The sequence below is a fragment of the Acomys minous genome, assembly GCF_964271855.1.
Source record: "Acomys minous genome assembly, chromosome: 2".
In the NCBI taxonomy this organism is placed as follows: Eukaryota; Metazoa; Chordata; class Mammalia; order Rodentia; family Muridae; genus Acomys; species Acomys minous.
Genome location: NC_140484.1, coordinates 130,669,379 through 130,811,634, shown reverse-complemented (window position 1 = coordinate 130,811,634; position 142,256 = coordinate 130,669,379). Strand labels below are relative to the sequence as shown.

At 50.8% G+C, this 142,256-nt stretch overlaps 2 protein-coding genes and 1 pseudogene across 6 annotated transcripts; 1 reads left to right on the top strand and 2 right to left on the bottom strand.

Annotated features, from left to right (window-relative positions):
• Positions 1 to 33,098: 33,098 nt before the first annotated feature.
• LOC311586418 (large ribosomal subunit protein uL6-like) lies at positions 33,099 to 33,655 on the top strand (annotated as a pseudogene). Its single transcript has one exon. The product of its transcript is annotated as a large ribosomal subunit protein uL6-like (transcript).
• Positions 33,656 to 49,726: 16,071 nt separating this feature from the next.
• On the bottom strand, positions 49,727 to 62,114 carry LRRC32 (leucine rich repeat containing 32). Of its 4 annotated transcripts, none has more exons than XM_084772476.1 (3): positions 61,795 to 62,114; positions 57,522 to 57,616; positions 49,727 to 53,597 (listed from the first exon to the last, which is right to left on the bottom strand). In XM_084772476.1, exons 1-3 carry the CDS (start codon positions 62,105 to 62,107, stop codon positions 51,693 to 51,695), a joined length of 2,313 nt encoding a protein of 770 aa, XP_084628602.1. In that variant the 5' UTR covers positions 62,108 to 62,114; the 3' UTR covers positions 49,727 to 51,692. The 4 variants fall into 4 exon arrangements, with proteins under 4 accessions (XP_084628602.1, XP_084628603.1, XP_084628605.1 ...); XM_084772477.1 differs by lacking the exon at positions 61,795 to 62,114 and adding an exon at positions 61,155 to 61,788; XM_084772479.1 differs by lacking the exon at positions 61,795 to 62,114 and adding an exon at positions 60,551 to 61,112.
• A 10,735-nt stretch (positions 62,115 to 72,849) lies between these two features.
• LOC311578330 (guanylate cyclase D) lies at positions 72,850 to 110,839 on the bottom strand (the record flags this gene model as incomplete). Its single annotated transcript, XM_084748195.1, has 19 exons — positions 72,850 to 73,311; positions 76,320 to 76,405; positions 77,899 to 77,993; positions 78,798 to 78,896; positions 79,646 to 79,820; positions 84,081 to 84,273; positions 87,605 to 87,768; positions 89,786 to 89,934; positions 93,696 to 93,836; positions 94,062 to 94,218; positions 94,406 to 94,582; positions 96,773 to 96,853; positions 98,017 to 98,145; positions 98,236 to 98,332; positions 98,921 to 99,005; positions 100,461 to 100,815; positions 101,968 to 102,263; positions 107,034 to 107,792; positions 110,833 to 110,839. The coding sequence occupies 19 exons, from the start codon at positions 110,837 to 110,839 to the stop codon at positions 73,203 to 73,205; spliced, it is 3,354 nt and encodes a 1,117-aa protein (XP_084604321.1). The 3' UTR covers positions 72,850 to 73,202.
• Between the last annotated feature and the right edge of the window lie 31,417 nt (positions 110,840 to 142,256).

Here is a 142,256-nt window from a genome sequence, read left to right as displayed (position 1 = left end):
TGTCTCAAAAAACAAACAAACAAACAAAAAAAGAGATGTACTGACAGGCCAAGTCTTGGTGGGAATAGGTGTGTGCCAACAAGAGGAAGGCAGGCAGGACCCTCAGGAGTATGAGACCTGCTGTGTGCACATGGTGGCAATATGTCTTCTCTGAAGAGGTTTTAGGTCTGCTCTTATTATTGGGTGCTCGTGTATATGTATATGAATGATGGGAAATGTGTGTGTGCATTAATATTCATCCACATGTGGGATATATATATTATGTGCATGTGGGCATGCCCATGTGTGTGTGTGTGTGTGTGTATGTGTGTGTGTGTATTCACAGGTGCAGGGGCAGGAAGTGAGGTGGTGTGTGCATGCAAATGCAGAAGTTGACATTCAGTGTCTTCTTCAGTAACTCTCTACTTTTGCTTGTTTTGTTTTTGAGATAGGATTTCTCTGTGTAGCCTTGGATGACATGAAATCCGATCTGTAGACCATACTGGCCTCAAACTCACAGAGATCCATTTGCCTCTCCCAAGTGTTGGGATAAAGGCGTGCACCTCCACTGCTTGGCTTTCTTTTCTTTCTTTCTTTCTTTCTTTCTTTCTTTCTTTCTTTCTTCTGTCTCTGTCTGTCTCTGTCTCTGTCTCTGTCTCTGTCTCTGTCTCTCTCTCTCTCTCTGTCTCTCTCTCTCTCTCTCTTCTCTCTCTCTCTCTCTCTCTCTCTCTCTCTCTCTCTCTCTCTCTCTCTCTCTCTCAAAGACAGATGAGACACTGTCTCTCACTGAACCTAGAGCTCATGGATTTGGCCAGCCTGCCTGGTCTGCCTATCTTTGCCACACCCACTATCTGCCCTTTATTAGCTGAGCCCCGTCCCAAGCCCTTCAGCTCTGCTCTCAGTCAGCCTTCTCTGCAGAAACAAGGCCAACCTAGAGTGTCAAGAAGTCTCCTGACTTCATCCAATGAGTTGGATTCTGTGTCAGTCAATTGCTGCCACAGCCACACCTGACCAGCGTTTGATTGATAGCTGAGGACTGTGGTGAAGCTGACTCACAGAACTGACCTCTCTGCATGGTCTATGAGGATGCTGATAACAAGGCTCCCTCCTGTGCAGATGCTTGCCCCAGGCCTCAGAGGCAAGCTTACACATCTGGCAGCAGCTAGCTGGTACCTCATAGTCTTTGGCCCACCCTGTCTGGAGCTTCCCACAGCTGGCAGAGATAAATGACCTGGGGAGGAGGCACTTCTCTCCTGCAGCCTCATCATCCCTGGACCCGAGGCTTAGATTGACACAGCAATCTAAGCCTCCTGGTTGTAGGCTGAGAGGGGGGGACGGACACATGGAATCCATCAGTGACCAGACTTGGACTGGCCATCTACGAGACATTCCCTGGCTTGGCAGGAGCATCTCACTGTGAGAGCAGGATTTATACAGCCTCAGTCCACTCGAGTATTGGTTGAGCTGTGCTACCCTGGGCAAGGTCCTGCTCCTCTCTGAATCTCTAGCTTCTAGCAAATGTGTGCCCATGCTATAACACAGAACCAGAACCTGGATGGCTTATAAATAATAGTTTCCCCCCACCTGCCCCCCACAGTCCTGGGGTTGGCAGTCTCTGATCAAGGTGCTGGCAGGTGTCTGGGGAGAGCTTGCCTTCTCACAGGGGTGGTGGGGATACTAGCTTCTCCCTATGTCCTTACACGGTGGAGGCTACTAGCTCTGGGAATTTTAAAACTAAGAACACATACACAATAGCATCTGATAACCTTCTAAAGGCCACGCCTCCCACGATCACCCATCTCCTCGCAGTGTCATCACGGGAAACAGGTGCAGGCAACATTCCTAAATGAGCATCCTCTGGTGAGGCCTAGGGACATAGGCCAGAGGTTGCAGCCTAGACAAGGAGTCAAGTGGGTAGTAGACAGCCAGTCTCCCATGAGGCCTGCTTCTGCCTCGGCCTCAGGACATACAGTTGGTCAGGCCAGTCTAGCCTTGCTGCAGATGCAGGACCTTGCCTTGGAGAGGTCAGAGAGCACAAGGCTGCAGGGAGAAACAGAGGCAGATAGGCCCAAGGCTGGTTCTCCTAGCTCACAGTTCAGTACAGTTTCCCTCAAAGCCGCCCTTGGAAACCTGGTTTCCTAGAAGCTATACAATGCCAAGGGAAGAGGGGAGGGGTTCCTAGGGCAGGAGGGACTTCAGGCCAGGGGTTGTGCTCTGAAAGATGGCATCTGAACCTGGGCTGGGCCAGTGGACAAGCCACTGTGTTATAGTTGTGCCTGCCCAAGACTGCTGGTTCTTATAAGGACCTTCTGAACCAAGCCTTGGGTGGTCCAGGTCTGCACACGCCACTTTGGTATCTCTCAGTCTTCCCAGTCTTCATCGCCTGGATGCCACTTTTCAGTTCATCTTTCTTTTTCCTCTCCCAGTCTCCTTGTTGTCTCTCTATCCTGGGATGGCTTTGAACTTGCTATTTAACCAAGAATGCCCCCTGAAGCTTTGGGTCACTTCCCTTCACCTCCTGAGTGCTGCGATTACGTACAGTGGCCCGTCAGACCCCATTTCTGTCCCTCTCCTGCTCTCATGGATGTCGCTCGGTCTGATGCGGCCTTCTAGACTGGCTTCAGCCTCCTCCATCTTGCTGTGAGGACCTCCTCGCTTGTTCTATTGGGTCTCCTCATCTTCGCCGATCTCTCGGCTACTGTATCACATTTAATCCTTCCCTCCCTCCATCCCTCCAATGCCACAGGCCCATTTGATTCCTTCATTAGCCCCACCACAAACACACACACACACACACACACACACACACACACACACACACACAATCCCATGCCTACCTCTGGTCTCGATTACTTTGGGTTAGAATGGAATCCCCCAGGGCCCAAACAGGCCCATGAGCAACACATGGGCACCAGATGGCAACAAGGTCCTCAAGAAACTAGACACTTTGGTCATTAGATAGATCTATATCCCACGGCTGCTCCAGGGCTCTGAGCTACCACATTGCTCTCCCAATAGAACCAAGTCCAAGGCCCAGGTCAGCCTCCCAGGGCTAGCCAGGGATGGTTAGAGACAGAGGAGGCTCACTGGAAATCAAGACTCCAGGCCCTAGTTGACAGGCTCCAAGCATCACCATATGTCACCCTTGACTTTCTCAAGGCCATTCAGTCCAGAAGGTTTGCATCTGAGTCCAGGCTCTGGTGTTAGGGGTGGGACGCAGCAACATAGGTTCCAGACCAGCTCAACTTCTGGCTACGTGACCTGTGTGACCTTGGGCTAGTCACTGGACTTGAAGTCAGAAATAACAGGAGCATCTCCCTTCGGGACGATGGGGGAAGATTCAGGGATTGTCAGGCATGAAGCCTGCACAGGACCCAGCATTGCAACGGTAAAGAAATAATAAACATTGTTAACCAACTCGTTTTAAGGTGCTGGCTAACTGGCCACTGTAGCAGCTGTGGCCAGTCCACTGCTGCCGTTCTTCCCTCCGCAGACTAAACAAGATGTGTGCCGTGGAAGCCGCTTGGTTGGTTGGTAGAGTTAGACGATAGTCCGGCATCCACAAAGCCATGGGCTCGATCCCCAGCACCGCATCACCGGGTGTGATAGTGCAGGTCTGTTAATCTAGAACTCAGAAGGCAGAGGCAGGAGGACCAGAAATTTGAGGCCATACTCGACACATAGTAAGTTTGAGGCTAGCCTGGGCTACAGAAAATTCTGTCTCAAAAGCAAACAAGATGCTCAAGACCAAAACAAAATGTAGTATTTAGAGGACTAAAAGCACTTGTCAAAAGCCACTAGAAATGCGTTTCACTCCATCAGTACTCCTCAGACTGCCTGTGACCTTTCAGTGAGCCAGGAAAGGAACTGGAAATCAGAGCCAGCATCATTTTGTTTTCTTTTTGAGACAGACTCTTGCTGTAAAGGCAGGCTTTACAACAATCCTCTGCTCCAATACTTCAATTACATGAGTTCTACCAAGCCTGGCTTTGAGGTCACTGCCAGCATTATTATTGTTTTGCTTTGTGACAGGGTCTAACTCTGTAGCGCAGGGTGGCCCTAAACTAAAAAAGAAAAAGATTAAAAAAAAAATCCTCCTGCCTGAGCAACCACACCTGACACCACCAGCCACCACCATCATCATTATCGAGACAGGAGAAGTAGAGCCTGGGGTCCACTGAGCAGCTCTGGCTGGCCTGGAGTCACAGAGCCCTCCCTGCCTCTACCCACCAAGTGCTAGGGTTAAAGATGCAGCAAACCACACCTGGTGGCACCATCCTTATTTTTAACTAAAATAAAATACACAAGTGCACTGGATTACAAAAATAAAATATTCTCTATAGTGATTTGAAATGAATAAGAGGGCTGGAGAGATGGCTCAGTGGTTAAGAGCACTGCCTACTCTTGCAGAGGACCCGGGTTCAATTCCCAGCACCCACATGGCAGCTCACAACTGTCTACAACTCCAATTCCAGGGGATATGACACCCTCACAGAGACATATATACAGACAGAGCATTGATGCACATAAAATAAACAAATCTTAGAAAAGAAAGAAAGAAATGAATAAGAATGCACAGCCAGCCGGGCGTGGTAGCCTACGTCTAATTTCAGCACTTGGAAGGCAAAGGCAGGCAAATCTCTGAGTTCGAGACCAGCCTTGTCTAAAGAGTTCCAGAACAGCCAGGGCTACACAGAGAAACCCTGTCTTGAAACAAAACAAACAAAAAAAGAATGCAAGGCCCCTGCGGAGCATAGGCTGTCCCTGTCCCTGCTATCCTGTGGCTGTGACTTGGTTTCTCATCTCTACCCTGCTGCAGCCTTACTTACAACTGCCTTGCCATCCCTGGCATTCTCCTGTCTCAGGACCTTTGCACTGGTGCCTGAACACTTCTTCCTTTCTCGTGGCCTTTATTCCCTGTCCACATGTCAGTTCCTAGGGAGAGGCTTCCCAGTCTGGCATCTTAAAATAGCCGCGTTCCCAGCCTCCCGGAATCTCTGCCTCGCTTTCAGTTTCCTGCGCAGCACTTGTGTTCATTATGTGTTTATTTATCTGTCCATTTCCCTCCACTAGAATCCAAGCTCTGTGCAGTAAGGATTGTGCTGGTTTTATTCGCTGTTGCACCCTGGTGCTACAACATTCACACACAGCTGGACGTATGATGTCTTTGTCTTCAGAGACCATCTAGTCTGGTTGAGACTGCCTCTTGCGCGACTCTGCAAATGATAAGAGTCCAGACAGCCATGTCCAGCTCATGCTGAGGGCTCGCGGGGCCTGTGGGGGCGGGCATGGAGTCTTTCACCTGGAGCCGCCACTTCTGTGGAATCCCTTCATGGTCGGCTCTTCCACATTCCACTACCCCCATGGGCCCCCATTCCCTCTGTGGGCTCTGATACCCTGCTGCAGTGGCCAGGCTGAAATGCTTTACGGGTCCAGTTGTGACAAAACAGTCAGTGTGGCCACACAGTTGATAGCTTCTTACAATAGAAGATGGAGCTTGATGTATAGGAGGCTGCCCTGGTTGGGCAGTGAGCCTTGCCAGGACCTCTTTCTTACCTTGTAGACATGTCCCATTTGGGAGTTAATACCGACTTGGCTTCCACTGATTTGAGTGTGGAAGGACCAGGAAGAGAAGATGAAGTCTCTGCAGACGTGGCTATTCCAGTCCTTTTTCCCCAGGCTCAGACCACTGGGAGAGTTCATGGGGACCCTACATGACAACTCCATTACCAAGACAGGGGCACCAAGGACCAGGCAAGAGTAATACCCCTGAAGTCATATAGCATGCTGGGACCTCAGCCCACAAGATGTGTGTGTGTGTGTGTGTGTGTGTGTGTGTGTGTGTGTGTGTGTGTGTGTGTACGTATATATGTATATACACCCCAGATATATGTACACACACACACACACACACACACACACACACTCACTCACACATATATATGAGAGGAGAGGCCTGGAGGTGTGGCCTCTGAAGACCAAATGCTTTCTCTGGGAGACACATGTACAAGTGTCCAACCACTTCACCCAGAATATACATACATATACACATACATACAAACTTATGCATGCACGTGTATGCCCATACATGTATATATGATCCTATTTTAGGATGCAAAAGCTCCCAGTTGAGTGAGCCCCTGTGGGTTTACTGGGGAAGGGAAAGCAAGCCCAGGGCCTGGGAAACCAGGCCATCAAAGCTGCCAGGCCATTCTGCTAGCAACGGAGAAGGCAGAAGAGGGCTGCGAGGTCACAGCGGATGGCTAAATATAGGGACACTAGGAGGTGGAAGTGGTTCCTGCCAGCAGCAGGGGACTATCCAGTTCCTTCTCCTTAGGGGCGGGGCCAGGATGCTGGGGGCCAGGGTGAGATAGGTCTCCAAGTATGACATTGCCTTGTGTTAGACCACATGCTCAGAGGGCCTGCGTTTGCAGTCCTGGCTAGGGTGATGATGACTACTGTGTATGTTTCCTACTCCGCCCTGCCCAGCCTATATTCAGTGTTCAGACTTGGAGGTGTGTTCTCTGAGGACTGAATGGTTTCTCTGTGAGACTCATGTGTCAGTGTCAGACTAACCTGTGGGTAGAAGCAATAAGGCCTCACATAGAGCATCAGTATCCTCCCCACTGGCCTCCACAGCCCTGGGGGAAAGGTGTGTTAGCTGGTGTTGCTATATTCATAGAAGTCTTTGGGTCAGAGTCTGGCCTAGAGTTTGTGTTCACTGAAGACTGGAACGTGTCAGGATGTATGGAAGGGAATCCTGGGCTGGCTACCAAAGAAAGGATAGAACCCTTGGCCAGTCCACTGGAGGATGACATGTCAGGCAAAGATACAACAGAATGGGACGGGTTCTGAGATCTTGAATCTAAAAGACATGGGAGCCGAGCATGAGACAGACTGGCCGAGAGCCTGTGGGGCTGGGAACATGACCAAGGACCCTGTTATACAGCCCGAAAGCATCTAAAATGGTGAGAGGGCAAACCATTCTTTTTCTTGGAGATGAGGTTTCACTGTGTGAACCCGAGGTTGGGCTGGAACTCCTGCCTTTGCCTCCTGAGTGCTGGGATTGAAAGCCACAAAAACACACTTCACCGACCATCTGCCCACCTTGAAGGTGAGGATGCCTTTTCCACTTGTGAAAAGACCAATGATGCCCTTGCATTGGCTCCTCCAGTGGTGACCAAGGAAACTACCTGGCAGACATCAAACAAAGGCAAACACAGCTTCCTTTGGTAAGGGTATGGCTGGCTGGCTGGCTGAGAAATCCACAGGCCTGTGCGTTGACAGCCCGAGCTTTGCAGAGCCACGCTTTGCACGATTCTGCTGCTCTGTCACAGAAGCACATTTGTTTGTTCACTGTGTCTGAGTGTTGGCCTGAGTGTACGTCAGTGCCCACAGAGGCCAGAAGAGAATTATAGGCCGTTGTGAAGTGCTTTGTGGGTGCTGGGAATTGAATTCGGGTCTTTTGGAAAATCAAACATATATTCGTCTAAGGAGTCCTGGATAGCCTCAAACTCACAGAGATGCTCCTGCCTCTGCCTCCCAAGTGCCGGACTTAAAAGCATGTGCCGGCATACCTGCATTTAAAAAAAAAATTGTTTTTACTTTTGTGAATGTATATGGGTGTGCATGTAAGTTCAGAAGAGGGTGTCGGATCCCCTGGAGCTGGAGCTACAGTAATAGTTACGAGACAGACAGCATGGCTGGTAGGAACCCCAAATTGGAAACAGTAGGTGCTCTTAGCTGCTGAGTCATCTTTCCAGTTCCCTACAGACTATTTTAAAATCTGAAAGAGTTTCAGTGTGTTTTGAATGAATTTGTCAAGACTTTTTAAAATGCTATACCTTCTGGTAAGTGTCCAGTAACAACTGATTGGTTTAACTAGATAAAAAAATAATTAAAAACCTGTGCCCAGAATTGAAAATTGTGCCTGTGAACATGTCTCCTAGCATTACGGCTCTTGGGGATGTATCTTTTCCCAAAGTGCAAAAAAAACCCGCTAGCATTAAACCAGGCATTGAGACATGCACAAGAGCAGATCAGTCATCCCAGCACACAGCAGAGGCAGGAGGGTGGTAAGTTCAAGACCCACCTGGGCTACATCCTGAGACAGTGTCTCAAAAGAAAGAAAACACAGACAAACAAAACCAAATGAAAACACAAATGGAGTGTAGTACTAGATCTTCAGATGAGCAAACCACACCTTCCAACCAAGATGGTATTTAACAATAAAGCACAGGGGAAAAAAAAAATAAAGCACAGGGGTGGGCACAGGGCAGATGGTAGGGAGACAGCTCAGAAGAGAAATAGATTTTCCTCAAAACCCCAACCTGAGATGAATCCCTGGGACCACAGTGGAAGGAGAGAACCAGCTCCTCAAAGTTGTCTTCTGACCTCCATGAGAGTGCAGATATATAAATAAATAAATGAACAAACAAATAAATAAAATAGATGGTTAATCGCAAAAGTTAACAGTAATTGTATTGAGGCAAAACAAGATGCTTCCTGCCACCACTGACTAAAATGAAAATAAAATCAAAATGATACTGCTTATTCTCTCACTCATGTCTATTTTTTTTATACGCACAGGTGTTTCATAGTGTATTCAATATGTCTGCCTAGTAGCATATGTATATTATTCATTTCTTCCCCCTTCTCCTTCTCCTTCCCATTCCCCTTCTCCTCCTCCTCTTCCTCCTTGTAGCTCAGACTGGCTTTGAACTTGAATCCTCCTGCCTTAGCATCCTGAATGGATAAGTATGTACAGCATATGTATATAATCTCTACATAAGTAGATAATGTGACTAGTTGACTGCACACGCTTTAGCATTAGGAGGATACGATCCATCTGTGGCCAAGAGTGATTCAGGGAAGAGCAATGGGAAAGGAGTATCTACTCACGGCTACTTCTGGTGATTGCGAATCTAGGCAGTAATCCAGGGCCGACTCACGGAAGGCCTGAGCTGAGGGGCGGGGGGAGGTGTCCTGGAGCAGGGGGAGGTCCAGGCTATGTGGATGGCTGGCATGAATGCTGAGGTCTGAGCTTTACTCTCCTGCCCATATGATCAGAAGGAGGTGGAATGCCATTTGATAACAGGGTTCCTTTGTCATCTTGCCTTCAGTCCTAGACCCACAAATTGTTGGGAACAAGTTAGTAAACCTTCTTGAGGGTGCGTGCCTCAGGCTGGGCCGTGGTTCTGCGGCATATCAGAGCCTGGAGGCCCATTCTGCATCTTCACAGGGATGACAGCAAGGAACAGAGAGGAAGGCCCGGCAGTGAGGCACCTAGGAACACTTTTGGAGACAGAGGCTGAGCCCGTAACAGTTGGGGAAGACGGTAGAGGGAACAGCGTGGACAGAACCACAGGACCACAGAAGATTGCTGGGATTTAGGAAAGTGAAATTCCTGAAGGACCTGGGAGACCATTAGATGAACACTGGACTCAGGAGGTTCAGGGCCTGCTCCAGTCAGTTCAGGAGCTTCTGCCAGTTAGCCACACTGTAGCCCTTGGAAGAGAGAAAGCCTTTGGAGTCTCCTAGGCAGGTCCTTGCGCTAGAAAGCCACTGTTTCCCCAGGCTTACAAGAAGGGAGCCTGATTGGGGAGGTAGGGGGAGTACGTCTTCTGGGCAACCTATGGACATATAGTGAGGAGACTAGGGCCAGGAGAGGAGGTATTATCTACCTCAGCGTACGCTAGACTATGGCAGCCAGACGAGAAGAGTGTGGCCCTTCCTCCAGGGTTTGAGACAACCCCACAAGGAGCCCAGGGTAGAGGGCCTTTGGTTTTCTCACTAGTATGAGTATAGGAGTTTCCCAACGGGGCTTGCTTCAAGGGTGAAACTTGTTGGCAGGCCTGAGTCCAGGTCACGTTGGCACCACCGTGATGGCCCAGAGGGGAGGGTCTGTGATCTCCTGTGGGCTAGTCAGAACAATTCCTGAAGCTCTGAGCCTGATTCTGAGGGCTTAGGGGGTCATAAGAGATGGCCACGCTGTTCCTGGCATTGCCCCGGCTTGGTGGCCATGTCCTATTTAGCCCATGTCCCTAGGGCTAAAGCTATTGGCTGACTAGGAGAGCTGGAGCTAGAGCTGGAGAGATAGATAAATGGATGGATAGATAGATAGATAAATGGATAGATAGACAGACAGACAGATGGATGAGCTCAACATCCTGTCTGTGCTTTCCTCAGCACTTAAATGTATATAGCCACCTCCTCCTGACTAACTTCCCCTCACTCCTGCTGAGCCTAGGAGAGCTGTCCCAGAGTGCTCCATGTGAGCAATTGGTGACGGGGTAGGGGGTGGGGTGGGAGGGGGAGGGCCATGGGGAAGGGTCAGAAACCTCAGGCCCATTAGGTTTGCAGGTTACTCTAGCAACAGGCTGTGTTGTGATGCTTCAAAGACCCAAGGGTCTGTTAGTCAGAGGCATGCAGGAAAGGGTCATCTTGTCTCCTCTGGCCTTCAAGGCTTGGCAAGCTGGCCACGTCTGGGAGTGATCCAAAGACAGTCATTGTCTGGCTGCAGAAGAGTGAGGCTGGCCTAGGTCTTTGGCCTGCTAATAAATGTGACAGGGACATCAGGCAACTGGTACCCAGCCCTCCACGGGGACAAAAGAATCCCTACCTACCAGTGACAGAAGACATAAGGGGCGATGCCAACATGACATGGACTCTGCCCTGCCAACAAGCTTCCACCTTTGAAGCAGATCCCCTTGGAAGGTTCCCGTACTTACGCCAGTGAGAGCCAGGGCCTTCTCCCCAGGGCTCCTTGTGGGGGACAGCTCTCAAAGCCTGGAGGAAAGGCCATACCCTTCCCATCTGGCCGCCATATTTCTAGTGTACTCTGAGATAGACAGACACGCCTTCTCTGGGCTCTAGTCCCCCAGGAAGTGCACCTCTCATTCCCATAAGCCTCCACTCAGTCCAGCCACACCGAGCCACGTGACTCCCTTGCAAGCCACGGTCCCCTCTTGACATTGTTCTGCCTGCTGGGAATGCCCTACCCCATTGGCTGGCCTGTCATCTCCTACTAACCTTTAGCTGCCTGGCTTCAGTGTCCACCGTATTGCTACTGTGGGCCCCTGGGAACGAAGGCAGTAGAGGCACTGCCCCATCTAGCCCCTATGAACAGGCCTGTCTCAAACATCAAGATGGCGGAACCTAGGACCATCAAGATAGCTCAGTAGGGAAAGGCCCCTGCCTCCACATCTCAGAGTCTGAGTTTGCTCCCTGGGACCCAAGTTGAGGGAGGAGAAAACTGATTCCCGAAAGTGGTCCTCTGACCTACACATACACACACACACACACACACACACACACCTCCCAACATACAAATACATAAATATTAGATAAACAAATGAAACTTAAAAAAAATGGGGAGACTCACAGGGTTAATGTCCCCAGGCAGTGATCCTCTCCCTAAGTGCCCCCCTTGACACACTTGACTGCTATCTCTTTCCCTGACAACCAGGACCCTCCAGCTGAAGATTCTGTCTCAAGACAGCCAGCCCACACAGTCTCAGGGGGAGCCACTTCCCTGCCCGTGTCTCAGTTTTCTCCACGTAGAGGAAGAGTGACTAGTGACCTCACAGGGAGGTGGATTACGGCAGAGCTGGCTCCCATGAACATATTTAAGGAATTCTTATTTTTATTACTATTGTGGGCGTCTCTTGTGCGGTTTTTTTTTTCTTTTTGGCTGTTTGATGAATAATCCTAGACGTGGGTCACACCCACTCTGATCACCCCTCCTGTGGGGTAGATAGAGAAAGGCTTGGGGGAGCTACGCCCTCAGAGAACCTGCTGCTCATATGAATGTCAGGAAGGCCAGGGCATGAGCACAGCTGACGGCGTCTTGGCCCACCCCATCCCACGGGAGGGCCCAGAATAGAGCCAGAAGCCCTTCCAGGAAATAGTGCCCAGCCCAGGGAAAGGCAGACTGATGGACCAGAGCCTCCCTTCCAGTCATCCCTCCCTCTTGAGGTGACATGGAGCAGGTTGTGAGTTTCCATCCTGGAGTCAGCCTGGTCTTCCAGGACTCATACTGTCTGTCTCAAACCACAGCTGCCGTGTGTGGTCCTCTATGGTTCTCCTCAAGTTGTTCCCTCTACGTGGGTCAGCTTCCTCATTCTTCCTGTCTCAGCTCTGGCCTGCAAGAGTGTCCCCAGATGCCCTGCTGGAAAGACCTTCTTCAGCCCCTTGCAGACGTCCTAAAGGCCTGGATAAGACCTATATCTTGGGGTAGAGAGATGGCTCAGCAGGGAGAAGTGCCTGCTGTGTAAGCCAATGACCTGACTCTGACTCCACACATCTCACGGGTGGAAGGAGAGAACTTCGTTTTCCTCTATTTGTCTGGTGAGGAAACTGAGGCTCAGGAAGGGTTGGTGACTTGCCCTGAGGATTTGCAGACCGTAGGACTGAAAACAAGATGGCCAGGAAGCCTGTACCCTTTCACTGCATCCACCAAATAACTTTCCACCTCTGCATTCCTTTAGACAAGACATCTTCGTCTCCTAAAGCAAAGACCAACTCAGCAAAGTCCCATGTCAACTAGCAACCAGCACTCCCCACTGTGCCACGCCACACGCCAGCTCTGCTCTGCCTGCGGCCCGGGTTATTAATTGGCCCTCTTTGCTAGGAACCTGCTTTGTAATACTGGTGGATTTAGTGAACATTAAGTCCTGGGGGGGGGTGGGAAGATATGTTCTTCCTCTTGGCCAAACTGTCAGCACCCCAGCACGCAGGACAGTCAGGGTAACAGTGTTGGTGTGGTGACACCAGGCTGGCTTTGTCTCCTTTCATCCTTACAACAGTTCAGCAGTGTGGACACTACTGTTTCACGTCACTGGTGGGAGAGACTGAGGCCAATACAGGTTGTTGGTGACCTGGACAGACCTGCTTAACTCTGAAGTTCACGATCTTGAGCCTGTCACTCAAACACATGGGACACTCCATCCCCAGGCTGTACCTGCCTGTAGCCAGACACCTCTGACTCAGGGACTTGCTTGGAACACCTTTCTGGCTTTCTCTTTTCTAAGAGCTGTAGGACATGGCTGGCCATCAGCACTTCTTATGCTGGTCCTTTCCTGGTCTCATGGGCTGGAGTGCTGCACTGATATTCTGCCAGTGGCATCAGGTTTAGGGTGAGGGAGGGTCGGGGGAGAGTCTGGACATGAGTTCAGGAGCCTTAGCTTCTAGGCTCTTCTCTGCCATCATTTGCTATGCTATGACCTGGCCTCCCACAGATCACGTGCTAGGTGAAGTGAGGTGTCTAAGTGACACAAGCGGGCACTTGGGTGGTGGGTAGCCAGGAGGAAGTGCAAGCCTGCTGGTCAGAGCATCTTGGTGTGGGTAGAGAGCTAAGGGTGAACGGAGGTGCCCTTCCATTTGTGGGGGAGCAAGGGCTTTTAGGTCACTCCACCTTCTTTCTTTTCTGTGGGAAGAAGCAGCTTCCCTCCTTGGAATGTGCCGCTCAGCCTCCCACAAGCTTCAAGACCTCCAGCATTTGGCCTGAATTAAGCGCTTCAGACATCAGCTGCCTCTGAATCATGGGCCACCGAGAGCCGGGGAGCAGGCAGGGAGCATTGACAGTTTGCGTATTTCCAGCAGGCTCTGGGAAGTCTTGGGGTACTCACGGAGGAAGGGACACAAGGCACCCCGTGGCGTCTCCCACGGCAGCTTCTTCACCTGCTTTGCAAAGTGGGTACTTCTTGATGTAAGAGTTTTGCATCCAAAGACAGAAAAATCACCCACAAATCCACCACCCTCTCTTTATAGAGGTCCTAAGAATTCAGAAGCCAGACAGTGGGGTGAAATTAGAACCATCTGCAACTCATTCATGCATGCATTCCTTTATTCATCCATTAATCCAGTGTCCTCTCTGTGCCAGACACAGTGGGACTAGGGAGACACAGGGGAGCCCAAAACACACAAGGATCCATGTCCTCAGACCTTAAAGCTTAAGCAATGCCATGTCTAATAAGAGGTCCCTCACTAGCACTTCATGTGCCACATCCTTTACATGTTACCATGACAACCCTATGAGGTAAGTCAATGTCCAATTTATAGATGAGGAAATTAAGAGACAGACAGGCTAAACAATGTACGCAGGGGTCAGGCAGTTAGTAAATGGCAGAGCTGGATTTGAACCTCCAGTATCTGGCTTAGGACCATATGCTTGTTTGCACTTAGTATATAAATGTATCTTTTAACTGCGGTATTATCTATGAGTGATCTATAAACTCTAAATACACTATATAGCTCACCGTCTGTGTTGGTTTGTATGCCGTTATATAAACACGCGCGTTCTACTCTCTGTGTGATGTACCTAAATACTGGGGATCCAGACATGATGAGGTCAGGGTGCAGGAGGTGTCGGCCATGGCTCTGAGGGAAATGATGCTTGAGTTAAAATGGAAGGACATTTGCGAGCCGGCAGTTGATTTTCGTCAAGGTCACCAATCTCATTCCATAGACTTTGCAGAATGGGAGCTGCTGCAGCTGGATGCACACATGTTAAGGAAGGAAGCTGATCTCCTACCTCACTCACACCAGTACAAAAATGAAGTCAACATGTGTCAGAGTCTGTAGGAGTTGACACTGTAAGACTCTTAGGAGAAAACATTGTCTCAAGTCCTTGTGGCCTTTGAGTGGTTTCTTTTCTTTCTTTCTTTCTTCCTTTCTTTTTCTTTTTCTTTTTTTGGTTTTTCAAGACAGGGTTTCTCTGTGTACCCTTGACCAGGCTGGCCTCGAACTCACAGTTATCCGCCTGCCTCTGCCTCCCAAGTGCTGGAATTAAAGGCGTGCGCCACCACCGCCCAGCCTAAATGGTTTCTTAAATATGGCAGCAACAGAACAAGCAACAAAGGGGAAGTTAGACGCATTGGAGATTATCCAAGTGAAAAGCTTTTGTTCCTCAAATTAAGTCATCAAGAGTAAAGCCAGAACACACGGACTGGAAACGCTGTTTGTAAGCCACGATCCAATAGGAGATTTGTAACTATAATATCGCAAGGACTCTTACAGAACACACTTATATCTGAGATGCTGTGTCTCTAATGATTGTGGGACTGGTCAGGATAAGCCCTGGAAAGGTGACAACCTTTCCATCAGATAAACAGAACACAAACCACAGCCACGCTAGCTACTCTAGTCACGCCAGCTACAAGGGCTAGAATTTTAAAAGGGTCAAAGTGCTGATAGAAATGCATAGCTGTTGGAACCTTAACTCACCACCAGGCAAAGTGGTGTAGCCTCCGTGACCGGGTCTGGTAGTTCCTTAAAGGGTTGTACATGATGATCACCTGACCCAGCAATTCAATTCCTAGGAATTTCCTCCAAGAGAAATGAAAACATATGCCCACACAAAAGCTTACGAACATGAATGCTCACTAGCATTGTTCGTAGTAACTAGGATGTGGAAAGCATAGAGGCCTACACGCAGTGGTGACTGGATTACAAATGTGCTAACACCCATGTAATGGGATATTGTTTGGCAATGTCAGGAGTGACAGACTGAAGTATGACGCGGGCAAACCCTGAGAACATGAAAGTCAAAGGACCACGGAGAGAACAGTAAGTCAATGGAGCCGGCCACACAAGGCCACGCCCTGTGATTTCACGCATATGGACTGTCCAGGATAGACAAACCCACAAAGCCAGAGATAGTGGCTGTCCCAGTTAGACAGAGACGAGTCACTGCTGATGAGTACAGAGTCCTGGCGAGGGTGATATCAATCTTCTGTCACTGAGTTGGTGACAGTTACTCAGTTGTGAGTGTACCAAAAATCCTGAATTGTATTCTTCCAATAAATAAGAGTTATGAGGTCAAAAAGCTGTTATTTTAAAATGCTGGATGGATAAAGAAATGGTGACTATGGGCCTGGGAGATGTTGGGACTTGGTGACTACCTTCTAAATGAAAGGAATTATTCTATAAAGACCCTAAGATGGGGAGCTGGGTGTGTTTAAGAAAGCAGAGGAGAGACTCCATGACAGGGGCTTGTAGGACAAAAGAGAAAAGAAGAGAGAGGAGTGACCCAGGGCCGGCCATGGCCCAGATGTGTCCGCAGGGGGACATGGGTCCCATGCTTGCTTGTGCTGTCCAGGTACCTCCTGTCTTCATTTCGCCCAGGGACGGGATGCAGGTGGACCCAGGTCACTTTCAGCAATCCCTGTAAGCACCAGACCTGGCCGTTGCTGTGTGGGAAGGGCACATGAGTCCCTGTCTCTGAGCTCTAGTCTGCAGTGTCACGTCCCTCTCCTTTCCCCCCTTGCTCACTGAGCTCCTGTGAGAGGGGGCCCCAGGGTGGGGCTCAGGGTTCTGTAAAGAAGGTTAAAAGGTCACAATGCATCTGCCCAGCTGCCTTCCTCCCGCATTCCAGTTCTGCTGGAGCAGGGAGCTTTGATGTACCAAGATCTGGTCCTGAAACTGATGGGACTTTAAGCCCTCCCCTCCCCTTGCAACATTCAGGCAACTGGCAGGGATATCAAGGAGGGGAAGATCTGGGAGCCCCAGAGTTGGTCAGTATCCCAGGGCCTGACTAATTGGACAGCAGGGCAGAAGCTAAGGTCTTGGCAACGGGAGTCCTGTTCATTTGTTCGTTGCACAAACATTGAGGCCTCCGTGCAAGCTGAGGGTTCATTCAACTTAATACCAGCTGTGGGTTAGCGGAGGCTGCTGACGATGGGAGGCGGCCTGAAGTCCATCAGGACCCGAGGAAGCCAAGTCAGCAAGTCAGAGAGAGAAAGGAAGGGGGCCTTCTGATCTGACTTCCGCGCTGTGCACACAGGACAGAACGCAAAGCAGAGGCCGCCCGTGAAGCTCGGACAGTTGGCCGTCACAGGAACAGACCAGCCTGCAGACATGCAGTGGCTGTGAGGGATTTGCCCTTCTGTTTTTTGACAAAGGGAGTCTTTTCAAAGTCTTACTCTGTCCCAGTCACTCCAGCCAACACTCTGCTGAAAGGGGCCCAGCCACCTTTTATCCACTCCAACTGCTTCTGTCAGGATCTGTGTCTACATCTTCCCAAGTTGGGCTGGATGGTCCCCACACAAGCCTGCCTGACGTGTCCTCAACAGAACCTGTCACCCAAGCCTGGTTCTACCCTCCACCTTCTGATGTTGTTTCTGAGATGCCGCCTCAGTATCCCAGCCCCCACCTATGTCGCCTTTCCCCTCTCACCTCTTCACGGCATCTCCTTTTGGACACCACAGTCCTGCTCTCTTTAAAACCCTTCCACAGTGCCCTAATCTTGGGGCAAAACCTAACTCTACATTGTAGCCATGGAGGCCCTGACTGTTGCTGGCTCCTGGGCTTTGAGAGCTGCTGTGCTTCAGTCCCCTCCCGCTGGTACTGTCCCTCACAGCAGCCAGACCGCCAGGTCTCCACCCTCCAACTCCCCTCTCTCCAATCTATGTGACAAACTCATTTAATATCTCAAGGGTCATATCTTCCAAAGAGCTTCCCAGATGGTGGCATTAAGCTGCCATTTGTCTCCTCAACTTCTCACATGCAAACCTTCAAGGCAGTGGAAGTCCTCAGAGGCTCTGAGTTCTGCCAAGTAGGAATGGCACTTTTGCTTGGCATTCTGTGGGGGTGCTGTGGGAATTCCATAAGGTGACGCCTGAAACGCACTCAGACTGGCAGCTGGCATGCAGCAAGTGGTTTGAAAGGCTTTGCAGGCCCCAAGGCTTGCCAGCATGTGTGCCATGCTTTTCGCTTCCAAGCAGGGGGTGTATTGGCCAGGGCCACGCTAACAGAAAGGCTTCAAGGCCCCTCTGAATGCCAGCGTAGCCCCAAGGGGCAGCATACATCTTAGATTGATGAAGAGGGCCCTGGAGCTACCAGTTGCCAGGCCTACAGGAGTAAGATGCCTCACACGTCTGCTTTGTGTTTTCTTGGGACTAGGCTACAGGCAGGAAGGTTCACATCCCAAGTACCCCAGACATGGCCGATAAGGATGCTGCTGCCTCTGGTCTGGGAACCTCCCTTACTTAATCTCTCTAGATAGGGCCAGAAATGGGAGTGGGGGGGGGGGATGCCTTCTGTTTTCTGAGAAGTCTTAGAGGCAGATCTCAGTTACTTGACCCCATCTGGTGTGCTTCACTGTTCAGGTTCCTACAGCCTCTTCTGTCCTCTGCCTCTGCCCATTCATCACTGACCAGAGCCCACTCAGGGCCTGGCCAGTCCTACTGAGCTTCCTCTTACAGTTTGGCCAGACCATGAGCAGCCTGTGTAGAGGTCCTTACTGGATAGAGGACACAGAGTGGGGCCCCTCAGAACTCTTCTCTGTCCAGACTCCTTCTTCTTCCCAGCTGTTCAGTCAGACCCCCAGTTCCCCGAGAGAGGCTCTCATAAATGACAAATGGATGTTTGTCATAAAAGTTAGTGACTAGTCCAAGAGCCCCAACCTGGGCTCTGCATCCCAGCTTGTGACACAAAAGCAGGAGAGGTGACTGTAGGGTCTGCCACCATGAGTTACAAGGGTGTCTCTGTTACCCAGTGTTGTGTCACTGGCCACCTGAGACAGTGGCTTGAAACAATGGCATCGTGTAGCCCTCCAACCCACCTTCTGTCTAGGCTTAGCAGGGAGTCGGGTTCTGCTTCAGGTGACCTTCCCTGGGCTGGGGCTGAGGGTGGGGAAGATGAAAGGTGGAGTCACATGAGGAGTTCTTCACAGGCTGGTGCTGCTGCTGCTGCTGCTGCTGCTGCTGCTGCTGCTGCTGCTGCTGCTGCTGCTGCTGCTGCTGGCTGTTAGCGGCTGCGACTTTAGCTGGGGCAGGGGCTTTCTCACAGAGGGATGTCATCATCGTCATCGTCATCACCCTCAGCTTTCAGTTAAGGTTAAGCCTAGGAAGTGATGCGGCGTCACTTGTGCCACATCCTCTTCACTGAGGAAATTCCAAAGGTGACAGTTTCCAGAGATGGGTGGTAGATTCCATCTCCCCATGGGAAGTGGTAAGGTTTCAGTTCAGAGAACTGGGAATATTCCAGAGGCCAGTTGTAGAAGGCCTGTAACTGGGGCCTGCTTCCTGGGACTCTCGGGGTGGGGGTGTGTGTGCTCTTACATCTTTGATGGGGAGAGAGGGTGGCACACTGCCCTTCTCCTCCTACTTTGACCTAAAGTGGTAAAAGAGCAGTAACTGTCTCTAGCCCCAGTGCTGGCCCTGCTGGTCCTACAAGCGGGTCACGCAGCCCCTCCTATGCAGGTATGGCAGCTAGGTCCCCCAGGAGTCACCAGGGAGGCTGTAGTCTGAGGCGAGGTCTATGTGGCTGTGAAGGCCCGCTCTTTTCCTTGTGTCCCCAGCTCAAGGTAAGCAAGGCAAGGCACGAGTGAGAGATCAGAGTCCCTTAGCTTCAAGTGGGTTACTTCATCTCTCGCCTTCCTCATCTGTCCAGTGAGATGAAATAACCCGTCTTCCAAGCTCGGCATGGCCTCCAGTACCTCCCCCAAGACACCCAGCTCTCTCTAGACAGTACAAGTTTATGGGGGAGGCAGGTCAGCAGACACCAGGGGAATGACCATCTCTGTTCACCGGTGGGGGATTCCCTGGTCCCTGTGGGCTATTTTTAGGTTTTGTGGGCAACCACAGAACCACATGTGGGGTTTAGCACGGCCAGCCGAGTCCGGAAGCGACCGTTCTGATGACGGAAGACGGGCATCTGAGGTCAGGGTGCACCTCACTTGCTTCCTTGTTCCTCCAGCTTGACTCAGTTCCCTCACTTGGGAGACTGTGGCCATAGTGAGCGTGGTAGCGTGCATTTCCACCGTTGGCTGAGCAAAAGTGAGTCCTGACAGGAAGCTGGATGGAGGAGCAGGCAGAGAGTAGAGTTGGCTTTTACTCTGCCTCAACCTTCTCAGGCAGATGGAAGCTCACAGGAACTAACTAGCTAGGGTTATGGATGTGGGTGTGTAGTTTAACTACAGCAAATACCGTGTCCTGAGACTGACTACTGCGTCCTTGCTTGCCATGGAGGTGACTTTACAGGGCTATTTCATGCCATAACCAGAAAAAAAAGGGGGGCTTCAAAAGCCCCAAGGATTGCGCTTAAGACCGGTGTCCCTCCCAGTGCATGCTTGGGGACAACTACAGTGGAAGCTAGGGCCCAAGGCGTTACTGTCAGTGTACCCCAGTCTTACTTTTTGGGTCACAGGAAATCATGTTCATGTGAGGGCCACCAGTCACGGTCAGGACTCAGAAGTCCTGTGATTTCCCAGGAGGACTAGAAAGAAAAGGCAGCAGGGGGCTATCGATGCCACATGCGCTCCCACACAAGTGCCACATGCACGGGCACCCTTGTCCCACAATGCATCTCTCCACTGGCTTGGAGTTCTCCAGCACACATTCATTCAACCAAGCACAAACACAGGCAGACCACCTACTCTTATTCCTACACCGGGATGCCCCACAAATCACGTAAACCTTACACGAATATACATATGCACCCACACTTGCGTACACCAACATACCTCACTGCGTACTTACTGAGAAGGACATATGCGTACAAACTTACACATATTGATGTGTATCCCACCACCACACACTTCTGTAACATGCAAGTGCGTGTACTCAGAGGCCATTTGTTAGAGTTGTGAAATCTTGCATATCAATAGATGCTCATGCAGACAAAGGTTTTCCTGTGCAAATGGGAGTGTATGTATATACTTCCTTTGTATATATTCATATCCAATAACAACCAGAACAGATGATTAATATCTGTGCATATAGAACACCACTACATACCTGAGACCTCTGCACACATGTGCAAATCCTTGTCTACCACCTGCACACTCACGCTGAGACCTTACACTCAGGGGCACATCCATACTCACTGCTGCTGTGCACCGCGTACATGCACTGCCTCTTCTGAGCCCTGAAAACCCCCAGCCCATGGGTACATAGGAAGTGAGCCAGCCGCCCTCCACGTGGGGGGCCATGGTGGAAAGTATGACCTGAGCTACCTTTGTAAGAAGAGAGAAGGCAGGGTTGGGTAAAGGGGATTTCCAAGCTGTTACAGCATCCTTGTGCCTGGGTGACCAGAGCAACCATACCTTGGGAGGGTCAACACGAGAACTGACTTATTCCTTAGTGAGGGAACCAACCCCTGGGCCCTTCTGCATGGGGGCTGCTCAAGGGTTAGTGGTTGAGAGGAACGGGCCTGGGGTCTGGCTGTGCGTGGAGGGATGCTGAGCAGGTCCTCCGGGAACATTAGGCAAAGTTTCTCAAGGTCTGCCAACCTGATGATCAACTCCCAGTCAGTGTTTCAAGCGGCTAGGACACATTAAATGTATTAGATTTACCACTTGTTTTGTTTTTCTAATTCAAAAGCACACAGGGCTGCTAAGATGGCGCAGCCAGTAAAGGTGTTTCTGCCAAGCCTGATGACCCTAGTTTGGTCCCCAAGTCCATGTGATGGAAGGAGAGAACGGACTCCTGCAAGTTGTCCTCTGGTCTCCACCCATGTGCCATAGTATGTGCACACACACACACAAACACACGCATGCACGCACACACACACACCACACGTGTGCATGCACGCACACATGAATGTAATAAAAAAGTTTAAAAGCATATAGTGATTATATCAAACAGATTGATTCTTATTTCCATTCTGTATGCAAAATAGCACTATAAAGAATGTTCCAGAGGCCAAAAAGCAGAAAAGCAGAGAATGGCATAGTTTTGTTTTAAAGACAGAGTTTCTTGGTGTAGCCCTGGCTGTCCTGAAACTTGCTTTGTAGACCAGGCTGGCCTTGAACTCAAGAGATCTGCCTGCCTCTACCTCACGAGTGCTGGAATTAAAGATGTGCACCACCCCTCTGTATGTTAATGGCTTAGTTTAATAAAAGTCCCTAGAGAAGGACTTTCTGGGAACGCCTGTCTTTAGGTGCCACATGTGACCTGGGCCTGCATTCTCCTGTCTTGCCCTGTGAGTTTGGCCAAGTCCTTGTTTCTCTTAGGGCCCCAATGTCTTCATGTATAAAGAATTTACCTCCCGGCATTTCATGAATCCTTCCAACAGCCCCTGTCCCCTAGTATGGTTGGGGACTGTACCACTGCTACCAGAGAAGGTTTTTCTGGGGGGGGGGGCGCAGGTGGCCCAGGCATGCTGCAAAGTTAAGTGCTGTGTTGGGGCCTCTGTCTGAATGGTGACATTCTAGGCCCTGTCCCTGACCCCAGGGGGCTGGTTGCTTGAGGAAAGCACAGAGCTGTAGGGTGGGGTTGGGCTAACTTTCCTTTCCTGGTAATGTGCCGCGCTAACCTCATTTCCTTTTTCTGAAGGGAAATGCCATTGACATCACACAACTGGATTGTCAACGAGAAGGCCTGAGGAGAACTCGTGATCCTCCTGCAAGCAAGAAGCATGCAAGGTGGAGAAAGATGCAGATCCACCCCGGGGATAGATTAACAGGGTTTCCATCTGAGGCTCCCAGACTTTGCTTTAGAGATGCAGCCCCATAGGCTGGAGACGGCCAAAGACTTGCAGACTCCACGGCCAGAGCAGGTCCACAGATGGAGAGTACCACCCACCTCATCCATCTTAACAATGTCCCCCCCCCCCCATTCACCAAGTTGCTCAGGTCAGAACCCATCCTCCACCTGGACAAACTGCCTCCCTCCTTACAGCAGCACTCAGCCCTGCCCTGGCTAGGCAACCCCGAATACGGGTCTCCTTGTTCCTCTCCGGGGCTGGTGCAGCCTAGGTTTAGTCTCCCCACACACATCCTGACCTTTTCTCCAGTCCATCCTCCACTCAGCTGCCTGGTGACACCAATCATGCCGAGAATCCACAAAGTCACCCTCTAGCTGCAGCCCTCCTGGGCTCCCGTAGGTGGGCATTGGGGCACCTCTATGGTACCCTACCCCATCCCTGCTTCTGCCTCTTAAAGGCCCCTTTGCTCTACATTCTCTATGCTTCCAGTTGGGGCATTGGGACACCAACCCAGCCACAAAACCTACGATCTATAATTTGTCCTACCTGCAAGATGGACAGGGGTAAAGGTGGCACAGAGCTTGAGAGAGTGGCCAACCAACGACTGGCCCATCTTGAGACCCACACCATGAGAGGGAGTCCACCCCTGGCACTGCCTGGAAGTCCGGGAACCAGAGGCTGGATAGTCCAGAGACCTACGATAGAACCAAACATGATTGGCGGAAGAAATAAAAAACAAAGTCAATGAAATGATTCCCAATGATACTCTGCTATCATAGACCGGAGCCTAACATAACTGTCATCAGAGAGGCTTCACCCAGCAACTGCTGAGAGCAGATGCAGAGACCCACAGCCAAGCATTAGTTGGAGCTCAGGGAATCTTATGGAAGAATTGTAGGAGCCAGAGGAGTCAAGGACACCAAAGAAAACCCACGAAACGAACTAGCTAGAGCTCACAGGGGCTCACAGGGGCTGAACTGACAATCAGCCATGGGGTTCAGGCAGCAGGAGCTTTTGCCTATTGGGCCATGCCCCTGGATCCTCTCTCATTTGGTTGGTATTCCTGGAGGCAAGGTCAAATGCCAATGGCCCAGGCTGGCCTGGGACTCATTATGTAACCCAGGCAAGCCTCACACTTGAGGCGATCCTGTGTTTCAATCTTCCAAGCGCTGGGATTACAAGTGGGAGCCACCATGCCCTGGTCCTAATTTTAATAATAGTTTATAATCATTAATCTCCATATTTGTCTAATAGATTATATTTGTTCAAAGTTGGGACCCACTGAAGGTCCCTCAATGAATTTGGCTTATTGTATCTTTAAAAATTTTTTTTTATTAATTTATTCAGATTACAACTCAGTTGTTATCCCATCACTTGTATCCTCCCATTCCTCCCTCCCTCCTGCTTTCACCCTATTCTTTCAGCCCTCTTCAATTCATAGTTTTCTCATTAGTATTTTTTTGAACTTACTTGTTAAGCAAAGCAGATTATTTGGACCATGTAAGTTTGCTTGTTTTTGTTTTTGTTTTTCAAGACAGGGTTTCTCTGTGTAGCCCTGGCTGTCCTGGACTCACTTTGTAGACCAGACTGGCCTCGAACTCACAGCGATCCACCTGCCTCTGCCTCTGCCTCCCAAGTGCTGGGATTAAAGGCGTGCTCCACTATGCCCAGCCCATGTAAGTTTTTAATTTATCATATTCTTTTATAAATTCCGTCTGTCTGTCTATCTGTCTACTTATTTATGTGTCAAGGCCAGAAGAGGACACTGGGAGACCTGCTTTATCATTCTCTGCTGCGTTTCTTAGAGACAGGTTCTCTCGCTGAACCCAGAGCCAGGCTGGTGGCCAGCAGCCCAGGCATCCTTCTGCCGTTGTCCCACAGCGCTCGAGTTGCAGCTGTGCACCACACATGGCTTTTTACCTGAGCACCAGGGACTTAAAATCAGGTCCCCAGGCTTGTGCTGCTGGCACTTACCCACTGAGCCATCGGCCCAGCCTTCTTCCTTTAGTATATTCTTACTCCTCCCACGTGGAGTGGGGCTAAAGGCTGGTCGACTTCAGACTTGAAGCTTTGTAGACCCTCTTCAGAAAGCTCAGGACACTCCTGATGTTAGATGCTCTCTTCTGGTGCCTGTAGAAGCCTTGGGGGGATTTCATTTCTGTCTATTATGTCATTAGGCTCCTGTAAGACAGTGACTTTCATTTTATCTATCTATTATCTATCATCTATCTATCTATCTATCTATCTATCTATTTTTCTATCTATCATCTATCTATCTATTTTTCTATCTATCTATCATCTATCTATCTATCTGAGACAGGGTTTCTCTGTGTAGCCCTGGCTGTCCTGGAACTCACTCTTTAAACCAGTCTGTCCTCAAACTCACAAAGACCTGCCTGCCTTTGCCTTCCGAGTGCTGGGATTAAAGGAGTGTGCTACCACACCCTGCAGCCATGATGCTTTGATTTGATCATTTCTTCTTCATAGGCATTGGCTGGGCTATGTCTACAGAGTTAAATTTCTCTCATTCACTCTGATTTTTCTGAGATTCAGTTTGTCGGCAACGGCAGGTGAAATACTTCATGCTAATTTTCAGACTAAGAAGTGGGTTCTCAGCACTCGCTGGAGACGCAGTGAGGGACGGTGCTGGCAGGTGTTGTCTTGGCTTTTTATCCTGTGTCGCATGCCATCTGTCGCTTTGCTGTATTTTTGACCCATGAAGATCTTTAATTTTTTTATGTATCCTATTCACCCAGCCACACTAATATTTGACAAATTCTTGACTTTCTGGTATGACAAAATGAACAGATGAGTGAAATGAGTAATTCTCTGTGGAGAATTGCCAAGAAATCTTGTGTGTGTGTGTGTGTGTGTGTGTGTGTGTGTGTGTGTGTGTGTGTGTTTTCATGAAATGTGGTAGAGACATCAAGTCTGAAAGCTTAGTGGTTTGATGTCATTTGGTTGGTCTTGTTTGTAGACCTTTTCAGTAGGCAGTGCTGGTAATCTATTTTTTTTTTTTAAGGAAAAATATCAAGCATTCATAGCCAGGCAGTGGTAGCTCATGCCTTTAATCCCAGCACTAGGGAAGCAGAGGCAGGTGGATCTCTAAGCTTGAGGCCAGCCCAACCTACAGAGTGAGTTCTAGGACAACTATGGCTACACAGAGAAACCCTGGGGAAATAGCTCAATTGTTAGAGTGCTTCCCCAGTATGCCTAAAGCTCTGGGTTCAATCCCCAGCACCACATAAACTGAGTGTGTTGGTACATGCCCCAAAACTCAGGATTTGGAAGGCTAAGTCAGGAGGACCATAAAGTCAGTCTTGGCTACCCAGTAAACTAGAGATTAACCTAAGCTATATGAGACTGTTGGGATAAAGCAACCAAACATGGCCCAGTACGATGGCTCAGTAGGTAAAGGTACTTGCTACCAAGACTGACTACCTACGTTTGGTCTCTAGGACAACATGGTGGAAGGAGAAAACCAACTCTTAAAAGTTGTCATCTGACTTCACTCATATGCCAAGCATGCACAAATAAAAAATGAATAAGTATAATGAAAAATTATTATAAAGACCCAAACCGAAGAGTTCGTGTTGCTATTTTGAGGAACACCTAGACTTGCAAGGCTCTTACTTAGATCTCTGGGTGTCTATATTTAAATGCCTGTTCCCTAATGCTGGAAATCTCCCTTCCTAACAATAGTGGCACGATGGCTGACAATTTGGAGGGGCTGGTTCTCCCTGCCGCCACTTGGGTTCCTCGGATGGCAGGCTTGGCTCCAGGCGAGGCATCTCTCTGCCCTAATTTTCTTTTAACTTAGGAAATATATTTTCTTGTTTCTAAAATATTCTACAAATGAGGTGTTTTCAGTGAAGATATTTTTTTGCTTCTACTCCTTTGGCCCCATTTCTTTCTTCTTTTACAGATGACAATTTCTTAATGTTCTTTTTCTTTTTTGTAGTTTAACTGTTTTTTTTTTTTAATTAAAGAAAAATGCGCACCTGGTTGTGTATCCCCTTCCTTCCTGATAAATGATAATGCATCGTGCTATCTTATGCAACCTCATTCTCTCACTTGATGGTGTGACCTGGAGACTACCCATCTGCCAGTCAGAGAGCCCCCTTCCTCTCCCTCTGTGGCAAACCCTTCCCTATTAATGGCCCTTCAAGTCTTCACACTGCAGAAGCCCCAGCAGTGAATAACTTTACGCATGTGTCTTGCTTCTACCAGCATATCTTTGGGATCAATTCCTAGGATCTAGATTGCCTGGGCAAAGGGTATATTTAAGTACTTTTTCTAGAAATCACCACATTCCCCTCCATATATGGCTCTCACCGTTTCATATTCCCAGAGGACGGGGTGTGGGAAGGTCTGTTTTCCCACAGTACTGTTGAGGGGGTCTGTTGTCTGGCCTTTTGGCTTGTCGCCAGTCTGACAGATGAAAAGTAGCATCTTGGCCAAGCTTTAATCTGATTGTGAAGAAGGTTTTACAGCTTTCTATATGTTCAGAGCCTGACTCACTTCTGTGCCCTGCAGGGAGCCCTGAGAGAGAATTCTAGAACGAAGGAATACACACACACACACACACACACACACACACACACACACACACACACCAAAAGGCAAGTGTTAAAGGGGGTGTCTGACTTGTCTAAGGTCACGTGTCTACAATAGGTCATGTGTCTACAATAGTTTTCAGAGCTGGGGCTAGGGTTGATTTCATTAGTTTCTCTTTGTCTAATTTTAAGTGTTTTTCTGACTAAAAAAAAAAAACACTAAGAGTGGTGCATGGCAGAGAGTTTAGAGGGTACAAGAAACTGTAAACAGGAAAAATGCAACCTTTCCACCTTATCATCCATTTTCCGCAGTTTAGTTTGTTTTCTCACTGACCTTATGCCTTTCCCCCCCCCCCCAGTTTTAATTATCCTGCCCATGGTTTTATACTCTTCTTATTCCCTTAAACTTTTAATCTATTTATTTGTGTGTGGGTGTTTGTGTGAGGTCAAAGGACACCGTGTAGGAGCTGGTCCTCTCTTTCCACCATGTGAGCCCCAAGGATTGAACTTAGGCCATCAAGCTTTGTGGCGAGTCTTTACCCACCGAGCCTCCTACTGGTCCTCTCTAATTTCTTCCCTAACACTTTCTATGTGTTTTACTCACTATAATGATTTACCGGAGGTTTCTTACCTCACAGTTTTAGAAGCTGGAAGTTTTTCGTTTGTTTTATTTGTTTTGTTTTTGTTGTTTGTTTGTTTGTTTGTTTGTTTTTGGTATTTCAAAACAGGGTCTCTCTGAGTAGCCTTGGCTGTCCTGGACTCACTTTGTAGACCAGGCTGGCCTCGAACCCACAGAGATCTGCCTGTCTCTGCCTCCTGAGTACTACGATTAAAGGCATATGCCACCACACCTGGCTAGGCTGGAAGTCTTAGCAGTGAGGGCCAGACCCTGGTAAGGGTCACACACAGAAGGTGGAGGATGGTGTAGCACGGAAGGCTGCCGTCTGGAGCAGTAAGCTGCAGAGCTGGAGTGACGGGTAGTTTCTGTCAACTTGACACAAATCGAGACAATAGCTGTAAAGAGGGGCCCTTGATTGAGAGAACGCCTCCATCAGATTGGTCTATAGGCAAGTCTGTAGAGCATTTTCTTGATTAATGATTGATGTGAGAGGGTGCCACTGCTGGGCAGGTGGTCCTGCAGACTGAGCAGGCCATAGGAACAAGCCAGTGAATGATGTGCTCCCACAGTTTCTGCTTGAGTCCCTGCCTCCAGGTTTCTGCCTTGAGCGCCGGGTCTGCCTTGATGATGTACCACAACCTGTGAGGTGAAATAAACCCTCCCCTCCATAGGTTGCTTTGGCTATGGTCTTATCACAGCAATAGAACCCTAACCAGGGCATGTGGGTGGCTAGGCGCAGGCTTTCTAACCTCCCAGGGGTGCTAGCTACATCAATCTCTCTCGAGGACACAGCCTCAACAACCTACGATGCTAGGCGCCACCTCGTCACCGTTCCATCCACTCTCACATCACCACCTGCGGGCCAAGCTTCCAAATCACAGGCCTCTGGGAGGGAGGGTCAACATCCAAACCACAGGTCCCATTCACGACCAGCTCTGCAAATGTAATTTGAGTGGCCGCACTCGGCTTCCCTATTCCAATATGCGTTAATGTATTTCTTTTCTGTTGCTGCCCGACTCCCGGATCGTTTCCAGGTTTTTGCAGTTATGAAAATATCCTACCATGTTAATTTTTGTTCATGTTCTGGTTTTTTTAAAAACTCCTTTAGAACCGCTTCCTGGAATTCCAGCGCTGTGATCCAAGTTCATGGCTTTTCTTGGCCACACTCAGACGGGAGAGTCTGTCAAGCTTTGCCGCCTGACTCTGTAGAGTCCCCTCCTCAGCTTGCTTCTCAGAGACTGAGATCTCTAGTCCAGACACACTCACACCTAAAGCTGCATAGAAGATGGACGGGCTGTAGCCCACCTGGAACAAGAAATGGGCCTCTTCTAGCGTCCGTTCATATTCTCTGCCTTCCCAGGGTTGTAGACAGATGACCTGGAGCCAATAGGAGGAAGCCACACATACAGGGGGTGGGGGTGGGGGACTGATAGAGGTGAGGGGCGGTGTGGATGCTGAGCTGGTCTGTGTTTGGGAGCACTCCCAGGGAGCACTCCCAGGGAGCACTCCCAGGGAGCACTCCCAGGGAGCACTCCCAGGGCAGTGGAGCAAATGCTGGGGTCAAACCCTCCTGCTCTGGCAAGAATTGCACAAGTCAAAGATGCTGGGACCTGGGGAGGCTCCCTGGAAGAAGCAACACATATGTGTGTAGCAATAGCAAGGTAGCTCTTACTTGACAGATCCCATTCACGACCAACTCTGCTGCAGAGGCTAGGCAGCATCCTCCCGCCCCAGCCCAGCATACACAGCTGCCCTCAAAAGCACAGGCTACTCCATCTCAGCTAGTTCCCAAGATGGCCGTCATGCCCCTTGGCCTTAGAGAAAGATGGCTGCCAGTGGCAGCGGAGGCCACACTTGCCTATGGTTGTCTGGTTAAAGAGAGCCCATGAGGATGGGTCTCCCGGCCTGAATTGGAATTCCTTTTCTTTACTGCAAATGGGTCAGCCTGAGTCCTGTTTCCCTCTAATGACAGGCTCTCCAGGAATGCCCTACCATGACTAGCTTCAAGCAGTTGATGTCTAGTGTGAACGCTGAGAGTGCAGAGAACAGCCAAACAGACCCGGGGTTCTCTGAGGTGGTAATGATGTGTTTGTGGGCCCCCTCAGTCTCAGCACTGACCCAGTTAGGCAGGGCAGCCATCCAGGTCACCGGGGCACAGAGGGGGAAGACTGACGGACTTGGGCTACCCAGAGGGTAAGTGGAGGAACTGAACGCGAAAGATAACTGTACAGCAAATCCAGCGGGCTGCAAGCGGCACCTCAAGACCCTGAGTGGTTCCTCCAGGCTCAGCTGGTCTGCCCCTTAGGGCTGTCTGTATTCCAGCCCAAAGGCACACATATTTACCCATTACGGAAGCTGCTTCAGAGCTGACAGACCCTGGTCCAGACCCAAGGCTGGGGGTGGGGGTTTGAACCCTGGCTCTGAGCTTCTGTGTTCTCTGGCAAAGAGGATTAGGGATTTTATCCTCAGAGCCTCTTGGCTTCATTGCTGGGGGACTGGGTGAAATGAAGGCGTGCTTTGCTAACTCTGAAGTGCTGTGGAACCACCACGTCGTCCTTCTGCTGCAAACGCTGAGCACTAGAAAGCCGTGAGGACCAGGCAGGCTTTGAATGTACTTGGCAACCAAAGAGGAGATGTGTCCCAAGAAGGTTGGTGACCTGCCCAAGGTCATCCCCGACAAGACCATAGCCCCAGGTTCCCAGGCTTGTCTTTTGCCCTAGGCGCTCAGGGTTGAGATAGGTCCACTTCTAACCTGGAGTGCAGGGGAGGCACAGCTGCAATTTGTCAGTGCCTGCTTGCATGTCCTCAAGTTTTTCGGGGGGACATTCTTCAGGGGTTCACCGAGGTGAGGTCACACTTCCCCTCTGGCAGTTTCCTGTTTTTGCCAAACAATGACCCTTTTGGGGACCTGGTGCCAGCAGGCTGCAACTGTTGCCAAGGCCTTGACTTCTTGCATAAGAGGAAGAAAAGCCTTGGTCCTCAGGGATACGGCTGGCCCAACACTCAGACATGGCTCTGAATTTAGTCATCCCTTCTGTCCTGGTCACACACGTGAGTACTGGGCTTATCACGGTACCCAGAAGACCCATCTAGATAATGTGTATTCAGCAGTTCCACTGACATGTGTCCTGCACCAGAGGATGCAGGGACAGCCTCCCCTTAGAGTGACTGGCTAAGTCCCCTCATTCTGGCCCTCTCATTGCCTGAAGAGTTCGGAGTTTGTTCCCATCCTTTGGTGCAGGCAGCTTTGTTCTGAAGTCTCAGGGTGCACAGGAAAGCTATCCTGATGGTGTGGAGAACACTAGGGATGCTTTTTAGTAGGTGAGAGGGGATCAAGGTTTGGATATGAAAAGCCTGGAGCTGGGACCTGATTTAGGACTTTACATTGCCTCCACAATTACACACACACACACACACACACACACACACACACACACATCTATCTATCTATCTATCTATCTATCTATCTATCTATCTAAATGACCTGGTGTGGTTATACATGCCTTTAATCCCAAAACTTGGGGAGTAGAAGCCAGGTGAATCTCTGAGTTGGAGGCTAACCTGGTCTACATAGTGAGTTCCTAGCCGCCCGAGTTACAAAATGAAACCCTGTCTCATGAAACAAACAAACAAACAAACAAACAAAAACATTCCAAACATCTTACTATACTTATTTTATGGGAGGAACCACAGTGTCAAGAGTGTATAGTTCAGAGGACCCCTTCCTTCTACCACGTGGGTTCTGGGAAATCAAAGTCAAGTCATTAGGCTCCGCACCAAGTTCCTTTACCTTCCCAGCACCACCTCCAGCTCTAGCATGCAGCTCCTGGGACTGGAGCTGCTGGGAGGTGTGTCTATGAGTCTATGGGGTGGCGTGTCTATAGCACTGCGAATAAAATACATGGGAGAATGATTGAAAGGGCTGATGGGAGGGGACTAATGAGGCCCGCTGTGTGTCTGCCCAGCAGAAGAGTCCTCTGTGCTGAGAGGGCTTAGCCAGCAGAACCCTCATCCCGTATCCACGCTGCACAGCGTGGGCTTTTTTCACTCCAGGTCTCCCTTGCAGAGGGCTGTGCCCTGCCCAGCACTCCAGGCAGGACTCATGCTCAGAGCCAGAACCGTCCCATCTCCCTGCCTGGTGTCTTGCTATCCCCAGCATCCTCTGGCCACATGTCTGAGGCAGGGGAGTGGCTTGGCAAGACCGCACTTCCCCTAGAACCTCTGCGGTTGTTCTGGGGCCTGTGCTTCTGTGGAGACAATAAGGAGACTCCCGAAGGCTGGCACCAGGTCCTGTCACACCCTCTTCTCTTAGGACAGGCTGTTCCTCTGAGCCTGGGGGCCTGGAACAATTGTAGTGTTCCTGCTGAAGATCTCAGGGAGCAGTGGCCTGGCCTCAGGTTTGTCTGCCCATCCCCCCAACTGGGCTTAGAGATGTAGCCGAACATACAAGAGGCAGAGGCTGTCCTGCTGGGCCTTAGAGCTTCTGGCAGTCCCCTAGGAGATCCCTCTTGATTCAGTGACAGAAACAGGCCCTGAGGAGCGACACTAGTCAATACTATGATAGTTGCCTCCCTACAAAAGCAGAATGTGGGCCTAGCGTGCCTCAGTGTATGTCTGCTTGTCCAAATTCAGGAAGGCCAGGGCTCTCTCTCTCTCTCCAGCACCTCACACACCAGATGTGATGACTCTTGCCTATAATCCCAGCATTGGGAAGGTGGAGACAGGAGGATCAGTAGTAGTTCAAGGCCATGCCTGGCTATGTAGCAAATTCAAAGACAGGCTGGGCTGTATTTGATCCTGTCTCAACAAACAAACACACAACCAAGCAAACAAACAATGTCCTCATCTACCTCCAGAAAAAGCCAAGTATGAAACAAGAGCTTGGTGTGACAAGTCGCCATGAGGGGAAAGTAAGAAAGCCAGTAGGGGGGACAGGGAAGGAACAGGCCAATGCCACGGTGTATTTTACCAGTCTCTACTGTGGGCAAAGGCCTGCCTTCCCCCATCACCCTGAGAAAGCCACAGAATGCCTGCCTTCCGGAAGCATCGCAACACAGTGGCAGCTGGGAACGGACCGGCTGAGTCCGCTCTGGATGAAGGCCTGCAGACATCTGGGTTGTGTTGCCTGCTCAAGCAGCTTTGGAAACCTTCAGCCCAGGATAAGATGAGAAGAGGCTGTGTAGAAGTGTCCTCAGCTGAGCACAAATTTGGGGTGCTGAAGAAGAGGCTGTGCTCAGAGCAGGGCGAGCATAGGCTTGTTAGACTTCCCAGAGTTCAAACCTTGCTCCACATGCTACCGGCCATGGGATCTTGAGCAGCCCACATCACCCTGGAACCATGGAGTCCTCAACTAGAGCAAAGGGATAAAATGCTTATGAGGGGCTGGGGAGCTGTCTCGGTGGGTAAAGTGTTTGCCATGCAAGCGCGAGGGCCTGAGTTTGGTCTCTAGAATCCACATCAAAAGCCTCATGTCAAAAAGCCAGGTGTGGCCTTTTCTTGCCCCAGATACTTCGAGGATGAAGTCCATCCTCATCGATCAGACTGTTGACATCCCAGAAAATGTCACCATCACTCTGAAGGGTGCACAGCCATTATGAAGGACACCAGAGGAACTCTGCAGAGTGACTTCAATCACATCAATGGAGACCTGAGTCTTTTTTTGGAGGTGGGGGGAAGAGGCTCTGAGTTGACAAATGATGGGTAACAGAAGGAACCGGCCCACTGTCAGAGCCATCTGCAGTCACGTTCAGAACACCATCAAAGGTGACACCCTGGGCTTCCGTTACATGATGAAATCTCAGGTCCCCATTGACGTTGTCCTTGGTTGAAATCCGAAGTAAGTGTCTTGGGTGAGAAACACATCCGCAGGGTTTGGATGAGGCCAGGTGTTGCTCGTTCTGTCTCTCAAACCCAGAAGGATGGGTTAATCCTGGAAGGAAATGATATTGAACTTGTTTCAAATTCAGCGGCTCTGATTCAGCAAGCCACCTCAGTTAAACACAAGGCTATCAGAAAGGGTTTGGATGGTGTCTATGCGTCTGAAAAGGGAACGGTGCAGCAGGCTGGTGAGTGAGACCTAAGCTACCCGGCTCCAAAAACAAAATCATGACCTAGAAGTCCGATTTGGGGTGTCTTTGGGAACAACAAAAGACATGTGGGGGTGGGGAAGCCAGGTGTGGTGGCCTGTGCTTCTAGCCCCAGGGGAGGCAGAGACAGGCAGAGCCCCCAGGCTTGCTGGCCAACCTCTCTAGACTAATGAATCAATCTCAGGCCCACAAGAGACCTTGCCTAAAAAACAACATGGAAGGCATCCTGAGAAATACCCTAGAGTCTGGGCACTACATGCCCATGCACCCACATGCCCAATACGAAGTTGCACATGCATCCTCCCGTAGAAATGTTTATGAGAACCAAGTATATCCCTAATAATGAATGTCTCTGGCAGAGTCCGATGTTGGATGCAATTAGAGTCAGCTCCTTCCCTCCCTGTGTGAAGTGGACTGCCTGGATCTGTCCCCATTTCCCAGCTCAGCCAGGCTCACTCCCAACTCCTCAGAGCCCAGTACCTGTTTCACCTGTGTGACCCAGCAGTCCTAGCCGCCTGCCTGAGGTACAGTTTTCACCTGGCCCCAGCTTGGCCGGCAGCCCAGCAGTTGAGGCTCCCCAGTGCCCTACAGAGGTCAGAAGCCAAGTGTCTTTCCCTTACCCTCCTGGGTCTGGGCCTGTCTGTCAGAAGGCGAGTCTCCGTTCATCCCTCAGCTTCCTCTGTTGCAGTCCCAACTACAGAAACACGGGCATTGCGGATGAGGATGGATTAAGGTGAAGGTGTTGTAGAAGGGTAGGTCTTCAATATAGTGCCTGGTGCCTTTTTAAAATGTGGGCAGGGGGCTGGAGAGATGGCTCAGAGGTTAAGAGCACTGGCTGCTCTTCCAAAGGTCCTGAGTTCCATTCCCAGCAACCACATGGTGGCTCACAACCATCTATAATGAGATCTGGTGACCTCTTATGGTGTGCAGGGATACGTGCAAGCAGAGCACTGTATATGTAATAAATAAATAAATATTTTTAAAAATGTGGGCAGAATACACGTATATTGGAAGGCCATGTATATATTGGGGTTGTTTTGCCACATGTTTAACTTTCAGAAACTAGAAGATAGGCCTGAAATAGATCCTTTCTAATATTCAGAGGGTGCAAAACTTGGCTTTCAGCCTTGAGACCTGAGAGCTGAGCAGGTTTTGTTAATTTTGCTGCATTCGCTAGCACACCATCTGGAAAAAAAAAAAAAAGACAGCTTCTTTTACTGTTGCAAATATAATGCTTTCTCCTCGTTTGTATCCAGCCGTGGTAGGCTCCCTTTCTTTATTCTGTGGAGAGCTTGGAGGCAGAGCCTGGGCCGCTGTTGAGGGTGTGTGTCTTTGGCCTCAGGGCAGAGATAGCCCATAGTTGGCACGCAGGAAGGCCCTCCAGACACAGGCGGTGTTGATGCTGGCCACAGGGAGGCATGGAAAAGATTGGAGATAGTGCGAGCAGCCCGCAGGCCACTCGGGTGTAGATTCTGTAGTAGCAAGAAGGCTGAGGCCAGAGGTGCTGAAGCATCCTGAGGGGCCGGGGGAGGGGTACAATCACGTGGCAGTATGAGCTGGGGATTGGGGGGAACCATGGCAGAATTGGGGGAAATGGATTCTACTACATAAAACAGGTGGACCATGGTGAGGCCAGGCGGGATTGTGACCCAAGTGCAGTCCCAGTGAGAGGGTACAGGGTAGACCCCTTATGAGCATGAGTCTGGAAGACAAGATGAGGAAGAAATGCCAGCCTAGGGCTGATAGAGCCTGCCACACACAAATCCCTGGGCTTGAGGCCCATAAGTGGGATAGGGGTACACACACAGTAATCCCAGAACTGGGGAGATACAGGAAGGAAAATCAGAAACTTCATCCTCTTCAGGCACATGGTAAGTTCAAGGCTGACTTGGGTTACCTGAGACTCTGTCTCCAAAAGGGCAGTTTGATTACTGGTTGGTTTGTGATTGTTTTACTTTTAATTAAAAATTTTATTACATTTATTTATTTACTGTGTGTATATGGGTCTGGGTGCCACTGGACACATATGGAGGGGGTCAGAGGATGACTTGCAGGAGTCAGTTTTCTCCTTCCAAATGAGGAACCCTGGCAATGAACTCAGGTTGCCAGGCTTGGTGAAAAGCATCTTTAGTCGCTGAGCCGTGCCTAGGTGTTTTGTTTGGTTTATGTATCTTTAACCATGTGTCGGGGAGTGTGTGAAAGTGAGTGCGGGTCTTGTGGAGGCCAGAGGCTTTGGATGCCCCCTGGAACTGGCCCTACAGGGAGCTGTGAGCCAGCTCACGGGAGTCCTCAGAACTCCATTCCGGGCCTCTGCAAGAAGAGTACTCACTCTTAACCTCTGATCTAGCTCTCCAGACCCCGCTTGGTTTGTCTGGTTGAGACAAGATTTCACATAGCCTATACAGGCTGGCCTCAGGCTGGCTTTGAACTCCTTCCTGTCCCTCCCAATGCTGGGATTACAGGCCCGTGCTGACACCTCACTTCTGATGGCTTGCCACCTTATTTTCTGAGATGACAGAGCTCAATGTTTCAGTTAGACTGGCTAGCCATTGAGCCCAGGGGATCTGCCTGGCTCTACCTGGCTCCCGCATGCCACCATGCTTGGCTTTTATATGAGTGTGGAGGATCTGAACTCAGGTCCTAATGCTTTCATGGCAGGCACTTTATCCACTGCTTCATCTCCCTGGCCCCACTTGGGTCATTACTATTATTTTTTTCCCAGTCTGGAACTTGCTGTGTGGTACATGATAATGATCACTTTGAATTTCAACTCTTCCCCGCTATACAGCCCAAGTGTTGAAATCAGCAGCATATACATCACGCCTGACATAATCACACAGCGTTTCAAAGAGACTGTATTAGAAATCAATCAACAGTCTCATGTTTGTCTCTAAGGGGGAAAATCTTTCAGACACCAAAGGACCTGGTGGGAGTTTCCCGAGGAAAACATGCATTATTCTTCGTGTCATATTAGGATAAAATCAGAAATATATATTTGATCTCTGTCCTTAGTTCCTTGGTGTCCTTTGGATGTCAAAAATATGGTGGCTCTAGTAGCCCCCACTGAGAGCCAACCATTGGAAAGTTACTGGACTTGGAGCCCCATGCTCAGACATCCAACTGTGCCCAGATGGGGACAGTTACTAAAGGTTAAACTTATCTCCGATAGCCAACAACGTGGTCAAACACCCATGAGTCCATAAAGATGCAGGAAGAACTAGGGTCAGAGAGACTCTGGGAAATTGACTGGTGGGGACTCTACGAGGGTGGCGTGGCCAAAGAGGGCAAGGAAGTGCCGTGTCCCCATGACATGTCTTCTCCGTGACTCTTTGAAATAGTCTTTACAAGAAATTAGTGTAGATGAGCATTTCCAGTTTCTAGAAAGGGAGGCAACCCGAGCAGGGGTCTGTCAGAACGAAGGTGACGACTCAGAGGCAGTCGTGGGACTCAGCACGCCACCTGGGAGAGCTGGTGCTCTTTCTGGGCTGACCTCAGAATGGCACTAAATCCAACAGCTGGGGTCTACTGGAGGAAGGCCTGGCCGTGGGAAAGGGGAATTCCCACGGGTTCTGTAGGTCAGGGCGCTCTGTGTGAATCGGAGGGACAGTTTGCCTTTTCTGTTACAAAGTGGTTTCCAACGAAACCCAGCAGAATGGACAGAAAAGACGCAGACGAGACCAAATCAAAGACTTGTCTCCAAGACGACTTGGCCACGCCCATCCAAAGGCTCAGGGCGCTAAATGTCATTGAAAGGTCAGATGACTATCCTGTGTTAAAGGTGACATTAGACGTCTCCAGGGACGGGGAGGGTGACGGGGAGAAGAGTAGCAGGGGCATTTAGTGAAAGGTTTAGTGTCTTAGTTATTGTCCTATTGTGTAAAGAGACACTGTGGCCAAGGCATCTCTTGTAAAGAGACACTGTGGCCAAGGCATCTCTTCTAAGAGAAAGCACTTAACTAGGGCCCTTGCTTATAGTTACAGATGGTTAGTTCACGGTCGCCATGGCAGGAAGCAGATGGGCCTGGCGCTGGAAGGCAAAGAGAGAGATACCGGACCTGGCGTGGGGCTTTAAAACTATAAAGCACAACCCTAGCAAGACCCCTCCTCCAACAAGGCCACACCTCCCAACTCTTCCCAAACAGTTACACTCACTGGGGACCAAGCGTTCAAACATATGGGCCTGTGGGAGCTATTTTTATTTGAACCACCACATTTAGATAATTGTATTACTATCAATGTTAAGTTTCTCTAGTATATAAATGGTCATCTTTCCCCCACCCCTTGGGAAATACACTAAAATCTTTAGGGACATTATGTGTGCCACTTACTTTCAGATAGTTCGGGGGTGGGGGTGGGGAATGTGTAGGTAGAGTGACAGTCAGTGACAAAATGCCAACAGTTGCTAAGAACTGAATACAGGGAAACTGTGGGAGGGTTTGTTGTATTATTCTTGAGTTTCCTCCACAAGTTTGAAATTCTTTCAAAAGTCAAGGGAGAAGTATGTTTGATGACTCAAAGTTTATTGAAATTCCTAAGGCAACACTGATCCACTTGTGATAACATTTATTTAAAAACTGGCTTAGAAGAGCAAAATGTATATGCCTAGTCACTTAACGTTTTAAAACTAAAAGTAAATTTTTACAATTTGAAAAGGTTTAAAAAGAAAATCCCAGGACAACCCAAGCTGAATCTCTAAGAGAAAAGGTTTACAAGGGACTTATCTAACAAAGGACCGTGACACAAACAGCTCTTAAATGCTTATGAGTCAACAACGCACCAGGTGTGGCGGTGCGTGTCTGTAACCCAAGCCCCCGGGAGTCTAGGTCACAGACGCAGGAACAAACAGATATGCCAGAACTAAAGCAGTATAAAGAGTGAAGTTTACCACCTGTAACCGTTGCTCAGCAGAGCAAATGAACTGGCATCGATCACTCTTTCTGGGGTTTTGCGCATGGTGACTCGCAGCCTGGCCATCACTGAGGCATGGAGAGCACAGGCCTCACCCTGCTGTCCCTCCCTTATCTTTCCTGCATCCTTGCAGTGGTCTCAGGGTTGGGTAGGAATCCGGGGAGAAAAGGACAAGAGGGAAGTCAACTCAGAGTGGGGTCCCTGTGAACTGCAGTGAGACCCCTCTGGGTGGCATATGCCCTTAACTCTGGCCTGCTCTCAAGACACAGGCATCTTTTTTTTGGATGTGCTACATTGGTGCCCTGGCTTGTGTCATACACCTCGTGGCTGACACTTGTCCTTGCCCTCCACTCCTGCTGAGAAGCCCTCTGTAGGAGGCCCCTCTCTGGAGGGGCCGGTATCCTTCAGCTGGGGTGGTGCCCTGTGTGGTCACACACAGCACTCCAGCTTTAAAGATCTAAAGATGAAAAGGCCACGCTCACCTCAGCCTCCCCTGTGCATGTCACCACCAGCGGAAGCTCCCACCCGCCTTTGGTCAGTAGGCTTTCCCAGGGAGGAGACATCTCTGAATCCTCTGAGTTCTGACAGATGAACTATGGTCCAGATATGACTCTCTTTCCAGAAGGCCTGACACTTGCTTGGCTTCCTCTCTGTCCAGGGCCTGCCTGGGGCTGAAGGTGGGTGATGACAAGAGGGCGTCGCAGGCTGCTATGTCTTGCTGGACTGTGGAATTGCTTTTGAGGCTCTGCACAACCATGACACCAAGATGCGATCTAAGTTTCCTTTGCAAAGCTGTGATGGAATGCCCAAAAGATCCAGGCTATGGGGAGAAGGGACTTATTTTTGGTCGTGTCTTCAGCCCATCATGGCGGGAAAGGCGGGGAAGGCCAGAAAATCAGTTCATGGTGGTGAGTGTGTGGTGGAGGCTGCTCCCATAGAAATGGGCTCTAGATACTATATTCCCAAGGACCAAACCCCAGCCACCTTCCTCCCAGCAAAGCCCTGCCTCCCAAAGCCTCTCAAAACAGTGCCACCAACTGGAGATCCAGCGTTCAAAACATGAGCCTGTGGAGGCCACTTTAAATTCAAACATATACAAAAAGCCCCATTTAACATTCTGCAACTCATAACTAATACATGATTTAACCAAAACTGGGGTCTTTGTTTACACCAGGTTTAGCTGACTTTTCTATTGCTGTGATAAAACAGTATGGCCATAGCAACTTATAAAAGTTTAGTCTAGGGCTTATGGTTGCGGAGGGTCAGAGTCCATGCTCACTTTGTGGAGTGTGGTGGGCAGGTGGACGGGCAGGTGGGTGGGCAGGCATGGTGCTGGAGCAATAACTGAGAGCATACATGTTGAGACACAACCAGGAGGAAAAGTGAGATTCCATGATAGACTGTGCCTTCAAACTGAGCAGCAGCAGTTTTTCCTTCCTTAAGACACTGTCTTTGATCATCTTCCTGTGTCAACAAATAGACTCTATGCCAGTATCATGTTGCACATCTGGCAGAATTTCTCCCATATAGACAGTTATTCCACAGCGAATTATGTCAATTCCCAACTGTTGGCTCTTTAAGGCTCTTTCTACTTTTAAATGATTACTGATGGTGTAATGTTTGGGATGAACTTACGTGAAACTGATCATTTGCACAGGGCATTTCCAAAGGCCTGAGAAGGATCTAACAGTTTTAGACTCTTGTTTTGCATTCTTTGTGTTAAAGGAGCCCTTCTAAATTATATAAACACCAGGCTCCAAAAATCCTGGATGTGTTCATTGGCTATGATAAACATTCTCACACTCTTTTTTTTTTGGCTGCTTTTGTATTTCCTTAGGACCGATTCCTAGAGATGGAATTGCTGGGTCAAAGCAGACACACATTTTTAAAATTCTTGAACATATCACCAAAGGGGCCTCCAGACAGGGTAACCGAGTATACATCGCAGGCTGAATGAAGATGGTGTGGCTCCGACCTGCCTGTGTTTTCCCTGTGACTGTGGCTCCCAGTGTTGTCATTGCTGTTATTGGCACTTCTGAAGGAAGGACTGTGACCTGAGAGGTCCATGGTCTATGAACTTGGATGAGAAGAAAATAAACCCTGAGCCTTTTTTTTTCCCCACCATGAGCCTCTCCCTGACATGTAGCTGTTCCCTCTCCTTGACTATGGGGTACAATCCATATAATAGTGTCATCAGCTCCTGCCACAGGCAGAAATCAGGCTTTCTGAACCTTGTCAGAGCTCAAAACAACTTTCCTTCCTCGGGGCCTCAAAAGCACACATTAATACACGTGCGGTATTTTGAATATGCTAATGAGAACTTGTGAAATTGCAGTGTGGTTTTAAAAAATAAAACATTTTGACAACAGCATTCAACAGATCTGATTCCCTATAGAATCTTGTGTCTCTTTTATGAGTCAAAAATCTTGTTCTGAAAAGAGGTCTGTCTATCCATATGCTTTACCAGACTGCCAAGGAGACAGGGCACAATCAAATTCGGAGTGCTTACTTACTGGTGGCCTCCCATTTCTTTTATACTAGTGCGTGACATGGAAGGAGAGCAAGGGACCCTTGCGAAGTCCACACCAGAGCCAGGTTCTGTGTCAGACGCCGGAGACTGGAGGAGACAGAATGATCCCTGCCCTTGAGGAACTTGCAGGCTAGCTTCTGCCACACAGCGTTCCATGAACCCAGATTATACAGTGTCTTAAAAATCGGAACTTGGGAGATGGCTAAGTCAGTAAAGTGCTTGATATACAAGCATGGTGACCTGAGTTTATGTCCCTAAACCACGTAAAAAACAAAACAACAACAACAACAACAACAACAACAACAACAACAAAAACAGGGCTGGGGAGATGGCTCAGAAGTTAAGAGCACTGTCTGTTCTTCCAAAGGTCCTGAGTTCAATTCCCAGCAGCCACATGGTAGCTCACAACCATCTATAATGACATCTGGTGCCCTCTTCTGGCAGGCAAGCACACAAGAGAGCAGAATGTGTATAAATAATAAATAAATAAATATTTAAAAAAAACAACAAAACAACAAAAAAAAGCCAGGTGTCGTAGTGTGTGCCTGAAATCTAAGTAATGGGGAAACAAAGACAAGAGGACCCCAGGGCCTCACAGGTCAGCCATCATAGCTGAGTCAGCAAGCTCAAGGTTCAGTGAGAGATCCTGTCTCAAAAAACATGGTGGAGGGCTGGTGAGATGGCTCAGAGGGTAAAGGCATGAGCTGCACACCCCTAGTGACCCGAGTTTGCTCTCTGGGACCCATGAAAAGCTAAAAGGAGAGAAACAGTTTTACAGAGTTGTCTCCTGTCCTCTGTAAGTGCTATGTGCACCCCATACACATCACACACACACACACACACACACACACACACACACACGCATGCATGCACAGCACGCCCCCACACACACTACTAAACATATTAAATAAAGTAACAGCAAAAGATATTTGTTTTCTTTTTACTCTTTAACAGAAGATAATTCCAAGCAAAATAAGAATAAACTGACTGAGGTGGTCTGAATGAAGATGACCCCCATTGGCTCATAGGGAGTGGCACTATTAGGGGGTGTGGCTTTGTTGAAGTGGGTGTGGCTTGTTGGAGGAAGTGTGTCACTGGGCGGGGGGGTGGGGGGGTGGGCTTTGAGGTTTCAGAAGGTCTAGTCAGTCCCTGGCTCACTTGCTGGGCCTGCTGCCTGCCCATCCAGATGTGGGACTCTCAGCTCCCTCTCTAGGACCATGTCTGCCGCCATGCTTCCTGCCATGATCACAACGGACTGAACCTCTGAACCCTAAGCCAGCCCCACTTTTTTTCCTTTATAAGAAAACGGTGGTCATGGTGTCTCTTCCCAGCAATAACGCCCTAAGACAGCGGAGAACAACAGAGGAAGACACTTGCCAGCCTTTGCTTTTGACATGCCTGTGAGAGTGCACATGCACGGTGCAAAGACAAGCCCAGATTTTCACATGTTCCCATGTGAAACAACTCCTCTAGGTTTTTAAGTTCTTAAATATCACAAACCAATGGAAATTGTATAAATGCTTATGTGGCCCAAATGAAGAGCAACTAGAGGCTAAGTATGACCCAAAGACAATCGGCATTTGGCCCAGAAAATGGACTCCGGTTCCTGTTCCTACTAAGCAAGGAGACTGGGCCTTGGGAAGGAGGAGACGGAGAAGGAGAGATCCGTGGTGCTGGCTGGGGGAGGACAGAGGATGCTGCAAGTGGGTGCCACCTTGGGCGAGTGTCATATGCTCACACAGGCACTTAAATGGCTGTGTACAGGAAGGCTCAGGGGCTTCTAGCAAAGAAAGAAATGACAAACAGAAATATAAAAAGTTTTAAAATTTAATGACAAAGTTCTTGGTATAAGAATAAAATATCAATAATTTTAAGATTTTTTGACAATAAATATATAGCTGGGCATTTGTAATGTTTGCAAATTAATAAATGTTTATAAATTCATTTGTAACACTGGAAAAGTTTAAATACTAAGAAGTAAGTTGAACAAGGGCAAAGAAAGCTGTGTGTGCAGGGCATGGGGGCTCACGCCTTTAATCCCAGCACTAGGGAGGAAGAGGCAGGTGGATCACTGTGAGTTCGAAGCCAGCCTGGTCTACAAAGTGAGTTCCAGACAGGCAAGGCTAACACAGAGAAAGAAAGAGAAAGCTGTGTGTGATCCAGGTGTGGTAGCAATGTCTAAATCCCAGAACATGGGAGTTTGGCAGCAGATAGACTAGGAGTTCAGCATCGGCCTCAGCTAAATAGAGAGCTTGAGGCTAGCCTGGGCTACAAGAGACCCTGCCTCAAAGCAAACAACAAACCAGCAATAAAAGAAAGAAAAGTGGAAGAATAGACCTCAACATATTTCTAAAAGTAATTCCTAAGAGAGCAACGAGCCCACGGCTTCTGTGGATCGCAGAGTTAGTGGAGATAACACTAGCAAAAGAACCTGCCTTGCAGGTACCAAAACAAACCAAAACCAGTCACCAGGGAGCCGCTGCAGGAACAGTTCAGTGAGACAGACCAGAGTTCAGAGAGAACCCAAATGCATATCAGAATGTAATTATCTGACAGAGTGACCTGTTCATTTCAATAAATTAATCTGAAAGCAAATAGACTTCGATGTCTGTCCAACTCATAAGTAGAGATCTATTTCAGGTTACTTAAAACTTAAATGTGGGGCCAGTGAGACAGTTCAGTGGGTAAACTGCTTGCTGTACACGACCTGAGTTCCATCTCCAGAACCTTCAGTGGAAGTCAAGAACCAACCAAACCCTGAGGGTAATCATCATCATCGTCTTCACCATCACCACCATCTCCTCCTCCTCCTCCTCCTCATCATCATCAAACCATCTTCATTAACAGGGGAGAGCAGGAACCTAGTTCCTCACTACCACAAATTATGCAGTCAAGTTTCCCACATCTGGGGAAGGGGAGGGGGAGGGGAGTTCAGGAGTCAGGATATCTGAAATACAATAGATGAGCCTCCATGACCACAGCTTCTCCCCTGCTAGGTAAGTATTCCCAGACATCTTAAGAAGGTCACCTAAATAAGACATGCAAAGACAACAGGTGGCAACAACGACAATGACAACACTAGTATTCCGACGTGGCTATATCTTTCAAGGTACCTTCCCTAGATGAAGAGCTACAATCAATTACTGGCTGCTAAGAGAGGAAGAATCGAATCCAGTCTTCTCCAGAGATGAGGCCCCAGATAGGTTACCCAGTTCCAAGTGGTCAGCCATAAATGAATACGCATATGAGCAACACTAAACGGACCCAGCAGGTTATATTTATGTACATGTATACAAATACGTACACATATATGCATAGCAATAATATCACAGGAGAAGTTGTAAGTTTGTGTGGAGTTGAAAGAGATGGGAGAAGTTGGAGGCAGTAAGGGGCGGGGTGAAATCATGTAGACACAGTACCCCTGTATGAAATTCTCCAAAAAAAAAAAAAAATGCAGAAAGAAAAAAAAAAGAGTCCATCAATAATGAATGGCTAAATAAATCAAGAAAATTAACACTGGAATACCAGGAGCTCAAAAAAAAAAAAAAAAAAAAAAACAACAAAAAAAAAAACAAATAGAGCTTCAGTAGTTTACTTGGGGGGAGTTTTCAAAATATGGTTAAAAAATTTTAAGGTACAGGAGACTATGCAGACTACAGTCCGATTTTATAATAAAAATCTCTAATCTATACATATTAGTATTGGCATAGTTTGTTTTCTTTGTCAACAGTGACTCAGTCCTGGGGAAAACACGCAAAGGGCCTAACAGAAGGATGTACTATGGTTGGGGAAGCTGGTGGAACAGGCTGACATGAGTGATGTGAAGAGATCAGAAGCTAAGCCCAGTCTCTGGAAAAATAATAAGAATAGTAATATTTATGAAAACTAGGTGCCTTTGGAATTGAGTCTCCTCACTCCTGCCTGCACAGTGCTGGGATCCCAGAACACGTACCCCTGGCCTCGTCTCAATCACAAATGTTTTTGTTTTTGTTTTTTAATCATTCCAGAAATGCGATCAAAGAACTCTGGGGCATGGCGGGCAGTGTCTCAGAGGCCACTGCCTTCAGTGCAGAGACCGGGGCCTGGGGGTCCGTGGCTCAGTCTCTGTCCTCTGAAGGTGTTTAGGTAAATATGAGGGGATAATGCTCAAAGTCTCTCAGTTTATATCCTCCTCCATCTCAGCCATGATCATCAGGTCCTCAGAGAGGAGTCTCATGGGTCCCACCCTGTCACAGCTCATCACAAATAGACATTGTTTTTTAATGTGTTCATGAGAGCAAAAGAGAGAGCAAGAGAGAAAAAAAAAAAAAGGAAGAGAGAGGTGGGTGGGGGGAGGGGAAGGGAGGGAGAGGGAGATTGTTTATTTCTTAATGAGAAACGCCTCGGAATCCTCATGGCTCCAGACATGCCTCCTGCTGTCAGTGACTTATTCACTTATTTGGTCCCCTTTTCTCTGATTCACACCTTTATTTGCTCCTTCAATTCAGTCTCTAAATCATTCCAAAAACACGGTGCTGCTGCGGGTCAGTGGCTTTCTCTGAGTCTTCTACTTTGTATTTTGTGCTTTAGGGAAGGAGGGCTGAACACAAGACAGAATCCTGGGACTGCATCCACTACTTGGGAAGGCGGAGCTGGGCAAATTGGAAGCTCTCCTGCGGTGGAGAGAAGAGTCCAGAATGCTGGGCGATGCTGAAGGACCAGAGAGCTCAGGGAAGAAACCCCACAGCGCGTTGGCTGGCCAGCAGCCAGATGGGGCTGGACTTTGGCTCTACCTTCGACCTCTCTGCTTCACGCTGACATCCTGCTGTCCTTACAGGCAGCTCATTCCTCCAGCTGTGAGGCCTGTGCCTAACTGCAAACACTCTGAGAGCTTGTGACACCTCCCTCACCTCTGACAGCTTCCCAGCTTGTGCTGCAGCCTGCGTCTCCTCTCCTTTCACAGCAGAGGCTTTATCAAACTGTCCCCAGGTTCCTTGCGAACGCAGCACCCAGAACCTGGAGCCCTGGAGCATCTTCAAGCACGCAGGCATTACAAATAACCATGTTTATGAGCGAGCCCATTGTATAGATGGAGAAACGGAGAACCGTGCAATCTGCCCTCACTTCCGGAGCACAGATGGGGGGGTGGGGGGGAGGGGGGAAGGGGTTGGGGGGCAGGGGGGGGGCGGGGAGCGGAGAGCCCAAAAGCAAGAGTGGCTCCAGACCTGAGCTGGATTTCACAGATAGAGTTCTCCCCAGGCCTTATGGGAGATGAGAGGTGGGAGCTGTGGGGAATCGGGTGGGAACTCGGTCCTGAGAACCAGCTGGCTCGAAAGACTTGAGGTTGGGATGGCCAAGTTCAGGGAAAGCGCAGCTTGGGGAGGAGCCAGGCTGTTTATTATGCTTGGTCTGGACTCCAAACAGAGCTGATGATGGAGGAGCCACTCTGGTTCCTATAAACAACTCGGGCCTTCCTCCTTCTAAGCTCTAGCCCTCCTGTTCTCAGCACAACTGTTTCTAGGGAGATAGAGGTGGCGGGGGGGGGGGGGGGTAGGGAGTCAGGGATGAGAAGATGGGGAGGGCAGAGAATGGAAGGACAAAGATAAGACAGAGTTCTCAAGCCCCGGGGGAGACTGAGGACAGCGGAGGCTAGGCAGAGAGAGAGCATGCATATGGGCTGTTGCCGCCCCTGGACAGTCCACGTCGAGCCGCCCTCTGCCCTCTCTGGATCCCCTGGGTCTGTCTGAGCTTAAGGCTGGTCTTAAGCCCGAGAGTTCATAAGTCCTGGAGGGCAGGACCCATTAATTTAGGAAATCTTTTCTGAGCTCACAGTCCCTGGGGAGGCACAGAGGATTCTGGGTAGGAATTTTTCCCTCAGGCCTCTTAATCTGGTCCATCGTGGACCAGAAGATGGACACTCCATGCTAGGGGCTGAGGGTTCCCACAGGGATATAGGCAATAGGAGGAAGCGGTCCAGACCACCTCCTTAGAAGAGATGGGCCGTTCAAACAAGAGAAACAGAAATGTGTGTATGAGTAGGGGTGGGTAGGCCATTCCTAGTGGAAGAGGGAAAGGTCAGACTCTGGGGCTGCCAGTGGTTAAGATCACTAGCTCATTGCTGGGCACGGTAGCACGCGGCTGTCATCCCAGTACTTGGGAGGAGGAGACAGGATGACCAGGAGCTCAAGGTCATTCTCAGCTACATAGTAAACTCAAGGGCAGCATGAACCACAGGACACCCTGAGTCCAAACACAGAAGAAGCAGGCGAGGTGGCTCGGGGGTGGAGGGTGGGGCGAGGGGCAGGGGGTGGAAACATTTGCTGCCAAGCTTGACAATCTGAGTTTTGAGCCTCGACAGCAACAGTGGCCGAAGGAGGGGACAAGTTGTACTCTGACCTTCATGCACGGAGGCAAATAAATAAAACCAAACCAAAGCAACAACAGAAACCAATAAGAAAAAAAAAAAAAAAGAAATCACTGGCTTCCGAGCACGAAGAGCCTGGGTTTAGGGCTCAGCTCTAGAATCCCAAGATACAATAGAAATCTCTTCAATAAGGTCTATTGATGATCGGGGCAGGCTTAGCTTAGTAATGGTCAATAAATGGGGCAGCGGGGGGTGGGGGGGTGGGGGGGGTGGGGAGGGCAGCAGGTATCTGCTTCCCAGGGTCCTGCAGGCTACCTGGAGAACAGGGGCGACCCAGGTCCCTGGATCAGATGGATTGAGATGGTGGGGCAGCTGAAGGGCAGCACAGAGACCCTCAAGAGTGGGGCACCACAAGAGCCTACTGACCTGGATGAGTTGAGGATGACACTCCAGGTGGCCTATGACAGGCCACATGAGGGCCTCTCTTTCTGCCTAGAGAGAAAACTCAGTAAACCGGATGTTCTGATGACCTAGTTGGCAGCTGTGTCCATGTTTCACTGAAAACAGGAATTTCTGCCTCACTGGGGGCCAGGGGTGGGGGTGGGTCTTGGCCAGGTGAACAGGCCCTGCTGTTTGCCAGGAAAGGAGGTCAGGGGCTTGGTAGGGTCCTGGACCAGCTTGCCTTCGCTGAGCCCCTACTGTGTACCTTCACATCCCCAGCGCTGTTCCATGAAATAGGAAGTTCAGTTTCCCCTCTGGAGATAGAGAGCAGGGAGCAGGACCGTCAGTGAGAGGCAGGTTGAAGGCGGAGAAGGCATCTGAAGGAATGTTTAGGAGAAGGCAAAGTCGTCCATCCAGGGAGGACCCAGTGGCCACTTCAGCTGTGGAGATGTGTCCAGGATACTTGGAGGTTGCTGCGCTGTGTGTGTGTGTGTGTGTGTGTGTGTGTGTGTGTGTGTGGTGGGGGCAGGCTGGAGTGGAAGACTGATACCCGCAGAGGGCACGGCCTAGTTGTTGGTGTGCTGAGCTGGGCCCAGAGACCAGCTCCAAGGGCTGCAATTCAAGGAGCAAGACAAAGGTGGGCCGCCTCCAGATTCTGTTTCTTCCTCTCGCTCAGTCGCTCTTGACCCCTTTGCCTTCGCCGTGCCTGCCCTGGACAAGGCAGCTCCTCTCCCTCCCTCAACCCTCTCTCTCTTGTGGGGCTGGGATACTGTGGAACCCGGAGGAGCTAGCCTGGAGCACAAGTGAGATCCAGGTGTGTCCAAAGCCCCGAAAAAAACAAAAAACAAAAAACAAAAACCCTCTCATCCTGAGACCAGGGAGGTGTAGGACTCCTCCCTCCCTGTCCTGGGCCTGCATGGAAGTCCCTCCCACCTTTGCCCACACCAGAGGAGGTCATGCAGTCACAGTCAGGTTAAACTACCTCTCTCCTTATAAGGTCATGTCTGGCAAGCACCTGGAATTCCTCTTTGCAGCACCTTAGCCCTGGCCAATGCTGTACACTCACCCCCGAAAGCCTCTACCCACTCCCAGAGGAGCTGCTCACTGAAGCCTGCCTTCCAAGAGTCTGTCCATCCACCGCCTGGGGTCTCTCTCTCTCTCTCTCTCACTAAATTCTCCTGGAGTCTCTAGGCCTTAGGAGACCCTCTGGCTGGGGGTGCCTCTGGGTTGCAGGGGCTGATGAACCATCATTCCCGAGCGGCTGGAGGATGAGGAGCGAATGGAGGGGCTGGGAACCTAGAGGCTTGAGAGGGAGGGACACACCTTCATGCATGGAGTTAACATGGCTGAGGGTGAGGTGAGGGGCCATGGTGTCTGGGGACAAAGACATGAGGTCTAAAAGCATGCAGATCTTGTAAGGAAGCCCTGGGAAGCCTCAGCTAAGGTGGGGGTGGGGTGGGGGACGCCCCAGGAGAGGAGGGGAGGGGAGGGGATCTGCCATGGAAAGCGAGGGAAGGAGAGATGGGAAAGTGATACAAGGGTCTCTCGCTGGTTTTATGGTATGGGAGGGTGAGCATGGAGAAAGGTGGGGGTGTAGCTGCAGACAGGTGGGAAGAAGCAGTCACTAACTTCTCAGAATTAGGGTGGGGCGACGTCTGTGCTGTTGGGTATGATGAGGTCATGATGGCAGCTGAGGCCCAAACCCCAAAGCTTTAGCGTCTTCTCAGACGCCTCAGGAGGAACGAAAGCCCCTGATGGGAAAAGAAAGGGCCAGGATTCAAGTGCACACAATGGTATAGGGTATTTGAAGCAAGCAAGCAGGCTGGCAGGCCACAGTTTCTCCAAAATTATACTTTTAATACATTCATGTGAGTTATACAAAGAGCTGGTCCCAGGGCCTGGCAGCGGCCAGTCCTGGGGAGTGACAGCAGCATAATATAGTGTTTTCAGAGCTCAGGTGAGTGGGGAGTGGGGGGGGACCATGCCTCAGCCTCCAGGCCGAGAAAGAGTGCTGTGTGGGGTAGCACCGAGTCCACACTTGCTGCCCCAGTGAGGGTTCTAGCCCTGGATTTGCCATTGGTGCTCTGAGCCTTTAACCTTCTCGGGGCCTCAGTTTCCCTTGCCTGTAAAATGGGGCAGAGAGAGAGAGAGAGAGAGAGAGAGAGAGAGAGAGAGAGAGAGAGAGAGAGAGAGAGAGAATGGCATTTTCATCTTCTTATATTATTACCAAGTGCCCAGGCAGATGGTGGGGTGAGCACCGGGGAGCTGATGAAGCAGGTTCTGGGACTGGGCCCAGGGCTCGGCTCCCTTTCCTCCCTGCAGCCCATGGACCTGGAGGACGAGAGGAGAGTCTGAGGGGGGTGGGAGGGGGCAGTCTTCCTTCTTTTCCATGTGTGGTGAAGATAGGCACTAGAGCTGCCTTCGCCTTGGGCGGTGACTGCTGGGAGCAGGGAAAACACAACAGATGCAGCTGCTGAGCGTCTAGCTCGGGGGGCCTTGAGCATGAAAGCTCTACACTCCACCCAGCTGTGCAGCTGTTCTACCCCCCCCCCCACCCCCCATAGCCTCAGCCAGTGACTGCTGTGGTTCTGAGCATGGCCTTAAACCTCAGTTGTTTCCCTATCTGTCCAATGAGGAGGTTTCACTCAATGATTGTGTCAGACTCCAGGAGTGAGATTGTGGGATGGAGAAGAGAAAGGGAGAATTCATACTGGTCTGCAAATGCATGAGGGGCATGGAGGCAGAAAAGGAGAGGGGGTCTGTGGGGGGCCTGTCTGAGAGGAGGGAGATGGAGGACGTGCGGCTGGCTCATTTTTGACTTTGGCATCTCTCTCAGGCTCGAGGCTCTCAAAGGGAATGTAGGAACCTTGGTGTTTTGCTTTGTTTTTTTTTTTTTTTATGTTTTTGTTTTTCCTCCTTCTTCTTGCGCCTAACCCAGATAACATAGAAACCTCTGAGACTTGGCTTGGATTTGCCTCTGCAGCTGCTAAGCTGAGTGCAAAATAGAACCAGATAGCAGAGGCTCTCCCTCTTGGCTCAAAAGCGAGGGTGGGGCTGGAATGGCAGGAGGCCTGAGCTGGGGGCTGGAGAGCCAGGCAGCACTGGGGCGAGTGTGTAGAAGAGTACACTGGAGGGAAAGGCCTGTCCAAGGCAGGACCCAGACCGGCCTGGGCCTGAGTGGAAGCCTACGTGACCACACTTTCAGCTGGTCCACCTGGAGCTGTGGAATCTGGTCCAGGAGCCCCGATTCCAAACCTCCGAGGGAGGTGCTGCATCTCTCTTCCGGTCACAAGTTCTTCATTTCCAGAGAGGCTGAAAATCATTATCAGCAGATGCGACAGGGCTCTGGGTGGAAATGGCTCAGACAGATCATCTCGTGGGCCTTGGCTCTCTCTTGCCCAGTCACAGGCAGCCAGGATGGGTTCATCATGACCAGCTGGGGCCTGCAGGGTCTGGGGCCCATTGCCCTCCCACCTCAAGCCCTTCACACGACATGGTCACCGTGTGGTTCTGTGACAGAGGATAGGGCAGGCACATGCGCCATTTGCTAATACCCAGAGAAGAGTGCCGTCTGAACAGATGCTCAGCGGAGATCTCTTGGCATCCTGCGTTCAGTAAACTGTCCCACTTACGTTGGGCTCCACAGCTGGACCACATCTGCAGCCCAGGAAGCAACTGCCTGTTCATGCGGCAGGATGCAGGCGGCCGAGCCCCATGGTCACTTTTGTAACCTGAGTGGGACCTCCAACGTCTCTGCCCCTCTGGCTTCCACACAGAGTGGGAAGAGGCTCCCCCAGCCCCATCAGGCTTTGTATTGTTGGCCGAACTTCTGCCTGCGGAGGAAGCAGCAGGTGGCTAGTGTGGTGAGGATGACGGCGGAGACCAGTGTGAAGGTGAGGATAATGATGAGGTTGGCGTTCTTGAGCTCCCCCTTCTCACAGTCCTCCGGGTGCACGAGGCTCAGGGACATCTCCTCCTGGGAGCCAAAGCGGCAAGTCAGGTCCTGAGGAGCGTCCACATCCACTCGGCCCTGGTGCAACTGGGTCGCTAGCCAGCTGTTGCCGCAGCAGCTGAGTGGGTTTCCCTGCAAGTAGAGGCGCCGGAGGCTGGCTTCCAGGCCGCCCATGGCATTACCCGGCAGCAGGCTGAAGCTGTTGTTCCGCAGATCCAACACCTCCAGGGACACGGCCTGCGTCCAAGCAGGCAGGCGGCTTAAGCGGTTCTCTGCAAGGTTAAGGCACCTGAGGTTGCGGAAGCAGGGCAGGTCCACCTTCAAGACAACCAAGCCATTGCCTTGAAGCCCCAGTACCTCCAGGGATACCTCCAGGCCTGCCAAGGCTCCTGCGGCCACTTCCAGACCAGGGTTGGCAGAGAGATCCAGGTCAGTGAGTGGGGTGTGGAGGAAGCTGCCTGCCCTGAGCGTCTCCATCGAGTTCCCTGCCAGGTTCAGAACGTGAAGGGTAGGGATCCCAGAGAAGTCCACACAGCCTGGGGGACCTAGCTCTGCTCGCTCCCCACACGGACTGACCTGGTTTCCCTGGAGGTTGAGACTCTCCAGGCTGGTCAGGCCGGCAAAGGTATAGGGTGACAGTTCTCGCAAGGCATTATCCTGCAGAAGCAATGTCTTCAGGGACCCCAGGGCTTTGGTGCTCAGTTCCAATGCTTCCAGCACATTGTGGCTCAAGTCCAAAAGTGCCAGGCAGGGCAGGGAGCCCACCTGCCGGGCCTCAAAGGACCGCAGGCAGTTTCGGCTGAGGTTAAGGAAGCGCAGGGAGGCCAGATGCTCAAGAAAGCTGGCAGGGACCAGCTCGATCTCGTTGTAACTCAAGTCCAGGTTCAGAAGCTGAGAGAGGGGGTGAGTGGTGGCGTTCCGGCTGGGGTTGGACAGCGGGGAGGCTGACCAGCCCTCAGAGGGTGCGTGGAGGTCCTCACTGTCCTGGGACAGCCCCGCAGGGAGCCGGATGAGGTTGTTAGACACATTCAGGTAGACCAGTCTTGGGAATGCAGCCAGGTCAGGGAAGTGGAGCAGCTTGTTCTCGCGTAGGTCGAGCCAGGCCAGCTGGAACTGGGCCTGGGGTTCCGAGGCTGTCTGGAAGGCCTCAATGCTGTTGCGGCTCAGGTCAAGGACCTGCAGCTGCTGCAGGCTAAAGTCCGAGATGCAGGTGAGGGAGTTCCTGGAGAGATTGAGGTGGGTCAGACGGGGTAGGGCCTCGAAGGCACCATCCTCAATGTCCATCAGAATATTGCTGTGGAGGTCCAGCTGCTGCAGTGCTGGCATGCCCCAGAAGGTGTGACGGGCCAGGCGAGTGAGGCTGTTCTCCGCCAGGGAGAGTGTGTGCAGGCTCGGGGCTTCGCCGAACAGCCGTTCCACCAGGCTACCGTACAGGCTGTTACCAGACAGGTCCAAGGAGGTCACAAGGGGCAGGTGGCCCAGACCGCCACTGTTCAGCGCCATGCCCGTGGCAAGCTGGTTGTAGGCCAGGTTGAGGTACTCTAGGTGAGGAAGGGCCTGGAAGACCCCGGGCTGGAGGAAGCTAATCTTGTTGTCACTTAAATCCAGGTGATGGAGTGCTGTATAGAAGCCCAAGGGGGAGATTAGGATGCTCTGCAGCTGGTTCCCAGACAAGTAGAGAGCTTGGATGTCCAGTGAGAGCACTGAGGGGACCTGAAGCAAGCCAAGGCCCTGGCACAAAGCCTTCTTGTTCACCTAGGGAGAGCAAGGGGTGGCAGAGAAGCTGGCATTAATAGGGACAGTAGAACAGACAGGGTTCTCTATGAAAGATGACGAGCCCTGCCCACCCAAGCTTTAGGGGCTTCTCCCCAGACCCCCAGGATGCTAGCCTTGCTTCCACCCAGCTGATGACCCATGCTGCTCTCTGGCCCTGCCTCTGGCAGTCTGGTGGGTGCTGGGCAGGCGGGAGTAGTAGTCAGAGACATAGGAGACAGGTATAAGAACAAACATGTGCTAACTATTGTCCTGATGTATGGGAAACTAAGCCATGTCTTTGCTCAGAGTGATCCAGAACCAAGGAGCAACATGGTCAAGATGAGCCCACAGCTTCCGAGTTCCACACCTGGGTCCCCTCGCCACCTGTCAGATGTAACATCCTCCAGCCTTAGGCTAGGAGCTTCATCAGGAAAAGATGTTTGCGACAGGGAAGCCCCAAGGCTCTCCTGCCAGCCCCTGTGACTTGTCTACCCAGGCTCAGCTCTCATTCCTCTTGTGACTTGGGGTGGCTCCGGGCAGAATCCTTTCTGCAGCTGCTATCTTCCCTGTATCCGTGGCCCCACTTCTGGCGGCCCGATCCAGCGCAGGGCACTGAAGGTATTAGGGGTTAGGAGGCAGAGCAGAGCAAAGGGATGTCAGCACCCAATGGGTGTTATCTGATGGCATTTAACTGCGCGACCACTCGCAGGGCACATCAACGTCCACAGTCCAGTTCCTTACCCCCAAATTAACTTGTTTAAACCTGGACTTTCAGACTGGTCATCTCAGACCCTCACAACAGCCCAGCTGGTGTACAGGGGTGACCTGATGTGAGCATTTTTTTTTTTTTAAGCAAAGTCCAGGTTGGAAAGAATAAAGGAGACTTCAGGATCACCCGGCTGGTATGTAGGGGGCTGGGATTTGAACACGGGACTTTTAGCAACTCTTGTCCTTCCACAAAAATGTGCCTTTAAGGGCCATAATCACATGCAAACAATGCATAATGCAAATGTTCATCTCCATCTGGTTGTTCTCAGATTCTCCCCACAGGTACCCCTGCCCTCCCTAGCAGACACTGTGACTTCTACACCAGCCAGCCTTGCCCCTGCCCCCAGCTTATCCTCATTGACTCCCACTGATCTACCCACCTGCTAAACTCCCAGAGACTGCTCAAACCCCGCTTTGCCTATGGTCCCCTTGGCCTTAACACAGAGCAGAGTCCACTAAGACCATCTGTGGTGCTGACCAACTTGTCCACACCCCCCGATCCAGTTCATGCAATGATTGTGTCTAGCCACCATTTCTACATTCTTCCATGTCAATCTCTGGACAAGCATGGAGCAGATCTGTGTGTGAACTCCCCACATGGGAATCCCAACATCTCTTCCATCGAGGCCCTCCCTAGCTTTGCTTTCTCCCTATGGCTTGATGCCCTGGAGCAAATCTGAGTTGGGTCTGCAGACAGGGAGCTTGGAGCAGAGAGGGACTACTTTACTTTGATTGGCATTGATGTCGTGGACCTGGCTCGTGGAAAGTGCTCCGGAAATGTCTTTTATGAATGGATTGCAGACATCTGTGCATAAGTAAAGGGCTGAGGCCTTGATCCAATCAATGCCGGAAAGAAAAGAGCTAATCCAGATATTCAGATTAAAGCCAGAAAGGGACATCAGATCAGAGTGAGCCAACCCACCTGCTGTCCAGATGCTGAGGTCAAGGTCTGCCCTGGCAGTGACTTCCCTGGGTCACAGGGATCCAGTGGCTGAGATTGCAAGGAAAAGGCACAAGCCTAACCTACCTCTGAGGCTCCTCCTGAGGACCCCGTGGTAAATAGGGGTGAGACAGGGCATGAGGGGCACCTGTGTGAATGCCTACTGCACAAATACCTCCACTAGCCCTATGCCTCTAGGGAACGCTGCCAACTGGGGCTCTAGGAGACCCACCAACCCCCCTCACTGCCACCCACAGAAACCAGACACCCACTTGCTCCCTAGCTCCCAGGACCACCCTGCTGTAAGCAGCAGCAAAATCAACCCAATGCTAGTATGTGTTCCTTTTTTTGTGTGTAAGCCGAGTCTTCAGCTGCCCAGGTGGCACCCAGGCTGGCTGGACCAGCGCCACAGACACTATTTACCCTGTGTTTGCAGTGCATACTCCCCCTGACTCCGACCCCATGTAAGCCCATACCCAGGTTCCCTCCCCTCTGGATGAGCAAAGGCTCCCCAGAACACCAGCTTCAGAGGAACTGTCTATCACATACTGCAGAGGTCCAGGGGAGCCCCTGGCACCCCCTCTCTGATCCAGCCTGGACTTCAGAAGGAACTTGAAAGACAAGCGGTTCCCTGAACTCCATCTCAGTACCCCCCTCATCCCCCTTGGCTCCGAGCTCTGCCTGCCTGCCAGGGGTGTCTCTGGTGCAGAGATGTGTGAGACTGGGCCTCGCTGGCCTTTAGCATCCCTCCTCACTCTGCTGTGTCAGCCACTGCAGGGAAAGGACATGCCGTCCAGCTCACACGCAGGATGGACCCGTGTGAGGAGACGCTCTGGCAATGAACAGCACAGGGGAAGTTGGGTTTGAATCCTGACTCTGTCATTTCTACCATCGGGGGGGCCCACATGGTCACAAGTCTCCTCTGCTGCTGTGACTAGAACTTTCTTTGACTGCTCAGAAAGTCTTTTCCTGTCTATCATCTTTTCAGAGAGTCCCTACCCCCGTGCCTTCTGTCTGCAGAGGCCAAAGCCCTTCACCACCAAGGGCCTCAGTCCTCCAGGGCTCTGGGCCTATGGTGATGTCTGAGGCTTTTCTTCCCATCATTCTGGTTGTGGGACTCCCAGGAGGCCTCCGGGCTAGAGTTAGTCGCATGCAGACAGCAGGCAAGGGCTGCTGGTATTTCTGGTCTCTTTAAGCAGTTATCCATTCTGTGCCCCCAAGTGCAGCTGCCTGTGAACCTGTCCTAACCCTAACCCTACTTCACCTAGATGAGTGGTTCTCAACCTTCCCAACGCTGCGACCCCTTAACACACAGTTCCTCTGCTTGTGATGACCCCCAACCATAAAGTTATTTTTGTTGCTACTTCATGACTGCAACCTCACTACCGTTATCAATCGTAATGTGAACATCTGATATGCAGGAGAGATCTGGTACGTGGCGCCTGTGGGAGTCATGACACACAGGTTGGGAACCGCGCACCTACAAAGTCCTTTCCCTGTATTTCACAGGGGTCACAACGTCTTTAGCATCTGCCTGTCTTGGAACAGGAAGAGGACGGAAGTAAACCAAGCCTGGTCCCTGTTCCCTAGGAGCTCTTGGTTGGCCGGGTAAGACGGCCTTGGGTCATGCACGAAGCACCCCAAATCCTCAGTCTGCTCAGCATGGAGATGGGTGGAGGGTAGGAAGTGAAAGGAGGGAGCAGCTGAAGGAGTCAGCCTGGCAATGGGGGGTGGGGGTGGGGTGAGGCTTCCTGAGCAAGGTGACGTTTGACCTGGCTCTAATGAGTACGGGGCATTCCAGCAGGTAGGCCGCATCCAGGACCCAGCCAGGGAAGGGAGCTGTGCCCAGGACGATCAGTACAGAGGAGATTTTCCCAGCTTGTCTACCCGGAGAAACTCCCAGAAGACCAACTGCTTAAAACAGGAACAAATTGGGGAATAGAGAGCCAGTAGGCCCCACTGTCCCTAGCTGAATGACTCTGGTTAGGTAGCCTAGCCTCTCCAGACCTCAGTTTCCCTTCTGTAAAATGGGAACAAATGGGATTCTCGGGCAAGCAAGGTTTCTCAGGTAAGCACGTTTCTCAACAGTCTAGTATACGCTCAACAAATATGCTCGGCGAGGCAGAGCTCTATCCTTTTCTGGGTCCGCTAATCTTTGCTCCTGGGAACCCCCACCGTTGTCGAGGCACCCCTTATTCTGCCTGCTTGTGTCTTACCGTCCTACAGGGCAGTTGTTCTCGACGCTGAGAGATAGCCAGGCCCAAGGTCAGCATGGCCAGGAGTAGCAGGATCTGGTGTCTCATGGCTCTGCCTAGGGCGGAGAGGAAAGAGGAATGGTGAGACCACTGCCCCTCCCACTGCCAGCAGCGTCCACCAGCCCTCCACTGAGGATCCTAGGCTGGAGCCGAAAACAAGATGCACACTGGGCCTCAGGTGGGGGTTCGGGGTTGGGCGGGGGGAAGCAGTGGTGTCCTGGAACTTAAGGGGCTGAGGTAGGGGGCCAGGGATTGCAAGTTTGAGGCCAAGCTGAGTCACTACTCAGGGGAAGCAAGACTTGTACAACAATGTCCGCTTTGGGTTTACCTCAGGCCCGGCCGAGGCCATGGAAATGGCTCAGGGGTACAGGCCTTTGCCACCAGGCCTCAGTTTTAGCCTGGGACCCAGATGGTAGAAGGAGAAAGCTGACCCCTGGATTTCCACTACCCTCTACATGTGCACCCCGCCCTTCAAATGAATAGAATGTAATTTAAACAATGCAAAGAAGATCAACCTGGTGGAAGACAGTTAGGAGGGGTGCTCTGGAGGCAGAGCGATCCCAGGGCAGGGCTGGGTGGAGGGAGGTGGGCCTCTGATTCAGTTTCCCTCCAGGCCCCAGGCAGGCCCCCATCCCCAGCGGAATGTTTCACTCTCTGCGAGACGCAAATCCTTCATTTTGACCTTTTTCTTTTGGTTGGAATTCTCAGACCTCCTCATTGTTCGGGGTTGGCCCGGGCAGTAACAGGAAGCCCCACCCCAGCAAGCTGCCAGCCCTCTACTTTCACTGAAGGCTATGGCTGCCCCCCCCCCCCCCCCCCGGGGCTATGGGCTCACTGCAGTGTAAACAGCCAGGACGGGAGGCCCATAGGAACGCCAGAGGCCCTTAGCAGGGGTGAATCCCTCTGGACTTGAGCCATGTGCCAAGGAGACGTGCATTAGCCTTTTAACTTAATTAACCGATGAATGCATGAATTCACTTACTCCCCTACTGAATGCTATCTCACCTCTAGCTCTGAGCTGGGAAACAGGGATGAGGCAGTGGGCCGAAGAGATCCCAACCTGGACACAGGATGCTTACAAGGAGGGACCACAACACTCAGAAGGGGTACATCTGACAGCTCTCCCTCCCATCTCCGCTGGGCACCTGCTGTGTGACCTCGTATGGGTCACTGTAAATGGCAGTGGCAACTGTGCCACATTTTCTTGAGGCTAAAGAAGATCTATGAAAGTGTCACAGCATTTATACCTCACCATCAAGCCTCCCTTGACAGCTGTTAACTCATTAAACCCTCACAAGGACTCAGTTCCATCTTCTCACCCTTCTCACTTAGAGAGAAGGGAAAAAAAAAAAACAAACAACAGATAAAAACCAAGGCTCAGAGAAGCCGTGCGACGCACCCAAGACAACACCTCTGCCTTTCACTTCTACACTTGATGATCTCCCACAATGGGCGCTCAGGAAAAGGATGAGAGTTGCCACTCTGACGGTGGCCTCTTGGGACAGACAGACCTGTGGGCCTTTCCCACTCTTTTGATTGTCAGAACCCACTGGCAATGAATCTCAATGCAATGGCCACTCATCTTACTGAGACTCGAAGGGACCAGCGTGGTTCTTTCAACTCTCCCTCCTGGCTCCCCCAGGCCCTGGCTCTGCCCCACAGCTCTCCACTTTCACTACAGGCTGTGAGATCACAGGAAATTTTCTTCTTTTGGTGTGAACGCAGTTCCCACCTGCATACTCAGGGCTAATTGAGAGGCCCTGGCCTTCACCTCTAGGGCTCTAGGGAGCCGGTCCTCCCTGGGCCAGGGCTGGTCTCCTACCTGGCTTCTCAGTGTTCCCACTCTCTGGGTTCTGAGCACGTGTATTTCCTTTGGACGTCCGGGCACTTCCACTGCCAGAGCCCTCCCTTCCTTGCCTCCCCTATGGCCGAATACCTCCCATTCCCATGGAAGCCTCCTCTGGTTCCCCAGTGGCTGGCCTGCGTTCCCCAGGCTCTCACAGTTGCTGAGCTTTGGACAGCCCAGTCTGGAGCACAAAGCACACCCCACCATGCTTCCCCGTCCCTTGGAAGTAAGGTAACCGTGGGGGACCGCCTCATGACACAGGGCAGCTAGGTGGCACAGCAGCATGCAAGTCTCCACCGTGAGATGGAGGTGAGGAGAGGTCCTCTGACTCCCTCTGTCTCCCTGCCCCTTCCCTTCCCCCTCCCACCAGGTTCGAAGCTGCCCACCTGAACCACAACAGCGGACTCCACTTTCTCTGTTCTTGCTTCCCTTCAGTATGAGGCAATCTGTCCCATACATGGCAGCCAGTGACGTCTCAAAATCACATGTCAGATCTTATGAATCACTTCGAAATCTCCAGCAGCGTCCCAGGCTTCTCTCTCTCTTTCTCTATGTCTCTCTGTCTCTGTCTCTCTGTCTCTGTCTCTGTCTGTGTCTCTATCTGTCTGTCTGTCTGTCTGTCTCTCTCTCATCAGCTCCATCTACCAACTTCTTCCCCTCAAAAATCTCCTCAGTCACACCCCGGTACCTTCCCGCCTGCCTGGGGCTCTGCCTTGCTATCCCCTTCCTCTGCACAGAATGCTCTTCTTGCTCAGGCTCTCCCACCCCCAAAAAACCACTCATTAAGTAGATGCTCACAAAAGTTCTCTCAAGGACTGAGGGGCTGAGGGGCTGAGGGACAGCAGAAGTTTAGCTGCAGTAAGGCCAAGTTGGGACCTGGGGTTAAGGTAGAGATGCCAAAGGGACTCTATCTCTCCTTCCTCTGCCAAATCCTATTTCCCCCCACATGGGGTTGCTGTACAGATCCACAAGGGGCAGTCCCTACCGAACCACAGAATTGCAATGGAAGGTAGCCCTGTGCTGTGCCCCCTTCCGCAGTGTCTGAGGGCTTCGAGCTCACAGGGAAGATCAGGGGTATTTGACCCTGGGCTCCTGTCAAGCCCCACCACCTGCTAGTCTGGTTCCCCATGGAAAGTTCTCTTACCTGTCTTGCTGGGGTGACTCATCTGGAGCACACACAGGTTCCCATCCCACTGACCACCCTCAGCCATGGGGATGATCAGGTGGAGTGTGGCCAGGAAAGTCCTGGAACACTACAGTGCCCTTCCTTGTTGGTTCAGACACCAATGATGCTGAGCATCCCAAGAGAGGAGTGTGGAGGACAGAGGCCCTGGGTCTGCAGGCAAGTGGCTGGATTCTGACTTGGAGAAGTGTAAAAGAGTATCTGTGTCTGTGCGTGTGTGTGTCTGTGTGTGTGACAAAAAAAGGGAGGCAGACAGAGATGGGGGGGCTGTCCTATAATCAAAATAAGGCTGCTGCTACTATGCAAGGAGGTTACACGTTTTTCTAAGCACTTGGCTGATCATAGTAGCTCTTATACTGCTCACAACAATTGAGGGAGGTGATTGCTGTAATCCCCATTTATAGACTGTAAGACTGAGGCTAAGGAAGGTGAAGTGCTTGATCCCCAAACTGGCACAGGGATTCCTCCAGATCTACAGACCCTTAATGCTGGTTGGTCTCCAGCAATACAGACACTCTTGCCCACCCCCCCCTCCCAGAACACGAGGTTCTGAGAAATGACTTACCCAAAGTCACTTGTACAATGAATAGAAGTCTCAGGATCAGAATCCAGCCCCTCTGTCTCCAAAGCAATTGCCAAGACTTCCTTCCAAAGTTGCCCAGGAGCACCCAGGCCCAGGAGCACATTGGACGGTAGGATTCTCAGTCGGCTCTGACTCTGACTTACTGACAAAGGGGGCCTGGGAGAGCAGCTTCCAGGCTCATAGGACAGTGAATCACTAGGGGCAGCCCGTTCTGGAGACATCCCACATCTCGGGGGAATCAGACCTTAACCCAAAGGAATGTGGCAGTGATGCGAAATGTCAGAGTGGAGGTGGGGCGGGGGTCCCTCGCGGGGGTCCCTCCCGTCTATCACAATTAAAGAAGGTCGGCTTCAAGTCTCTCCAAAGAGCGCTGAGTATCCCCATCCAAAGACAACAGCGGTGGTGTGGAAAGCCCAAGTCGGCCTGGGGCGGACCTGAATTCAAATACTGATCTGCTTGCTTGGCTGTGTGCTCCTAGGCATGTCCAAGGCTTCCGGCCTCGATTTTCCCAGCTGTCAAATGGGAACGCCCATCTTCCCCGGGGTAGACCCGGGTGCCGAGGGAGGATGCCGAGGATGCTGCCCTAGCTCCCTAGGCACCGCCGCCCCCCCATCACTCCTACCTGGCTCAGCGCCTCCGCCGCCAGGCTCTGCTGCGCATCCTTCGTGCAGCCCGCGGGGTTCGGGCGCCGAGGCCCGGCAGCTGCGGCGCCGCTCCAGCCGGCCGCGAGGGGGCGGCGCCCGCCCTTTAAATAGCACCCTCCGCTCGGTCACGCCCCCTGGGGGCTCGGAGCCGCGGGGTCCTAACGCCGCCCTCCCATCTGCGAACCACTTGGGAACAGAGCTGCATCTGCTCTGGAATCGCCGAGTCTGAAAAAACTCCTGGCGGGAAAACGTTCCCGAAGGAAGCCTAGACCGGGGCAGCCGCACGTGCATCCGTGGGCCCGCGAGGCCTAGGGTGCGGGGAGCCGCAGGGCCGCGGAGGAAATCCTGGCGCCGCTACACCAGGGCGGGGGCCACCCAGAGGTGACTGACAACCACCAGCAGCACGGAAGGAAGTGACCCTTCTTTGGCCCTGGGACGCTCTAAGGGGGTTCCCCCACCCCACCCCCATACCTCGGCTATCCCGCCTTCAAGTCATCTCCAAGCCTGTCGAAGTCTCTAACTGATGGAGAAACTGAGGCTAGGAGTTGGGAGGTGTATGACGGTAAATATGTATATATTTATGAAAAAACCATTTGGTTGAGACTTGTCAGGTCCCCACGTACAGTTGGGGGAGCTGAGGTTCCGGTAGGTTAAATTGCACATGGAGAGTCTCAGGACTTAGGCAAAGTTGCTCCCTTTTCAGGATACTTGGCCCTTCTCAGTCACTGGCACCGTGCCCCGCTGGATGCGGGCTGAAAGATGGGCGTTCCTGGGAGAGGAGTGTTGCCGCTGTCCTCCAGTCCGGGTTCCTCACTCATAACGTTCTCCTTGATGGTCACAGCGCTGGGGGTTGGGCCACCCCACCCCACCTTGACGGGCATGGAAGCTGAAAGCGAGCAGCACCAAGCCAGGGTGAGCCAGGGAGGAGCTCGCCTGGAAGGTGGGCCTTTTCTCCCTCCTAGTCCACTGTGGAGCGGACTTGAGTAGTGGGGACAACCCAGAGAGGACAGTCCCTGACAGCCAGTCTCTAGGTCTATCTGAAGGAGAAAGCCTTCGGGGAAAGCTTCTTGAAGGGAGCAACCCCTGTCGCTCCGAGGAGTCAGTCAGAGTAGATTCCAGTTGTAAGTGAGAGATGGCTACAGCAGAGTAGCCAAACTTTCTGCTCCCCGCGGCACCCTCCACTAGCCACCTCAGGAGCTCCAGGGTCCTAGCTCATCCACCTCAGCCCTTTTCTGGACTATCCAGTGAGACCGAACGTCAGTTTCTCTCTCTTCGAAAAGCAGGAATGACAAGAGCTGTTTTGGGGCTGTGGGTGCCAGGGCCTGCACCCAAGCGAGTGTTAGAGAATGTTCCTCATCCGCAGCGCAGCCCGAGGTTGGACACCTCTTTCAGGTTCCTGTCCCTGGGGCCATGGGTTGAGCGGAAGGGGCTTCTTAGCCACCGGGCAGCATAACCAGAGCGTGAATGCAGAGATTCTGGGGCTCTCGCTACCTGCCTCGCCATTAAGTGCCTGATGCTGACTCACTATTGGAGTTGCCCTAGACCATGTCTGAAGGTGGGGGCAGGGCCGGGCCAGTGCCTTAGCTCCAGGGTGAGCAGCCCGCTTCCCTTGTGACCCCCCCTGCCCCGCCCTGAGGCTGTGGTTGTGGTTAGGAAGCACATGGGGTTCGGTCTTATTCAGTGGCCGGAATGGGGCTCCCCAAGAGATAAGAGATAGAGGGGCAACCAAGCATTCCCCCTTCCCCCCACTAGAGAGGTCTCTTGGGCCTGAGGACCAAGCCGGAACTTTTCATGCCCCCATCTACTGCATCTCTGTCCTTGGGCTGTCATGCTGTGTGACTTGGGGAAGGTTGCTTGGTTTTTCTGACCTCCACTTGTTCCTGTAGAGGGAAAGCAAATGATAAACCCACAATGTGGCTGGCCGAAGCAACCGCATAAGATGGACGTGCAGGAGAGATGGTTCGGAGGTTAAGAGCACTCACTGACTGCCCTTCTAGCTGTCTTGAGTTCAATTCCCAGCAACCACATGGTGGCTCAGAGCCATCTACAATGTGATCTGATGCCCTCTTCTGGCCTGTAGGCCTACATGCAGGCAGAGCACTGTATCATAAATTAATTATACAGTGAACTCAATGGGACTGCTGACCCATGTCCCCAGGTGGACCCTGGGAGGCTGGGAAATAAAACTGTCCAGCATCCTTTCCTGTGGGCAGTTGTGAGGCTAAGGCAGGGAGAGCAAGGAAGGCGAGTGATCCAGAAGTGTAAAAGGCCTAGCTCAGGAGGTAGAGCTCGAGATGTCAGAATCTAAACAAGGCAGCCAGGATGGTGCTTTATTCTAAGGGCCATGGAGGGCAGCTTTCTGTCCGGTTCCTTCCCATACTGCTTGCACCAGCTAGAAACTGGGTGTTTTCAGCACAGTCCCTCAGGTGGCAGGTCAGACATCGTCTTTGGTGTCCTTATGGAAGTACTTTCATCTATGTGTCTCTTCCTGAGCTCTCACTGCTCTCGCTCTGAGAGAGTGGCCCTCAGACACTAAGTCTTGCACAAGGCTCCTTGGGAGGATTTTTGCTCAGGCAGGTTAACACTTGAGGTCATGTGTAGGAGTTAGTGACCCAGCAAGCCAGTGGTGTACATAGCCTGCGTGACCTAGGGCACGTTGCTAAGCCTCTGTGAGCTTCCTGTCCTGCCTAGCTATAGAACAGAGTGAGAAGGGACCGTGGCAACATGGATCCCTAATTTAGTTTCCATTGTTCTTTGCTGAACACCTGTTCCGGGCCAGTCTTAATTTGGTATAGCAGAGTAAAGATGGCCACGAACAGCTTTCCAGTTAGGGAGTCTTTATTCTCACTTACTGGAAATTGAGCTCAGAGAGGTTAAGTAACTGGTCTCAAATCACATGGCTTGGGAATCAGGAACCAAACACAGGTTTCCCCTCCTACACCAGAGTCTAGTGTTTGGTTATGGCTGCCTTCATTCTGTGCCCCTGCCCAGTACCCATGTGGGTTCCTGGGAGCCAGGGAGTTCCCCCATCGACTGCTCTTAGGGCCCTGACTGCCGGGGCAGAACCGTGGCTTCCCCGACTCTTCCCCCATTTACCTGCCCAGATACAGAGAGGGTGCTGACGACCATCATGGCTCTGACCATGTCTCTTAAAAGGACAATAAGAAAGTATGGTCCATGTGGCTAGGTGTCAGGTGTGTCATTGAAGGGAGTCTTGAAGCCAAAAGCCCATGCTGGGACCAAGGGGACAAGCACACATAGGAACTAGGTGTGTGATTTGCACTGGATGGCTCTAGTGGAGGGCAGCGGGCTGTGGAATGAGACCAGGGTGGGTGCTTTTCTAGAAACGTCCATGGCCCCTTTTTGGGACAGACTCAGAGATTCTGGCCTTATCCATACAACGGGCAGGGCAGGGCATCTTGAAGCCTGCAGGCCTACTGAGCGGGGCTGAACCCCCAGAGGGCTGGTTTTCTGTTCTTAGTGGAACATGGCAGTCAGAGTCAACCATGCAGGTATAGCAGGTGTTGGTGAGGCCCCGTTCCCCTCTGCTGTCACACAGGGGCCTCTGGGCTCCGAGTCCCAGAAGTGAACACCTCCCGACAAGGAGCGCTGTGACCGAGCCCCCTGCAGGCCCCCAGGGAGTGGCAAGGTGCCAAGGGAGAACTTTTAAGACAGACACGAAGCTCCAAGCATCTCCACAGCATGTCTGTGCTGAGCCGTGGACCGTGAAACCGCAGTACTGCGGCTGGGGACTGCTGGGAACTGGGGGGGTGGGGGTGGGGGACCCAGCTCACAGGCTTCCCGGTTAACCATTTGAAGGTCAGATCGCATGGGGCCTTGCTCCATCATGAAGGTGGTATAGCATGGCCTTATTCGTGGCACGTGGGGCAGCACTGGAGTTGGCAGTGATGGGAACTGGATTCCACAGGGAGGAAGGGTTACTGCCAGGGAAAGTGGCGCCCTCCACTCAACATCCTCATTGTAGAGTCAAGATCATCTTCTGTCGAATGAAGCCCAACTTCAGGGGTGGTGAGGGCCCAATAGCACTGGGAAAAGATATGGTGCAGGGTGGGGTCACTCTGGCTGGTGTCATCTTCCCCGTGGGAAACCTGAGTTCTGTGGGTGATGAGAAAGAGGGAGTCCCAGCATGGAGGAAGGCCCTGGGGAGCCTGGTTTGGGGGAGACCTTGCCCCTCAGGTTTCATGCACCCAGCAGCTGGGGGATGGGCTGTGTGGCCTGGCAGAGCTCTCACAGTGGGCACCTTGTCCTGGTAGTTTCCCCCGAGGCCCTTTTTCAAGGTGGAGACTCCTGCTTGGGCTGAGTTTGCCAGACTGGTGAGGATTCTCCCCGACTGCCTACCACCCAGGGCCCAGGTGGCATGGTTCAGATTTTAGGGATCTCTGGGATTCAAGTTGTCCAGTTCATGGTCTTTCTAGAGGAGCAGAAGAGTGCTTGCTAGGACCAGACTCTGAACATCACATGCCTTCTCTCGAAGACGGCTTCTTAGGAAAATAATGAGGGAACAGTACTTAAGTTGAACTGTGTGGAAAGAAAGGACCAGATTGCACTTGTACACATATTCATAGGACCTGGGCTGCCATCTTCAGGGCCCGTGAGCAGATTTCCTCAGAGTCACACTACACGTGGGCCAAGTATCTTTCATTAGGGTGAATTCCTGGGGTACAAAAAATAAAGAAGGTGGGGGCTGGAGAGATGGCTTAGTGGTTAAGAGTGCTGTCTGCTCTTCCAAAGGTCCCAAGTTCAATTCCCAGCAACCACATGGTGGCTCACAATCATCTGTAATGTGATTTGGTGCCCTCTTCTGGCTTGCAGGAGTACACACAAGCAGAGCACTGTATACATAATAATAAACAAATAAATCTTAAAAAAAAATAAACAAGGGGGAAAGGCATGTTTTGGCATCAGTCAGACTGCAACAGCACTGGGGAGTCTGTGATTAAGCCAGACAGAAACAAGGAGAAGGGGTGTGTCCGCGGATGGTGACCTTCCCCCCCAAAGCTGCTGCTTTCCAGATCTGGAGGCTTGGGAATGGTTGCCAGGCCTTCAGGACTTCTGCTCTCTGGCCTCTTCCGGGCTGGCGGACTCCTGCCTTTTGGCTCTCTCACCCCTCTGTGCGTCAAGCAGGCAGGACATGGGGGTTTGGAGTCTGAACTCTACTCCTCAGGACAAACTTGACCCTGTCTACATGAGCCTCGTAGGTCGGCCGGGCCTCCGGGTGGTCTGGCTGTGCTGCCTGCTGTCAGACCTGGGTCCTGAGAGAGGAACATTCTAGACAGTTGTTCTCTCTGTGTAGTTTTCCACCAGTAGGGACAGAGCCCTCATTCCCAGCCCTTCCTAGCCAGATCTAGAAGGGGGCTGACTGCTCTCCTGTCTCCTGCTCCCCACTGCTGCCGCCAGCTCCCCAGCCTACTAAGCTCACCCACAGCCTTCAGGCCAGTGCCACCACAGATGGACTGTGCCCCGCCCCCATTCCCTCAGGCACTGGTCCGCATCCTTTCCTAGGTCTGTCTCCTCTTCCTCCCTCCCTCCTCTCTGAACCTGGAACCTCTCCTGTGTTCTCACCTTTTCCCCAGGTTAGCTTCCTAGTCCAAGGTCCCCTTTCACGTCCCTATGTCCCTGTGGCAGGCATGGACCAGGCCACTCACCTGCTCGAAGACCTATGATGGCATTGAGGGTAGGCTACCCCCCATTTTTCCTGTCTCTTGGACTTCTTGCACCATCTTGCAAATCACACAGCCACACACGTCCTCTTCCGCCTCTCTCTCCTTCCTGCCTTCCCAGCCTGCCCCGTTATCTGTCGCCACCAAAAGCCCTTTCCAGGCCCCTCACTCTCTCTTTTCTTTCCAGCTCCTCCCTCTTTGCTTCTCTCCCCCACACCTCCTCTCTCTCTCTCTCTCTCTTTCTCTCTCTCTCTCTCTCTCTCTCTCTCTCTCATGGAAAATTCCAGGGGCAGGGGCTAAAGGAACTTCCTGGTTAGGACTCCATGCTGACCAAGCAAAAATGACCCAAAGGGGCGCCTTGTGTCTGTATTCCTTGGGCTCAGGAGCCAGGAAAGGGCCACTGGGAGGGATGAGAGAGACTCTGAGTTGGCTGCTGCTGCTGCCGCCGCCGCTGCGCTGCACACAAAGACAGAATCCTAAAGCATCCTGGAGCTCTGGCCTTCCCTTTGTTCACCCACAGTCTGACACTTATACTCTTGGTTTGACCTTGACCTCTGTCCTCAGTCCTTTTCTTAGTGTCTCTATTCACTATGCAGAGATCTGGTCATGGTATTGGCCTAACCGGCTCCTCCTCCGGCTTCATGTCAAAATGGTCCCATTTCTACTGTTGAGCCCCACGCCTCCCATCCCCCATCTCTCTGTGTATGTGATGTTCATATCACCTCATTGCTCTGTAGCTTTTGAGGTTGCCAGGGTGGTGCTACAGGTGGCTTTGGAGTTGAGGCCATATGGTGGCTGGTGTGATTATAGATGCTCTGTGGGCTATCCATGAGAGCCTCACAGTGTGTCCAGACTCCAGGAGAATGCTAAGCCTTTAAGGAGTCCAGGCCTTAGGGCTGGGGGGTGGGGTGGGGGATGGCTAAGTCAGGGAAGTGCTTACTATACATGCATAAAGACCTGAGTTCTGACTCCCCACATCCCCCACAGAAAGGTGGCTGTGGTGGCATGTGCCTCTAATTGTAGCAGTGGGAGCCTGAGACTGGAGCTCACTGGCCAGACAGCCTAGTCGGTATACTGTGGTACAGTGAGAGCGCCTGTCTCAAAACCTAAGGTGGAGAGCAGTCGAGAAAGACCTTCAACACCAACCTCTGGCTCCATTGGCACACAATACCCCTGTACCCACATGTACACACACACACACACACACACCTGGCTAGACTGTGCATAGTTGGGAGACCTGGAACTCCCCAAGGAGATGTCTGTAGATCTGGGGCCCAGAAGGAAGGTCGAAGCCATCGGGGGCCGGGAGGAGGGTTACAACCGAGTGCCTCACTGTCTTGACTGGGACAAGCTGGGCTGCCTCCCAGGAGAGGGTACAATAAGCCACACGAGCCAGAGAACACGCTCAAAATGAGCACTACCTACTTGTCATTCGTTGTAACGTGTGACTAACGGAAGGCCAATGAACCCTTTGATGCATGCCTCACAGTGCCTCCAGGCCTTCTGGGTGGTGACAGGACACTGAGACTCGCAAACTTTTACTGCCCTTGAATGGTCAGGTGGAGTCCCCAGGCAAATTGCTACAGTTGAGTGAGCCTACCTGTGCCTTCTCTCTTCTGGCAGGGCAACCAAACCCAGAGCCTGAGGCGTTCCACCTGTTTCTGAAATACCTTGCCTGCCCCCTAGTGGATGTCTTAAAACCCATCTCACGGAAACTGGATCCTTGAACAGGGCATGTGAGGGTTGGAAAGGGGGCTTGCAGACCTTAGACCTTAAAGAGGAGCCAGGACTGGCTTGGGGACCTTGGATTCTCATTAAGGAGCAGCTGGCCTTCTTCCCAGGACCTCAAGGCTGGACAGAGACTACATATAGCAGATGCCCAATACTTGTGTTGTTGCTTTGCAGTATTTAACTGCCTCCCATGGAGTGTAGCCTCGGCTTTCTTTTGAGCAGTGTTCCACATATGTTGGTATCCTTACACTGATGTCCACCTGACCACTGTAGCTGTCTCCACCTCTGGTGCCACACTAAGTTCCTTCTCTGTTGACCAGACATGTCACAAGAGCAGGGCACAGACCCAGCCCTGCTCAGGAAGCTCCAAGTCTGCAGTAGGGGCATCCTCAGAGAGGTCACTATAGCCAGAGTGGCTGCGGATGAGAAGCTAGGGCAGTTGTCTCTTGCATAGCACTCAGGAGTGGGAGGAAAGGCTTCAGGGAAGGCTTGGAAGGCTTCTTGTAGGAAGTGTCAGAGAGCAGAGACCTGGAGAGGAAGAAGCTTTCAGGAGGGGTGGAAGCCAGTGTCTGGAAGGGGATGCCCAGGCTGTCAGGCTGGAGGTGCTGTGGGGTTCTGAGTAGAGAGAGGCTAAGGCCAGCAGACATGCTGCAGAGCCTGTATCACTGGGTCCTGAGTGAGCATTAGCCCAAGCATCCCAGGAGAGGAACGCTCATAAGAAGCTTATGGGCATCTTAGCTTTGTCGCTTGTCCATTCACTTATGCTTAGTGGGCCCTTAGTCCGGTCCCTTAACTGCCTCTGCCTAGGCATTAGGCTAAAGGGATGAGCTGAATAAGGCTGCTGCCCTAGTGATGTAAGACATAGCAACTGCTAATCATTCAGAGGAGGGGTAGGAAGGGGCTATAGCAAGAGGAGGAGAAGGGGGCTTTTTCAGGTGGGCTTTGACGGGTGTGTAGGGGGTTTACTGGGTGTTGGAAAGGGTTAAGGTCATTTAAATAGACAGCAGCAGGAACAAAGCTGTGTGTGATATCTTGAGAGCCCTGGGCGAAGAGTGGAGAATGTGTCACAGCAAGAGCCTGGGTCCGTGGGAACCTGCGGTGGGACAGGCAGGTGCAGAGCCTGGCTGCCAAGATGAAGTCTTTGTAGTCTTCCGAGTCTGCCACCCCAAACTGTGCCCAATTGCAGGACAATGGACCAAGAGTTTCCACTCACCTGGCTCCACCAGGACCCCCTCTGCTGAAGTGTGGCCCCATCTCCTACTGAGGCTGGGATAGCCCCTCACTAGGAACCCATTGCAAAGGGTAGGAGGATAGCCCAGCTGGTGGGACAGAGGGGCCTCTAGTCACCAGGCGATGACCAGCATAGGGCCTAGGCTCAGGCTCTACCTGAGCATGTGTGTGAGCTCATGCAGACACTGGCCTGGCTCCTCTCCAGAGCCACCGTGCCCAGTTCCAAAGGCCTCCCGGCTCTGTAGTGGAGAGCCACGGTCCTTGAGGAGGCTCCCTGGGAGCATATTGGGGACCATGGCTAATTTTTTGGGCTCCTTTAGTATTGTCACCACTCAGGAAGCAGGAGTCAGGGGAGGGAGAGGGCTACCCACCCCCCATCTCCCTCTCCATCTCCTGCTCTATAAGATGGGCAAACAGTTCCTCCAAGGGTGGTGGGCATAGTAGGGCTAAAGATGGGCCTGGCCCATAGCAGGCAGCATGGAGAAAGCACAGCCCACTCCCTGGCTCTGGATGACAGGGAAGGGTAGAGCAGGAGAACCCCCTCAGAGGGACCAACTCACATAACCACTTATGCTTAGTGGGCCAAATTTGGAGCCTAAGTCCTCCCAAGCCCCCAGGTTCTCCCAAAAAGGTCTGTGCAGGAGGCTGAGAACAGCTGCGTGGACCAGGAGGGGGGCTATCCCCTTGGTGACCGCTGGCTGGCTGCTCTCCTGTACTGCTCAAGTACAAAAGGCCACAGGCAAAGCCAGCTACATCAGACATGACATGTGCATGGGCATGCACAGACACATGTTATAGGACATCCAAATATGAGCTGCATGGTGCTCGCAGAAGGCTCTACACGCACACGCAGATACAGTAACACCCATGCTGAAGCCAGGCTTGCAGATTGCCATGCCCACATATACCCTGCTATGTGCACACAGGAACACACAACCACACACATGCCTAGACACAGAGATTCACAACAGTGCTTGCACGACACAGTAACAGCTCACACATGTCCACGGACACAGGCTCACTGTGACCCATCTGCTAGGGGCCCTTTGAGCTCTGGTGTCTGCATAAGCCTCCACAGAGACACATGGGACCCGTTGCATACACATGTACACCCTAAGTCACATCTGCCCCACACTCCAAGTTTGTGTGGCTTCGGCTCCCTGCCCACTCTGATTGCACAAGAGCCCACAGGTAGTAAGGCATCCATCTGTCCCCTATAGTGCAGTGGGGACTGAGGCGTGGAGATCTGTGTGATGGCTGAGGCCACACAGCTCACAGAGGGAATGTTGAAGCCTAGGGGAAGGCTAATTTCCTTATGTTTGTCCAACACGTGTGTCTGTGTCCCTCTGTGTGCCCCAGGGTATTCACAGAATTCACACATCCAAGTATCCAGAGGGCCTCACTGACTATCTAACCAATCACGTGTGTCTCAGATGAAGACGCAGAAGAAAGCTTTGGATAAGAGCCACCGGCCTAAGGCAGGCCATGCGGACGCACAGAGAGGACAGATTGCCCTTGGCTATACCGCACAAATCATAGTCACCTGCCACCAACAAATGAGAGGACCTGCCCTCTCAACTTCCGCAGGATGCCTGGGTGGGCGTAATGTCTCCACAGGCTTCACACAATCACCACAGAGTTATGCAGGTAGGGAAGACCGGGTGGAGGGATTCTGAACACAGGGACCCTAGACAGGTTTTCCCAGAACGCCCAGGTTAAAATCTTACTTTCAGCTCTCCCTCTCAAAGGGCCCCAGCCATCAGTGGGGAAATGAGTTACACGTGTGCCTGATCTTGCTGGCTTTGAAATCACCCGTAGGGATTTGAGGAACATTCTTTGATGTGCTGCAAAAAAAAGTTGGGCTTTTTTTTTCTCCCTTTCTTCTTCTAAATGATAGAACTCTCATCTTCCTGACAGCCAAGGAATTCTCAGCCCCTCACCCCCGTCCTGAGATTCTGGGAGCTCACACTGGACTCTCAGCACAGCGCTCCCAGATGCTAAAGTTGTGGACTGGTTCTAGTGAGGCAGGGGAGTAGACAGGGCTGGGCGCTCCTTGTGGGCCCTCTAGGCGCTCTGAGAGACCTCTCAATACTCTTAGGGAAGATAATACAGAGGCTCCGAGAAGCACTGTGATGGAGGATGGGGACAAGGACCACACACACACACACACACACACACACACACACACACACACACACAGACACACACACACAGACATACAGACACACACACACAGATACAGACAGACACACAGAGACACACAGACACAGACAGACAGACAGACAGACAGACAGACAGACACACACACACACACACACACACACACACTGGGGGGGGGGGCGGTCAGGGCACTGGCCTGAGGAACCTTCTCCTGCCCAGCTTTTACTTTTTCCCAGAAGAGCTGTGCCACTTGAAGCAAAGGCCCTCCTTACCCTAGTCTTGGGCCTTTAGCTATGTGCTGGACACTGGGTCTTCTATAGGGAACCAGGGCTTGGAAACAATGGGCTCCCTGCATCCAGCTGTCTTGTCCAACACCGAGTGAAGCGCAGTGGGGTGGAAGGAGTAATTCTACTTTTATTGTTTTCCTGGCAGGAGGAAAGACACCTGGGAGTCACCAGGGAAGACACTGGCACCTCATGTCACTCATGGGTGGCAGACCACCAGGGAGCTGATTAGGCATTCCTAGCAGGGTGGGGCTGGTGAGGGCATCTTGGCTGCCTTGGTCGCTGCCCACTGACTTCCTATTAGGGACCTGGCCCAGCCTCCCCCGACCTCCTCGGCTCAGCCAGACTCTGGCGTGCTTTGGCAAAGCCGATCCGGATTTCTTGGTTTATGCGGTCCTGCCATGGGTCTCTGGAGAGAAAGGAAAAATAAGGGTCATAAATAACTGCCAGAGATAGAGTGATAGTTGGCTGGGGCTTTCTAAAGACGCTAAGCATGCCTTCTACTCTTGTGTCTGCAGCCTGCCCTGGCCACAGTGGGCACAGTGGGCACACTGGGCACACTGGCTCAATGTTTCTCATTTTTCTACTGTAGAAGCCCAATGTTCAAACATGTGAAACCTTCTCTGTGGCAACACAGTGACTGGTCATCTGCCTGTGTGGCCACCCTTCTGTGCCCTACTTGGCATATAACTCCAGAAGGCACTGAGATAAGGGGGTTGCCTGGACATCCCCCCTACACACACACACACACACACACACACACACACACACACATTCTCTTTTTCATCCTCTGCCCATGATGCCTGGAGCTGGCCAACCAGGGCATTGTTTTGATCCAGAGAGTGAAACAGGCATCTGAGAAAAGCCAAGACGTCACAGAATACCACAGGAGACATTTGTTGACACTGGGGTAAAACCCAGTGTTTCACACGTGTTAGGCAAGCATTCTGCCACTGAACCACTCAGGGACACTTTTGATGCTGGTTGGTAAGGGCAGAGGGAAGAGAAAGAGAGCTTCGTGGGATGTCTCCCTGAGGTGTTGTGGGGGCGATGCTCTCTGAGTTCCGTTGCCTGGGTCTGTGGCTGTGCCAACACATGGTCAGGATAGGACTTCTGTCCCTGATCTCTCTCTCACTTTGGAAATAGTATGTATAAACAGATGCTTGCGTGTGTGCGTGCGTGTGTGTGCGTGTGCGTGCGTGCGTGCGTGTGTGTGTGTGTGTGTGTGTGTGTGTGTGTATGAATCCATAGATATGTACATGTGTATGTGTGTGCATGTGTATGTGTACCTGTGGATGTATACCTGTGTGTATGTGTGTGCGTGTGTGTGTGTGCAGTGTGTGCATCTGTGGTTGTGTACGTGTGTGTGTGCTCGAGCAGACCCCTGCCAGCTCACATGCAGGCTCTGAACACAGACCCTCCCCTGCCTGCCTGAGGCTCCGAGGCAGGTGATGCTCTTTGCAGCTAATCTCCAGTTTCCTCCCTCTCTGAGACAGAAGATGAAAATGTTTCTGGCACTTTCTAAAGTTTCTGCCTAAGAATGGAAAAGTCATCAGCTGAGGGAGCTTGGGTTGATAAATGGCAGCCATGCCTGCAGGTCCCCCCAGTCCTGTGACAAGGTAGCCTGGGCCAGAAAGGACTTCCCTGAAGTGTGGACAGGGACAGTGCCTGGCTGGGGACAGGCCAGGAAGGGACTGGGGCTTCATTGGGGGTGTGACCAGATCAGATGGACAGAGGGAGCATGTGAGCTGAGGCTTGAATTGCAGGAAGGGGCAGGGGCACCCCAAAATTAAAATTGGGGGTGTGGCTCAGTGAAGGAGCACAGTCTTAGTTCAGTCCCAGCACTACAAACATTTTTTTCCTTAAAAATATTAAACACTTTGGGTTGAGTGCGGAGAGCCTCGTAGAAGAGTTGGGGGAAGGACAGGAGGTCCCAGAGGGAACAGGAGCTCCACAAGACCAACAGATGCAACTAACCAGAGCCCTGGGGGCTTGCGGAGACAGAAGCACCAACCAAGGACCATGCACAGACTAGACCTAGGCCCCCTACGCATATGTACCCCATGGGCAGTTGGTCTTCATGTGGGTCCCCTAGTAAGGGGAACAGGGGCTATCTCTGACAAGGACAGATGCTTGCTTTTTTGATCACTTCCCCCTGGCGGGGCTGCCTTGCCAGGCCACCAAGGAAGAGGATGCACTCAGGCCTGATGTGATTTGATGTGCTGGGGTGGGTTGGTGAGGGGAGCTCCCATTTTTTAAGGGCAGTGGAGGAGGGATAGGGGAAAGAGAGAGGGAGTACAGGGCTGGGGCGGGGGCAGAGAAGGGAGGATGCTACAATTGTGATGTAAGGTGAATAAATTAATGAACTAAAATAAGATGAAACACTTAATGACAAAAAAAAATTACTAAAAGTGGCAGGGCATCTTAAGTCATAGCAAGAGCAAGAACAAAGGCCCTGAGGTAGGGAGACTTGAGGAGGTGCGCTTTAGGAGGCAGCCCAGGTGCCCAAGGGCAGGTGTCCAGCTGCAGGAAGCTGCAGAGCCAGTACTCAGAACAACCAGTTAGAACAGCGGCTCTCAGCCTTCCTAACCCTGTGACCCTCATGTTGTGGTGACCCCTAGCCATACAATTATTTCATTGCTATTTTATAACTGTAATATCGCTGCTGTTATGAATCATAGTGTACATAGGATATCTGATATGTGACCCCTAAAGGGGTCGTGACCCACAGGTTGAGAACCACTGTGTTAGGTGCTCTGGTGAAGGGGAAATTTTGCCCTGATGCTGAGTCATCTGGGAGGGGGCTGACGCATTGCAAGCCCAACTTCCCCTGGTAGACTAAGCCCCTTGACCATCATGGTCCCAGGACCCTCTGTCTTTTGATAACACCTGCGCCTGCTGCCTTTGCCTGTGGAGGCTGCTCACCGGGGCAGGGGAGCAGGGGACAACCTGTTGGAGGGACCTGTTACTGCTCCACATGGCACTCAAAGAAGGACATGGAGCCCCAAGGATGGAGGGCGGAGAACATGCTGTTAGATGCCCAAACTCTAAAGAATCTTTCTCATGCTGCCTTTTGTTTTCTCTTTAATGTAAGAGTCTCACATCTGTGGAAGATGACAAGGACACCCCTGGGCATCTCAGAATAAAGAGACCCTTGGTGCTGGGTGTGCGTGGCATGCCCCTTGCGTGGTGTCCCTGCAGACAGCCCTTTTATATAGCCTTTGTGTTGATACAGGAAACTCTCGTGCAGGCCAACTGAGCATCCTGGGGGATGCTGCCATTCAGCCATGCACAGACAGTACTTAGCACCAGGTAAATTAAGGATTTCCCAGGTTTTTCTAGCAGTCAGGAAATCTAAAGTAAGGGCTCATCTCTGATGGAGAAGTGTTCAGCTTTGGGGGACCCCTTCTCACTCACCCAGGCTTGATAGACAGAGGTGTAGGGAGGGGTCTGCAGAATCCCACCTTCCCTGTCAGCCAGTAGGTCTCCTCTGAGCCCTTCCCCTGAAACAAAAGAAGAAGAGGCGAGAGGCCTGGCCCCTGAGGAACACCCCCAGGCAAGAAGCCTGGCTCTGCTCTATTGCCTATTCCACCTTGGCCAACTACTTAATCTCTCTGTTATCTCTTAAAGCTATAGCGAGGATTGGATAATATAATACTTACCAGTTAAAGAGAAGAAGGCAGGCTTGGAATGCTAACACCTGAGGCATGCACCATGTAGAATCCCTTCCAGCCTTTCCTGGAAGACTCTACAGCCTCTCCTGGGATTGAGTGGGAGCGGGCTGTAGGACACTGAGGTCCTGTGCTAGTTCACCCCTTGGAGTTCCTCTGTTGACCCAGTTCTCTGTTTCTCAGGACATAGCATGCTATGTTCATGTCCCCAAGTCAAACACTCCTGCCCTGGGCTCATCCCATCCACACCCACCCCGGTCTGTCTCACCCCTGTCAAGCTCAGGGTGCCATGGGCAGACACCAGACCGAGAGAGCCTGAGGACCATGCCCTCAGTGGGTGCCTCCTGCAGCTCCTGCTGTGGCGTCATCCCACAGTGTTGTGAGGTGAGTCATGAAGAGTGCGGAGAGTGAGATCCAGTCCCAGCCCTGGAGGCCTTTAAACTAGGCAGCCCTGGCCTCCTAGTCAGGCCTGCCTCTAGCAGAGGAACTTGGGGGAGAGGATGGGACAGGTGAGGTAGGAGAAGTTGCTGCCTTCATCAAGCATTGCATAGAAGAAGAAGGAGAAGGAAAAGGAGAAGGAGAAGAAGAAGAGAAGGAGGAGGAAGAGGAGGAGGAGGAAGAGGAGGAGGAGGAAGAGAAAGAAGAGAGGGGAAGAGGCAATGAAGAAGAAGAGGAGGAAGAGGAAGAGGAAGAGGAAGAGGAAGAAGAAGAAGAAGGAGAAGAAGGAGAAGAAGAAGAAGAAGAAGAAGAAGAAGAAGAAGGTGGTGGTAGCGGCTGCAGTCAGGCCTCAAAGTTTTTCTCTGCCTCGAAGGAACTTGCAGTCAAGTTCAGCCCAGAATTACACTGTGGCTGTGGAAAGCCACTCATGGGCGTAGAGGGAAGTTGTGACAGCCATTATTTGTAGAAAGTGAGGATGTTCTTGGGTCAGGGTAGGCTTTGGTGAGAGGTGATGTCTGAACTGGGTTTTGAGGGATGCACAGAAGCCCAAGAGTATTATAGAGAAGGCATAAGCAGAGCCGTCATCAGGTGGGGTCAGGAGCTAGCCTTTGCTTTTCTAATTGGATTTCCTCAGCTATGTAACATGAGGATAATTTTTTTTTTCACAACTGCTCTGGAAGGTTATATGTGTTCCGTATGCTGGTACCAGGAAGCCACACAGGTAGATTACCAGTGGCCACATTTCTCTGACCTGCCCCTGACTCTAGAAAAGAGCCAAATGGCTCCCAGGAAGAAGTTTTTCTTGATTCTAAATTGAGGCTCACACAAACTGGCCAGCTGAGACCATCCACTGCTGCCCAGAATCCAGTCCCCAGGGCAGTTCTCACCTTCAGTTCGGTCTGACCTCTGACATCAATTTTGTAGCCTTCATCAAGGCTGAGCAGGGCCTGGACGGTGCTTCGGCTGGCATGGATTCGGTATGCTGAGAAGAAAGGCAGAAACCAAGCCACTACCTGGTGGCCACCTCCTTCACTAAGAGCCCCAATCAGTTACAGCACACAATCATATGTACGATTTTTTTTTCTCCTAACCCTCTCATTCCCTCACATAGTCACTAAAAGAGCTCCAAGAAGCAAATTACATAGATGAAGTGTTAGGAGCAGAGGTCCCAGGAATGCAATGTTTGCCTGTAGGGCCACCACATCCAGTGACACAGTGTGTGCACTGAGTGCATGAGGGACTGCACCAACCCCACCCAGAGGCAGAGGCCCTAAGAAGTGGTAGTTTTGGGATGCTTTCTTCAAGCCACCAGAGTAGCCCCTCCGTAAGTAAGGGCCTCAAAGGTTAGCAATGTCTACCTGGTGGTCTTGGAGCTGACCTAGCATAACAGCGGTTGGCACGCAGCCAAGTAAAATCTCAAACTGGAAGGGGTCGCCTTACTGTAAAGGGAGGACACCAAGGCCTTCCAGGCAGAGCCCGCGGAAGGACACTGAGCAAGTCCACTACGGAGCTAGGGGGGAGGACCCAGGTTTTCTGCCTCTTGTGTCACTGTCTTTTCTGCTAGTTCTCCTATGAGATCATTAAAAAAAAAAAAAAACAACTCCACGGAAAGTTAGAGACCACATATCCTTCCCTTCTGTCCCCTGTGCTGTCACCTATGCTGGCACGCTGCCACCAGGTGGGGACATGAGGACTGAGTACTGTTTCCTGCAGCTGGTGGTGGTCTGGCTTTGTTGTGAAAGACTCCTCCCCAGGGTGTGGCAAGATAGAGGTCTGAGACACTCACGAAGGCCCGTGGACTCCATCCTGGAGGCAGTGTTGACGGTGTCCCCAAAGAGGCAGTACCGAGGCATGGTGAGGCCCACCACACCTGCCACGCAGGGCCCTGAAATCCAAATGTGCCTGGGGAAGTCCAGGAGGCCCCGAGAGAAGTCCCAGCATCCACCTCCCCGTGCCACCACACCACTCTCTTTGTGCCCTGAGCTGAGGGTCATGCTCTCTGGAGCCCGAGGAGGGAGAGGAGCTGAGGGAGACAGCGCATGTGCTGGGCTCCAGGCTGGGGCCCTGGCCATGTGGGAGATGGAAACAGTAGCCAGTACTGGGATGAGGAAAGCAACCTGGAGACGTGACTGTTGACCTATGTCTTGAAGGGAAGACAGATGGGCCGGAGATGGCAGGCTTAAAGGCCTGGGAGACTATAGCTGAGTGTGGATGAGAGGCTGGTGGGAACCAAAGAGGGAGGCTGCAGGGGTCAGTGAGGAGAGCCACAGCAGGGAGATAGGAGAGGCACAGAGACCCTGCTCTGAGGTCTCTTCCACACCCAGGTCAGCAGACATTTAAGTGCCCCCACTACAAGAAGTTTCTGCCTCTTTCTTCAGGCTACAGACTTTTCCATGTAGAATCAGCCGTCCTTGACCAGATGCCAAGAGCAGAAAACCTCAAACCAAGTAAAGTTTGTGAATGCCAGTGCCCAGACTCTTTGGTAACCAAGGTGACCAGAAACAAAGCTTTTCTGATGGAGTAGGGATGCTGGAAATCCAGAGGCAGCACCCGGGCTGACCCACCACCAGTGGCCCCTGGGAATTCTGGGAGGCTGGTCTTGCCTTGGTCATAGGCCCCTGCCCTTCTGCCTACCTGAGTGCAGGCCAGCCCTGACACGGATGGGCACGTCGGGTGCGTGCCTCATCCGGAAGTCGCCTGCATAGCTGAGGATGTCCAGGGCCATGTTGGCGATCTCAGCAGCATGCCGACTGCCATTCCGCCGAGGGAGCCCAGAGGCCACCATGTAGGCATCCCCGATGGTCTCTACCTGCAAACAAGAACCTCATGTTGGGATAGCCTATCCCACACCCAAACCTACATGCCACCAGTCAGGAGTCCTCACCACACGCCCAGCCCAGATCTAACACACTCCACAGCCTCTGCTAGACTTTCAGGCTCAGGCACTCAGCACTGGTCAGTGCTGTGAACATCAGGTGGCCTCTTGTCTATAGGGCACGTGACAGTTCTGGTCTTGTCTCTGAGAACAGACCCAGAAAGCAGTGTGCACAAAGCCATGCAGCCACCCAGGACTTCATCTGAAGACGACATCTATCAGGGACAGTCTGGTGTCCTGACTCTGCTGGCTTCCAAGGATACTGGAAAGAAAGTGGAGTCTCGGGCAACCTGTAGCAGTCTGTAATCCTTGCACTCACGAAGCTGAGGCAGGAGAATTGCTGCAAGTTTGGGGCCAGGAATCTTCCATGGGCTATATAGTAAGACCTTGTCTCAAGGGGAGATTGGCGCAGGTAGGGGTGGCGGTGGTGGTGGCATGGTTCCATGAGTAAACAGCTGAGTGGGGATGACCTGAGTGTGACTCCCAGAACCCTCACAGTGGGAGGAGAGAACTGATTCCACAAGGTGTCCTCTGTTCTCCACGTACAAACACATGCATGCTCACTTTCTCTCTTGACACACACACACACACACACACACACACACACACACTCACACACATACACACATGTGTACACTTAAAAAGGAGGAGAAGGAAAGAAGGTTCTGGAACCATCAGGTTCCACTCCAGCTCTGTCTTGTGGCCACAGCTCCCTGTCTCTGAGCTGCGTGTTTAATGGGTTGACAGAGCCAGCTGTAGCACTGCCCCACAGAGCAGGACCCCAGCCTCAGAACCCGAGATCGGCGTGATGCCCCCTCCATCGCTCCCTTCGGAGTTGCTTGTTTCTCGGACACCACCATGCCACATACACCCCATGTCAGCCACGTATCCTGGCTCTCACAGGATGGCCCTCCCACAGCCCAGCACTTCAGAGCTCAGGGTCAACCACACGCTGGCCTTCACAGAGGTGGGGTGCCCAGAGGTGTCTGGTGTTGCGCGGCTACCTGCAAGTGAGGCTATGGTTGCTTGTAACGGATGCGCTTCCTTCAGACAGAGGGGAGGTTACCGCAGAGGGGAAGGGAGACGGAGGGCTGCGTTCTGCTGAGCATGCTTGTGGAGTCTAACTGTGCCACGGACTTGCTGCTGTGCAACCTCGGTGAGGGAATCTTGCCCTTCTCTGAGCTTCATATGTCTCAAGGGCCAAATCGTCCTGGCTAAAGGCACTCATAGTGCTAAAGAAAGCATGCCGCGAAGACCTTTAAGGCAAGTTCTCCCTCAGCGTGGGTACTTCCGTGTTTTCCGTGGAGGCCTGGGAGTGGAGCCGAGCTGCAGTCAGCCACGGCTAGCATTATGCTGGTGGCTGCGTGAAAGATAGCAACTTGTCTTCTCATTTACAGAGCAGTCCTGAGCCACCGGAAGTTCAGCCCCGCGCTTCACTCACGGGAGCCTCAGGCCCAAGGGAAGCTTAGGGCTGTTTGATGGATTACATGGCCTCACACCACGCACTGCAGGCCAAGCTGGCGAGCCACACTTGTCCCCTGTCCCTGCTCTCCTGTCCCATGCCTTGTTCAAGCCTTGAGCCCCAGCACTCAATTCCATGCTATGCATGGGTACCAGAAAAGTGCTTACTCAGAGATGCCGGTGCTGGTGTGGTCCTTCCACCCCCACCCCTCCCCTACACCTACCACACACTCCCTCCCTTCCCCTCACCCCTACCCCCACACACGCAGGAAATGGTTGTATGGTTGCTTTTCAGGCCAGAAAGGATTCAAAGCAGTAAGTAGATCCTGCTGTTGATGGAGGCCGGGGAGCGGAGGACGGACACTGAGTCAGATGGTAGGGAGTGATGAGAGATGCATCACACATCACAGGGCCTGGGCCTGCTGTTCCCCACATCTGGAGGGGGCGTGTCGGCCTTGTTTGATTTCATTTCCTTCTGCCGGGAAGATGCAGGCCTCTTGGCCAGAGTTCAGAGCAGATCCGAGGTGTGATTCAGAGCCACGTGTGTGAGAAGAGATTAGGAGAGACAGGAGAGACAGGCCAGGGGTGACTCAGGGCAGATCAAAGCATTGGGGTTTCAGGGAGACACCTATGGGACCCACGGGAGGTCAGGGTGTGGGCCGCTGGCCTGCCAGACAGTACTTGGAGCCATGGAGTCCCCAAGAGGAGCAGAAGAGATTGAGGACTCCAGTGTCGGTGGCAAAGGCATTTGTAGTGTCTGCTGGGGAGAGTGCCCGTGACAGCCTGTGGACACTCAGTGCTCCTGATGGCTTTGCTGCTGTCACTGTGGCCCCAGGCCGACTTCCTTCCTCTCTGGGCCTCGGGACCGAATGAGCAAGTTTTGTCAAGAAGAGTTTTGAGAGTGCTAAGGAGAGCAACTAACCATGTCTGGGAGGGAAGGGAGTGAATGGGAGATTGAAAAGATGGCAGCAGGGGAGCAGGGAGAGAGGAAAGAGGGGTGAGCCAGGAAGAGGAAGGAGTGTGTGGGAAGGCCAGGTGGTGTGAGACTCGAACCCTCGGAGAAATATGGAAGTCTACAGAGAAGGAGCAACAGCGAACACACTCAGAGAAGGGTAGGCCAATTCCAGAGGGCTCGTGAGATACTGTGACCTGACACTTTATCCCAAGAGAGTCTGTCATGACGAGGGTGAACTTCCTAAAAGAGGCTGCAGACCCCATGGTAAGTCCAAACCTCAGGTCCCCATAAGCCACCTCACCTCTGCCGTCTCCCCTGTAAGTTGGGGGTGCCCGCACTTTCCTCGTAAATCCTCATGCACACAAAACCCTTAACAGTATCCTGTATACAGTAGGTGCTCCATAAGAGCTGGGACACTACAAAATAATGCAAGCAGCAGTCTGCTTGCCTGCTCTATCCCCTGACTCTTTCCAGCAGTTGCCCTTGTCTTCATCCCCTAAGGGCTGTGACCTGAAGAAGTTGCTGGAAAACACATGGGGTCAAAAGCCAACAGCGTTTGAGTAGGGTGACACTTGAGCTCCCTTCCCCACTTTCTCTGTTACCTCTTGAGCAGCCCTGGGGTACCAGTTCCTAGACAAACATAAAGGGCAGGGGTGCAGGAGGCAGAGGTGTGGGATGCAGGGGTGTGGGGGGTTGGGGTGTGGGAGGCAGGGCTGCAGGAGAGTCTCTATAGCACAGTTGAGCTACAGAAGAAGCAGTAAGCCATTTGCCCTCCCAGCCACAGCTGACACACTTCTATGTCCCCTGTGAACAGCCAGGATGGGCATTGTCTGAGCCACGGATAAGGAAACAGGGCAGAGAGGGGTAACATTTGGGCAAAGGAACACGTTTGGCCAGGCTAGAACCGAACCCAAGATCCAAAGGCACACCAGAAACAGGTCTCAGAAGGTCTTGATGCCTCCACCAAGACTTCTGATTCTTATCTGCTGCTGGCCCATGTTGTGTGACCTGCCGCAGTGACCCATTTGGAATTCCCTACTCACAGCCCTGTCAACCCTCGGTACCTGCTGAAGTGTCCTTGCATAATCTGGACAGTGCTGGGAAGAAGCCTCCTCCTCCAGGGAGCCCTCCCTGCTCTCCTCACACCAGCTCCTCACTCCCTCAGCCCTCTCTCCTTGTCACTGTTTTCCTTGGCTAACAGAATTTGTCGGGAAAAGCAGTGTGCAGACCCCAGGCTAGAGCTCAAGAGGCCAGCATGCCTCTTCCCCTTTCTCAGAACCCAGCCATGAGTGTGAACCATCTCAGAGAGGCTTTGAGTCAGAGCAAAATCCCTTCAGTCAAGGTTCCCGAGATGCAGCAGACCAAACTGATATCAGCAAGCTGCGTTCCCCCCCCCCCCCCCCGCCCCAAGCCCCCTAATCTCCCCCAACCCCACACAGCTGGTGGGAAAAGTGTGTGCACCCAGGAGTATCTTCTAGCTCTTTAGGAGGCTTGTAACAAATGGTTTCTTTGTATGCTACTGGACTTGGAGATTTTCAGTACACAGCAATAGCTAATTGATACAAGTTCACAAGTAAGCAGATGAAAACAATTTTCTGGTGCCAGCTGCAGCGGAGGGGTGGGGTTAGGGGTGGGGTGAGAGTGGGATGGGGTTGGGGTGGGGGGTGAGGGGGTGGGGATTGGGGTGGGGTTGGGTTGGGATGCAGTTGGGGTGGGGTGGGGGTGGGATGGGATGGGATGGCGTTGGGATGGTGGGAAAGGAGTCCTGTTGCTCTCACCTTATACACATCATGGCTGTCTAGAACAGCATCAAACATCGTGTAGAGGTCATTGAGGAAGCCCACCACCTCAATGGGCTCACTCAAGGCGGAGATGGTGGTGAAGCCCACGATGTCGCTGAAATAGATGGTGACCTGCTCGAAGTACTCGGGCTCCACACTTGTTCCCGTCTTTAGAGCGTGGGCAACAGACCTGAAGGAATGAGAGGGTGAGGACCCTGTCTTTACGGCTTGAAGTCTGGGGGTGTGGTAGGGAGGAAGTCCCCAGTTGGCTGGTGTGTCAGCCCCACAGGACAGACCTGTCCTGACTTCCTTAGAAGTGAGCTGGGCGCACCGTGGCTGCTTCCAGCTCCCAGGGTGGGGGGCAGTAAGGAGGTCAATACTGAAAGGCACAGCTCAGCGCCCAATATACGGGAAAGGCTAGAAAAACATGTGAGATAAATGAGAGGAAGTGAGGCTGCGGGCATGGTTCCGTCAGTGAAGGGGCTGCGTAAGCACAAGGGCCTGAGTTTGAGTCCCAGAACTCACATTAGAAGCCGAGGGTGGGGCTGGGTGTGGTGGCACACGCCTTTAATCCCAGCACTCGGGTGGATCTCTGTGAGTTCGAGGCCAGCCTGGTCTACAAAGCAAATCTAGGACAGCCAAGACTACACAGAGAAATCCTGTCTCGAAAACCAACCAAACAAACAAAAACAAAACCCAAACAAACAAACAAACAAACAAAAGAAGTAGCTGAGGATGATGTGTGTATTTAGAAAACCAGCACAGAGGAGGTAAAGACTGGAAGATTCCTGGGGTTGCCAGTCAGTCCAGGCAGATTGCGGGCCACGAAGAGAGACTATGTCAAAAAACAAACACAAAAAGTATTCTAAGAAATGACACTTAGGGTTGACCTCTGTCCTCACACACATGCACACACATGTGCACTCAAGCACTCATACATGTGTGTGGGGGAGCACAGAAGGGCCTGGAATGTTAAGCACACAAGGTTGCTCCTTCAAGGGAAGGAATGCAAAACCCGGTTTCCACCCGAAAGCCTGGAGCACACAGGCTTCCTAGCCTGGTGAGCTTTGTGCTTCCACGGTGGCCAGAGCTGGCACCTGACCCTCTCCCCAGGCCCTCCTCCTAAATTTGTTCTTCTCAGGCACTCTCTAGAGCCCATCTTTCTGGAAGGGGCCACATGTCCTTCTCCAAGAGTCTCAACTTAGTCAGGTCTGGTCTGTATTTAGCTTACTTTGTTCCTCAAAGAGACTAGGGTCTGCTTTGCTGTGCCCGAGATTGAGTTCACAAGAATAGTTTTCCACCAGGGTGTGCTGGGATTAAATGAGCCTAAAGCTAACAGCTCGGGGTCAGACTCCTGAAATGTGAGCCAACACTGGCTGCTGAGTGGTGCTGCACCAGACTGCCTTCTTGCCTCCAGTGGCTCTCTCACTGCTGCCTGCAAAGGTCACACAAACTCTCTCAACTGATGTCCAACAAGGAGGGTTTGACCCTCAGAGAAGGAAAGATTTTTTTCTTTAAATAGAAGTGTGTGTGTGTGTGTGTGTGTGTGTGTGTGTGTGTGTGTGTGTAGGGGTTGGGTTCTTCTGAGGGGTTGTCTGAAGCCATGCATTTTATGCACTTATTGAGGTGTCTGTTAAAATCCAGGGGAGAGTTGGCCAGCGGTGGTGCACGCCTTTAATCCTAACATTTGGGAGGCAGAAGCAGGTGGATCTCTTACCAGTTGGAGGCCAGCCTGGTCTACAGGGAGAGTTCCAGGGCAGCCAAGGCTACACAGAGAAACTCTGTCTCCAAAACAAAACAAAGCAATACAAAAACAAACAACAGCAGCAACGACAAAAAGAACTCAGAGGAACAAAATATTCAGAGCAAAAGCTCTGTGACTTTGTACAAATGACTGTAAAATTCAATCTTTGGTTTCCTAACAAGGACCCACTGATGTCAACAATTGGAAACGCATAGCAGCTAACGTAAAAAGAGCTCATAAAAAGAATAATAAAATCACTGTCAATTATTTTACAATCTGGATTGCAGTAATGATGGACTCTCTTTAAGAGGGACCATAATAAAGAGGAGATCCTCCAGGCACATTTTCAGCAGGGAGCGAGGCTTGCTGAGCCAATGGGCAGCTCCCACCGTTATGGAGGTTGTGGCAGTGTTGCTAGGGAGCTACCCTTGAGGCTGCCTCTGGCCCCACCCATGTATCAGCTCCGCCCAGGCCCCAGGTCCCTCCCCTTTACCCATGATGCAAAAGGGCAAACATTGGGCTAAGGAATACTGATCCAAATTTGACTCCCAGGGACCAACTGCAACCTCAGAATCAAGGGAGAAAGGGATGCAGTATGGGTTGACCAGTGGCCCTTGCATGGGGACAAATTAAAACAGGCCCAACTTCTAGCACAGGAACAATAACAATGAGGACATATATATGTCCTTCAGTTAGTCCTTGGAATTCCACTATTTTTGTAATTCATAAAAAAGTGAAGAGTAAATTTTGAACATTATATGATCTCAGAGGCATAAATGTTATTATGAAAATAATGGGGCCTCCTCCTCTGATTCCATCACTTTTTTTTTTCTTTTTCTTTTTGGTTTTTCCAGACAGAGTTTCTCTGTGTAGCCTTGGTTTGCCTGGACTTCCTTTGTAGACCAGGCTGGCCTCGAACTCACAGCGATCCTCCTGCCTCTGCCTCCTGAGTGCTGGGATATTCTTCTATTTGACTTGAAAGCCTGTGTTTTCCACATTCCTTAACATCCTGATAATAAAGAATGTTTTGCATTCTTTGTTTCTACTTTCAACAGCCAACAGCCAAAGGCCCCGATATCAGGGGAAAGTTTTAAGCACAAGAGATGAAAAATAGCCCCACTTTGGGCAACAGTTGTAGGAGTCTCCGTTTTAGGCAGCAGTGGGAGAGCCACTGAAGGCAAGAAGGCAATGCCACTCAGTAGCCACTGTTGGTTCACATTTCAGGAGTCTGACCCCGAGCTGTTAGCTTTAGGCTCATTTAATCCCAGCACACCCTGGTGGAAAACTATTCTTGTGAACTCAATCTCGGGCACAGCAAAGCAGACCCTAGTCTCTTTGAGGAACAAAGTAAGCTAAATACAGACCAGACCTGACTAAGTTGAGACTCTTGGAGAAGGACATGTGGCCCCTTCCAGAAAGATGGGCTCTAGAGAGTGCCTGAGAAGAACAAATTTAGGAGAAGGGCCTGGGGGAGGGTCAGGTGCCAGCTCTGGCCACCGTGGAAGCACAAAGCTCACCAGGCTAGGAAGCCTGTGTGCTCCAGGCTTTCGGGTGGAAACCGGGTTTTGGGTTCCTTCCCTTGAAGGAACAATTCTGTGTGCCTAACATCCGAGGTGCTCCTAGTGACTATTTTAAGCACAAAGACCCTGTGCCCTTACACACATGTGTGCACACTCAGTGAGTAAGAGTAAATTACTGGCTCTCGGAGCACCTCCTGAGTTCTGGAGCTCCAGAGGAAAGTGGACTAGAGGGACACAGGCATCCGCAGGCCACTCACGGAGGCAGCATCTGTGAGAGCAGCCTTTCTGTCTTCCGCCTCTCCAGTTCCAGCTCCTCTGTCCGCTCCTGGACCAGACCCTCCAGGCTTTGGGAATACTTCTCCAGCATCCTCAGCATGGAGTCAGCCACGCTTGTCTTCCTGCCTTGGTTGATGCTTTTGAACTGAAGAGAGAACAGCACCTCAGCGTCACTCATCAGAGTCAGCGCCTCCTGCACGTGGCTCCGGAGTGAGCCAGGCGGAGCCTCTGCCTGGGGAGATGGAATGAGGTGGAGACAGATGTGTGAGTCATCTGGAGACCGGATGGATGTGGGGGAACCTCTGTGTGGAGTGGGCAAGTAAGACCAGCAGCTGAGCAGAGGAGCGTGTGTCCAGGCAAGCGTTAGCATTAACAAACACACAGCGAGGTTACCCAGGTCTCACAGTAACCTTGTGAGTGGATAGAGCCATTGTGGATGGGAGAATGATGAATGGGGGCGTGGTGAGCGGTTGGATGGATGAGTGATGAATGGATGGACAGACAGATGGACAGACAGACTGACGGACAAATAGGTAAATAGAGTATATAAAACTCCATTTCACTTCTACTTCTCTAAATATCTGAGGGCATTAAGACCAAAGGAGTCTAAATATTTAATTAAAAAAAAAAGAAAGAAAGAAAGAAAGAAAAAACCCAGGAGTGAAGTGTGCAGGTAGAAAGTGATCACTGTTTAGATACAAGCTTCTTAGCAACAAAACCAAACAGAAACACAGATTACAAATCCACTAATTGTCTGAGACGACAGAGGATTAAACCCATTGTCCTGAAGAAATACAACTGCTGCCAGTGGCCAGCAGAGAGAAGCCTGTATTGGGTCTTCATATCAGAACACTGGGCCACAAATGACATCTTTTCCCAAGCCAACCTCTAAGAGGCTAAAAGAAAGGGAGAGTTTAGCTACCCAAGACAGTGGGTAAGAGTCGTAGTTATTTCCGGCCTCTGGCCCCGCCCTCCCTGCTGTGTGATGCAATCCCACCTTTGTCCTGCCAAGCACAGTGTGTGCTCACCCAGGCTTCTTTGCAGTGAGCTTCAGGCAGGGCCCTTTCTCACAGTCACCTTTCCTCAGAGCCTGTGCCTCATGCCCTGGTTTCCTATAGGATGCCCTCTGACCTCCACAGAAGATGTAAGCCTTTTGCTCCTTCTACCTCATCTACCCTCCTGCCCCCCCATCATTGTGAGCCTTGGAGCTTGTTAACTCTGAAGTCCAGATCCCCGTGTGTGAGGAGGTGCCCCCCCGTGATGCTACCGAATGCATGTGTGTGTGTGTGTGCGCAAGTGTGAGCATGTGTGTGCCTGTGCATGTGCACATGTGTGTATGGGTGAGTGTGTGTGCACATATGTGCATACATGAGTGTATGCATGTGTGTGTGCCTGTGTGTATGAACATGTGTGCATACATGAGTGTGTGCATGTGTGTGTGCATGCATGTGTGTGTGTGTGTGTATGTCCCAAGGAGCCCTGCAGGTTGTCTCTGCCTGCCATGATGCCTTTTCCCTTCCTTCCCTGCCCCTCTGACTTGCTGAACTTCACCTTGGCAACTTGGCGCTGTGGCTGGGGACTATGAGACCAGCATAGGAAGCAGAGATGTGGCCCTAGGTTTAACGGGCTGGTCCTGGAGGAGCGCTGTCCTGCCCAGTCAGGCCACAGAGCCCTGAGGACTCGTGCAGGCTTGCCTCAGCCCTCCCACTGAGGTCCCAAGACAGGCTGCAGGGGACCCCAGGGTCCATCTAATCTCCTCACTGTCTTGGGAACCAGGCCTGTCTCCTTAGTCACTAAGAGAGAGCTTCTGCTCCAGTTCTAGAAGGCCTGATCCCAGGTGAGGATCAGACAGACAAACAGACAGCCCACCAAGTCAGGTCCCTTGGGTACTTGCCTCTGCCTGTTTATCTTCTATAGAGCCAAGACCCTGGCGCCTCAGAGGGTGACCTTAAGGATCGAGTGCCTGAAAAATGGCTGGGCACTCGGGATAGCACCGGCAAGCATTACATTCTAAGACTATCCTCCTCAGAGTGCTGCTGCTGGCCTGTGTCTCCTGACTACCTGGTGTTTCTAGGCCCTGGAAATGCGTGAGGGCCGTGTGGCCCAGTGAGGCCTGTGGATAGGACTGCTTATAAGCACCTGCTCCTCTGAGGAGCACTGACCTGTGTGTAGATCTGGTCCATGCTCGGCCTGTCGTCTGGCGCTTCCTCCCAGCACTGCTGCATTAGCTGGATGCACTCTCGGGGACCCTGGTCAGGGGACACCAGTGGCCGGCACAGAGGAGGGGGAGATGCCACCATCCGGATGATCTCTGCAACAAACCCCATGGGTACCTTGAGTCAAGGTGCCCTGAGGGATTATGGGAGGGGTTTTGAGGTAGGGAAGGGAAGGGGGAATTGGGCCCTAGGGATGCTCAGGCCCTTTCATCCATGTCTCCTGCATGGCTGGTCAGTGCCATCATCTTTCTATTCTCTTGGGCCTCCCTCAGGCCTTGACCAGAGAAAGGGTCTCAGACTTGGGCCAGGAGAGCTGGGTTTCAATTCTGAATCTGCTACGATTCTCTATGTGGTGGTGGAAAAGACAGTGAATCCCCCGGCCTCAGTATCTTCACCTGTGAAATGGGATCAGCAAGGGCGTTCTCGTGAAGGCTGCTGAGGGAGGAGTTGTGGGAGGTAGCACCGGCAGGCGCTCCCCGAGGCTGTTGTTCTGTCCTTGTATTGAAACCTGGCCACACAGCTCTTCCTATCAGCCTAAACATCTAGAGACCACACCACTCCTCACAAGAGTAAGGCAGACACAGCCGTCAACACCCCCAAGGTATCCCTGCTCCACAGTGTGAGGACCATGCCTCACTATATCAAGGCCAGAGAGACCAGTGTTGTAGCTCTCTGGCCCTACCACTCTGTGCCTCAGTTCCACAGTCCACTCCAGACACCTGCCTCTGGCAGAGCCAAGAGTTCATCAAAACTGGGAAGGAGAGAGGCTGGGCTCCACCCTCAGGCTCTGAGTCCACAGATCTACGCAGGACTTCTGCCATCTATGTGTGCTCTATACAGGTTGGGGCACAACAGGGGAACCTGCAAGGAGGCCTGGGACCCCACCTCATGGAGCCTTCAAGGAGAAGCATCTTCCTCCACAGCCCCCTTCTCTCCACGCTAGGTTGGCCACCTTGTTGGGAATAGTGAGGGATCACTGGCTCTTTATGACTGGTTTTTTGGTTTTGTTTTGTTTTGTTTTTTGGTAGATATTTTTGTTTGTCTGTGTGTTTTGTTTGAGACAGAGTCTCCCCCACACTGGCCTCGAACTTATTATATAGACAAAAATGATCTTAAATTTCTGATCCTCATGTGTTCCAAGTGTTGACTCCACTTCGACAGGCACGTGCCACCACACCTGGTCATACTATGGCTTGTCTGGAATTCAATGTAGCTCGGGCTATACTCAAATTGGCTATCCTCCTGACTCTGCTTCCCAAATGCTGAAGTTACAAGTCTGTGTTATCACACACTGGTTATTAATGCCCAACATTACAGAAAGGAAAAGCTGAGGCTCCAAAGGGTGAAGGGAGGGGCACTTATAGAAGGCAGTAACGAGCAGACATGAAAGTGGGCTTGATTTCCACTCAGCCTGTCTAGAGGGTCCCAACCTCAGGCATCAGGCTCCAGGGGTCTCAAACCACAGGGACCCAGAGGCCGTGTGCTTACAAAGAAGGGCATCCAGATGGAAGTGATACCAGCCACGCACACACACGCAGCTGTGTTTTAAAAGCATACCTATCGCGCCGTGCTGAATGAAATGTTAATCCGTTTCAAAGCATCTCGGGTTTCTGAGAAGCGTGTCTGTCGTCGGTGTTGCTGCAGTCAGCAGATAGTAAAAGCTGAAGATGGGGGGAGGGGGAGCCTTGGTATTCAGGGTAGAGGCTGTGTGGGGGTGAGTGGGGGATTGAGGGGATGCGTGTGCGTGGATGGCATGTCTGTGGAAGCCAGGGGTTGAAGCTGCGTGTCTCCTGTAATTATTCTCCATCTTATTTTTAAAAACAGGATCTCTTACTAAACCCGGAGCTTGACAATCTGGCTGCGCTATCTAGACAGCAACCCCAGGGCTCCCCGCTTTTTATATGGATGCTGGAGACCCACACTCAGGTCTCTATGATTGCACAAGAGCTTTACTGACTGAGCCATCCTCCCAGACCCGGGTCTTAGCATTTTTGAGGTTTAAAAAGAATGCGAGCATGTTGAAAGCAATGGCCCTGGGCTGGTCTCCAGCTTCTCTTGCTGTGCCAGGTCCACTGTTCACACTCAACATGTCTCTGTTCTCAACAGTGCTGGCTTCTGGTCCCTAAGAATGCCATGCCTGGATGAGGAGACCACCATCCAAACCCTAGGTCCATCCTTGAGCCATCGTGCCCGGCTTTGAGCATCACTTAACTCTTTCCTGAAAGGGGCTCATCAGCCACCTCCTGGGGGGACCAGATGGAGCACACAGAGAGAGCCTTGGTGCCCACACAGAGACCTACACACACAGGCCTGCCTCTAAATGCTGCATGCAGGAAAGAATGTGGGATACACATTACCCTGTCCCCAAACCACCCAGGCAGACTTTATTGAGCAACTACCATGTTTCAGGCACTTGACCTAGAGTGAAAAGATGCACACAGAGTGACTTCCTGAGGCAGGCACCCTGGTCCTCAGTTTACTGATAAGGAAATTGAGGTTTACACCTAACAAGAATTTACTCAAAAGTGTGAGGCAAATTGGTATAGAGCTGGTTTTTGGCCCAAAGCTAAACTCTGGATCAAGTTAAACTCTGGATCTTGCACTTTCCAAGGCTGGAGAAAACACGTGCCAGGGAGCAGCAGACATGGACTGAGCTCTATCTGAAGGTCTCTGATCCCTGCATCCAAAGGCTGATGACATACCTGAGGGCCTTACCTGGAAACAAGGCTTGCATGGCCCATCTGGATGGTTTTTCTCTTTCACAGTAGGCAAAATTTTTTGTTGTTGTTGTTTGTTTGTTTGTTTTTCTTTTCAAGAGAGGCTTTCTCTGTGTAACAGCTCTGGCTATCCTGGACTCTCATGGTAGACCAGGCTGGCCTTGAACTTACAGTGATCTGCCTGCCTCTGCCTCCTGAGTGCTGGGATTAAAGGCGTGTGCGGCCACACCCAGCCTCCACTGCAGGCAGATGGGAGGCATGGGAGACCAAATGGCTTCCTAAGCCTGATATCTTGCTGCCCCTCCCCGATCGCCTAAACCCAGGCCTGAAATGAGCAGTGTTCATTGGGCAGGACTTCGGTGGAGGAAGGGCAAAGTCAGACCATCCATCAAGAACTCAGCTGTGTCTCTGGCTAAGGTGCCCTGAAGAGCTGTAGGGATGGGTCTCTGAGACTGGGCAGATATAAGGACGCTGGTGGGGAGGGGGGAGAAAGGACAACCGCAGGAGCATCCTGTGGTCCAGGAAGCCCTGACAGAGACCACAGAGTGCGAGGACCTTTCTGAAGTCTGGCCCTGGGGTTGGGGTGGCAAGAGGAAAAAAAGCACCCACAAGCCAGGTGGCAAAGGGGGAAAGATGGGTAGCTAGTACCTGGAGGGTGGGTGACAGAGAGGCTCCAGATAGTGTGCCATCTGGGCAGGTAGCCGAGCTTCAAACACTATGCTGCCTGGCCACATCAACCACAGAGCTTGCGGTCCAACACAGTTTTATTGGCACTCCATTTTAAAGGTGAGAAAATTGAGACTCAAAGTAGGTGTGAGATATGTGCAAGTAAATAGGGCAGAACTGAGATCTGTATAGCAGGTTCTGGACTAAGAGGGGACATGTAACCCAGAAAGGAGCGCCTGCAGATGTGTGTGGCCTCGGGAAAGGAAGGAAGGTGCCACTGTTCGCGCAATGTCCTCAGCTGCCCAACCGCCTTTGGGAGAGAGTTGCTACAGTTGTCTCCCGCCTTCAGGCAAGGAGACCCAGTTCTCAGGGTTAGGCTTTAGGCTTGTGTGTCCAACTTTCCTGAAGGACACAGAACTTCCTAGCTATCCAAGACAGCAGCCAGGGGGGCCAGGAAGGGGAGGGACACGTACCTTCTGCTGAGAGTCCCCAGGAGCAGTAGGGTGGGCTTTGGGTCAGCACCTCCTGCAGGACAATGCCCAGGCTGAAAACGTCACCTTTGAAGGTGGCCTTCCCGGGGCCCCGCAGCAGCTCAGGAGCCGTCCACAGAAGCTCTGCAATCACAGGAAAGGGTCACACTGCTGTCACACCCTGCACCTGAGAGGACCTAAGTGCATTTGTCCTCCTGGATTCCCAGATTAAAGGCTTCAGGGTCTTGTGGGACAGAAAAGTCACCAATTCCAGGTCCCAGCACGGAAAGTGTGGGGCACTGGAGAGCTCTCCCTCCCTTTGCGTCACAAGCACACTCCTGGTGGCCCCCGCGCCCCCCCCCAGCTGACCTTCTGGGGCTGGCTGGGGTCTGGGAGAGCAATGAGACTCCAGGAGCTCTGCATAGCCATAGTCAGTGATCTTGAGCACAAAGCGGCTGTCCACCACGCAGTTCCTGGACTTGATGCGCCCGTGGGGGAAATGCTGGTGGTGCAGATACCTCACACCCTGGGAGGGGACATACGGGGTTAGTAAAGAGTGAGAAGGGCCACTATGGAGTGTCCACAGGACCCAGAGGCCTTCTGGCCTCACCTCTGCTTTTGCCTTGTTAGATAGATTTCAAAGTTCGGGGAGATCCCAGCACCTCCCATCCACCCCGCCCTCCTCGACTCTTAGTTCCCAAGGAGGCTCTCACTCGGATCAGATCCAACAGTAGGGAGGCCTTGAAGGGCCAGTCAAGCCTCAGGGCCTCATTCTGTAGCAGGTCTTCCAGGCTGCCACGGGCACAGTGCTCCAGCACCATTGCGCTAACCCCGGGCCCCGCAAAGAGGCCCAGGAAGGCAGTAACATTCTCGTGCCTCATCTCCCGCATCTGCAGGGGCAAAAAGCATCTTAGTCACCTGGCGGCCCTTCATCAAGGCCCTGGGATAGATGACTAATGAGGTGGCTGCATGGGGTGGAGGGGTGGCTGGGTGGCGGGGTGGCTGGGTGGGTGGGCAGACGGTCTAGGGGATAAGTGGGTGGGTAGATAAATGGGCAGTGGGTGGGTAGATGGGTGGAGGATGGTCGATAGGTGCGTGGATGGATTGATGGCTAGACGAATGGGACTAGATGAGTTAACAGGTAGGTAGATGATTGGATAGACACACTGATGGGTAGATGGTTGGAAGAATGAATGAATGAATGGATGAATGAATGGATGGATGGATGGATGAATGAATGAACGAATGATGGATGGATGAGTGGAGGAGCTGTCTGTACTTCCACAGAGTCAGATCTAGGTCTGTTTCTCAACCTGACTGATGCCACTGATCTGGGAACCTTTTCATCCTCTGCCCAGCAGCCCACAGGGGTGCAGGAGGAAGGAGAACAAGAGGGTTCCTGCCCGCAGTGAAGGAGAGCAGCCTCCCTGCTCTCCTTGGGTCTGGGCCCAAGCAGGACACGGTGAACTGGTGTCCGGCAAGGCCTCCTTCACAAAGATGGCTCAGGACTCAGCTAAATGGGGAGGGCCGCCCGCCTGCACACTCTCCCTCCTCTGGGACACCCAAGAATGCCCCCCCACCCCCGCCGAAGCCTTTGACACTCGTGCCATGGAGAGGTGGCTTCTGTCCCTCCCCGAGTGTGCTCTGTGGCTACGGAACACATCGGGAAGGGTCGTGCACGTTTTGGAGTTCAGGTCCTAGGAGACGGTCCTATCTCTTGCAGCACCCCAAGTAAAGAGTCCTTTCCTGAGTTCAGGGAGCCCGGCAGATGCCTTGAGAGTATAAGAAAGGAGAATTCAGATGCCACAGAGCTTAGTCCTCAGCTGCCCTGCCTGTGAGTGGAGCTCCATAGTCCCTCTAGACCGAGAAACCACAAAGGTTTCTAAAAAACAGTCCCGATAGTAAGTATTTCAGGGTTTACACACCCCTGTCACAAATACTCACTTCTGTCACTGTGGGCAGGAAAGCAGCTACAGACAGACACTAAGGAGAGAGTGTGGCCATGTCCTAACTTTATTTGTAAAGGCAAGTAGTTGGGTTGGATTTGGCCTACAGGCCACAGCTTGCCAAGTTCTGGCAGCTGAGCCCCATAGGCCGACCCCGACCCATTGCAGCTGAGTCCTAACCGAACTTCTTACACAATGTAAGATGTGGAGGCATCATTGTTTTACCTACTGCTTCTTAGTGTGCACTACAGTACACCGGCAGGTAGCCAGGACAGCACAACACAGGCTCCAAGAAGCTTGGTGGATAACCCCCAGCAACTCTCAAACCTGGTTGACCCCCACATAAGCCATTTCTTTCTTAGAGAAGCTGCTCACACTGGCCACATGGGAAATGCCTCCTGCCACTTAACCTCTCTGAACTTCATTTCAGAGAGCTGATGCTGGGAAACAAAAACAAACAAACAAACAAACAAACAAAAAACCCACAAAAGTCGAAATTCAATGCAATTCCCCATTTCTCAAATGTCTCTTGCTAGGGCCAGTTCTAGGCTGTTCTATATATTCCCCGCCCTCCTCACAGCTCCCCTAGGTCAGGTAGGGTTAGTATTGTCTCTACCTTACAAGGAAGCCAGGTGCCTCATGGAGGAAGGACACCACCTGAAGTCTTCCGGGACTCTGCCCTCCCTCCCATGTGCCTCTCTGGTGGTGATTATCTTGGGGTGGAGGTAGGGGGAAGGTGCTTGTGTTGTCAGTGGTGGTGACTGAAGCTCCCTCCCTCAAGAACCCTTTCTCCAAAGCCCAGAACTCTGCCTGGAATATGACAGGGATGGACACAGGAAGGCAGGCACAGGCTGAGGACCCTTGGTGGTACCCAGGTTCCATTGCTGGGAGAGGAACCCAGATAGCTAGGGTGAGGCTTATGCTAGGATGCTGACAGGTTTGAGGGATGCTGGTGTGTGATGGTGACCACGCAGCTGATGAGATGCTGGCACTAATAGTGATCGTGTGGAAAGCAATTTATCTCTCTCTCTTAGGCCAGAAGCATACCCAGGGAGTAGGGACCACTCCAGACCAGTGAGGGTGTCCTGAGCACATGCCCACTGGCCCCCTGCGTCCCTCCCTCTGCAGTCCTACCTTTCTCAGGAGGTTGAGGCTACTTGGCCGCAGCTCAGGGGCCATGCCTGCTTCGAACTTCTTGAGCCACACCCAGTCTCCCTGTTTAAGCAAGAGAAAGCGTTGTCTTGTTCTAGCTCACTAGCTGGGTGGTCGTGGAACAATGCCACCACCTCTTGGCCTCAGTGCCTACCCCACACGTGTGCCCTCGTCTGTGTTCTGAGCAGGGCCTAGCCTGGCCAATGGGAGCAGTAGGCAGACCTTTGTAGACTTTTTTCAGGGAGGGCCAGGGCCAAGCTTTGGCTGGTGGACCTGAGGCCCACTCTTCACTTGGCTTCCCTGGAGCCCTGTGACTTGGGTAGGTGACTTCTAGGGTGAGCATCAGCTTCTGAGTCTGCAAAGCGGGGGCAACCAGCAGATGAGGGCTAAGGAGTTACAACTAGGAAACAGGGTCCTAACTGGAGTCCGGCTTTACCACGAATAATTCAGATACCTGTGGTGTGCAAGCTGTGACTCTGAGCTCCAGAAGAGAGACGTGAGAGAAGGGCGGTAGAGGATGAGGTGCCTACAGTTCTCACTGTGGTCCCGGCCCTCAGCTGGTCCCTAATGGATTGCCTCTGTCCAGCCTCACCTGCAGCCTGCAGCCTGCAGCCTGCTGGCTATTGTGTTTTGTGCGTCATTAAAACCTCCTTTTGGTAGGAAAAGGAAAAGGTGGGGGTTGCCCAGGGGAAAAGGTGGAAAAATAAGCACCAAGAGCCACACACTGCTTCCTATGGAAACAATTAGCCATGTTCAGTCACCGTGGCAGCCACAGGCAGAGAGCCGTGTACTAGTAAGTAGTTGCACTTGAGACTAATGGTGCCGGAAAAATGGCTGTGTTCTCAGCAACATAACCTTGCTTGTCTGACCTTTCACCCTGTAGGCTCCTCGTCAGCTGGGGCTCAGCTTCTACCTGGAGGGGTCTGTGGCTGAGTACTGCCTTCAAAGCTTTAGGGACTGGGGAGTGTCCCTGCTTGAGCAGGTGGGTGACCGACCTGGGCCAAGGCAAAAGCCAAGTGGTCTGAGGCTGATCAGCATGTGGAACCATGCTGATGGGAGCAAGGCATCTTGTGTCCTATTTCTGGGGCTGTTGTACATGTGCCAGGGCAACCAGGAAAGTCCCAACAGAAGGGGCCTCCAGAGACCTAAGACTGTGTCTTAGATTGACTTCTTCCAAACTTGGACACAGCCTCTCAGGCCTGGTATGGAGAGGCAACCGCCCTCACCTGGTACAAGGCTACGTTGGTGTACTCCGTGAAGGCTGGTAGGCTCCTTGCTGACCCCTGGGTCACCGACCTTGGGCTCCCACCGTCCACCACACTCCTTGACTCACTGCCACTGTCCGCATGCAGCCTCTGGGACAGGTATGAGGGGGGTGTGGTCAGAGGCTAGACCCAGCCTGCCCATCCTCCTACCTGCCGACCCAGCCCAGTCTACCCACCCACCCGCCGGCTGGGGGTCCGCCGGAGGAAGGTGAGCTCCTGAGCTGCCAGCAGGATTCGATGGGGGCCCTGTAACAGCTGCAGCTGCTGAAGGCCTAACCTGGAGGTGAGAGAAAGTAAGACCCCAGTCAGGCACCGCCTCTGACTCAGCACCCACGTCCTAGTCTTTCCGCATCTCTTCCAGTGCCAGCCTCGGGGCTGGTGGGGGCTGAGTAAGGTCTGTACAGGGTCCACTGGCCTTGGGCTCAGTCTGCAACTTCTCAGGGCCTGATGGGCCTACTGGTGTGTAGACCAGTTTTCCTTGAGGCCTTGTTAGATGTGAGAGTAGACATAGCTAGATATGGCCGAGGCTCAGGAGCCTCTGAATGGAAACGGGAGAAGTGTTTGCAGAAGGGAGGAATCTCTGGGATAGATCTGGCTTGCCCCTCTCTCACTGTACAGACAGGAGCCTGAAGCTCAGAGGCAGAGTCTTATCCAGTGTCACAGGCTTCTCCCTCACATCTCAAACAGCCCTCTCAGGAGGCAGCCAAGACTCCTGGGTCTTCTTAAGTAACAGCTAAGAGAGGGAAAGGCCAGTAGTCCCTGAGGTATGGAAGTTGATGGAGGTGGGGAAAGCCCCTGTAGGTTGCCAAGGGACACCCTGTGGGACAGGGACTCAGAGAGCCTGAGCCAGGCCGGTCAGCCTCACCTGATGAGGTAAGCAAGGACTCCACCAACCAGGGCCAGAACACAGGCCAGTGTCAGAGTCAGAAGGCTACCCGGGGGCTGCACACCTGTGCAGGGAAAGACAGGGGTCGATCAAGCGTTGACCTCACAGACCTGCTGCCGCCTTCTCAAATCGCTTCCCCTTCTCAAACTGCTGCCCCTCCCCATGCCGGTCTCTAGCCATCCCTGTCTGTCACAGGCTATGTCACCTGGAGGGCCTGGCCTGGCACAGTGTCTTTGTTCTGTTCTCAGGTGGGGCAGGGGGCAGGAGTCACTCTTTGTAGAAGAAAAGGACAGAAGAGCAGGTGAGGGCTTCAGCCCCGCCCCCACCCCTCCCCAGGAGGGTTTTTTGTATTCTCGGTTAGTCTGGGAGGTTGATGGTGCTGCCTGGTTGGGCACACTGGTATGAATGATGCTCTAGGGAGGAGCTGGTGTGTAAGGACCCAGGAGGCAGGGGGTGTGGCTCAGTGCTCCAGTGCTTGCCTGTGGTATGGAACACACACTTATTACAGAGCAGATGTGGTCAGGCAAGTTGAGGTGGCACCAGGGTCAGGAGTACAAGTGTTCCTGTTAAGGGAAGCCTGATTCTTTTTGGGGGGGCAGGGCATGTGTTTGGGGAGATGCAAGAATTGCTGGCTGAGCCTGGGACAAAAGGAGGCACCGAAAGTTTGAGGCAGGACAGGGACATACACAGGTCTGGTCAAACCTGTCACTGCCACCATAGTGGTGACGTGTGCATTAGGGAATGTGCTTGTATACATATGTGAGCTTCCTTATGGTCACAGTCACATGTGTCATAAAGGATGACAGCCAGGATGGATGAGTGACAGAAATCAGAACGGTGTGGGCTTCTTGCCCCACATGCCCAGTAGTCTTAAGGGAAATGAACCCTGTACTTGGAGTCAGAAGCTTGGGGCCACATGAGCTCAGTCACTGCCTTTCTATGTGACTCTGGGCAAGTCACCAAGGCTTTTCAAACTTCAGTTCTTTAATGCTGTCTATGGAGGGTAATGGCCTACCCTACCCACACGGCCGTGATGCACTTAGGAGATCTGTGAGCTGGGAGCACCACTAGCCCTGATCATCCAAGGGAGGCCTTGCCTGTCTCTCCTAGTGCATCTCAGCTAGTGGTCAGGATTCCCCATGAAAGACCAGAGCCCTTCTTCATATCTGCTCTTGCTCCCTTTGCGGGACTATGCCCGCGGAGAGTGGGTAGGCAGGTGATAAGATGGATGGATAGATGGATTGGTATGTGGGTGGGTAGATGAATGGATGTAAAGAGGGATGAGTGGGCAGATGGGTGGAAGGAAAGATAGGTGTGTGGATGGATGGATGGATGGATGGATGGATGGATGGATGGATGGATGGATGATGGATGGATGGATGGATGATGGATGGATGGATGAATGGATGATGGATGGATGATGGATGGATGGATGGATAGATGGATGGATAGATGGATGGATAGATGGATGATGGATGGATGGATGGATGGCTAGATTCCTGCGTGGACAGAGAATTACCTCTTACGCAGAGTGTGTTGAGGTCAAACCAGCAGCTGGTATCACGGGCTGGAGGGCTCCCTCCTGGAAAGTGAATAGCCTTTCCTAGGGGCTGCACCTGCCATGTGCTTGTTTCCAGAATGTGGGTGGGAACCAGCTGGCTTCCTTCACCATCTGTGTCCAGGATGACATATTGGGCTAGCCTCCTTCCTTTCCCATCCATCCGGATTCTCTGGCTAAAACCAGCCACATCAAGAGCTCTTACGTGGTCCCCTAAGCAAGCTCCTGAGAGCCCTTCTCCATGAGTCTCAGAGTGGTTCAGAGCATGGGCCAACAGGATGACAGCGTCATAAATAGTTCCAAAGAGTGGAGACACCTGTGGAAGAGAAAGTCCCCCATACTGTCACCTTAGACATCTCAGCGACCTGCAGGATTGTGTATACTGCCACCCTCTCTCCCAACACAGTCCACTCTTTGGCCACGTTACCCCAGCCCCACTGAGCAGCCTCACGGTCTCCATGACTACCACCACTACTCCACTCTCTCTGACTCAGCTATATCCCAAACCTTCCCAAAGGAAGCTTCTTGGTTCTAGCAGGTTCATCCTCTTTGCCCTTTGTTCAGGGCCTCCTCTGATGCTTCCTGGTTCTTCAGAGCTTCATTCAAGTGTCACCTCCTCATGGGAGGGGGAACTTCCTGGTCCACCCTGTCTCTGCTGTCCACTCCTCTAGTCCATCTCTCTCCATCTCTTGAGCCTCATCTGCTTTCTTGGCGGAAACCATCACTTTGACTTTGTTTATACCGTCTCCACGGTTGTCATTTGTGTTTCCCCAACAGAAGGAAGCTTGTCTTGCTTATACCACCACGTCCCTGACACCTCACATGGTGGCATATGAGAGACCCAAATCACATTTAAAAAAGAATGAAAAACCTCCTTCTGCACCTGCAGCCCTGTTGTCACCTCAAGCCACTGCTATTTCTCCTCATTATGAAGCAGGTTCTGGAGTTAAGCCAAATCCTACAAACCAAAGCCAAGGCACTAGCCTCACCAGGCCACTAACAATTTTCAGGTTCATAGTGGTGACCTCAAAAATCCACTCCCGACACTTTCTTCTTTTAGTCTTCATCACCTGCTAGAGAGATTTGAGTCAGGACAGGTAGGATGTGTCTAGATAAAGAACGGCTGGAAAACAAGATTATGGGAACTGAGTACCTTGTCACTGGAAGTTACAACATAGGAGGAGAGAAGAGGGGGGAGGGAGGGGGGAGGGAGGGAGGGAAAGAGAGAGAGAGAGGGAGGGAGGGAGGGAGGGAGAGAGGGAGGGAGAGAGAGAGAGAGCGCATTAGAGACAGAAAGCAGGCACAAGCCTATACCAAGGAGCTAAGCAGGCAGACCCAGGTCATGTGGCCACAGTGGGGTGGCCTTGTCAGCCAGCCCAGGCCAGAAAGATCTGTTACGGGTAGAGTGCGCACACACACTGGCTCAGGGCCCCACACTCCAGAGCTGGAGAGAATCAGATGCACCCACCTGATCTGGCTCCAGGTTGGCCGTGGTCCTTCCACTCATCTTAGTGACAGCGAAGGCGTGGTTCTCAGGACTGGAGTCCAGGCTGATAGTGAGTACTGCGTCATAGGCTTCCTGAAGGGGCCCATGGTCATCCAGGGCCAGGTAGGAGCGGTTGCGATAGGGCAGGGCAAAGAGCAGCATGTCATAGGGCAGGAAGACCAGTCTCCCGTCTGTCAGGCCCTCCTCCCGCGCTCGGTGCAGCAGGGTGGTCTGCTCCAGGCCTCCAAGCAGTGCAGAGTGCATGCACAGCACCACAACTGAGGGTCAACATGGCATGGTTACCTTCGCACTTCAGCTCTTGCCCAAAACCCAAATCCTGAGGTTCTCAGAGCTCCCGAAATCTGTGGTCACACTTCTAGCCTCAGCTCCAAAGGATTCTGGGTATAGGTAAGATTTGCCCTCAACCTGACCCTATAATAATTATGGCTTGAGGCCACCAAATCTAGGTGAAAAAAAAAAAAAAACTCCTCTCAATCAAGGATAACCCTGGGTTAAGGTGGCCCTCTGACCTCACATCCCAGCATGCCACATAGCAGGTGCACCAGCTTCTCGTCCACCTCAGCCCTCAGGCCATGATAATTGCTGATATGTATCAACTGTGTTCAATGGCTGTCCCCAAGTGCCCTTGCATGTAGTTATTCATTGCCGATGGGGGGGGGGCGGTAAACACGTGTAATGCCAGAACTCAGGATTCTGAGTTTAAGGCAGCCTGGGCTTACATGACAACATCCTGTCTCAAATTTAAAAAAAAAAATCACAGCAGCATGAAGATGTGTGTGTGTTGAAGGACACTTAGGCACATAGTGGCTTATGAATTTCCCCAGAGCATATAAACACCAAAATAGTAGAGCTGGGACTTGAACCCAGGGCTCATCATTAGTTTATAATACTTAAAAAGCTTGTGTGTGTGTTAGTCTTGTCATATAGTCCACACTGGCCGTGCACTTACTAGGTAGTCCAGACTAGCCTCTAATCTGTGAATCTCTTGCCTCACTCTACCAAGGACTGGGTTTATAGGTTTTTATGACATCATGCTTACTTAATTTTTTTTTAATTAACATGATTTCCATATCAGAAAACATATCCTTAAATGTGTATGCCTTGGTCGTTTGAGTACATTTACAAACCTGTATCACCACTATTTAGTCTGAGGGAGTGTTCACCACCCCCACTGTCACCTCTGCCCACCCTCCACCCCCATCCCCGAGTCCATTACCCACCTCAGTGGATTGTCTAATCTGGATACGTCATCTGAAGGGACTCATCTGACACACGATCCTTAGTGTCTGACTTCTTTTACTTAGAGTACTCCAGGCCCATCTTGGTGACAAGCGTCAGAACTTCATTCTTTTTACATGGCTGTATAATATTCCACTGTCTCATAATCAGCCCACAACCTATCTGTGGCCCTGGGTGGCACCTAAAGGACTAAGGAGATGATACAGATACATCCGCTTTGCCTTAGTTAAAGAAACATCCTGTTATGGTTTGTCCCCCATAAGGATCATGTGTTGAAGTTTTGGTCCATGGTTGGTGGATCGGAAGAGTTCAGCCTTCATCAATATGCTAATCAGTCCCCGATGGGCCTATATTGGTGGCATTGTTGGGAGGTGACAGGAAGTGGGACCTAGCTGGGGAGAGTGGGTCCTGTGGTCATGCCTCTCCCTTCCTGGGAGGGGAGTTTCTTGTGCTGGGAGGGAGCCATATGCTCCCATTGCCAGGACATTAGGTCTCACTTCATGCCCAAAGCACTGGACCTGGCTGACCTTGAACTGACGACCCCAAATTAGCTTCCCTCCTTCCACGATGTCTTTCTCAGGTATTGTTTTTCACAGTCAGGAAATATCTACCACATCCCTCAGCAATAAGGCACCCAGTCACCTCCTCAGGCACAAGACAGAGGAGACCCCTGCCCAGGGTGAGGGTCCACAGGCCCCCTTCTGCTCCTTTGCTCTCCTACCACCTCAAGTCCCTGTCCGGCTTATATCAATGGCAGACAGGGCCACCATTGGCTGAGGCGAGGCCAGGTCCCTATGGCCATCTATTCCCCCTAGAAAACCCAGAAAGGCGAAGCTACCATCTACCACAGAAGAACAGAGGTCTTCCTGCTGGGCCTGAGGTCCCTCATCACACAGAGGTCAGAGCCTGGAGGGAGTGGCTGTGTTGTGTGGGCTGGTGGGCATGATTTATCTGAAACCCAAATAGTGGGACGATCTCCTGAAGACCCACTGGGACAGGCAGACAAAGCGGTGACCTGCTTCGCACCTGCTTTGTCACTGTTCTGTTCAGACACCCCCTTTCTCTTGGGGGAAGTTGGAAGCACCATTTTATATTTGGCCACAAGGGGGAGCTGAGAACCACGTAACTAGGGAAAAAGCTGGTTCCGGGCACCTCTTCACTGTCCGTGTTCATCTTCTTCACCACCCCACGAACTAGGAGTTTTAAGCTGCCTCGTTCCACTGAGAAAATAATTGAGAAGCACAGAACATTGAAAGCAAAGACAGGTTTTTGGTGGCTTGCCAAAGGCCACACAGCTAGTAGGGCCAACGTGGAACTCCTACAGCTGCCTCAACATCCTGCCTCCTGAATTCGAATGTTAGCATCACGGCTGGAACTCAGTTCCCTGGCTCAGGGGCAGGGGCGTGGTCTCACAGCCTCCCTAGCTGCTCCTCCCCTGCCCCACGTGCCAAGAGTCAAACGGTCCCTTGTCTTCCTGGGCGTGAGGGGTGTTACCTGCACACCTTGTGCTACGCTGCCCCTCCGTCATCTCTATTCTGCCCTTGACTCCCACTTACTGTCCAGTCCCGCCCTAATGTCACCTTCTCTGGAAATCCCCCTTCGCCTCCAAACAGGTCATTTAGTTTGGATTCTGTCCCTTCTTCAGTTTCAGGCCCCTCACAGCCGAGACCCAGCCTGTTCCTGCCACGTCCTCAGAGCTGAGCTGGAGATACAGCTCATAGTACTGAGTGTTCATGTGGTGAGTCAAGCATCCCCAGCAGGGAGGCGTGGAGCGCTTGGTCCCGCTCATAAACACTAACCACTCCAGTTTGGGGCTGGGCTCTTGGCCAGGAACCCGGGAGCCTGGGCTTGAGATTCCTGAGGGTATAGATTTCTATTTGTGATCACTCATGTATCAGCTGTCAGAATCAGCTACATTGGAGTAGGATAGAGACCAGGGTAAGCGTCCCGAGTACACGGGCTGAAGGCCCAGGTACTGAAGTGGAGAGAGAAGTAACACTTTAATCTGGCTACAACCTATGCTAATTTGAACATTGCAGATATTTCCACCAAAATAATAGAGGTAGATAAAGAAAATCCAACCTATTCCTGGATGCATAAGTCCCAACACAGAAACACAAGAAACATGAAAAACCAATGCGACGTGACTTTCTGAAAATCAGTAATTCCACAGGAAGGGCCCACAAAGAGAACGGAGTAGAAGAAATTCCAAATGGAGAGTTCAAAGGAAAAACTGCAGTAGAGAAGACAAAGTCACATCTGGAACAGAGACTGAAGTACTGCCCATAACCTCTTAGTTTTAAAGTTTCTGTTGAGAATTCTGTTAGTGTTGTGCTGGACCTGAGAGCGCAGATTACTATACCCAGCAAAGCTATCTTTTATATTATCCTTCTATATTAAAAAAAAAAAAGTAAAGAAATGTGCTGGGCTAGCACAATACACAAATAGAAACAGTAAACACATCCATGAGGACATGAAAAAGAATAAAGTTCACTAGAAAAATAAAATCCCAATTAGTATTGGGAAAGTACCAAATATTACAAAACTAACAAAGTGACATAAATTAGTGTATATATTTCAGCAACAATGCTGAATGTTAACAGTTTCAATTCATCGATTGAAAGACATAGATTTACAGATTCGATTTAAAACAGAAAAGAGAACCCATCTATATGTTGTCTATAGAAAACACATCTCACTGACAAAGACAGCCTTTTGGTGAAAGGATAATAAAGATATTCCAGGTTAGTGGAACTAAAAAGCAGGCAAGTGTAGAAATTCTAACATCTGGCTATAAGACTTCAATATTTTTTGTTTTCTCATGGCAGAGTTTCTCTGTGTAACAGAGCCCTGGCTGTTCTGGACTGTCTTTGTAGACCAGGTTGGCCTCAAACTCACAGAGATCCATCTTCCTCTGCCTTCCAAGTGCTGGCATTAAAGGCGTGTGCCACCACTGCCTGGCTAACCATACTGGATGTAAAGGCATTGATTGATCCTAAGACAGTAAAGTGGATGACTAATAGGCTGCATTTTAGGACACAAAGCAACTCTTAAGGAATAAGAAAGGACCCTAAAATAATTTTATCTATTTTATCTGATAACAGTAGACTAAAACTATAAATCAATAATTGGCAAGAACTACAGAAACTGGAGATTGGACCACATAGTACTGATAATGACTGGATCATCAAAGAATTAGAAAATGAATTTTTACATCCCTAGAATCAAATGAAAATGAGAATACAACATACCAGAACCAGACACAATGAAAGTAGCTCTACGAACAACGTATATACACACATGAATAAACACACACACACACACACACACACACACACACACACACAGAGAGAGAGAGAGAGAGAGAGAGAGAGAGAGAGTTATGTTTTATTTCATTCTCTAATCTATTATTTTCATTTTCCCTCTCTCTCTCTCTCTCTCTCTCTCTCTCTCTCTCTCTCTCTTTATAATGCTAGCCGTGATTAGATCTCTGTTACACTCCTGGAACTTTCATTTCAAAGGCAGCCACCAAAAAGTAAGCCTCACAGCCAACATTTGAACCAGAGCTCAGGATCCTGTTGATCTGCCTAGTCAGATCAGACTAGACCAGTGTGACAAGTTCCTGCTCTCTGTGGCCTGCCAGGGGAAGCCTTCAGAAAGGATGGCTTATAGGCTTGTTGCTGGGAGACTCAGCAAGTGCTCAGCCCATGGGCTGACACAGAAAGGGCTTCTCATGGCCATGTGAAGTCCAGGATGCCTACAGCAGTGAGAGGCCCTGGGATACTTACTTTTCAGACCACGCACACCATGGAGCTGCTTGCAAACCTCTGTGGCCCCCTTCTCTCCAGGTCCCAAAGAAGTCACCAGTCCGATGGGCAGTCCATAGGCCCTGAAAGCTGTGGCCAGCTGCTGGGCTGTGGTTACCCAGATATCCTGGTGAGAGGACACGATGGCCAGGCGAGCCCAGCCAAAGTGTCTCATGACAGAAAGTAGTACACGGATGGCAGAAGGCAAAGTAGGCACCAAGGCACCTCCTCCCTCTGGAGCCTCACAGGCCCAGGAGAAGAGGGACTTGCCCCAACCTTGGGCCAGCAAGGCTGCTGCTGGGCAGTACCCAGGATTGACAGGGCCCACAAAAGCAGCTACTGTGTTCTTGTGGGACACGAATGTGGCCAGGGCATGAGGGGTGTCACAGCCTGTGGGGATGACCTTGAAATCCAGCTGGGAGCTATGAAGCAGTGAGGCATCCTGGTTGACTTGATCTACAGCCAGCTGGACAGCCATCCCAGGAAGGGCCTGGGAAAAGATGGGGTCACAATCCCAAGGACCCAGCACCCCAACGGTGAAGGTTTCTCCTGCCCATGCCAGCAAAGGAAAGGAGTCAGCCCACAGAAGGATACCCCAAAATACCACAGAGAGGACTGATATGGATGAGGCTGTCCTCAGATGATTGACAGTGAGCCCCCATTGGTCCTGGCAGGGCAGGCAGGTCTTCCTGTATGGTGCAGTCCAGTCCTGGCGTTCGGGGTGTGGGCCCTTCTGCAAACCTGGGGAAGAATGTTAGTAAGTCTAGCTGTCTAACAGAGTCCTGGGAATGGTGCTCAAACAGGATGCTGCCTACAGGAATAACATCCAAATCCAACCCGTTGCCTCCATCCATAGATCCCAGGCTAGCCTCTGGGGATGTCTGAGCCTTGTCTTCCTCCTCTGAAAATATGAACAGCAAAACTGCTCAGAAGTCTTACTGTGCTGACAAATGGCACCACGGACAGCATTCGGCATAATTCCAAGTGCGTAGGACTCAATGTCCTACTTTTAAAAACAAAAACAAAAACAAAAACATGACCTCTGTTTCTTCTTTAACTCATCTTTAAGGAGGACCAAATGCTCCCTGCCCTGTTACTGTTCTCTACAAGGCCAGCTCCACCCAAAGGCCCTGGCTGCTGAGCCCAAGGCTTTAGGAGCAAAGCACATGTGCCAAGTGCTGTAGTTCACCTGCTGCCCCTGCTCACCAAGAGAACTGGAGCTAAAGTGTTCACACTATCTGTGTGTGCGCCAGTCCTCAAGCCCATCACAGACCTGTCTGGACCAAATGGTCTCTCCACCTCACTGCATAGAGGACGAAGCTGGGGAAACTGGCATAGAGTTAGTAGAGAGATAGGATAAGACCCACGTCTGTTCTCCCCTACCCCAAACACGACCTTTTCAACCATGACACTTAGACTTCCCTCTGTGTACATTTTTGGCTATCCTACAGAACAGGAGTAAGATCCCTCCACCTAAGGCCCTGCTGCCAGACTCAGTGCCTCAAGAATCCTGTAGCCAGGGGCCTGCAGAGGCTCATGGAGAGCTGAAGACTGGCTTTGGGATAAGGCAAGGGCTGGCTTTCATTGCAGCTGTGTCTGAGGTGGGCATAGGGGCCACATTCCTTGTCGCTCCCACTCTACTCTAGTGTTAGAGACTCTTGACATCACCCTGAAGCCGTTCTTGCCTCCTGTCTGAAAACATGCTGTAAGCTCTTGTCCATCCACAGGGCTCAGCTATCTTTCTGCCCACACCATTTATATAGTCATGTGGAGAACCCCAGGAAGGAATAAGAACCATTCTGAACCCCCCAAAACTGCCAAGTGAATAGGGCGGCAGATGTCAGCCAAGGGAAGAGCTAGCCATGAGTTTGGGGCATAGACAGGAGGATCAGCAGGGGACAGCAAGGGCAGGGAGGACTTCCTGGAGGAGGCAGAGCTCACATCAACCCTACACTTGCAGACTGAGGTCAGGGGAAAGGAAGTTTTTCTTTGAATACCATCAAAAAGGGAGGGTCTAGGTAGGGCAGCACTTTAGAAATCATGTTTGATGCTGGGGTGGGACGGGGAGAGGAGCCTTGTAACCATATAGAAGACTCATTTCCTAGCTTTCAACTTTGGGCTAGACACTGAGGTTCTTTGAGCCTCAGTTTCCCAGCCTGCAAAGTGGAGGTACAAATAGTTACCTGGTGGGTTGTGGAAACCATATGTGTCCTATCTATGATGGGATGGATGCTCTGCACTTACTAAGTGGGGCCATCCCATCTCTTCCTCATTACTGCCCTACCTTCAGATCTTTGAGAGAAGGCAGAAGATGCAGAGAGAGAGCAGGGAGAGCAGAGCAGGAAGGAGGCAGAGGGTTGAGTCTCCACGCCATGCTAGGCTTCAGCCTCAGCATCTGTGCAGTGCCCAGCACTTTGCCCTGATAACTTCATATTCTGCTTCTCCCAACTCAGGACTGGCGGGCTAGTCTCCTGTTAGCCTCTGAGCCTTGTGGACGCAGTGCCTTCTGTCATGATGTTCAGAGAGTGGTCTCCTAGCATGCAGCTGAGGTCCACCTCGCAGTGAGTCCCTCTGGCCTATGGGATGAGCTCTGGCTGTACAGTGTCTTTGTCTGTCTCCAGCTGAGAACTGAAGTGTGAGCCTTCCCTGGCCAAAGTGCCAGTCACTTCCCTTGGTCTGTTTCCCAAAGCACTGGTGACTCAGACTTTGCTGGGGCCTCCCAGAAGCTCTCAAGGAGACTCTAAACTCGCATTTATAAAGACTGATTCTAGGTAGGATAGTGACTTGTCTAAGGTCTTACATAAGGTGGGACCAAGTCAGAACCAAAATTTAACCTCCAACTTCTCAGCCAAAGATGAATCAATACCCACCCTCACTCACTCTGTTGCCATCTGTCTGTCTGTCTGTCTGTCTGTCTGTCTGTCTGCCTGCCTGCGTGCCTGCGTGCATGCGTGCGTGTGTGTGTGTGTGTGTGTGTGTGTGTGTATAATCTATCCATCTATCTCATATGGAGTACCAGAGCCTAAGGATGCAGATGTCTAAGTCAAGCCTTCTGTATCCAGATTGAGACCCTGAAGCTCAGAGAGAGGAGGTTGCTCTTCCTTTGACCCTGCAAAACACCAGTATGACCCCTGACCTAAGGTCCTACTGGTAAATCTTGGTGCCTCCAGAATCCTGCAGCCAATGGCCTGCAGAGACACTCAAGGATTGTAGCACCAGGAGGCCAGTGATAAGACACAGCAGGGGCCACCTTTCACTGCATCTGGCCCTGATTTGTAGCACTTCGGTCCAGGCCTCTTTCTGCCCCTGGTTTCCCCAACTGTGCAGACAAAGCTCAGTTTGCACCTTAAAGTCTCTAACCATCCTTCCACATTGATGTTCAGTGTGCTGAGAGAACACAGAAACAGAGCTCTCTATCCTTGAGCTTAGCAGCATTCACCTCCACATAATCCCCCCAAGGGTGTAAGCTCCTCTGGTCCCTCTGTACTGGGCACAACAGGTTGAAGGGCCACCCTGAAATGGGGAGAGGGTTTGGAGATGGCCTTAGGGTTAGCCATAGGTTGCTGGGTTTATGAGGCCACCCACATGGAGTTAAAGGCTCCCATCAGAGCCCCGGAGCTCAGAGTCAGAGAAGCTTTTGTCTGAATGAAGACACCAAACCAGAGAGAGTGACAGTAGCCCACAGGACAAAGATAGAGAATTCCTATCAGCTCAGGGTCACCCTCCTAACCCCAGCCTGGTCCTTTTTGCTCTCTTCAGGGCATGCTCCCTGCAGACTCACCTGCCATGATGGGCCCTCAGAGTGGACACTGCGCTTTTGTCAGTCCTGAGGGTCTCACACAGGGTCCTGAGAACTCTCTGACCTGGGGCCTCTCATTCTCTGTGTGATTGTCCTAGCCACTCATTTCTTCTGTTGTCTACTGGCTTCCCAAGACTCCTGCCTGGGGACAGGCACAGATACGGCTCATCCTCTCCTGTTCCCCCTTAGGAGCCCAGAGAAACCATTTGGAAAATCGGATCTGTTCAGACACCAGGGCTCTGGGGAGCCCCATCAGAAAGAAAGGGAGAGTTGAGGACAGGAGGGAGGGAGGGAGGGAGGGAGGGGGAGACGGTGAGAGGGTGTCTTCAGCACTGTGGACAGCTCCAGCCTCTCTAGGGCACCCAGAAGGCGGGGCATCCAGGCAAGTCACAGAACCCAGCATTAATGAGCATCCATCAAGGGCCAAGCACAATTCACTCTACCCACAGAGGCTGTTATTACCTTTACTTTAGAGATAAACAAAGTTGGCCAAGAGAGGCTAGGTAATTTGACTGAGGGCACAGAGCGAATAAGTGGCATGGTTCATTGCCTGCAGCTTCACACACACCGTGCTGTCACACCATGCAGTTCTTGAACGAGAGATCTTTTCTGCTGTCCTTTTGGTGGATAAGACCTCGGTCCAGTGGGCTTACTCACACCCTGCCTCCACCTACCACCTCTTACCTGGGACAACAAGATTTTCTTGACAGCCCTGAGTCTACTAAGGACTGCCACCACACTGTGCCTCACCCCAGAGATGACCTTGTCAAGTGGAAACATGTCTTATTTTCTTTGTCACCTTATTGATTCATCCGGAGCTTACTAAGAACTCACGTCCCAGTTCTGCCATGGAGTGAGCCAAAGCCACTGTTTTTCCTTCCCTCAACCATACCCCTAATTCCTGACATTTCCCCCAAACTCATCTGCCTCTTAGGCATTGTCCTAGATAACTGAGTCCCATTGACATGTGGAAAGAACGAAGATTTTTTTTTTATCTTCACGGACCTTTTCTAACAGGAATATGAAAGGACACAAGAGTTAAAAATAATAAAGGTGGTAGGCTACTGTGGGAAAGTGACAGATGTTACGAATAAGCAAAGACCATCAAAAGTGCCAGGTACATAGCCCAGCATGAGAGTTTTATGTTACTATGCAGTCTTTAGCATGATTTTAACAGTCAAGAAAGAGTAGGTGTGTCATAAGTTAATTTTGGTTGTGCGTGTGGTTTTTTTTTAAATGTAGCCCCAATATTGCTCTAAGAGAGCTTCAGGGCCCCTGCTGATGTGTCAGACACAGATCTATTCCCTCTCATCTCCATTCTCTGGTCCCTCAGCAGGCTGCCTAATCTCAGAGAAAGGGGCGAGGAAGGAAAGAAAGCTGAGATGCTGTGTTCACTGCAGGAGCTAACCCAGAAACTGCCCTTCCCAGCATCCTATGTCATGGCCTTTTGGCTGGTTTTAGCCAAAAGGAGACACTCACAGACATCAGAGGGACAGACAAAGGGAGACACTGGGAAATTCACCCCTTCACTCTCTGGTATATTTTTGGTTTGTTATACTCCTCTTTCTATTTCTGTGTGTATTTGCAAGGTTTTCATAATTTTATAATATCAGTGAAAGATGTAGAAATAGAAATTTCACCACACACTCCTCAGCACCAATAATGTAGCTTTTTCTTACAAAGCACTTTAACATTTTTCTGTCATAGCACATATTTCTACAAAGTCAGTATTATCCCACAAGCTCTATAGGTTCTAAGATCTGAGGATGGGTTAGCTGGAGACCTCTGCTTCATGTCTGACAGGCTACAAACAGGAGCCAGGCCTGGCTTTCATCTGAGTTTCAACCGGGAAAAGATGTTTCTAAGCTCCCCTGGCCATGGGCTGTGGTGTCCACTTGAATCTTTTTTTTTTTTTTTTTTTGGTTTTTTGAGACAGGGTTTCTCTGTGTCCTAGACTCACTTTGTAGACCAGGCTGGCCTTGAACTCACAGCGATCCACCTGCCTCTGCCTCCCTAGTGCTGGGATTAAAGGCCTGCGCCACCACACCCAACTCACTTGCCTCTTCAAAGCCAGCAGCAGAGTGTCTGCCAGCAAGCCAACCTTTTGTGCTATGATGTCAATTGAGCTAACCACACCAGCTCTGCCCTGTTGTTCGGAAGCCAGTGAGTGACAAGTACTCCCATCATCATCACGGGAAGTGGGAGTTGTTGGCGTGAGGCAGCAATCACAGCCTCTTCCCTGCATGTGTGCAACAGTGGAAGAAACGGACAGCTCGGGGAAGTTCAAAGACACGTCACTTTCTTTAGTGAGCAGGATCAGGAATGGAACTAGGGCCCAGGCCTCACGGCATCTGTCATCACCACCTCGCAGGTCTGCCAGGGGGCAGCACAGCTGCCTCCCCACCACCCTGATCCTTTGTTTCTTATTCCTGTTTGGATCCTTGCTCCAGGTGGGTCCTTTACCTGAGCCCGTCTGTTGGGAAGGTCCCTGTAAAGTCTGTTCTTACCATAGGACTGACAGTGGCCTGCGACAGTTCTGCCCTTACATGGTTCCTTGGAACGAAGACCACAAGATGATTTGTGGTGCAGCAGGGTGACTTCCACTCAGACACTAGATGCCACTGGCACTCACTGGGGACGGGGCAGTTTTTATATAGATGGAAGAGTTATATTACCATAGGGCTGTTGGAACTGCCAGGTGGGTGAAACAAAGCTTCCTTCCTGAAGATCTGAATCTAGTCTTTACAGGGTCAGCCAGGGTTGTAGGACAAGGCAATTCTTGGGGCTAACATATTGTATTCTTAGCATAACCCTTTTTGCCAACTATGGGGCCACTGACAAAACCCCCCTATAAAGACTGAGATCTGTCACTTTGGGGCTTAGGTAGTAGCTCCCTTCTTGGATTGACTTGGGGTGGCGGAGGGGTCCTGAGGTGTACACATGGCCAGAGATAGATCCAATATACTTCCTCAAAAACAAAACAAAACAAAACAAAAACCCCTACAACAACAACAACAACAAACCTCTGCCCCTGTTAAAGCAGTGGTTCTCAACCTGTGGGTCGCGACCCTCTTGGAGGTTGTATAACAGATATTTATTTACGTTACGATTCATAACAGTAACAAAATTATAGTTATGCAGCAGCAGTGGAATAGTTTTTGGTTGGGGGTCACCACAACATGTGGAACCGTATTAAAGGGTCGCAGCATTGGGAAGGTTGAGAAGCACTGATCTACAGAATCACAGAAATGTCAACAAATGAGCTTCCTCAGTGTGTCTGTGAGGTAAGAGTGACAGAGGTCCCCCAATCTTCTTGGTTCCTGGCCCTTGCTCTGACTACAGGATGCCACATTTGACCACTAGGCTGGACCTCATCATACAGGATGTTGTCCCCACTGACCCTGGCACAGCCCCAGCACTCCCTTTCTCTAGCCCATCAGCCAGATGCTCTCGGATGACAGATGAGGGGAAGGCAGCCACCACCTGCTTCCTTGCCCTTGCGGTGAAACACTTCCTCCAGTCAGAGGCAGTGTTGGATGCTGGTAAAAGATGGTGTGGTCTGTATGATCATAGTCACAGCTTCATCAAAAGCACCGGAGATGAGAAAAACAGGTGTGTGTGTGCAGTTCACCTTCCAACTCTTGACTCAGGCTGATAGAGTCAGACTGTGGGGCTGATACCCACCCTTCTACAGGAACTGTTGCTCAGCAGCGACCTCTGCTGTTGGCTGCTTGGACACGCAGCAGAGACATAGTCATAACAAAAGTCCATGGGTCAAGTGTGTGTTTAGGCTACATTCTGGCTGTCAAGGTTACTTCCACCTATCCACGGGGCTCTAGGGTGTGGGGGAAGCAGCTGGCTGACAGCTACGGGTCATCTTGTATACATAAGTGATAAGGACAAGCAAATGCACACGCAAGTGCATGCGCAAACACACACACAATAATGCTGCTGCTGCTGCTGATAATAATAATAATAATAAAATAACAAAAACAACAACTTTAGCACATGCTCTCTGCCTCCTTGGGTCTGTTTCTTCAGTAGCTCATCAGGTACCTTCCCACAATAGCAAAAATGATGAAGCTGATCAAGAGCAATGGAAGCTTTGCAGGTGGCCCTGGGTGCGGCAGGAGGTAACATAACAGCCTGCAACTCCGAGGCACTTGCTGTGGTCCTTGCAGAGAGATCAGCTTCCTCTCATTCCTCTCTAAAAGGCATCTGTCCCAGTGATGTGGACGACTGCCAGGACATTGCCTCGAACTGTAAAGTCGGATGCATGCTGATATTCCACGTCTCATAAAAAGGGGTCAAAAGGCGGATGAAGTTTTCTGGAGCTGACAAGGGGAAAAAAAAAAAAAGGTTGATGCCACTGTTAATGAATTCGCTTCATTGTGTCCTGAAAAAGCAAAAACATCAATCAGCTGGTTAAAACATACAATTTTTTTTTAATTTGTGAAAAGTACAAAGTACAGGGATTTATACTCAATAGCCATTTGATTATAAATGACAATGAAATACTAATTCTACTCTTTTTTTAAAAATTAAATTTAAAAAGGTGTATGGCTTCTGAGAAACAATGCTCAAAGTAGACTTTTGGCCTCCAAGCCCCACCTCTCACCCCTGCACAGGTGCACCCACACCTACAGCCCGAGCCCCAGCCCCACCCTTCACCCCATGAGCATGCACACACAAAAAGGGAAAAAATGGAAGGAAGGGAAGGAGGGAAGAAGGAAGTACACCCCAACATGGCGTTAGACCATCTGGGACCTGGTACAGGGACAACCTACGGAATTGGTGGCTCTCCCTGGCACTTACCAGTGTGACATCTAGAATTCTGGCTACCTTCTTAGCATCAGGTCCAATTAGCAAAATGTCACCAATCTAATCTACTGCCATGATACTCTGTGGGATCTCTAGCTGATCCAAGGTCTCCTTGAGTCCTGTTATGATGGCAGAGAACTGGAGTGCTCTGGGGACAAAATAACAGAGACCTGTGTTGTTGCACACTACACTCTTAATGTACTTCCTGATGGGAAGTGGGGCGGCAGGGCGGTGGAGGGGGTGATAATTTTTTGGACGAGAGTCACAGGGCAGGTGTCAGAGACTGTTGTTGATTCAGTCCAGTGAAGACAGGTGGCATGGAAGCTTTCCTGGTCTGTATTGGCGACTGTGATGGTTTGAATACGAATGCCCCTCCCCCACACTCATGTGTTTGAGTAGTTGGTCCATGGAGAGTGGCACTATTAGGAGGTGCAGCCTTGTTGGAGGAAGTGTGCCACTGTGGAGGTGGGCTTTGAGGTCATATATGCTCAAATCTAGCCAGGGAGACAGTCTCCTGCTGACTGTGGGTCAAGATGTAGAACTCTCAGCTCCTTCTCCAGCGCCATGTCTGCCCGCACAACGCCATGCTTCCCGCCATGATGGTAATGGACTGAACCTCTGAAACTGTAAGCCAGCCCCAAATAACTGATTTCCTTTGTAAGAGTTGCTGTGGTCTTAGTGTCTCTTCACAGCAGTGAAATCCTAACCAAAACAACAACAATCGCCCTTGTCTTCCAAGACCCTTCTAGCTTTTTCCTCAGTCAAAACACAAGTGTTGGTGCTGGAGAGATGGTCCAGTGGTTAAAAAGCGCTTACTGCTTTTCCGGAGGACTCAGTTCAGTGCCCAGAATCCATGCTGGGGTGCTCATGACCACCTGCAACTCTAGACCCAGGGGATCCGACTCCATCTCCACGAACACCTGCACACATGTGCCGTGCATACATGTACACACATAATAAGTAAAAATAAATTTAAAAGAAATGCATGTTGATAGGGTTTGACAGGAGTGGCTGTCCCCAAGCCTCTCGAGCCTTTGATGCAGGCATTCACTTCAGATATTTTTGGGTCTAGCAAGCTTTGGCTTTTCTCTCTGGGTGTGATGTTTCAATGCTTCTTTTTCATATTTTCTCCCCTAGAGCCCTTATTCTCCAGGTTAGGGAGGCCAGATAGTGATCTGGCTGCTTGCTGTGCATGCCAACTTTTATCCGTTCATTCTGAAGCCGGTTGAATAACCACCCCCATCCTCCATTAGGAAGGCTAAGGCGGTCCTGCTGGCTCGTTGCCGATAGCTGGTGCTCAGTAGCAGTTCAGAGCCTGTGCTTAGTCACCTCCCAGCTTCCCTCCTCTATGGTGGAAGATCAACAGCATCCATTTGCCTCAAAGGGACCTGGCACCCACCCCCGTCCTATCCCCATGAGGCTCTGAGGCTGGGAACTGACAGTCTAGGAGCTGTGTTCGTACGTAGCAAGGCGCCAGCACTGTGATGACTCCAGATAGCTTTCGATTGTCAAGCAGGACTGTAGAAGGCTACTACTCTTTCTCCTCAGGGGTGATAGAGAGATTGCCACAAGGGGACAAAACATGGAAAGCCCTCTGAGCCCTTAATCCACTCACTACTCACGCAAAGCACAATTTCCACCCCACCCTTGCACCCTCTCAACAGCCTTGTCATAGGATGCTGCTGGGTCAGGCCACAGGGCTGGAATTCTTACAGGAGACCCTGTGATGAGAGTAGCTGGGCAGGTGGGGTTCAGGATGGCCACACACATGACTCTGGATGGATCCCAAGTCCCTCAAGATCAGGGAGTAAATGAAGACAAGATGGAAACCACTACCAAGGGGAAAAATATCATCTCCTAAAATGCCTTTGGTAAACCCCAAGAATGGACTCAAGCATCCAGACAGAGCCCAGTGGCAGCTCTTGCTTTTGGCTAATTTGAAAATCACTAATGTTGGGGCTGGAGAGGTGGCTCAGCGGTTAAGAGCACTGTCTGCTCTTCCAGAGGACCTGGGTTCAATTCCCAGCACCCACATGGCAGCTAATAACTGTTTGAAACTCCCAAGAGCTGACATTCTCACACAGACATACATGCAGGCTAAACATCAATGCATACAAAATAAAAATAAATAAATTTAAAAAGAAAAAGAAAATTCCTAATGTGGAGGGCCTGCAAGTGGGCAGTTTATTCTTATTTACTTCCCCACCAGCTTTTCTGCAGGAAACAACCAGTGTCAGTGAATGCCATCCCTTCTTGCATATGGCTAACCAGGCAAAAGGCTTGCCATCTCTGCCTTCATAGCGTGTTTGTTGCTTTGCTACCCTGCCCCAGGAGCCAGAGTCTAGTTGGCTATCCATGTAGAAACACATTTCTCATTTAAGATGTTCTGTCCACATTATGATGGGCAGATCTGGGCCCGGGGGTCCTGCTCAAACTATGGCACCAGCCAAGGACAATACATGCAGTAAACTTCAAACCCCCTACCCAGATCTAGCCAATGGACAGGACATTCTCCACAGTTGAGTGAAGAGTGGGGACTGACTTTCACAGGAACTCTGGTGCCCCACTTTTGACCACGTCCCCTGGATGGGGAGGCCTGGTGGCACTCAGAGGAAGGATAGCAGGCTACCAAGAAGAGACTTAATACCCCATGATCATATACAGGGGGAGGAGGTCCCCCTCAGTCACAGTCATAGGGGAGGGGAGTAAGGGGGAAATGGGAGGGAGGGAGGAATGGGAGGATACAAGGAATGGGATAACCATTGAGATGTAATATAAATAAGTTAATAAAATAAAAAAAGAAAGCCAATAAAAACATTCTGTCCATGAATGGTCCTGTAGAGTTAACTTGGCTGGAACATGGTCTGCCCCACCTTGCTGTTTCTTCAGTAGCCCAAACACTGACAGTATTCCCTCCTCTCAGAGGGCCAAGACTAAACTATAAAGCCAGGGCATCCTTGAGAAATGGCGGTGCCAGCAGCAGAAGTAATGCGCAGCCCCTGGGTTAATATAAGCACCCAGCTAGCTTGCAAGCCTCGAGGCCACATGTTTGTGCACAAGGAGTAAAACATCTTTTGAAACTATACCCAGTTTAGCTCACTGCAACAGGCCAGCAGGATGCGTGGCCTTTTCCTCATTCAGCGGGCAGTCTGGTTACCTCTTTGGCCAATGTTAGCTCACTTCGACTCACAAGCTTTAGTCCCATTAAAGTCTTGCCTATCTTCTTTATTTTTTTTCATTTATTTATTTATGCAATCACTTCACAGCCTGATCCCAGCCTCCTCCCTCCTCTCCTCCCAGTCCGACCCTCATGTCCCTCTTCTCATTGCCTCCTCTCCTTCTTCAGAGAAGGGGAGGCCCCCAAGGGGTATCAACCCACCGTGGCACCTCAAGTCTCCCTCACTGGGGACTGATAAGACAGCCCAACTATGGAAAGGGATCCAGTGACAGGCAACAGAGTCAGAGACAGCTCCAACTCCCATTGTTAGGGGACCCACATAACGACCACACTGAACATCTGCTACATACATGTAGGGGGTTTAGTCCCAGTTCAAGCATGCTCTTTGGTGCTTCGGTCTCTGTGAACCACCATTGGCCCCAGGTTAGTAGATTCTGCGGGTCTTCTTGTGGTGCCCTTGACCCCTCTGGCTCCCCGTATCCTTCCTCGGTCTCCACTCTACCACAGCACTCCACAAGCTCAGCCTATTGTTTGGCTGTGGGTCTCTGCATCTGTTTCCACCAGCTGCTGGATGGAGCCTCTCAGAAGACAGTTATGCTAGGCTCCTGTCTGCAAGCACAGCAGAGTATCATTAATAGTGTCAGGGGTTGGCTTTCTCCCGTGGGGTGGGTCTCAAGTTGGGTCAGTCACTGCTTTGCCATCCCCTCAATCTCTGCTCCATCTTTCCCCCTACACTTCTTGTAGGCAGGACACATTTTGGGTTGAAAGTCTTATGGGTGGGTTGGTGTCCCCCTCCCTCCACTGAGAGTCCCTCCTGGCTAGAGGAGGTGTCGAGTTCACCTGCTGCTTGGAGTCTCAGCCAGGGTCATCCTATAGACTCCCTACCGCTTTCTTTAAATACGACTTTTTTTTTTGTGCAGTGTTTGAGATTTACCCCAGGACCTTGCATGTGATAGGCAAGTATTCTACCACCCAGCTACCTGCCCAAGCCACTTTGTCCGACCTATAACCTCTGTGTTTGCTTTATCTCTGTTAGTTTCATGCCAAAGCATCCTGCCTGTGGCATCCGGGATACTGCAATTAGTTAAAAAAAACTCCAAGGATCCCAGAAACACTTCCACAATGGCTCTGTACCTGTGGCTTGTTCTGGTAACTGTATCCACCCATTTGGTTCTGATGGTCAAGGGCTCTTTCCCTACCTGGACTCCCAGGCTCCCGTTACCCACACTGACATCAAAGAACGCCCATCACATCACCCCCACAGTCATCTCTGGCTCCCAGAGGTCTTCATCCTGAGCAGGGCCCCACTCCATGCATGCATCCCTTTTGGCTTTGGTGGAGGGAGCATCCTCCTGCTTCTCCTAGGAGGCTAGCAAGTATCACAGACTTCATCTGCCCCAACGTGTCTGCTTCTCTCGGCCTCCAGATGCTTTCTCTCTCCCCATCCTAAGGAGGAGCTGACACTTCTTCTTTACGGCCAGGGCTATGGTTGAATCCAAACTCCAGCCCATCCACCCAACAGATGAAAAAACTACTGAGTGATCAAGGGAAGCTATTCGATCCTGAGACCAGCTCCCATAGCAGTGAATTAGGCCCAGTGTAATCTTAGTATCATTCCTCCTCACCCAAACTTCTGGAGATTGGCACGGACTTAAAGTCATTCGCTGCAGGTGAACCTGGGCACTGAGAGCACTTCACTTGACCTTAAGTCAGCCCCCCCAGGAAGATCATCCTCCAGGACGAGGTGTTGCATCTTCCAGTCAGCTAAGTTTATGCTAAGAAAGCCTTTTCGCTCCCCCTTCCTTGCCTCCTGGCACGTTGGCGTCTTCCATCAGGGGTCAGCCCAGCCTCTTGCTGGTAGCTTGAACCATGGGGTTCTCCATGCTCTGCTGGGGTGGAAGCCTGGGTGTGGCCTAAAATGCTGAGAGAATGCCCTGGGGAGGGTTTATGTAGCCATGGGGATTGCTCAGAAAGGCCTTCAGGAGCTGCCTTCGCTAGCACAAGAGTTCAGGGCAACTTAAAGGTTTTTTGTTTTGTTTTGTTTTGTTTTTTAGAATTTTTGGACCCATCTCTGGTCTCCTAAATGTCACCCCCATGTGACTTGGGGACCCATTGTTGCCCATCAGTGCCCCTCAAGGGTTGAAGAGGGCGTGACTGTAATACTACCATCGGGTCCTGAGTTTGGGCCTCCATTACATCCTACCTGTCTCCACAGGGCATGAAGGACTCCATTTAGGTGTCACGGGAAGCCTCCCATCAATCACGTGCCCTCCACTATGTGATCATACAACCTTTGCTTCCTACATACAGAAACATATCACACGGCAGTCAAAGACAGGCTGCAGACATGAGTCGTATGGTGTGGTGTAAGCATGTTTGTGTGTATAGATTCCGATGGTCACACAGCAATGCAAGGGCCTAGCAATATGCTCTTCAGACTGCATCGCTGTTCAAGAGTGCACAACTGTAAGTACGTTCTCTTGGGCTGTAACAACCCAGGCCCCTCCACTATCTTTTCAACCATCCTCATTGTCATAGGGTCTTAGTCCAGAGCCATGTATCACCCCCGTCTACGAATTGTTCCGCACTACCACCCATGACAAGTTGCTTGTTTCCTGTCTCTCTCAGCAAAGAGACCACCCCGGGATTGCACCAAACAAGAGAATATTCATTCATTTCCCAACTCAACTCCTTGTTTATTTATTTTGTGGTTCTAGGGATGGAACCCAGGCCTTCTGCTTGAGCAAATGCTTTGTCACAGAATTTTAGCTCTAGTTCCAAACAACTCAATTCCTTTGTCTTGTTGGGGGTGGCCATTTCCTAGGGCCACCCCTAATACTAGGATTGTGACAGAAACTGTATGGTTAAATTAGGGGTAACTCCAAGAGGTCTTGCTCAGAAGGGTCTGTGCCCAAGATGGGGCTGCGGCCTGATGAGACTCTTAGCCAAGGCTGACCACCTGAGTTCAATTCTAGGGACCCACACGATGGGGGCAGAAAATCAACTCCGACGCTTTTCCTCTGACAGACGCACACTCTAAATAAATTAATAATTAAAAAATTTAGAAGATGGGGCCAAGCTGTGGAGAGGGTGTTTTCAGGAGCCCCATAGACAGCTGGCTGCCTGGGAGGGAGCAGTGGCCTCCCGTGGCCTCCGGTGGCTGCAGCACTCGAGTTGAGAGAGTAGATATTAAGCTCTGTGGCGCACTGTGGCTTGTCCTGCCTGTTTTCAAACCCCGCGACTGTTGGTGCCATTTTGCAGAAGAGGAAACCGAGACCCACAGAAGGTAAGTTTCATGGGGGTGACACGATTGTGAGAGACACGTGCTGTCTGTTCTAGAAATGTCTCTCTGAATTTTCAAGGGGACAAGCAGAATGCGGCATTAAGCCCTAGTTACCCAATGAGAGGACATACGCACAATGGAAGACTGGGCACACCAGTGGCGATTTTGCTCTTGAATCTGTAAATTGCAAATGGCAGGGGAAGGGGTATCCGTTATTTTTTCATTGCTCTGACCAAATGATCAACAAAACAACCCGAGGGAGGAAAGATGGGTTTGGTCTCACATTTAAAGGCCTCAGATCATCCCTCTTGGGTCAGTTGATTCTGGGTCTGTGCAAGGCAGAACGCCATGCCAGAGTCACATAAGTAAACATAACAAGCCTTGGGAAATGTCTTAACATATGCCAGCCCTTCCCTTCCATGCTCTTATAGAAGTGATAGTAATGGTGTGACACATTAGCACATCTGTGGCACTGTATGCTGTTTTTGTGTCACATAAGATTCATTATAATGTCATAGCACAAGATTAAGATGAGCAGGATTCCCTCCTGCTCTGCCCACTGGTGTGTCCCAGAGCCAGCCATGGCACATGCTATACACAGCAAGTATTCATCAAACAGTTAACTTTACCAATTAAGAGCTAAGGCTCAGAGAGCCTGAGACACTTACCCCATATGGCAAAATTAGTGACATCTCACTGTCTGCAAAGACTATTTCTCATGTATGGCTGTTGGGTGGTATAGTTCCAGTTTCCCCATCAGCTAAGTGGGGATCCTAACTAAGGCTTCTGACAGCTATTGGTGAATGGGAAAGAAGCACACAAATGGGGCCTCTATTTTTCCTTCACTGTACCTTGATGCTGGTTCAGGAACTGGTCCATGGAAAGATCTGGAGACACTGCAATGAGAAGCCCAGTGGAAGGGGATGGTATCTTTGGGACACAGGTGATACTGAAAAGGAGGGAAGGAGGCAGGAGGGAGGGAGGGAGGGATTGTGGCTGTAGGAGTAGGTGTATGGATAGATCCAGGAACTTGAGGCAGATAGTGGATGGATGGCTACATAGGTTGATAGGTGGATGACAAGTAGATGAATAGATGGTTAAGTGCTTGGATGAATATATGGTTAGATGGGTGGATGGACGGATAGATGGATGAATTGATGGACATCTAAATGGATAGATAGATTGATGATGAATAGATGGATGGATATATATGGCTAGATGGATGGATGATAAGTGGATGGATGGATAGATGGATGGATGGATGGTAAATTGATGGATGGATGGATGGATGGATGGATGGATAGATGGATATGTGGACAAATAGATCAATTGGTGGATGAACGGTTGATACCTGGGTAGGCAGGCAAATGGGAGAGTAGATAGAAGGATGATGACAAGTAGATGAAATAATAAATGTGCTTTAGAAGTGTTACAGAGAAAAGAGAGACTACGGGTGGGGCATTGCTATGACAAGCTGGAGTCCTAAGTTAGGGTAGGCTCCTGGGCGGGTATGAAGGGGACTCTAGCAGAGTCTTCTACTAACAGAGGCCATAGAATCAGAAGAGACTCGCCCTAACTAGACAAGACTCCTACTAAGAGGGAGGGTAACACCAAACCACCACAAAAACTTCAACTCAAAGTTTACCCTGCCTACAAGATGTGCAGGGATAAAGATAGAACAGATAGAGCAGAGATTGAGGGAATGACCAACCAATGCCTGGCCCAACCCAAGACCCACCCCATGGGAGGGAGCCAGTCCCTGATACTATTAATGGTGCTCTGCTATGCTTGCAGACAGGTGCCTAGCAGAGTTGTCCTCTGAGAGGCTCCACCCAGCAGTGCTTTGAAACAGATGCTGAAACTCACTGCCAGAAATTGGACCACGTGTAGGAGGTCCTGTGGAAAACTGGGTTGGGGGGGCAGGGGCGGGAGGGAGAGAAAGACCTGGAGGTGACAGAAGCTTGACAAGAAGACCAACAGAGCCAACTAACCAGGGACCAGAGGGGCTTGCTGAGACTGAAATACAAACCAAGGACTGGACCTAGGCCCCCTACACAGATGTAGCCAATGGGCAGCTCAGGCTTCATGTTGCTCCCCTAGTAAGGGGAGTGGGGGCTGTCTCTGACATGGCTCTGTTGTCAGCTTTTTGATCACTTCCCCCTGGTGGTACTGCCTTGCCTGGCCACAGGGGAAAGACACACTTAGTCCTGATGTGACTTGAGGGTATATGGGAAGAGAAGGTTCCTCTTTTCTGAGGAATAGGGGAAGGAGGGACAGGGAAGGGGGGTGGGCCTTGGAGGAGAGGAGGGATGGGGCTACGACCAGGATGTACAGTGAATAAACAAACAAACAAAAAATATTGTGGGGGCGGGGGGCGGGGAGTATAGTTACAGTTTGTATTTCTTCCAGCAGAGGGCAGCAAGACTGCACTCACTGGCCTGCACTAGAGTTCTTGGCAGTGAACAGACTCCTGCGGCGGGTACACCTGTGGTGAGAGCTGGGCTTCACGGCAGGGCAGCTGTTAGCAGCTCTGGAAGGTGAGAGGCTCAGGTGCAGAGGAGTAGGCCAGAGGCCGAGGGCACAGGGCAGAGACAGAAAGCACAGGCTAGAGACTCAGTGGCACCCGCCACCTGCCATGAAGTCTCAGGGGGGAAATAGTGGCATCATTGCCTTGCGCACTTGTCTAAGAACTGAACAGAGTGTATTGCGGCATGGAGTGTTGGGAGCTCAGAGGGTTCCCCGACCACCAGCAAGCGTGGGGTGGGAAGTGAGTTGTCTAGTATCTGAGGAGCCGGGAGAGGGTTCTCTGAAAGGGGAGAAAATCTGATTAACGTGGAGGGAGTTCCTCAGGGGATGCAGTCAGTGGGGGGCCGGGGTTGTCTCCGAGTCTGGGGAAGATCCTTGCGGACACAACACAAGGCTGGAGTCATGCTGCCACCTGGAAGAATGCCAAGTGCACACTTCACACGCCGCCGTGAGCACCAGCTGCAAGTCAGCAATGTGCAAAATCAGGGGCTTCGCTTGCACCTCCAGGTGTGAGTGCAGAGACCTGCTATCATCCCGCGTGTAAGGACACTCACTTTCCTCTTTGGGGTTGGTCAGTCACTCCTGATCCAGGCCAGATGTTTATACCAGGACAAGGTGTCCACAGGTGACACTCATCAGAAAGCAAAGGCAGCGTCTACATAGCTTCAAAAAGCAATTTTAAAAAAAGAGAAGCTGAGCACAATGGTACAGTATCTGGGGGGCAGGGGCAGGAAGATCATGAGATTGGGGTCAACTTGAGCTACACAGTGAGACCCAATCTCAAAACTGAGGTCTAGGGCATGGTAAAGCACTTGCTTAGCTTATACAAGGCCCTAGGTTCCATCCCCGGCACACACACACACACACACACACACACACACACACACACACACACATGCACACATGCACACACGCACACAGACACAAGAGACACAAACACACACAAACTTACACACAGACATACACACACATACACACACACACACACATGCACACACGCACACAGACACAAGAGACACAAGCACACACAAACTTACACACAGACATATACACACATACACTTACACACACACACACACACACACACACAGAGAGAGAGAGAGAGAGAGAGAGAGAGAGAGAGAGAGAGAGAGAGAGAGAGAGACTAGTCAAACAACTGTCTGTTCTGAGCTGTGCTGCCCAGAACACAAAACAGTGATAGGATGTCCTGCAGAACTGGTCCTCGGTCCTTTGAGAGCAGGTCTGAAGTGAGAGAGAGAGAGAGGCCCTCATGGGGGAAGGCAGTGTCCAGAACCACTTAGAGCAAGCCAACATCCTCTACCCTGGAGGCTGGTGTCTTCTGGCAGTGAGTGGCCAAGCTCCCTGGCTTGGGCTCACAGGGCCTTTCCTTTGCGCTCGCCCCTCACGAAGTTCTGCAGTGCCTCCTACCCACTATGCGCAGTGCGTATTCCATTGCCTCCCTAATCTCCTGCTCTGTTGTTTTGGTGTCGGTAGGCAAGGGTAACTGCTGTAATCTCATGGAGAAGGCAGACTCTCGGGTGGAGGGTGCAGGGTGGAGGGTGCAGGGTAGAGGGTGAGGCGTGGCAGAGGTTGAGAACAACTGGCTTGGGAAGGGGATCCCCAACCCGGTGATTCCTGCCCCGCTATCTCCATGAGCCCTCTGCTAGTTCATCACCCTCCACAGTGAAATGACAGAAGTAACGGTGGGCACGCTGCAAGGGTGGCAGCAAATAGGTATAAATGGGAGATTCAGAAGCCATAGTGTACGGCAAAAGGGAGCCCTGGGGCATGGGGTGCAATCATCTGTAGTCTCAACAGCTGTCCTTTTATTTTTTCTTAGCTAGTGCCCAAATAGGGCCAACCTGACTTGGTATTTTTAGGAGTTGCAGTGTACGGCATTGAGGCTGACCTTTCAGGGTGTTCCTGGCCCTGGATGGTGAGCCAGGAAGGAAGCAGATCCTCTGTGCTAATAAACCCTAGACATGCAGGTCCAGCCCATCTTACTTCTAGAGAGGATGTGACTTACCCTAACGCCTGCCCTTTCACACTGCCCCATCCGGGCTAATCCCAGTGCAGTCCCTGTTGGGACAGCAGGTCTAATGTGCTTTACTCTGCTGAGCCTTTTCCGAAGCTGGTCCAGTTGATGACTCAGATGATTTCCCTATAGCCAACTCTACTAGCCTGTGGACAGAGGACAATACGGCAGGTGCCAGGCTGACGATTCTGTCCCCTCCTGACTTGTGACCTCTGGCACCCAAGTTGCCATACTTGTGACTTAAAGGACAATGGTGCCTTCATTGCAGGGTGACTTTGGTGCTCCAATGGCGCGATGGGCATACCTGTATGGAAGCAGACTACAAAGTGTAGAGTCTGCCACCTGACGGGGGTCCGTCGGCTCCTAAACCGCAGATGGACCCATCCATGTTCCCTCCCTCCTGACTTTATCCACATTTGCACAGAGAACATTCCAGGAGCCAGGCTGGAGCCAGAGCTGACAATTAAGGCTGGCGTCAACTCCAAAGGGAAGGAGGAAGTGAGTCTAAGTGAAACTTGAGCAACAGCAGCAGTTTCCAAGGAAGCTGAGTGCCAGGCTGGTGCCCAGCTTTGTGCATAAGTGTGTGTGCCCGTGTATGTGTGTGCCTACGTGTGTGTATGTGTGTGTGTGTGTGTGTGTGTGTGTGTGTGTGTGTGTGTGTGTGTGTGTGAATGTACCATGTGATTATACCACCCATCAAGGCTGGGGTTGCTAGTGGAGCTGATGTCTACTCTTAGAGTTTGGGCTATGGCCGGCTTTCTGCCATCTGAGCGCCCCTTTTGGCTTGCGAAACCTCCTTTGAGACAGAGGCAGCCGGCTGGACGGGCATGCTTGCCAGAGCCAGCCTCACAGTGTCTCTTGCTGTCACAGGAGGAGGGCGGGGGAGTTACATGTCTCAGCAGAAGCCACGAAGCCACGTAGCATCGTCTCCCAGTCCACAGCCAGGGTGCCACGGAAGGGTGGCTCTGAAGAGGGAGAGTGAAGTGGTTGGTGAGGGAAGAGCCAGATAGCAGTGGTAAGGAGGAGGCAGGAGGCAGGAGCCAACTAGCGATGAGGTCAGAGAGGAACTCACAGCAGAGCTGCTAAGGACAGAAAAGAGAGAGAAGGGTGGAGGGAGGCAAAGAGTCGCTGCGCAGAAACAAAGGTGGGGGGGGAGGGGAGCTAGAATTTTGAGGAACTTAAGATGGGAAGCAAATGCTGGAAGGCAGCGGAAAAGGGGAATCATAAAAAGGGGAAGGAAGGGGAGGGATTCCCGAGGAGGAGGAAGAGGAGGATTCAAACAGAGTGACTTGTAAGATAAGCTTGGAAGAAAGCGATGGGCAGGAAGCTCCAACCGGGGAGAGAAGAAGGCAGTGACAGGAGGCAAAGCTCAGTAGTTCTTGGGTAGGAGAGCAAATGTCCTGTCATTTCAGTGCATGGTTGAAAGACAAGCTCATAAAACAGGTCTTGAATTTCTGGAGTCTGGATTATCATGTCACATTGACTGAGCACTGAGTGGGTGGGTGGGTGGGTGCAGCCAACATTCATCTCTATCTGCTTCCTCTGTGCCAGGCCCTGGGGCATGAGGAGGGCAGGACCCAGCATCAGCTGGCAGCCTATAGGGAGGGAGGAGCGTGTCCACACCCTGGCAAGCAGTTGTCACGGGAGAGTGGTTGTATATGACTGAATGAAAAGATGGCGAGAGAATGAACCTTGTAGTGTTGGCGTGGAGAGCTCATGGAGGAGTGCATTTATTTATTTATCTATTTATTTATTTATTTGCTTTCTCTCTACAGAGCCTTGGGGCACCCCTCCCACAAAAGCAATGGAAACAAAGCCCCTTACAGATGTGACTGACTCCAAGTCTAGGGGTAGGAAATGCATACAATAAACCTGGGACAGATTGAGAGGAAGGGCATGCTCAAAGAATTATAAGACGTGTCAGAAAGAACGAGAAGTTACCCTGGAAGGGTTCCCATAGGGCAATGCTGCATTACTCTGTGCATTAGAATAGCTAACGGGCACAATGAACTATGACTCCTTGAATAGAATAGCGAGAGCAGGAGCCCGAGCTATTGGAGATGAGAGGAAGAAGGGAGCAGACATTTTACTGAGGCGTGGGATATTTACACACCTTCAAGACATCATCCCACAAAATGCTTGTTCATCGTGCATGGAATTGGAAACAGCCCTTTTTCCTCCAGGAGTTTACAGTGGCGAAACCCGGCAAGCACTCTTCAGGAGACTAGCGAGCATACCATCGCTGTCAGGACAGGCTGAAGTCAGGCACATCTGACAGGAGGTTATGACAGAGCAATGCCTGGAACATTCCTGCCGAGGAATCAGATCAGAATCTAGTCATGAGGAGACACCAGGCAAAACACCTCTGAAGAGCATCCTACTGGAAAACAACGGCCTATAATCTTCGAGAGTATCAAGCACAGGAGAGGCAGGGCAGCTCTGCCTCAGTCTGAAGTCTAAGAGGTGCACCATGGGAGACTTTAAACTGGGTCATTGGCTCCAAAGGGCTTTTTACAGAAACCTGCAAGGAGCCCAAGAAGTAGGTGGAGATGCCGCATCCACAGTCACGCTGTTTGTGCTTGTTACTGTTTTTGATGGTCTTGTGGTTGCATAGGGAAATGGCCTTGCTTTGTAGGTCACAATCGAATGTCTATTCAGAAAAACACAAACAAGCATTCTGCTTGCACATTCGAATACGTGTGTGTGTGTGTGTGTGTGAGAGTGTGTGTGTACAATAAAACTTTCAAAAGAGAATTTTCCCATACGCATTACCGAACCTTCCAGAAATGAATAACCCCTAGTTTTGATAACTGAGCCATATCAAAATCAAAGTGTATATGTGAGGTAAAGCCATGTTTACAGGAGCAGGAGTGTGAAGCTACACAATAAAGCACGTGAGCTCTCAGGCACCAGCTTCCAGGAACCCATCTTCAGGTGAGCCAGCCTTGGCCCACCCTCCTCCCTGCCTGGGACAAAGGGCTGTGCCAGCCAGGGTTCCATCTTGGATCCGCAGTGTCAGCTCACAGGAAGTGGTGCAGCTCAGAGGGAGGAGCCTGTGCTGGAGCACTTCCTGGTACACTCTCACCAAATTATTCCTGTCCTGTTTGCCCTAGTTCCTCTGTAGGACAGACAACTGCCCCCCTCCATAGGAAAGCCAGTATTTTGGGGTTTTCAGTCATTTACATCAATCCTAGCATTCAACAACAGGGAGTTGAAGGGGAAAAATTAGACTTCATCTCACAAATAAAAAATAATGGATTCAATAAAGTTTGATGTCCACTCGATTCTAAAGATAACTCTTAGCTAACTTGAAAGAGACAAAAACTTTGATTTCATAAACAAACATCTACAGAAACCCCACCAGCATACACTGAATTCACCAAGGAGATTTGCTGTTTAAATCCTCTTTAGAACTCTGAAGGAGAGAAGGATTCCACCGTCATCATTTCTATTGAGTTCTGTTCTAGAGACCCTAGACAGCACAATAAAACAATGCCAAGAAATGAGAAACATAAGGATACGGAAGGAAAAAAACCTCTAAAGCCTGTTGTCTGCAGAAGATATTAGCATCTACACAGAAACCATAAATAGCCACAAATAAGTACAGGAGTTTAGAGAGGTGCAGGAATGTAAGATGAATGTGTCAAAGTAGGTGCATTGTATATCCTGAAATGTAATTTTAAAAGATGTATTTATAGTAGTAACAGTTAAAACGTACTTTGAAACACAATTTTTTAAAAAGATTTATTATGTATACAATGTTTTGCCTGCCTTCCAGAAGAGGGCACCAGATTTCATTATAGATGGTTGTGAGTCTGGGAATCGAACTCAGGACCTCTAGAAGAGCAGCCAGTGTTTTTTGTTTGTTTGTTTGTTTTGTTTTGTTTTTGTATTTTGAGACAGAGTTTCTCTGTGTAGCCTTGGCTGTCCTGGACTCGCTTTATAGACCAGGCTGGCCTCGAACTCACAGCGATCCACCTGCCTCTGCTGGGATTAAAGGCTTGTGCCACCACGCCCGGCACCAGCCAGTGCTCTTAACTTCTGAGTTATCTCTCCAGCCCCCTAAACAAATTATTTTAAGTTTGTTTGTTTGTTTGTTTTGTTTTGTTTTAGAACAGGCTGGCCTGAAACTGATAGCAATCCAACTGCCTCTGCCTCCCTGCGTGCTTGAATTAAAGGAGTGTGCCATGTCCGGCTCCTTTAAAACAAATTTAATAATAGACAGACAAGGCCTTTTTTGTTTGCTTGCTTGCTTTGTATTGTTTTTTATTTTGATTTTTAGAGACAGGGTTTCTCAGCATAGCCTGGTATGTCCTGAACTCTTTTTTAGACCAGGCTACGTGGAACTCACAGAGATCTGCCTGCCTCTGCCTCCCCAAGTGCTGGGATTACAGGCGTGTGTCACCATGCCCGACTCAACAAACAAAGCTTTTATGAAAAAAATTGTAAACATTGTTGAGATCCAGGAACAGAGAGACCTATAAAGAAACAAGACATTTTTAGATCCATATATTAAAAGGTATTAATTATCAGTGCTAGTAGTGGGTTTATGGACTGTGTGCCTTCCCGATCCAAATTCTAGTGACTATCCTGGAGAACCGTGTAAGTTGGCTGTATAAGGGCTTTTAAATATTTGCTTTATTATTTTTAATTATATGTGGATGAGGGTATGTATGTGGGGCAGACGAAGGTGTCTTTGAGCCACCCAGTATGAGTGCTGGGAAGTGAGTTTGACCCCTCTGTCAAAGCAGCATATGCTCTTGACCACTGAGCCATCCGGAGCCCCCAGCGCAAGCTTTTTAATAGATGAGCAAAAGGCCAAGATTCCCACCGCAAAATAAAAGCAAGCTACTGAGACCAATCACAGGCCATGCGGACCTTAAGAGAATGTGACTGCTGAGAGGAACAGAGAACACAGTGAGGAAAGGAGAGCAAGCCGGAAACCAGCTGGGAACGTATGGAAACCTGATAAGACAGCTGCACTGTGAAGAAAGAGAAGGAGAAAAGAAAAGAAAAAAAAAAACACCTTCCGCAAGTGGGGCTGACACTTCCGGTTGTCCTATGGTTAGCACAAACACGCAAACCAGTTCCAGGTAGATTAAGGTCTTTAACATGGGCCAGGCAGTTGTTTTTATCTGCTTTTGAATTAAAAATAAGGACGTGCTTTTATGAAGTCCAGGTAGGGAAGGACTCCAACAAGACATTTAAAATGCAAACAGAAAATGAGCACGTAAGAGACTCAACTATTGTAGGGGTTGGAGGCCCTGCCTATGGAAAGGTGCCATACAGAAAGCAAAAACGCAGGTGTGCCTGGGCTCAACAGCCCATATTTTCCAAAGATAGCTGGGACAACACCTTTCCATAATGCTTTCCTAGGGCCCCGCCACTCCCAGTCAAGACGGAAGGTTCACATCCAGTGCCCTGGGACCACACAGATGCTGGGGACTGCCTTGAGTGACAGGATGCTACCACAACAGTGTCATGTAACTTTTGAGATTAGGTCCTAAAAAGCCACATACTTCTTTGTATGTGGTCATCGTCCTCTTTGTCAACCTCTTTGTCACGGTCTCTTGTTCTGGGACTGGAGGCAATATCTTGGGGGGTTGTGGGGCCTTTAAGGTTGGGCCTAGCTAGCAGAAGCAGCTGATAGAGGTAGGTCTTTGAGGGTTCCACTTGAGTAAACTGGCGCATGCTTCCAACCCTGTGAACACCATGCCTTCTTGGACCAAGAACCAAAATAAGCCCTCCCCCCCCTCCCTGTTCCTGTCAGGGGTCATGATCACAGCTTGCCCTGAGATTACCCCATTCAATCAGGTGACACCGGCTGCAGGAAGGCTCAGATCTGCATCCCCAAATGTTGATATTCTCCCAGCCTGAGAGAAGGAGAGCAACACAGAACCCAGAAATCAGAGGACAATTGCATCTCTGTGTGTGAGGAGTCAGTGTGTGGGTGCAGGAGGGGTGGCTTGGGGCAAGCCCGCATGGGCACACTCAGAGCAGGGAGCTGTGTTCTCACCAGCTGCCCAGCTAGCCTCTGGAGGCATGCTCAGTAAGGGTGAGAAAAAGGGTTGGACGCAGACAGTTGGAGCCTTTGATCTGTCTCCAAGTGCTGTGTGACTCAGGCCAGGTTATTTTACCTCTCTGGGCCTCAGATTCCTTAGCCCCAGGGTTCCTGTGTGTATCGTTTGCACATAGCCCGTATATATCAGGAAGACTGACTATATAACCAGAGGGGAAGGGATACCCATAGCGTACCTATTCCGGAAACTCCTAACCACAGTCACTCATCAGTACCCAGCTAAAACCTCGGGGTTTCCTTGGGACCGCCAGCAGATGGAACAATGACACAGAGACCTTTTATATTTATTACAAGCTTGTAGCACTATAGCTGGCCTGATTCTCAGCTATTTAATCTGACTATACTGGCCTGGCCTACATCTCGCCACATGGTCCGTTACCTGCCGTCTTAGACTCTAATTCTGGCTCTTACTACTTCCTCTGAGTCTGGCTGGCGACTACTGCACCTGAGATTCCTTCCCAGCGTCCCTCTCTTTGCCAGAAGTCCTGGCTCCCTCTCTTGCCTCAGCTATTGGCTGTTCAGCTCTCTATTTAACCAATCAGAAGGTGAGGGAAGTATATGTTTACAAAGTATGATGCAACTAAAGAATACGAGTGTCTAGCCTGTACTCAGCTCTCTGCCCGTATAGAAATCAGCAGTTGAATAATACAAGGACAGTGCATAAAACATCACTCAAATATCCATCTTATTGTCACTTTGTCTAGGACGCTTCCTTTTCCTTGATCCCATCAAACCACCATGCAACCTTGTACCTCCTTCCATCCTGGAAAGAAAGTCTGTCTGTCTGTCTGTCTGTCTGTCTGTCTGTCTGTCTATCTATCTATCTATCTATCCTTAACACATAGCTCCTAAACTTATTTAATCAGTATGCAAAATAAACATACGAATTCTATCTTCCTCAAAAATTATAAAAATAAATAAGCAAGATGTGAAATAGGCAAGTTCCCATTAAATAAATGAAAGTTTTAAAAGATTTTATTTATTTATTGGGCCTGAGTTTTTATTTATTTATTTTTTTTTTTTACATACATTCGTGGTTTGCCTGCATTTGTGAGGGAGTCAGATCCCCTGGAACAGGAGTTACAGACAGTTGTGAGCCGCTATGTAGGCTCTGGGAATTGAACCCAGGTCCTCTGGAAGAGCAGCCAGTGCTCCTAATTGTTGAGCCATATCTCCAGCTCCAATTTATTTTATTTATAAAGTATGCATATATATGTGTGTGTCTCTATGTGTATGTGCATGTAAGTGCAGGTGGCTAGGGAGACCAGAAGAGGGCATCAGATCCCCTAGGGCTGGAGTTACAGGCGGTTGTGAGCACGAGGAACCAAGCTGAGTTTTTCTAGAAGAGTGCTAAGAGCTCTTAACCCACTAAGCCATATCCACAGCCCCAGATGAATTATTCCCTTTTCATACCATTTGAAAATTTGAATGGATACCATTCTGGATTCTAAGGCATCTATTTCTTCTTACAGATTTTCTTTGCTGCATCTAACATTTCCTGAGTGTCTTCTTAAAAATGTCTGATGATCTGACAAAGTATCATTAATCAGTCATCATGTGTGAGCACAATGCAGTTCCAAGCAGTCTGTAAGCTCCGGGGTTGTTTCTCTTCGTTCTTCCCTTAGCTCTAGGATGTTCCTTGTATTCTGTGAAAATGGCTTTATTACCTGTTGTTCTTCTAAAGCGCCTTCCACAGCCACCTTCTTTGTGGCAGCCCCATCATCCCAGCATTGAAGAGGGCCTCCCGTCTTGATCAGCTATAACTGCATCTCCTTCAAGTGGGACCATCTGTGTACTCCAGACCTCAGCTCTTGGCCAAGGCAAAGCTTGCACCAGGAAGTGGCTGCTGGGCCCAGGATTTAATTGGCATATAACAAAGCCTGTTTCTTCCAAAAAAGGACCTGGGAGGGACTGTTGTGCCGAAGGCCACATGGCTGGTTAACAGCCATCCTTGGGAGCCAGTGCCCAAGCTTCTTTGGCAGTTCTGTGTGGGTGCCAAATCACAGAGCTGCAGGAGGAAGTCACTGTCATCCAGGCAGCTGACCCCTCAGGGGATCTCATGATAGACACGGGCGTCCCCTTGTTCAGCGACACTGGCATCATTCCAGTAGGAGCAGTTTTTTTTCCCTGCTAGGATCTGCGGGGAGTTTATGAAGTCAAGGATTGGATCCGCGCTGTCCGAAATACATCCTTAAACCCTTTCATGGCTTTGTCAGAGAGGCACAGAGTAGACTCAGTGCTGTGTGCGAGGATCAGCCATGGCCTATGTGCCATCTTAAATGGTTCCTTGCCCCCATCCCCTGAAACCTGGAGCCAAGAACACCTGCTTTCCAAGTCAGTTGGAACCAAGTAAGACTTGATGCCCTGATGGTCGCACGTTTTTATCTACAGCTCCATCCTGTTCCGTTTTAGAGTGAGCTTGGACAGAAGACAGGCCAACCTGCAGTCCTAATATGTCTGCCCCACTGCCCCCTGCCTGTTCCTCTAGACCAGCAGTTCTCAGTCCTTTCACACAGGTCGCATAGCAGATAGCCTGCATATCGTGTGTTTACATCACAGTTCACAACAGTGGCAAAATTACAGTTATGAAGTAGCGACAAAATAATTTTATGGTTGGGGTCACTGCAACATGAGCAACTGTACTTAAAGGTCGCAGCGTTAAGAAAGTTGAGAACCACTGTTCTATACTCACACAGCACAGCCTTGTACCCACAGTCCCAGGAAGCCCTCTGAGGGGAGAGAGAGGGAGAGGGAGACGGGGAGAGAGAGAGAGAGAGAGAGAGAGAGAGAGAGAGAGAGAGAGAGAGAGAGACAGAGACAGAGACAGAGACAGAGACAGAGACACAGAGAGACAGAGACAAAGACAGAGAGAGAGACAGAGACACAGAGATAAACAGAGAAAGAGACAGACAGAGACAGAGACAGAGAGACAGAGAGACAGAGACAGACAGACAGACAGACAGACAGACAGACAGACAGAGACAGAGAGAGAGAGACAGAGAGAGAGACAGAGACAGACAGAGAGAGAGAGAGAGAGAGATTAAGGCAGCAGGCTAGGCCAGCAGATGTTGTAACACTAACCCCGGAGCCCAGAAGACCAACTAGCTTCTGAAAACAGTTCATTACTGCTGACTGATCCCTGCTTCCTGCCTCCACAGGCAGGAAGGGAAGGGCTTTCACAGGAGCCTGCATCACCTACAGGTACCTCGGGGTCCCCAGTGGCCAGAGCTCACACCCTACCTACTTTCCTGTCTTCTCTCCCCACTTTCTCCAGTGCCTATTTATTTCTGTGATCACATGCCCCACAAACAAGTCACGTGACCTAAGTCATCTCAGGATCTGCCTTGGGGGCAACCGAAAGGAAAATGGCCAGAGTTATCTGAGACAGAGGAGAGGGAGAAAACAACGAATCAGAGAACAATCCACAAGAGCGGACAGAACTGGGTGGTTCTGAGAGGGCCCATGAGTCCGAGTGGGCCCAGGCCATGGTTAGATAGGGGGTAGGGAGAGAAATCTGGCAGCACCTTTCCTGCAGTGAGATAATGGATTTTGATGAATTCTAATTTTAATGCATTTCAAATCCAACTTTAAAAATTCAACTTGGATTCAATTTTTAAACTTTTCAATTCTAAATTTTACATATACAGAATTATAGTTAATCCTCATAGCAACCTCATAGCAACTCAATAAGTATGTTGATTTTCCATTTGTCTAAAAAGGAAAGCAAGATGAATATGGCTTATAAGAGCCACCCCCCCTTCTCTCTCTCTCTCTCTCTCTCTCTCTCTCTCTCTCTCTCTCTCTCACACACACACACACACACAGACACACATATATACACACACACATACACACATACACACATATACACACCTTTTGAGATAAGGGATCCTTCTATAGCCCAGGATGGCCTGGAACTCACCATGAGCCCAGGTTGGCTTCAGCTTCTGCAAACCTCCTGTCTCAGCCTCCGGAGTGGCAGGATTACAGGTGTAGCAGCCCAGCTAAGCTTTCATAAAAATACAATATAGGGTAAGGTGTATAGGATCATATACTCAATTATCAGCTGACTGGCAAAGGCAGTGAAAATCAAGGATATTTAACAACACGGAAATTGTTTAAAGCACATTCTTAGGGTAGGATGACTAATTAGCCCACAGGATAACATTATGGGTAGGAACTCATTTTGGGACTGAGAATTGTTATATGCCTACTTAGTCTGCATGCCCATAAACAACGTGCTATAAGTTTATACCACATGAGGGCACAAAACTGCTAACTTCATTTTTCTAACTAAGTGTAATTTCTATAAGATACCGTTCTACAAGGTAGAAATTTATCCTCAATCATTTCTGAGTCCCTGTCGTCATCCTTTTTTTTCTCTATTCTGATAGTTAGGTCCTCAGATGTCACCTGTCTGTGTTGGCATGCCCTACGAGCAGACATCTCATGATCTTGTCTGAGCACTGGCTGGGCAGTTCCCACCGACCACTGCCCAGCCCAGCCTCATCCCCAATCATAAAGCCTATTGATTCCAAGCAGTATTCTTGGCTTCTGCAGTGTCCCCTACCCTCGGATACCTCCAAATCCCTGGAACCAAGAAACATGTTCTTAATGTGGCAAAAGATCTGGGTAAGATGAGGCTCCTGAAAGGAGAGGGGCAATCAGTCAAGTGATAGATAGATAGATAGATAGATAGATAGATAGATAGATAATAAATAGATAGATGAGAGAGAGAGAGAGAGAGAGAGAGAGAGAGAGAGAGAGAGAGAGAGAGATAGAGAGAGATTGGCAGACACACAGGGAAGACCCTATGCAGAAGGCACAGGAGAACATGCAGCCACTCACAGAGGATTGACAGCCACCAAGGGCCTGCAGAGGAGGAGGAAAGTCTGTCCTAGAGACCCCAGAGGTGTGTAGTCAGCAGAGGGAGACCCCAGAGTGTGAAGCTAGCAGAGGGAGACCCCAAAGGTGTGCATCCTACTGATACAGTTTCAGACTTTGACACCAACTTGCAAGTTCAGGGGCCCCCCCAGAATTATGGAAAGACACTGCCTGAGGAATTGGACTCAGCTGCTTAGCATGAAGGCTGTGGGTCATTTCACTTGTGTGTGTGGGAATTTTGCCAAGGTTGGCTGTCATTTCCCACACCCCAGGGACACAGAACCCCTCTCAGCTGTCCTGAGCCTTCCCAGGACTTGGGACATTTATGAGGCTCTCTTAGTCTGTCTCCCTAGGTTCCCCTCAGCTGCCTCTTCTCTTCCAGCCGGAATCTTCTTGGCTGACCTCAGCCTGCCTACTCTTGGAGCCCCGCAGCAGCCTCTGCCTCTGGTGGCTGGTCTCCATAGCTCTCTTTTTGGGACAAAGCTGGGTGAGGCAAATGGTACCAAACTCCTCACCTTTCTTTCATATCTCTCTCTCTCTCTCTGTCTGTCTGTCTCTCAGAGTGCTGTCTGTTTTGGGGTATGAAGGCTTGACCCTGCATCAGGCCTCTTCTGAATGAGTAGCTGACCTTCCAAGCACAAAGGTCATGTGGGCCCAGGAAGAGACCTACCCTAGACATCATGCTCAATAGCAATGCCTTATGGCCAAAGGCATGAAATTGAGAAAACTGGGGAAAGGGTAGAAAATGTTTAACAATAGCTTCATTTTCTTCTGGACACACACACACACACACACACACACACACACACACACACACAGAGAGAGAGAGAGAGAGAGAGAGAGAGAGAGAGAGAGAGAGAGAGACATGCACACTCATGGTAACAAGAAATACTACAGAAAGACTAAAGTATTATCTTTGAGTTACACATACTTTCATTCATGGTCTTTTTCCTGTATTTTTCCCAAAATATCTAACAGTAACAGGTCTTATTTCTGTAATTGAGGGAAAAATGTTATTTGAAAGGCAGTATTTAAAGGAGATAACATTTCAAATGTATTTTTAAAGTAGGTGTGAAAGAAGTAATCCCAGGAACCACGTCAGACTTCGTGAAGATGGCCACACTTGTTGTGGGCTGAACACTGCACTCTGGGCTCCTGGGCAGTCGGGAAGCATGAGCCACACTTTGCTCACGAGTGAAGCTGACCAGCTGCTCAGAAGGACTGCTATTCTTAGGTCTAAAAGCAGACAGGAATTTCTGCCAAGGATCTGGGAGATACATAGTATTCATCTACTGGCTATTTTCCCCCCAGAGGAGAGTGAGGCAAGGTGGAAGAATAAGTCACTCATTGGTACAGTTACAAACTGGGAGCTGGGCCTGGGGCCCATGGAGAAAACCAAGTGGGGTGATCCTTTTAAAACAATGACAAACAGGGTAAGGTCTCTATTCAAAGCTTCCAACGGCTTCAAAGTCCCTTGGAAAAATCGGAATTCTCCCGATGGCCTATAATACCTCTACTGAACTGTGACCTCATTCACCATGCCCAGACTCTGCTGAACCCAGCTGCACCTTAGCAAGCCAGGTAGGCTCCACCTCAGTGCCTTTGCCCTGCTGCCCTGGACCCGGAGCACACTCCCGAGGACCTCTGTCTGTCTGGAAAACACCCTCCTCTGCTTCCTGCCATCCCATAAAGCCTCCACCGCCTCCCCCATCATTCTAGCTTCAATCTGTTTCCATCTAAAGCATTTGTCACCTTTCGATGTCCACTGCTATTGGTTGTCTGTCCCCTGTACCAGAATGCATGAGACTTGTAGCTTTTATTCACCAATGTTACCCAGCTCTGTAGACAGAGCTGGTGCCCAGTGGATGATCACTGAGCATTTGTTAAGTAACTAACTGATCAGAGAACGTCCTTTCACATTGGCTAACCAGAGAACTTGGTGCTGTTTGTCTGTGGAAGGTCAGGGCCAAGGCCACCACCCTCCACAGGCACTCTGATGGATCAAGTCCTGGATGGATTTATATGCCAGTGCCATAGTTTCATGTAAATTCTCACTAAGTGTTCACAGGACCCACAGGTAGGGGGACAAGCAGCACCATTTGCAAGCAAGTGAACTGGGACTTACTGAATCAGGTAACCTTCCCAGAGTCAGTTAGTAATGAGTCACTGTGACTACCAGAGATCTGAGGGCTGCAGTTGAGCTGAAGGTAGGCAGGATATGAGTTGGAAGAGAAGGCAGAACTACATGACCTTAGGGTTAGGGACAGCAGGAGCCGAGACACAGATATTGCGACATGCTGTAGGTCCAAAGGCAGCCAGAAAGAAACAGGAAACGACTTGCCTGCCTAGTATGTGGTTTTGGTGCACGTTCTATAGGACAGGGGGCTCAGATCACTACCACAAGAAGGAATACAGCTGTAGTCATGGAAACAGCCTCTGGGCCTGCATCCTCATTGGCAGAACTGTCCCTTTGACCTTAGCCTCCTTGTACCTCCTCCAATCACCTGTCCCCTGGATCTAGATGTCTGGCTCCCCAGCAGGTCAATCTCCAGGCTCCTTCCCTCAATTGTTGTGGGCCTAAGGGCCTTTGTAAACGGACCACGCCCTTTTGCCTGACCCTTCGTAGTATAGGCTTAAATCGGGCAGCCATGCCTTCACTATGTACTAAGTTTCATCCTTATATGATGAACTTTAAATTTCAAATCTTATACTATGCTATTTATAATTTATACATGGACTAATGTTTATTGAGGTTTCTTATTTAATTTCATTCTCCTGCAAACTGCAATATACATGTTCCCTCTCTGTTTTACTGAGGACCTGTGAGGTATGAGAGGACACAGTTGACCAGTGACTGAGATGCAGCCATTCATTCTGCAGCTAAGAGTCTAACACCTGCTCTAGCCGCTGCCCGTTTAGAGAAAAAGGGAGAAAGCCGATATCTCTTTAAAGAACGTTAGCACATCTTCAAAGTTGTTCTTTTATTTTAGCTGAAAGCCCTTGGGGGAGATTTAACAAGAATCAGCCAAGGTCACAGAGTCACTCTGACTTATTCTTTTAGGCAATCTAGAGTAAACTTGACTCATTGCATTCCTGAATTGAGCATGCCCAGAAGAGTTCATGTCAGCCATTTTCTCCTTTGCACGTGCACTCTCTGGCCTTGAACTGATGACACTTGGAAATGTGCTCGCCTCTATGTTCTTTCTATACTAATATGTATAGGCCTCCAAGTAAGTCCCCATGCTTTCTTTGTTCCCAGAAAGCACTGCTTCACAAGTAACCGCAGTGCCCTCCTTGCTAGTAGTATGCATCTTTTCCCACTCTATATGTCCTGGTTGTGGGTTTTGGTGCGGTACCCACTAAGATGTGAACCTACTGCTTTTGGCTACAGTTGGTCCTCTAATCTTTCCATTTACTCTTTACCCTGCACCCTCCCCAAGGCACTCACAGGAGGCATAGATGGGCTTTAAAGCTGGCTACTCCTTCATCGGGCATTCAAATTCCACCTCAAATAAAACTTCCTCTGAGCCTTCCATGATGGGAGTTTTAACTATGACAACCTTTAATTCGTACAATAGTGCATGGCAGGAATCTGTATTCTATTTTCAGGAAAGGAAACAGGGACTGAGAACCAGGAAGCGATTTGCCTAAGACCCCACCCTGCCCCCACACCCAATACCCAATGGGGGTGGGGGCAGGGGAGGCAGATCCCAGGATCCATCAGGGCTGAATCTCACTGGTTCAAGTCCCACCTCCAGTGTCACAGTACATCCTTACTTCCTCTGCTTTGCCACCTCGTACTTGGAGTTCTCTTACATCCCACCTGCCATGTCCAGGAATCTAATTCTTCCCAGGTATCTAATAGCCCAGCAGGTGGATGAAGGTGACTGAGGAAGGAGGCCCCTGGAGGAAATCATGAATGCAGCCTAGTAATGGGGTTGTGGCAGTAAAAGACAGGAAGAGGGCCAGGCTTCCTACAGGGTGGAGATGTGATATCTCCAGGCTGGAAAAGGCCCAGATGGCCCTGCCCAGGAGTCATAGTTGCCCTGCTCCTGCCTCAGCAAAGCACTGTCAGGTGAGTCTAGCACATGCCCACTAACCTTTGTGGAGCCTGACCAGCGGGAGTAATGTGAAGGTGGACAGGCAGGTGGGACAGACTTGGGAAAACCGAGAGCCACCCTTTGCCAGGCTGGAGGAGGGCAAGGCCTGGGTAGGGGGAAGGTATTGCTGGTTGGACAGGAGGTGGAGGTTGAGGAGAGCACAGAAGGTCACAGAAAACAAAGGCAAGGAAATACCGAATTGAAGACAGAGACAAACAATGAAACCGGTGCTGCAAAAATGGCTCTGTGGATAAAGTACTGACTGTGCAAGGGTGAAGCCTGAATTCAGGCCCCATGACCCACACAAAGCCAGAATCAGTAGCTCCCAGCTGTGAGCCTAACGTTCCTACAGTGAGGTGGAAAGCAGAGACGGAAGCTCTCAGGCCAACTGGCCTGACTCACACAGTGACAAACAACAGGGAGCAAGGTGGAAGGTGAGGACCAGCACTCGAGGTTAACAGAGTCTCAGCTCACAGTCAGGGGTCAAGGGTAGGTGTCCC

What these genes read in the sequence shown, in the direction of transcription:
- LRRC32 (XM_084772476.1), bottom strand. Translation starts at nt 62,107, where the DNA reads ATGCACGTGCGGCTGCCCCGGTCTAGGCTTCCTTCGGGAACGTTTTCC. An exon ending in CGGCGGAGGCGCTGAGCCAG is followed by an intron (nt 57,617 to 61,794) that starts GTAGGAGTGATG and finishes TCTCCGCCCTAG; the next exon opens with GCAGAGCCATGAGACACCAG. An exon ending in AACAACTGCCCTGTAGGACG is followed by an intron (nt 53,598 to 57,521) that starts GTAAGACACAAG and finishes TGCTCTCCCTAG; the next exon opens with GTGAACAAGAAGGCTTTGTG.